General features: G+C 44.8%; 1 protein-coding gene across 6 annotated transcripts; it reads right to left on the reverse strand.

The window, feature by feature from the left end:
- Window positions 1-5,629: 5,629 nt before the first annotated feature.
- Window positions 5,630-89,800, reverse strand: DTX2 (deltex E3 ubiquitin ligase 2). 6 transcript variants are annotated; one of them, XM_044286066.1, is made up of 11 exons: window positions 89,703-89,800; window positions 86,644-87,052; window positions 54,953-55,495; window positions 54,715-54,916; window positions 53,632-53,690; window positions 42,393-42,527; window positions 17,611-17,678; window positions 17,105-17,263; window positions 13,110-13,271; window positions 6,991-7,080; window positions 5,630-6,625 (listed from the first exon to the last, which is right to left on the reverse strand). In XM_044286066.1, the coding sequence occupies exons 2-11, from the start codon at window positions 86,948-86,950 to the stop codon at window positions 6,401-6,403; spliced, it is 1,950 nt and encodes a 649-aa protein (XP_044142001.1). In that variant the 5' UTR covers window positions 86,951-87,052; window positions 89,703-89,800; the 3' UTR covers window positions 5,630-6,400. The 6 variants fall into 6 exon arrangements, with proteins under 6 accessions (XP_044142001.1, XP_044141998.1, XP_044142000.1 ...); XM_044286063.1 differs by having other exon boundaries at window positions 54,715-55,495; XM_044286065.1 differs by lacking the exon at window positions 89,703-89,800 and adding an exon at window positions 89,553-89,689 and having other exon boundaries at window positions 54,715-55,495.
- Window positions 89,801-144,179: the final 54,379 nt, after the last annotated feature.

The raw sequence follows: 144,179 nt of genomic DNA on the forward strand, positions 1-144,179 counted from the left end.
CGTGGCTTTAGTTATCTGGGACCCTTTATTTTTTTATGCGTATGGTGGCTAACTTCTTCAAGGTTATTAAATTCAGTAGAGATCAGTGTATAAAACATTTCTAAATAAAGTAGTTACTTTATGGTGAGTTAGAATGACAAGTACCATAATCTCATTTTGAAGTTCACTCCCATACCAATATATTATGCACCAATATTTGGTTTGGATGGCGGTTCTGCCCCCCTTGTGCCATGATGTGAAAGTGTATTTTCAGAGTTAGTTTGCCGTTACGATTGAGGTCAACAAAGGGCTCAAATTAATTAGCTCTGTCTATAGGGCAAACCGAAAGGAATTTTCTAGGACCTTTTTGTCAATGGAGTCCAATATATGATTAGATAAGTATCTTTTCCTATCTGGTTTTATTTGGAGATGACGTTTGAGGTGTTCTGTTGGCCTGACAGGAGATTTCTATTTTGTCCTCCTCTGTGCACCCTGTTTCTAGATGATAATTTTTTTTTTTGTGGAAGCGAAGAAAGGAAAAAGTTTCTTTGGATTATCCAACATTTGATGTCAGGGTCAGATTTACAACTTGAAGAAGCCCTAAAAATATACTAATATACTGTGCCTAAGAGCATATGAAATGCAGAACAACATCGGCTGAAAAGTAACTGGTTGGTTCCTACCCATCTATTGTATACACTGCCGCTAGTGATGTGCTGTTCTTGCACATGTGACCGCTGAGGCTGTTGATTTGGCTGAAGCAGGCTCTTGACCATTAGTGTAGGGACCACTGGGAGATGCAGCACTGAAATGGAGTGCGTTTAGAATGGCGATTTTTTTTTTTTAAACACACTGCTGTTTACAATTCATTTTTTTCTATTAGGCGGGAAACCCCCTTTAAATTGAAAAATTAAAAACAAGCAGAAAGGGTATACAGAATAGCACAACTCACCTTTTTAAAGTCCTGCCATTCCTGTTATGATAGACATCTCCTTGAAAGTTCACAATTCTGATTTTATCATTTGTGATGCTGACTAGAGATGAGCGAATTTCATATCTTGAAATTCATTCATGCTTTGTTTGGTGGTAAAAGCAGAATTGCATTATGGATTCCGTTACCACGGACCACAACGCAATTCTATGACAGAATGCATAACGGAATGCCTTTAGAGGCATTCAGTTATTCATTCCGTCATAACAGAAGTCTATGGCCTGCAAAACTGATCCGTCCCGTTTTCGTTATGCAGGGGATGGATGCGTTATGCAGGCTATAGACTTCTATTATGACGGAATGAATAATGGAATGCCTCTAAAGGCATTCAGTTATAGAATTGCATTATGGTCCGTGGTATCTGAATCCATAATGCAATTCTGCTTTACCACCAAACAAAGCGTGAACGAACTACATAACATAACATTCGCTCATCTCTACTGCTGACCTTCAGGTACAGTCCTCTAGAGAAGTATTGTTTACCACCAGATTATTTCTGCTATATCTAAAGTACAACTTGTTCATATCTTATAGGAAATGTCTTAACAGTGCTTTTCCAGCAATAGTTATGTTCAACATCTACCTGTATACGTGAAAAGAATACAATAACACGGTAAGTAGAATAAGAAGAAATACGGCATTCATAAGCAGATACTGTTAAAAGAAGAAATTATAGGCACCATGTCTTCACACTTCTTTACATCAGTGGCGAAGTTGGTAAACCGTGGAGATCTCCTGTCAATGAGTGCGTTACTGAAGAACATGGTATCTATAGAAAGCAATTTGATTTCTCTAACATTGGGGTTTTAATCAAGGGTTTATATTCGTACAGGTTTATAGAATTAGTCCAAGTGTAGGGTGGGGGGGGGGAAGGATATCCTTTCCAGAAACTGCTCAAACCTGTCGAATTTCAATACCAGACAAAAAGCCAATGGACAAGAGCAGCACTGTTCCTACAAAAAGCAGATCCTTGTTTCTAATTCTGGATCACCCCTTTCATGCATATTTTTTATAAAAAAATGCTAAATGAAAATATGAATTTTAATTCATTATGACACAGGCAATATAAAAACTGCAGTGATATAGGATTTACCAGCTCATTTTAAAAGGTCAAGGATTCATTATTTCTGTTACTTTTCTGGCAGGTCCATCCAGATTAGTGATGAACAAAGCAAGCTTCGGATGCTACACCCAAAATCGCTTTGCCTAAAACTTTGGATTAATGCTGTATGGAGATCCGTCTCTGTACATCACTAAAATGTACAGGCTCTGATGAGCCAAAGTTGTTTACGAAATCGTGCAAGACTTTGTTGATAGTTGATTTTTTAAAGTGGAAAACCACTTTAACACTTTGAGCTGAACTCTGCTTTGGTTCCAACTGGCACCTCAGAACCGAAGCAGAGTTCGGCTCCAAACATCATATAGTACATGACAACACCTTTCTAACGAAGCTAGAACCATCCCTGGGTCAAGAACTCCACATTTACTATTCCAATTGCTCTGCTACATTATCTTCAGCCTAGCAGCTCATGGGGTGTGTCCTTTCTGCTGCATCCCTGTCCCTGTAACTGCCACAGCTTCTAGCATAACATATGGTTGGAGGCAGTTGAAAACAGTTTTAAACTGAGCACCTTTGACCAGCTCAGTGAGCCAGACAAAAAAATAATAAGTCAAAGAACAAACAGCAGGTGGCACTAAACAGATACATCTTATTGAATTGCACACTGGCTATACTAATTTATTATTACATACAACTAGAAAAGTATTCAGATCCAGGTGCTGGTTTGAAAAAGTAAAATATGTTTCATGACACAACCCCAGATCAGAGCAGTTCTGTGAGCTGTGACCTAAATACCATATCAAGAAGGTGTTCTGGTGTTTTACCAAGTGCTATGCCCTTTTGGCCTTAACTCAGATGTTTCCTTTGAAGGGAATCTGTCACCAGTGACTTCCCTATCAAAGTATTTGCTTAGTAACATGGCTGTGATTCACCTGATTAAAACACTTTTCTTTTGTCGATCTGAGTTTTTTTTTATTCATATGCAAATTAGGCCTTTTGGTGCAATGAGGGCGTCACCATTGCTCTCGATGCACCCAATTCCTAATCCTTTCCGTGGTTATCACCTAAAAGAGCTTTCCGGGTTCAGCAAAGAAAAGCTTATTCATTGTATAAAACTATTTTTGTATGAATCACACAGAAAAAAATTGCAGCATGGTCCAGTGGATTCTATATTACAGCAGTATCCTCCACTAGAAGAATAGCTCCATGATATAGAGACAGGCTTGGTGTATAAGGCCCCACAATCCTATAATATGGCACACAATTTTGCTTGGAACATACATTTCTGATTGCTACATTAAAGGGATTCTGTCACCTCTTTTTACCCTATAGAGATGCGGACATGCAGGGCTAGATCGCTGCTAGCATGTCCGCAATATACCTGTCCCACCTCTGTGTGGTTTTATTGAGTGTAAAAAATGATATAGGATTATATTTTATATATATGTAAATCAGCCTGGTAAGGAGGCCAAGAGGCTGTACCAACCGTTCTGGAGCCCAGCCACGCTACCCTGTGAAGGGGCCCAGCACCGCCTGTAACAAGGAATCTCCTCCTTGCTCACAAAGTCAGATCGCCGTAATCTTGCGATGCGCGAGCTTGCGCAGTGCCGCCATAGTGTTCCTTACCTGTGCTGGCATCAGCCTCAGGGAAGGAACTGCGCACCGCGAGATTACAGCGATCTGACTTTGTTTTATTTATTGATATATATATAATTTTTTACACTCAATAAAACCACTCAGATATGGGACAGGTATATTGCGGACATGCTAGCAGCGATCTAGCCGTGCATGTCCGCATCTCTATAGGGTAAAAAGAGGTGACAGAATCCCTTTAAGTTAGGTTTGTTTTTGTTTTTTGCAAAGACATAAAAGCATGATGTTACTTACTGGAAGGTAAGCAGAGTAATTTATGACCAGAAGTATAAGCACTTTAGAAATGCCTCTCAGTATTCCTGACCTATCCGATTCAGTAAATATTGTACACACCATGAAACCGTTCTGGAGCAACTTTTCTTATAACTTTATGTTGTGTCATTTCTTCGTTATTCCTCCTAGAAATTTAGAAATAAACTGACAACTGGGTGATAATAGTTTGGGGGACGTGTCAGTGAGGGCTCACAGTAAGACTGTTTGGGCATACGACTTTGAGAAGGGTAATGGGAATGCCCAGATGTTAACTTATTTACACAATCCCAAGAAGAATAACATAGGAATGGCACAATACAGAAATCTAAGAAAGCTTATTAGTTGACAACTGCTCCACCAATAAGCAAAAGAGACCCTCTAGCTGCACAAGCGTGTGAGAAGAGGTGTCTTGATTACATCCATTGGAAGCCTCCTACCAGTAACGAAGTGAACACCGGGAGGAGGAAGCAGCATTGTATCACCACCTAAAACCTTGAGATGGAACGGCTCTCTGCCGATCTCTTGCAGAGTGGCTAATGCAGGATCAGATGTGGTAACTGAAGGGAGACATTGCATCAGAAGAGCAGAAAAAGAGCAAGGAAATCAGTCTGCAAAAATATGTATCTTATTGAAAAACATTAAAAATACATAAAAAGTGCATTTCGTAGTTCTGCTGGACCCTTTTTATGAATTTTTTATGTTTTTCAATAAAAGCCACATATCTTTAGAAGACTGACTTTCTGCTCGTTTGATGCGTGCCGCGGCCAGGGGCAATTTCTGTAATACATGGTTTGGTGAGCTTTACTACTATCTTTGTTATTTCTATTGCTTCAGATGCTCTGTGCTGTATAGAGAAGGGACAGTGTGTGTGGATCAGGTATTGATGACCTATCCTAAAGATACGCCAAGATCAGGGTGGAGATATGAACAGAATTAACTACCTTTTACGGCTCTTACAGGTTTAAAAGGAAATGTGTCACCAAAAATGTTTTCTGGCAGTTAAAACCAGATCACACATTCTTTTTTTACTCTAATCTTATTTTCTGATTGCAGATTTATTTATTATGTTTCCTGAGCACGATTATAGGGGTGGCCATCTTGCCTGTGCTTTTCTTAGCATTTACAAAGCATACAAAAATTGCTTTACGGCAGCCCTATGGTCCATAGAACCAATGGTCAGGAGGGCACCTCATTGACTTCTATGGGAGATGTTTCTAGGCATGCTCCGTGTCCTGTGCAGAGGTCATTGTAAAGGGAAAGAAGAGATAAGCCCTGACAATAACCTATTGTGAATGGAGGACCCTGTCTTAGCTTTCATTCTAATCCAGTCTGTAATTATATCATCTCTGTGTATAGATAAGCAGATAACTGCAGTAAAGTGATCTGTACAGACCAAGTGGCAGAACTTATTAATGGGCTTAGAGGCCAGTGGGAAAACTGCAGGATTTTTTTTTTTTTTTTTTTTTTATATAACTATAGATATTGACATGGAAAATTAAAGCCACCACAATATATAAAAAAAAAATATGTTAAACATAAAAACGGGATTTAAACAATAGGTCATTTTGTGATCACTCATTCCCTTTAATCCATGGAACAGTCAGATTTAAGAAGCTGGGTATTATAAAGGGCAGATGAAAAATTGTACCTTTACACAAACTGGAGTCTGATCCAAAAAGAGACTAGTAATGTATTAACAAGACTTAAGAAAATTGTGTTTAACATAAAATTTTTATTACGTAATACATAAGTATATATTTTTTCATTAAAAAATGCTGTTGGTAAAGAAACAAGTTGCTTCTTATGTGCTGCTGTTAGACTGATATACAGTGAAAATCCTTTGAGACGACCACCGAAAACTGCATTAAAACGTGGTCCTCCATGTGGGTGGTCTGTTGTAGGGGTTTCACTGTAATTCACTAACAATATGCATACATTTTTTGCAGTTTGATTCACATAGACTTTTAATATAAAATAACTAAATATCATTTCCATTTCAGTGACTTAAAAAGAGTAGCAAGCCAATGGCATCACAAGCTAATCTTCAGCTCCGGCTGTGAGGGGGGTTTATAATCCAGCTCTCTTACCCGTCCGTCCAAGACTGAATTTTATCAAATCTGCCAAGTACCATGTAGAAACATCAAAAGAAAACCATGCTAATATTGCATTTGAATCTGCTTCTGATTTTCGTATATGTAATGACTACTGAATAATGTTACGCACAGGCAGGGAAAAGACATGGTGGAACATTTATACTGGCTGGTCCCTGTCCAGCAGGGTTGGCACTTTGACTTCACAGGCCAGTCTTGTACAAAGCGAGACATGGTTTCCCCAGCATTTTTGTAAACCTCTTTTAGATACGTATTGCTTTACCAAAAATATAATGCTAACTTAAACCAAATCTTTAAGGCATCATATACATGAACAGAAAAACCTCCCACAACTGAAGGCAGCCAGCGAGTCATTTACATATTTAAGCAGTCTTCTGTGACCCCTTGAGCAGCAAGTTCTGCAATGACATTGTCTAGGTAGTTTGGGTCAGGGTAACCATGTCCTGATATGTTTGAGTTCATTTCTGTCTTGTGATGGATTTCATTCCATACTACAGTGTCCGATTCACCTGTTGTGCTGGAAACCCCAATAGTAAAAATCAGGCGTCTAGCCCAGGCCAATTTTAAAAGCGCCAATACCTGGTGAAAAAAATAAAAACAAACATTGTCAGAAGTTCTTGTATATGCCCAAATGCAAAGCATTGTGGGAAAAAACTGGTGCTGTTTAAAGAAAATTACTTTCATGTTTTGCTAGGTTCCTTTCCAGCAATATTTAGAGATGCCCATTAGATGGCGATGTGAAACAAAAATTTTATTTTTTATAATGCTGTTAATATGTAGCCAATCTCATCATAACAATAAGTGGGAACATATTTATTATTATTGTTGTATGCAATATAGTCATTTGCAAAGCGAATCCTAGTTTTAAAGCAAATTATCTGTAATGTCTTTGGAAAGCAAACAATATACAAATCAGGACAACTCAGAAATTGTATAGAGCTTACCAGTCTCCCTTTGGGACTGTCTGGGAGATAGCAATGACGAGGGAAGCCTCTTGCCGTATACGGCTTTCCTGGGTTAGGATGTTCAGGTCCCTGCACAAAAAAAAAAAAACCATTAGGAAATGTGTACAGACACACTGGTTACCCATAATATTGAAACATCCTGCCCAATATTGTGTAGATGTAGATCCCCTTGCGCTGTCAAAGCCAACAGAGGCACAGCTTTGGAAATGGTTTTGGAATAGTTTTACCACTTGGATCCGGTCTGTTTTTGAGCCTAGCACCATGACAAATATGGATTTTAAGCTGTATAAATAGGAAGCAATTGATGTTATTGCTGCAGATTTATCGATAGGCAGAGCATGCGCAGAAACAAATGGAATTCTCTTAATACTAGTCACCTCTGAATGAGCGACTGCGCAGGCGCATAGTTTCTATAGAGATGCGGTATACACACACACACCTGTGCACTGGATCTGAAGGCACGCCAAAGTAAGCGTGCTCGCTGCGAGAGTGCAGAGGAGATTGGAGCTAGAGGAGAATCATGCCCACCAGATTTCCTCATTAATATAAGCACATACATATGGTGATTGTAAATGTATATAAGATTTTATGAGAGTTTACTATGAGTTAAGATGATTTTTCTAATGTTGGGGGAGGAGCTCAACTGCATCATGTGATTAGAATTGGAGGTTATAAATGTTGCACCTTATTCATTATATACACTGCTTGAAAGAGACCACACTGGTCGAAACGTCGCTGTGATTTGGTGATTAAATGTTGGAATGCTGAAGACATGAGTGCCATAGTACATCATCTTTTTTGCATTTGCTGTGATGGGGTGCTACGGACTGGCACCTGACAACGTGGGCACCACCACTCAAGGATCCAACTGTAGTGCTGCTACATTTCCCTTTCTGGTTTGGTCAAAGCCAATGGAGGCATGGGCTCCACAAAACTTGACACCATGAGACTAACAGCTGATCCTTTAACCAGCTCAGCCCCCCAGCTTAAACCCCCTTAATGAGCAGACCACTTTTTTACAATTCTGCACTACACTACTTTCACCGTTTATTGCTCGGTCATACATCTTACCACCCAAATTAATTTTACCTCCTTTTCTTCTCACTAATAGAGCTTTCATTTGGTGGTATTTCATTGCTGCTGACATTTTTACTTTTTTGATATTAATCGAAAGTGACCGAATTTTTTGCAAACAAAATGAAATTTTTCACCGTTTTTCAAATAAAACTACATTTCTATACAAATTTTTCTCTAAATTTATTGTTCTACATGTCTTTGATAAAAAAAAATGCAATAAGTGTATATTTATTGGTTTGGGTAAAAGTTATAGCGTTTACAAACTATGGTGCAAAAAAATAAATTCACGCACTTTGACTTTCTGAGCACCTGTCATGTTTCCTGAGGTTCTACAATGCCCAGACAATAGAAACACCCCACAAATGACACCATTTCGGAAAGTAGACACCCTAAGGTATTAGCTGATTGGCATAGTGAGTTCATGGAAGTTTTTATTTTTTGTCACAAGTTAGCGGAATTTTATTTTATTTTTTCTTACAAAGTGTCATATTCAAATCACTGAAGAAAGTGCACCAAACGGATATACCACTGACTATACTAGCTGGTCATACAAGCAGATGTTAAAAGCTGAGACTTTTGCCAATATATTCCTGTCAGGAAGATATCGGAGCCCAACATGCACCACGTCACGGTTCTCAGCATGGCAAGGGGTCCTACCACTGCGCTAACTATGGTGTGAACACGGTCTGAAGGTGATGAAATCCAGCTCACAGCCAAGCTTCCACACAACCGCATAGCAGGACAGCTAATGCAATGTGAACAAAGCAAGACTGTAAGCCACACCCAGTGTCATATTCCACTAACTTGTGACAAAAAATAATAATTTTACATGAACTTGCCATGCCCCTCACGAAATATCTTGGGGTGTCTTCTTTCCAAAATGGGGTCACTTGTGGGGTATTTATACTGCCCTGGCATTTTAGGGGACCTAAAGCGCGAGAAGTAGTTTGGAATCCAAATGCATAAAAAAATGCCCTGTGAAATCGTAAAGGCACTCATTGGAATTTGGGCCCCTTTGCGCACCTAGGCTGCAAAAAAGTGTCACTCATGTGGTATCGCCGTACTCAGAAGTAGGGCAATGTGTTTTGGGGTGTATTTTTACATATACCCATAGTGTGTGAGAAATATCTCTGCAAATGACAACTTTTTACATTTTTTTTATACAAAGTTGTTAATTTACAGAGATATTTCTCTCACCCAGCATGGGTATATGTAAAAATACACCCCAAACCACATTGCCCTACTTCTCCCGAGTACGGCGATACCACATATGTGACACTTTTTTGCAGCCTAGGTACGCAAAGGGGCCCAAATTCCAATGAGTACCTTTTAGGAGGGCATTTTTAGGCATTTGGATTCCAAACTACTTCTCACGCTTTAGGGCCCCTAAAATGCCAGGGCAGTATAAATACTCCACAAGTGACCCCATTTTGGAAAGACGACACCCCAAGGTATTCTGTGAGGGGCATGGCAAGTTCATTTTTTATTTTTTTTGCAAAAGTTAGCTGAAAATGTTTTTTTTTCCTTACAAAAGTCTCATATTAACTTGTGACAAAAAAAAAAAAATTTTACATGAACTCGCCATGCCCCTCACAGAATACCTTGGGGTGTCTTCTTTCCAAAATAGGTTCACATGTGGGGTATTTATACTGCCCTGGCATTTTAGGGGCCCTAAAGCGTGAGAAGAAGTCTGGAATCCAAATGTCTAAAAATGCCCTCCTAAAAAGGTACTCCTTGGAATTTGGGCCCCTTTGCACACCTATGGTACAAAAAAGCGCCACACATATGGTATCGGCGTACTCAGAAGAAGTAGGGCAATGTGTTTTGGGGTGTATTTTTACATATACCCATGCTGGGGGAGATAAATATCTCTGTAAAAGACAACTTTTCCCTTTTTTTTTTTATGGGAAAGTTGTCATTTTACAGAGATATATTTCTCTCACCCAGCATGGGTATATGTAAAAATACACCCCAAATCACATTGCCCTACTTCTCCTGAGTACAGCGATACCACGTGTGACACTTTTTTGCAGCCAAGATGCGCAAAGGGGCCCAAATGCCAATGAGTACCCTTAGGATTTCAAAGGGCATTTTTACGCATTTGGATTCCGTGAGGGGTATGGTGAGTTCATGTAAGATTTTATTTTTTGTCACAAGTTAGTGGAATATGAAACTTTGCAAGAAAAAAAAATCTTCTATGAACTCGCCATGCTCCTCAAAAGTGATCTTTATAGCACCGCAGCGATTTTACGGTGTTTTTGCAGTGATCAGAAAAAAAATATAATCTGTCACAGCTGTGGGGCGGACTGAACGCAAGTGTGCGCACAAGATCAGGACTGATACCAATCATGAGGTGCTCCTATCTGGAACGTGTGTCGATTGAGGTGCATGTGACCAGACCCTTCCATCAGTGGCCTCTAATAAAGAATACTGTGCATGGCATTATAAAATAGCACATGTGCAGTGTTATTCAATGGAGGGTAGTGATGGACATGTTTGGTTGCTTACCCCTGAACCAGCACCATGTTCCGAATGGGCACACCATGCAGGCAATTTATGATCCCATTTACAGTATTTTTGATAAATTTTCTTAAGGTGACCAATAGAGATAATAGAATTTCAGATTTTGAAATTCGTTCACACTTAGTTTAGTGGTAAAAGGTGAATTGCGTTATGGATTCCGTTACCACGGACCATAAACGCAATTCTCCATCATAGTAGAAGTCTATGGGCTGCAAAACGGATCTGTTCCGTTTCAGTTATGCAGGGGAGGACTCCCCTGCATAACGGAAACGGGACGGATCAGTTATCTAAAGGCATTCCGTTATGCATTCTGTCATAGAATTGGGATATAGTCCGTGGTAATGGAATCCATAACGCAATTCACCTTTTACCGCCAAACAAAGTATGAATGAATTTCATAGGCAGAAATCCGCTCATCTCTAGTGACCAACCTCTAAGTCATTTAAGGCTGCATGGTGGGGCCTCCATAGATCAGACAACTTTTTACATAGGACTGAGAACAGTGGAATTCGAAGTCAACACCTGGAACTTTGTCATGTTCCTCATAACATTTTTGGACTAAAATGGAATATATTTTTGGCTATCCAAATTTCTGAACAATTATGTCTTACAGTATAGGATGCTCAAGTAGTAAATCATCAACTTCTAGATTAAAGGGCTTCTGTCACCCCCAAAAAGTCATATTTGTTTTTTTAGGCTAATTAAAAACCTTATACTGCGATTTTTCAATATATAGTGCTCTTACCCTTTTCTGTTGGCTAGTTTCTTTAAAAATTCCATTTTTCTAATATGTAAATTACCTCTCTACCAGCATGTAGGGCGTCTACTTGCTGGTAGCCGCCGCATCCTCATTTAAAAAATAGCCGGCTGGCCCGGTCTGCAATTCAAATCCCGCGCCTGTACCTCATTCGGCGCAGGCACTCAGAGAAGGACGCTCGCTTCCTCAGCACTTCCTCAGTGCACCTGCGCCGATGAAGTCACCCGATAGAGAAGACGTCATCGGCGCAGGTGCACTGAGGAAGCGCTGAGGAAGTGAGCGTCCTTCTCTCAGAGCGCCTGCGCCGAATGAGGTGCAGGCGCGGGATTTTAATTTCAGACAGGGCCAGCCGGAGGAGTAGAGCACTCGCTGGCCCTGTCAATCAGCTGGAGGAGGGGCATTTTTTTGAAAGGAGAATGCGGCTGCTACCAGCAAGTAGACGCCCTACTTGCTGGTAGACAGGTAATTTACATATTATAAAAAGTGCAGTTTTTAAAGAAACTAGCCAACAGAAAAGGGTAAGAGCCCTATATATAGAAAAATCGCAGTATAAGGATTTTAATTAGCCTAAAAAAAATATATTAGAGAGATTATATATGCCTCTCCCTCTCTATCACTTTTGGGGGGTGACAGAAGCCCTTTAAGGATAATTCAGATGGTCATAATGTGGGCATATTTTAGCAACCATATTATGACCACAACTGCTTCAATATTTATTGCCAAAACCATGGTGGCATTTTGCACAATGATCAGCAGCACATTGACCAATAAATATTAGTTAATTTTTCAACTGCTAAATCATTAGACAAATTGGAAAGAAAAAACAAAAGGATTGAGTTTTATATGGACGTTTGTTTCAAAACTAAAGGAAACCCAATAAGGTCAAAGTTTCAGGAGGCCTGCTCCACTAATAGAAAGACTTCTCACAAGAAAAATGGATCCTAAAAACTGACAGTTCTGATAGTCTCTCCTATTTTGACATGCTTTTAGATGTATTAGTTGACGAACTTTGGAGTCAGTCTTGACACTTCATGACCAAAACTCAAAAATGAAAAGGAGTGAAAAAGAGGGTCAAAGCTGTGGTTAGCCATTTAGTTAGCACTAGTTAGTGAATGTTCAATAAAGAGATCTCGAACAGCATTCACATCTTTCTCGTAGAGGGGTCCCTGAGCAGCTGTCTTCACGAGACAACCATATTGATTATTACAGTGACAGGCAAGGGGGCAGCTTGTTTATTGAGTAGCGTTACACTATGCATAGACTTTAAATGGACAAAATGTCTGTAGTATCAATAAGCTGAAGAATGTGAGGAGAATTTATAAAGCCCTGGACGCTAGAATTCTGGTTTTACATAGTTGCAAATAGGGGCTCTGCAACTTTTTGGGGGGTGTTGAGCAAAAATCTGGTGACTTTCAGCCCTGCTCCTTTCAGCGCCACTTACAGATGTGGAAAGAAAATTTGTTCAGGATTTGTGTCACAAAAAAAAAAAGTCATTCTAGGCATCCGCCAGGCATACCTTCACCGAAATGGGTGCAACTACATTGCACATGCGTCAGGTTTATTATTACCCTGAGCCATTTTCATAAATTTGGCACAGGGATACATAATGTAGCAACTCTGATCTGAAAAATAACCTCACATACAAGTACAATGATACATTCTCAACTATGTGTACAAAATAAATAATACCTACATGCAAGTGAACACTAAAAGGTGGGTGCCACTACAATGCAACTACTACCTGTATTCCAGGATTGATGGTATACACAAGGTGGATTGTGCCACAATCTTGATGACTAGGCAAAGACTGAGGGATCTGAAAAATGTCCATTTTTCCTTTTGGCTGGGTTCCAGTCTTTTCACCATATATTGTCTTGCAAGCTGGACATTGCAAACTTCCATCCTGTAAAATAAAAAAATAAAATAGTGCACAAAACCTTTACTGACAAAACTGTATAGTATGCAGTGGAAGATTTTTTTTTACATTGAGGTATGTGCTCCAAGTGAAGAAGGGTTACACACAAAGCACATTATTTTTCTATTGCAAATATGCAAGGCTGGAGGAATTTCATGACCGATGTTTACTGGCATCTGGATCCCAGATATTTTTGGCCTCCTCAGTTCTGGGGAATATGTGATACGTAAATTTAGACAAAGACATGACATGTATGAACTCTGAACTTCCTTTTATTTTTAGGTGGTCTTTTGTGTTTTAGGTCTCGAGTCAGACCTTCAGTCACAAAAGATTTTTATGCATGTACAATGTCCAGATATAGACCGCTTTATCCAAAAGAAAAATGAAAAGAACTGAAAAATGCTATAAATGGATATAAAAATATAGGTGTAGGAAGAAAGCAATATGAATTTAAAAACATGGTCTTAAAGTTGCTATGTTTTGTGCATAGTTGAGTTGCTTGATCATTACCATTCCACAATGCCTGCCTGTATTGCAGTAAAGGGAGATGCCACCCAGTACTAATGTGGCCCTGCTGTAGAACCTAAAATAAAGGATGCACCACCTTGGTTGTGTGATCATTGACCAGTATCCTTAGTAGTTTATACTTTGTCAATCTTAGCTCGGTCGGACAGCACAGTGGCCCGGTCCAAAGACATACTGATAGGGAACTTAGATTGTGAGCTCCATTGTGTGCAGACATGGTTTTCCAAGATAACGCCTACCAACACTGCACATACTACAAAACATGCTCTTCATGGTATCCAGCAGCAAATCTGACAACCAGTGCTTTCCCCCCCATCAAGAATGTCTTGGACTGGATGGGGCAACAGATCTCCCATACACAGCAGCCAACAACCACCTTGGCTGAACTACTACGGGTCTCAGTTCACAGGTGAAAAGGACTCCCAGTATTAACGTGACCCTGCGTCAACATATATCCTGCTTCGGAACCCCCAAAAAAAAGGTTCACCACCTTTGTCAATTTCCGCTCAAATTAAGGGGAACACTTATTAAGACCAGTGTTTTAGACATCAGTCTTAAAGAGGACCTTTTTATGCTTTATTTTTTTTAAAATATGCCTCATACGTCCCGCTGTGCCCTGCCGGATTTCTCCCGCTCAGTATGCTAATACTGAGCATTGGAACGGGGAGGAGGAGACAGCCATGGAGGTTTTTTTTTCTCCCTGGCTTTGATGCTCTGAGCTAGGGTTGTTTCGATACCAAAATTTTTATTCGGTTTCGATACCATAAAAAAGTATCGCGATACTCGATACCATGCAAAAAACGCCCCAAAAAAAAAAAAGATGCGTGCATTCTGCATTTTATGGAAAGTCTGGCCCATAATCTAACAGTCCTCTCCTGTTTTTCAGGGGGAATCGCACCGGTTTTTAATTTTATGGCGTTCACCGCATAGGAGATTTTTTTTTTATATTTTAACAATTTGGACATGGCAGATGTGGCAATATGTAATAATAATTATAATAATAAAATCTATTTATATAGCGCCACAATATTCCGCAGCGCTTTAAAGTACACAAGGGTTATATGTTTATTTACAATGATGGTTAACGTTTGATACAAATACAGCCGGCAGCAGAAACACATTGCTGGCACCCGAGGTCTGACAGGGAGCTGCGATCCGCGGCAGTTAAACCCTCAGGCGCGGCACCTGAGGGGTTAATTGCCGCGGATCGCAACGCCCCGTCAGAGGTTGGTTGCCGGCAGTGTGTTTCTGCCGCCGGCTGTATTAGCAATGTGTTAAACGTTCGTTATCATTGGTGGAGCAGTGCGTCCTGCCCTCCTCTTTGTTCCCATTGGTGGCAGCAGCAGCACAGGAGGAGGGGGGGGGAGGAAGAGAGAGACTGCATCCTTCTCCCCGTGCTGCTGAGGGAACATGGCCGCGCTGAGAGCAGCGCGATCAATGTTCTCTGATACTAGGCTGTGCAGTAGCAGGGCCTATTATCGATAAAAGGCAAATCCAAGTATCGTATCGATACCAGGACAAAAGTATTGATTGGGAATTGAAAGGTCGATACCCGAAACAACCCTACTCTGCGATTGGACATCGTTGCGCCACCATCTGTGCCTGAAATATGCCCAATTTAGGCGTATTTCAGATTAGTAAATGACCCCCTAAGTTTTCCAGGTGTGTTTTTCTTTTTGCGTAGTCTTAGTACTCTGTCATTCTTCCAGTCCAGGCATAAAGAAAACAGCTGTTGGTGGACAAATGTAACAAACCGTTTTTGTTGCCATATTTTTCAAACATCACAAACAGATTATTTATTCACGCAGTCCTTGCCACATGGAGAGCAAACCATTTCCGTGTTCTGTGCCTTGGTCATTATCCAAGTACATCAAGATGTCAGTGCTAACAACTGAGCAATCTAGCTTAATTATAAGGAACTCAGATGTGCATAGTGAAGGAAAAATATTTTTGGCATTTGTGTCTTGCAGCATTGCTACTTAAAATTCTACAAACACAGAGCTTAAGGCCCCATTCAAACTTCCGCAATTTCGTTCTGCGTTTTGCGTAACAGAATTGCGGACCTATTCATTTCTATGGGGCCAAAAAATAAAGATTGCAACAAGAATAGGCATATTCTATTAGTGCCGGCGATGTGCGCTACAGAGAATTAAGAAAATGAAAATACTTAAATATTAATTTAATTTATGATCTCTATCTAAATTCATTAGTTATATGGCTCTTTTTGTCTAGGGAGCAATCATTAGGAGATATAAAATGGCTGCTGTCCTATTAGTACACACAAAATCTGTCCTAATTACACACCAGGACAAGTTACTTCACAACACTGAGCTAAAGAGCTGCGTCATCCTCCTCTCTGCTCGGTTTGTCAGTATACAGCTGATAAGATCTTCAGCTTAATCTCTATAAGGCCCCATGCACACGGCCGTTGTTCACGGCCGTGTGCGGGCCGTGGAACCGCGGCCTGGATCCCTTCCTGTGAGCTGGAGCGCACGGCGTCACTGGTTGCTATGACGCCGTGCGCCCCCTGCTGCCGGCACAGTACAGTAATACACTGGTATAGATCATACCAGTGTAGTACTGTACTGTGCCGGCAGCAGGGAGCGCACGGCGTCATAGCAACCAGTGACTCCGTGCGCTCCAGCTCACAGGAAGGGATCCAGGCCGCGGTTCCACGGCCCGCACACGGCCGTGAACAACGGCCGTGTGCATGGGGCCTAAGAATGGGGTTCCTCAGGAGACATGATGTAGAGGGGAGGGTGTGGATAATGAGCAGCAGCACTTGTATGCAGTCTCCATTACCACAGCCCAACCTGTCCTGTCTGTACTTCATGTCTCCTCATGAACTCCATTCCTAAAGAGATTCAGCTGAAGATCTTATCTGTATTCAGGATCATAACCTCTGACAGGTAGAGCAGAGATGAGCCAGCTCTTTAGCTCAGTGATGTGAAGCAACTTTTTCTGCTGTGTGATTAGGACAGATTTTGTGTGTACTAACAGGACAGTGGCCATTTTGTTTCCCCTGATCGCTCCCTACAACACCATTATAAATAATGAAAGGTATTTGGGAATATATTATAAAGTAATATTTAGGAATTTCATTTTCTTAATTCTCGGAGAACCCCTTTAAACGTGTTAGAATGGGTGGTGACAAGTGCACAAGACCCTAATATATGTACTCCATTAACCGTTTTTTTTCCCCAGGAAGCCTAGTTAATACTAGTTCATCAGTAATGCAAAGAACAGAAAACAAGGGCTAGGTGGCACCTAAAAAGGACCATGAAAGGATTTATTACCTTGTTCCCGCTGTTATACATTTCTAACATACAAAGCTGATGGAAAACGTGGCCACACTTCTTCAGTTTCCCTACAGCAGTATCCTTGATGTTTTTGCATTGTGAAGACTCACTGTACCCAGACGCAGAAGTCAGTGTTTCCATGCATATAATACAGTCCTTAAAATAAATGGAACAAATAAACACTTTAGATAAGCAGATTTTTACATTAAAAATACATTCCCTATGCAGAGTATAGGTTATAAAAGTCCCAAAGGTTGAATACCAATGAGATGTCATACTGGCGGGCCTCGGTTTGTCCAACTGATGATCACTAGAACAAAGTGCCAGCAGCAGTTCAAAAGTCTCCAGGAGATGAAGTGGCACAGGGCTTATATAGCACTGCTACTGCTTTGCTTTAGCATGCAGTGAGGAGTCACAGTAGACATCCTCCAATCAGACATTGGTGGAATCTCTTAGCAAAATGGCTTTTTACAACAAAAAGCCTTCACTATAGCTACTTTTACCTCTTCTGGTGGTTTCTGGATGTTTTCCATGTATTTCTTCACAACTTGTTCTGGGCCACAAGGAATTCCTGCCATGAACATAATTAGATTACAACTGTATGTAAGGCAACAAACAATTTTTTTTCTAGAATAGGCAAAACTAGTGCCAAAATTTTGTACTGAAATCTTTTCTATTTCAGTGGAGCTTACCATGTTACATGTGACATTTGTAATGTTTCTTATATTCATGCTCAATCTTTCAAAGAGTTAATGGCCAAATTATAGTGTCAGTAGTTGCCAGCTGATGACCTCCTGCTGTTGTATGGCCTTATATGCCTTCTCCGAGACTGGGCAAACTCCTGGATGATTATGGGATGGTCTTTGAAGAGATGGAAAATGAGCCTCAAATAATCTAAGCTGCAGTCACCAAATTGATTGGCTGGAGGGCAGGCCACATCTGACAATCTGTTAACCATCTGATTGGGCAAAATAAATATAGGGTTGGCCCAGGGGCCATGGAAGTGTGGAGCCATGCTATGACATTAGAACATAGCTCCCTGGATAAAGGACTATAAGAACCAAATGCCAAGCTCTACTGGTAGAAATACCCGAACCATACAAATTTTATGTAATCCTATTTATTTTACTTAATTTTGTATTGTTATTTCTGTAACTTTAACTTGCATGCAATGATGCTAAAATCAATCATATTAAATAAATACCTGCTGTGTTGTCCGGTTGAAGGAACCCAGTTATATTTAGAGTTGCAGTCTACTGTGGGTACAGCAGTGTATTGGCTCAGCTGCAGAATATATCTTAGTGTGGTACCTTCTGCAGTTGCTGCACAGTGGGTGGGAATAATCCCAGCACAGGTAGGCGTCCCAGCAGATAAAGGTGGAATAGACTAGAGTACTGTATCCAGCTGTGTACAGCCTGGGATTTTCCAGGGATAGCCCACAGTATCAACCTATAGGGAAGCGAGCATAGCCCTAGCCAAGGAGTGAACGAAAGGGTGGTGTCTGGTGTAACATGTGCAGTGGCCAGGTTTGGGGTGGCCCCAACGCCATGCTAGGTCCCCCGGACACAGTCGAGGTGTCACCACGTGTTGCTGCTCTCTGGAAGGGATGGTAAGGCATGGTGCACCCCAATGGGAAATAAGCCCAGAGAGTCAAGGTCTGCAGTAAACCAGGGTGCTTCTTTATTGGAGAAATTCAGGTACAAAACAATACAGGTGAGGTATTGGGCTGGATTCTCCAGTCTTATCCCTGGCAGAAGAAGGGTTTGATGCTGAGGAAAGGCCTGAGCTAGCTCAGCTGTCCCTCTTTCTCTTCAGAAGGCTGGTACCCTGGTCCAAGGCTGGAGATCCAGGGTCTGTGGCAGCATATCCCCGTCTCAACATCTTCTTCTGATTACTCAGTAGTCTGGCAGAGTCTCCTCCCTGGCAGAAGAAGGGTGTGATGCTGAGGAAAGGCCTGAGCTAGCTGTCCCTCTAGCCCTAGGGACTCCGAGTGCTCTCCTTATATACAGTTTTTGCTAGACTAGAACCTTCTAGTGGGAGGAACGGAGTGGAGAAACTCAGCACAAAGATAACTTGTTTCAGCTCCCGTCTGTTCTAGACTTACAAGCTTCAATGATACTCAATGGCAATGACACAGCAGGTTTTCCAGACAAAAACAAGTTTCCAGACATAAGGCTAAAACCAGACATTCAAAAAGGTCAGTCTATCTGCTTTTTGGTGGTAAACAAACCTGGTATTTTCTCTCCAAAACATGATCTTCCTAAACCCCTTCAGGACCCTGCCATTTTTCATCTTAAAGGGAACCCGTCACCAGGATTTTGTGTATAGAGCTAAGGACATGGGCTGCTAGATCGCCGCTAGCCCATCCGCAATACCCAGTCACCATAGCTCTGTGTGCTTTTATTGTGTAAAAAAACTGATTTGATACATATGCAAATTAACCTGAGACGAGTCAGAGCTTAAAAATATGACTCTTCTCTGGTCACACAAGTAAGATATGACTCTTATGTTAATTTGCATATGTATCAAATCGTTTTTTTACACAATAAAAGCACACAGAGCTATGGAGACTGGATATTGCGGATGTGCTAGCAGCCATCTAGCAACCCATGTCCTCAGCTCTATACCCAAAATGCCGGTGACAGGTTCCCTTTAATGCCCTCAATGGAGCGTGATCGTAAGATGCGCGAGTATAAGCGCTTGCTGGTAGACGCGCTGCTGGTGGCATTCCCACCTGACAGCGAAGCACAGTGGAAGCACAAGGCGAAGGCAGAGGTAGCTAACGCAGCTGGGGCATCGCCAGCACCTCAGAAGGCAGGGTTAGCATGGCTGAAATGTGGAAAGGCTTTGCCAGAATGCCACAACCAGCACCACCAGCTGATATGGAAGTCTTAGCAGGAGGCAGCATTTCACCAACATGGTGGAGCAGTATGTGTGCACACACCTACATGTACTGAATGACCGGTCTGCCCCCTTCAACTTCTGGGTCTCCAAATTGGGCACACCTTGGAGGTGTGTCCTGCAACCAGTGTATTATCTGAACGTGTGTTTAGCACGGCAGGGAGAGTCATCACAGACAAGCGCAGCCGCCTGTCCACAGACAATGTGGACAACCTGACGTTCATTAAAACAGGCATGGATCCCACAGGACTTGTCCGTCCTTTTGCAGAGTAGACATGTATACCGACCTTAACCAGCCATTATACTACAGCGCAATTGCTCATTCTTGTATTTTAGATATATCGCACCTTTTTTGGAGTGTACCCTAATAAAAAATATATATATACAGGTCCTTCTCAAAAATTTGCATATTTTCTGTAATGTACTGATAAACATTAGACTTTCATATATTTTAGATTCATTACACACAACTGAAATAGTTCAAGCCTTTTATTGTTTTAATATTGATGATTTTGGCATACAGCTCATGAAAACCCAAAATTCCCATCTAAAAAAATTAGCATATCATGAAAAGGTTCTCTAAACGAGCTATTAACCTAATCATCTGAATCAACTAATTAACTCTAAATACCTGCAAAAGATTCCTGAGGCTTTTAAAAACTCCCAGCCTGGTTCATTACTCAAAACCGCAATCATGGGTAAGGCTGCCAACCTGACTGCTGTCCAGAAGGCCATCATTGACACCCTCAAGCAAGAGGGTAAGACACAAAGAAATTTCGGAACGAATAGGCTGTTCCCAGAGTGCTGTATCAAGGCACCTCAGTGGGAAGTCTGTGGGAAGGAAAAAGTGTGGCAGAAAACGCTGCACAACGAGAAGAGGTGACCGGACCCTGAGGAAGATTGTGGAGAAGGACCGATTCCAGACCTTGGGGGACCTGCGGAAGCAGTGGACTGAGTCTGGAGTAGAAACATCCAGAGCCACCGTGTACAGGCGTGTGCAGGAAATGGGCTACAGGTGCCGCATTCCCCAGGTCAAGCCACTTTTGAACCAGAAACAGCGGCAGAAGCGGCTGACCTGGGCTACAGAGAAGCAGTACTGGACTGTTGCTCAGTGGTCCAAAGTACTTTTTTCGGATAAAAGCAAATTTTGCATGTCATTCGGAAATCAAGGTGCAAGAGTCTGGAGGAAGACTGGGGAGAGGGAAATGCCAAAATGTCTGAAGTCCAGTGTCAAGTACCCAGAGTCAGTGATGGTCTGGGGTGCCATGTCAGCTGCTGGTGTTGGTCCACTGTGTTTTATCAAGGGCAGGGTCAATGCAGCTAGCTATCAGGAGATTTTGGAGCACTTCATGCTTCCATCTGCTGAAAAGCTTTATGGAGATGAAGATTTCATTTTTCAGCACGACCTGGCACCTGCTCACAGTGCCAAAACCACTGGCAAATGGTTTACTGACCATGGTATTACTGTGCTCAATTGGCCTGCCAACTCTCCTGACCTGAACCCCATAGAGAATCTGTGGGATATTGGGAAGAGAAAGTTGAGAGACGCAAGACCCAACACTCTGGATGAGCTTAAGGCCGCTATCGAAGCACCCTGGGCCTCCATAACACCTCAGCAGTGCCACAGGCTGATTGCCTCCATGCCACGCCGCATTGAAGCAGTCATTTCTGCAAAAGGATTCCCGACCAAGTATTGAGTGCATAACTGAACATAATTATTTGAAGGTTGACTTTTTTTGTATTAAAAACACTTTTCTTTTATTGGTCGGATGAAATATGCAAAAAAATTTTTAGATAGGATTTGGGGGTTTTCATGAGCTGTATGCCAACTACTTCAGTTGGTGTTTAATGAATCTAAAATATATAAAAGTCTAATGTTTATCAGTACATTACAGAAAATAATGAACTTTATCACAATATGCTAATTTTTTTTAGAAGGACCTGTAAATCATTTAAAAAAATTACAACCAAAAACCAGTGTTTGCTACCTTGTCCTCCTCCACCTACACCGCTACGCCCACCGCCTCCTCAAACTCCTACTCCATATGGACCTCCACCTTAGAAATCCATTTTATTTTATTTGTAAGTATTTTATTTTCTGCCATTTCACTAAATTTGTCTGTTACATTTTTGGGTGACATTCAACAATTTGTGGCTGTGATAGACCCCTGCTCTACCTAGTAGACCGGTTAATAAATTTCACAAATTTTTCTGTTACATTCTTGGGTTGACATTTTACAATTTTTGCCATGAATAAACCTCTGCTCTACATAGGTGACAGGGACCGAAATTTTTGAAAATAATCTGTTCCATTGGTGGGTGACATTAACCCATCTCTGGAAATGAAAAACCCCTGCTCTGAGCAGGTGACAGGGACATAAATTTCTTTCTCATAAAATGAGTCTTTAATTGGCCCTTTCATTCGATCCTTCTGCTTTAATAACTTGTCCCACATTTCTGCTTCATCCCATTGCAGCCAGTGACCTCCCTAGGATGAGGTCTCCCTTTCTTACATATAGAAACATAGAATGTGTCGGCAGATAAGAACCATTTGGCCCATCTAGTCTGCCCAATATATCTGAATCCTATGAATAGTCCCTGGCCCTATCTTATATGAAGGATAGCCTTATGCCTATCCCATGCATGCTTAAACTCCTTCACTGTATTTGCAGCTACCACTTCTGCAGGAAGGCTATTCCATGCATCCACTACTCTCTCAGTAAAGTAATACTTCCTTATATTACTTTTAAACCTTTGCCCCTCTAATTTAAAACTGTGTCCTCTTGTGGTAGTTTTTCTTCTTTCAAATATGCTCTCCTCCTTTACCGAGTTGATTCCCTTTATGCATTTAAAAGTTTCTATCATATCCCCTCTGTCTCTTTCTTCCAAGCTATACATATTAAGGTCCTTTAATCTTTCCTGGTAAGTTTTATCCTGCAATCCATGTACTAGTTTAGTAGCTCTTCTCTGAACTCTCTCTAGAGTATCTATATCCTTCTGGAGATATGGCCTCCAGTACTGCGCACAATACTCCAAGTGAGGTCTCACCAGTGTTCTGTACAGCGGCATAAGCACTTCACTCTTTCTACTGCTTATACCTCTCCCTATACATCCAAGCATTCTGCTGGCATTTCGTGCTGCTCTATTACATTGTCTTCCCACCTTTAAGTCTTCTGAAATAATTACTCCTAAGTCCCTTTCCTCAGATACTGAGGTCAGGACTGTGTCAAATATTCTATATTCTGCCCTTGGGTTTTTACGCCCCAGGTGCATTATCTTGCACTTATCCACATTAAATTTCAGTTGCCAGAGTTCTGACCATTCTTCTAGTTTTCCTAGATACTTTTCCATTTGGCGTTTCCCTCCAGGAACATCAACCCTGTTACATATCTTTGTGTCATCAGCAAAAAGACAAACCTTACCATCGAGGCCTTTTGCAATATAACTTATGAAGATATTAAACAAAATTGGTCCCAGTACAGATCCCTGTGGAACCCCACTGGTAACATGACCTTGTTTTGAATGTTCTCCATTGACTACAACCCTCTGTTGTCTGTCACTCAGCCACTGCCTAATCCACTCAACAATATGGGAGTCCATGCTCAATGACTGCAGTTTATTGATAAGTCTTCTGTGTGGGACAGTGTCAAAAGCCTTACTAAAATCTAGATATGCGATGTCTACTGCACCTCCACCGTCTATTATTTTAGTCACCCAGTCAAAAAAATCTATAAGATTTGTTTGACATGATCTCCCTGAAGTAAACCCATGTTGTTTTTCATCTTGCAATCCATGGGATTTTAGATGTTCCACAATCCTATCCTTTAATAGGGTTTCCATTAATTTGCCTACTATTGATGTCAGACTCACTGGTCTATAGTTCCTCGATTCCTCCTTACTACCTTTCTTGTGAATGGGCACGACATTTGCCAATTTCCAATCTTCCGGGACGACTCCTGTTACTAATGATTGGTTAAATAAATCTGTTAACGGTTTTGCCAGCTCACCGCTAAGCTCTTTTAATAATTTTGGGTGTATCTCATCAGGCCCCTGTGACTTATTTGTCTTCACTTTAGACAGCAAACTTAGAACATCTTCCTCTGTAAAGACACATGCATCAAACAATTTATTAGTCATCCTTTCTAGTGGAGGTCCTTCTCCTTTTTCTTTTGTAAAAACTGAACAGAAGTATTCATTAAGGCAGTCGGCTAGCCCTTTATTCTCTTCTACATACCTCCTGTCCTTTGTTTTTAATTTAGTTATTCCTTGTTTTAATTTCCTTTTTTCATTTATATATCTGAAGAATGTCTTATCCCCTTTTTTCATAGACTGAGCTAGTTTTTCTTCTGCCTGCGCTTTAGAAGTTCTTATAACTTGCTTGGCCTCTTTCTGCCTAATCTTGTAGATTTCCTTATCTTCATTGCTCTGTTTTTTTTTATAATTACAAAATGCTAGCTTTTTATTTTTAATGATTTGGGCCACTTCTACCGAGTACCACAGTGGTCTCTTCCTTTTTTTGCTTTTATTGACAAGTCTAATGCAATTTTCTGTTGCCTTCAATAATGCACCTTTTACGCTCCCTCTCTGGCATGGAACCCTGATTCGCCGATAACCGATCAACATGGCAGGCTCAGAAAAGAACATCGCAAGTTGATAGAGAAGATATCCAAATGGATCGTGGACGTCACAGGGACGTGCGATCAGGCAGAAGTTATCTAGAGTCAACAAAGCAGGCAGCAGGGCCTCTCCTGGCTAACATTTCCAAATATAAAATACTGCAGTGATATTCCCTGTAATTTTTAATCATTCAAGTAACCGGGCCTCTTAAGAGTCCTGTATTGTTATTTATCGTCACTACCTCTGAGTCGAGAGTGGGTAATTGCCGCGTGCCCCCTCCTTTCCTTAAATTTTTCAGTTTTAATAGCTTCTCCCGCATTTCCGCTTGATCACAATTAAATTTCATCCATTGATCTACCTTGGATGTGGTCTCTCTTTCTCAAGCTCCCTCTCCAGGGTGGAACCCCGATTCGCCGCTAACCGTGATCAACATGGAAGGCGCAAAAAACATACAAAAAAAAAACAAAAAAAAAAAAAACACACATTGAAAGTTGATAGAGCAGATATCCAAATGGATCGTGTACATTACGGGGACATGCGACATGGTGGGGAAGCATGTTTGCATACGCCTACAAAAACTGACTGATTGTTCTGCCCCCTGCAACTTCTGGGTCTCCAAATTGGGCACATGGCCTGAGCTTGCCCTTTTACGCCTTGGAGGTGCTAGCCTGCCCTGCAGCCAGTGTATTGTCTGAACGTGTGTTTAGCACAACTGGAGGGGGTTATCACAGGTTATATTTCCCAATATATTTCCCAATGTTTTGGGATGTACCCTAACTTAAAAAAATATAAATAAAATTTAAAACCAAAAAGCAGCGTAGGCTACCTCCTCCTCCGCTTCCACCTACGACGTGAGAACAATGCAAATTTGTTACAGTATAAAACAAGTCAAAAATTTGAATGACAATTCGGATTAGTACAAAAACGGTAAGATCACAGCCCACGGGACCTGTTATCTGGTACTTATAAGCTAGTAAGAGAGAACCAGATGAAAAACTGGACGCCCCAAGGCCCATGCATACAAGGGGCGCTAACTTTTGTGGGACGCCAGAATAGATGCGATGATTCCGTCTGATCTAGTGCCAACACAATGATAAAAGTACCATCTATCAGGCTGAAGGAAGAGTTAAGGAGTTAGCACCATGAATTCTGAACTGTTGATTTTCAAGTAAGAAGATAAGTAGAAATAAACAATAAACTTAACATAAAACAGTAGGAGAGGGGGAGAAGGTGGGAGGGTAGGAAGTGAGGGGGGGGGGGGGGAGGCTGGTCTTAATAAATGTCCGGATTCGTGCTTTTCCTAGATGTTATAAATATTTTCACTAAAAGCATCAAGATGTAATTTTTGTTGAAGCTTTAAGATACAAGTACCCTGGCTATACCATGTTATCCATTGTCCTGAAGTAATCGATTAATTGCAATCACCTATCTCCAGAATAAGCACATAAAAAAGGTCAGGGTTATTTGTGTCAGAAAATTTTCCAGAAGGAACAAGTAGATGCATTAGAAAACGTATTCTGCAACATGGAAGTGAAGCTAATCTGAGCTCAGAATGAGCCCATTGTCCATAACCACTCCTCCCAAATCGAGAACGTCTCATGACGCAGGATGGTAGATCTGGTCTTACGATCCCTGACAAGTAACCCATTCAGGCGACCTACACAAGAGTAATGTGACCGCACAAACAGTCTTCAGGGCAAGTGTCTAAGACATAGATAAACTATTATGCAAATCCCATGTACACCAATTGTAGACGAAGATGTTCTATAGCAGTGTCATCTTTAATGAATTCATTTCACACTTGCCTAAATTTTTTCCGGGGTTTACTATGGAGCCACTGCTACTGGTCACCATTACAAACATAAAAAGTTAGGTATTTGATAACCATTGAGGATGTTTCAATACATTGCGAGTGATTGACAATGGAAAATTGCACATATATATGCAGGCACTATGGGTAGTGCTTCAGTTGAAGGGAATAAGAAACCGAAAATTAAAGTGCATTAGTAAAAAATATCCAGTTATTTACAGAAAGCAGCTTTACTCCCACATGAAAGTGTTTATTCTAAGTACCTATGCTTGTCCATGGGATGAAATGCGTACTGGCAGTTATTGAACGAGTCCTGGACCACCTATAGGCTATAAACGTACAGGACGACCACTTTTATCCCTGCACATTATGTAGATGGCTCTCCAAAGAGAAGGCAATTTTTTTTACTGTCCTTGCTTTACTCATCAATGAGCACTGCGTATAGAGATCAGTAAGTGGCCATGTCGCTTCCTGCTTTGCTCCCAGATAAGCTCTGCAGTGCAGTCCGGAGGCTGTGTTCCCCCTGTAACAAGTGCTTATATGTAAGCCATGGTTACAGGAGAAATCAGCAAAAAAAAAAAGTATTGTTAAAATAAAAAAACACTACCACATCTTCTACAGCTGGCACCGTAGATAACACTGATCCTGGCAGTTTAACCCTTTAGATCCAAGTGATTTTAGAGAGCGAGCCTCCACCCTCTATGTACTCATTTGCGTCCCCCATGATGCAACCTCAGGGTGTTGAGATTCCAACAAAGGAACCCAGGGCTGCCATGTACAGATGCCAAGGGCATGGCACGAATAGGCATTATATTGTGTTTTTTTTTATTTTTTTAATTTTTTACAGCAGTAACTGATATGATACACTGCAATACAAAAATACACAAAGGATCAGACTATTGCATGTTTAAGTGCCTTAGTGGGACATAGAAAAAAGAAAAAGTAAAAACAAAACTTTTTTGCTTACAAACACCTTTTGTTAAGTAAAATAATGAAAAAACAACACAAAAAATTGTTATTGTCGTGTCATGCTGCTCTATCAACGGAAAAATAAAAATGCTATGATCTTTGAATGTGGCAACACAAACAAATTTAGTTTTCAATTAAATGTTTTTTTTTTTTTTAGCAAAAGTAGAAAAACAAAAACCTATACTAATTTGGTAGTGGCCTAATCATAGTGACCTGCACAATAAAATTCTGAAGTTACTTAGAGCACACAGTGATCACAATGAAATCCTCCCAAAAATAGAGGAATTGCAGTGCTTTTTCCACACAGTCACCCACATTTTTCTAAGTAACAAAACATTTTAAAATATAATCCATCCTGAAAAAAGCTCTTATGGTTATATGAACGGAAATATAATAAAGTTATGGGTTTTTCAGAAGTCCCACTGACATCACCCTCCCAGTGATATGTTCCCAATGTCCAAGATGGGAATAACCGTTTAATGATATGGCCTATTTTGGACTTCAGGATGGTTTTCATCTCCACATTTCAAAAGGCACTTGCAGGCTCTGTTCGATGTGGGTCCTATACCTAGCTATAGTGGCCCCCAGCTAACAAAGAACATAGGATATGAATATTTTGAGTATTATACTTCAGTACTCAACGCAAGTTGGCAACTAGACAGTTTTTTTACTAAATTTCAGAGTACTGCATATTTTGATCCAAAAAGGCACTTGAAATTGTATAGGCTTCTCTACTAATGTTGTTCAGAAGCTTCTGCAGGTTCAGTGCAGGTACAGCTCATTGCCTTTAAAGGCTCCATACTTTTCCCAGTCCCATAAGTCCACTGCGTTGGGATAACATTTGAGTCGGCCATGTCCCTACACATCCTAGCCCTTAGCACCTTCTGCAGATTCAAAAACATTTCTTGTATCCATTCTTTCTTCAATCCAGAGTCAACAAAACAAGGTTGTCTACAACCCATCCCCTCAACATCTGCTCCTCATAAATTCATCTTAAAAATTTCTCTTTTGCATCCCCGAAATTTGGCACACTATTCCATCAGAATAGCCAAGCTTTTAAAAGCAACCATAAAAACAAATGCTTCTAGATAGCCTATAGTCTACAGTAACCAGCTGCCACTTCAATACCACCAGTCAGTTTGTTCATGTTTATTGCGGTTTTTTATTATAGTATGTATATAAACCTTTATCACTTGTACAGCATTCTGGAATAAATAATAATGTCTATATACCTAAATAAATCTGTAGTGAAACAGGATACATGTTTGGCACAGGCGAGCAGACACAGTCAAAGTATTTCAGAACTAAAGATCATCAATGTATGATTGTGGAACTCCGAGCTAGAGAAAAAAGGGGCAGGGGTGCACACCACAGTGCCATGACCCTTTTATTGAAGTGCAGTATTCCTTCAAGGTACAATGACATCAGACTACAAATATTTTAAACATATAGAAGTCTTTCCTATGCCATTGTAACTTGAAACCAGACTAACCATAAAATGCCTCAGACATGGTTGATCTGGCATTTCACCGGTAAAACACTCATATTGCATATGTACTATACTGCACTCTGAGCCAGGATGAGCTGCTCGTTTGGAAACCGGATAAGGGCCCTTGCAGATGAGAGTGAGCGGATTAGGTCCGGATGTGTTGTTGATGCCCTCAGTGGAAAAAAAATGTAATTCGACTTACCGGTAATTTCGTTTCCTTGAATCCACCATGACAGCTACCATAGAGAGATTGACCCTTGTCCTCTATAGGGGCAGGAACACAGAGTTTAAAAGGCCACCACCCACTCTCACCCTCAGTGTTTACAAATTACCAAAGTGGGTGCAACCTAAGTGTATAAAATAAAGCTTCTCAATAAGTAAGGACCGAATAAATAAATTAAAAAAATAAAATAAAATTTTTATATATAGATATACAGTGGAGGAAATAATTATTTGACCCCTCACTGATTTTGTAAGTTTGTCCAATGACAAAGAAATGAAAAGTCTCAGAACAGTATCATTTCAATGGTAGGTTTATTGTAACAGTGGCAGATAGCACATCAAAAGGAAAATCGAAAAAATAACTTTAAATAAAAGATAGCAACTGATTTGCATTTCATTGAGTGAAATAAGTATTTGAACCCCTACCAACCATTAAGAGTTCTGGCTCCCACAGAGTGGTTAGACACTTCTACTCAATTAGTCACCCTCATTAAGGACACCTGTCTTAACTAGTCACCTGTATAAAAGACACCTGTCCACAGAATCAATCAATCAAGCAGACTCCAAACTCTCCAACATGGGAAAGACCAAAGAGCTGTCCAAGGATGTCAGAGACAAAATTGTAGACCTGCACAAGGCTGGAATGGGCTACAAAACCATTAGCAAGAAGCTGGGAGAGAAGGTGACAACTGTTGGTGCGATTGTTCGAAAATGGAAGGAGCACAAAATGACCATCAATCGACCTCGCTCTGGGGCTCCACGCAAGATCTCACCTCGTGGGGTGTCAATGGTTCTTAGAAAGGTGAAAAAGCATCCTAGAACTACACGGGAGGAGTTAGTTAATGACCTCAAATTAGCAGGGACCACAGTCACCAAGAAAACCATTGGAAACACATTACACCGCAATGGATTAAAATCCTGCAGGGCTCGCAAGGTCCCCCTGCTCAGGAAGGCACATGTGCAGGCCCGTCTGAAGTTTGCCAATGAACACCTGAATGATTCAGAGAGTGACTGGGAGAAGGTGCTGTGGTCTGATGAGACCAAAATAGAGCTCTTTGGCATTAACTCAACTCGCTGTGTTTGGAGGAAGAAAAATGCTGCCTATGACCCCCAAAACACCGTCCCCACCGTCAAGCATGGGGGTGGAAACATTTTGCTTTGGGGGTGTTTTTCTGCTAAGGGCACAGGACAACTTATTCGCATAAACGGGAAAATGGACGGAGCCATGTATCGTGAAATCCTGAGCGACAACCTCCTTCCCTCTGCCAGGAAACTGAAAATGGGTCGTGGATGGGTGTTCCAGCACGACAATGACCCAAAACATACAGCAAAGGCAACAAAGGAGTGGCTCAAGAAGAAGCACATTAAGGTCATGGAGTGGCCTAGTCAGTCTCCGGACCTTAATCCAATCGAAAACCTATGGAGGGAGCTCAAGCTCAGAGTTGCACAGAGACAGCCTCGAAACCTTAGGGATTTAGAGATGATCTGCAAAGAGGAGTGGACCAACATTCCTCCTAAAATGTGCGCAAACTTGGTCATCAATTACAAGAAACGTTTGACCTCTGTGCTTGCAAACAAGGGTTTTTCCACCAAGTATTAAGTCTTTTTTTGTTAGAGGGTTCAAATACTTATTTCACTCAATGAAATGCAAATCAGTTGCTATCTTTTATTTAAAGTTATTTTTTCGATTTTCCTTTTGATGTGCTATCTGCCACTGTTACAATAAACCTACCATTGAAATGATACTGTTCTGAGACTTTTCATTTCTTTGTCATTGGACAAACTTACAAAATCAGTGAGGGGTCAAATAATTATTTCCTCCACTGTGTGTGTGTGTGTATATATATATATATATATATATATATATATATATATATAGATATAGATATAGATAGAGATATATATAGATAGAGAGATATATATATAGATATAGAGAGATATAGAGAGATATAGAGAGATATAGAGAGATATAGAGAGATATAGAGAGATATAGAGAGATATAGAGAGATATAGAAAAAAAGTCAGGCAGCACTCCTGTCGTTATACAGCTATAGCTGTGTGGTGCCAGCGGTGGTCCCTCGATTCAGGACTTGAAACAATGAAGAAAATCCGCAGCACTCCTTGAAGTATAAGAAAAATGTGTAGTTTTATTCACACACGTCAAAATAAGACAACGTTTCGATTCTCTCACAGAACCTTTCTCAAGTCAAGTGAACATCAAGTGCACAGGTGCTAGTATAAATACATCATCACATTGTAATCAATTAGTCATCAACCAATACAAATTCAGTGCACTCCCATATTTGGGGCATGTTACAATTCATTCCTTATCTCTATATGCATGGATAGAGACTATTCACAGTGCTTCTCCACTCATGATTCCTCATCACCATGTTAAATTCATACAAGTGCATAAAATAAAGTGCAAAGTGCAATATAAGTTCTATATCTTAAAATACCTTGCTATGATTACATACGATGGAGCAGAAGGAGATGGCGTCTGAACTTGTGTGGAGGCACGCCACTACTCCGCGTCTCTCCCTCCTCAGTGCGCATGTGTCAATTCCTTCCCCACTGACAACGCAGTACATAACCTCTCTGCGTCATCCGAGGGCGGAGACCTAACGTCATGACGTCAGATTCACTCCGTCAGCTGTACCCCGCACATAAACGTGCCAGTACGCCGCGGCAGTGATCCACGCCAGGTCATAGTTCTTTTCCGCCATTTTTCTTTAGGGCAATCATTTGGGCATTGTCTTGCGCCTTTCACTCCTTCTGCTCCCTCTTTCCTCTTACTAACCAGCGAAGGTAAAGGCTTGAGCCATACTTTCAAGAAGAGCACAATTTATAATATTCTAACGTGGATTAGTCATGTAACATCCATTGGGTCCACCCCATACAGAGTGTTAAACACACACAGGAGCTGGAACAGTGCAAGGGCATTATCCAACCATCCCTCCTGTCACCCTGAATTCGACATTTAACCCTTTGGGTTTCAGGGTATCTAACCGAAAAATCCATCTGAGCTCAGTTTTCTTTAAAATGGTTAAACGATCCCCTCCTCTATCCAGTGGTTTTACATGGTCCAAAACCATAAAACTCAGATCACTCTCTTTATGATTTTTTTTCCACAAAATGTTTCGACACAGGCAAATCACGTCTTTTGTTCCTAATAGATTGTCTGTGGTTATTCAACCTAGTTTTTACATCACACGTGGTTTCGCCCACGTATAGCATTTTGCATGGACACCATAAAACATATATCACCCATGATGAATCACATGTGAGATAATGCCTTATATTGAAGATTTCTCCCGTGCCTGGATGCGCAAACACCGACCCTTTATGCATCAGTTTGCAATTTACGCATCCCAGACACGGGGAAAGATCCCAAGCGTTTTGTTTTCAAAAAAGTCTGTCTTAACTGGTCCTTCTCAGGTAATCTGGAATGCACCACTTTATCCCTAATATTGCCCGCTCTTTTATATGCCATCATAGGCTGTTGTTTAAAGGCCTCTATATTGGGGTGCCCACTACTAAGCAGCCCCCAGTGGCGCCTCACTATCCTTTCAATGTTAGGACTCAACTCATTATAAGTTGACACAAACGGTAATCTGTCATTAGTCTGTCTTTGTTTCAACATAAGCAATTCCCTCCTAGGGATATCCCTTGCTCTATCAGCATGTTTCTTCACTAACCCGCTGGGGTACCCCCTGTTTATGAAGGATTGTTGCATCTTAGTCAATGCAGAAGTCCTATTTTCGTCCTTATCAACTATTCTCCGTACTCTCAACATTTGACTATACGGCAAGGAGTTCACCATTCTCCTGGGATGTCCACTCGTAAAATGTAATAATGTGTTCTTATCAGTGGGTTTAACATTCAAATCCATATGTAATTGTTCATCTTCAATGTACACCTGCGTGTCTAGAAACTGCACCCGGTCAGCCGATGCCGTTAACGTAAATTGGATCTCCCGATCAAGGGAGTTCAAAAATGCGTGAAAGTCCATCAGCAAAATTAGTGGGATGCGTATCCCGCCAGGGGCGATTGTGGCATCTTTTGACATTGTGTCACTATACACCTCGATTAATCACGAAAAAGGGCCTGGCGGCTGTAGCGGAGATGTTGCAATGTTCAGAACATCCCGCTGCAGTTCGGCAGTTTGTATTGACACTATTGGAGTTGTCCCTGAGGAACAACTATTTCGTATTCCAGGGGCAGTTCTATTTGCAGGTAAGGGGCGCGGCAATGGGGTCCAATGCCGCGCCCACTTACGCAAATATATTTGTACGGTCATTTGAGGAGCGTCTCGTCTATGTATCTCCCCACTTCAATCAGGTTTTGACGTGGTGGAGATACATAGATGACATTTTCCTCATCTGGACCGGTACCATGGAGCAGCTGATGGACTTTCACGCATTTTTGAACTCCCTTGATCGGGAGATCCAATTTACGTTAACGGCATCGGCTGACCGGGTGCAGTTTCTAGACACGCAGGTGTACATTGAAGATGAACAATTACATATGGATTTGAATGTTAAACCCACTGATAAGAACACATTATTACATTTTACGAGTGGACATCCCAGGAGAATGGTGAACTCCTTGCCGTATAGTCAAATGTTGAGAGTACGGAGAATAGTTGATAAGGACGAAAATAGGACTTCTGCATTGACTAAGATGCAACAATCCTTCATAAACAGGGGGTACCCCAGCGGGTTAGTGAAGAAACATGCTGATAGAGCAAGGGATATCCCTAGGAGGGAATTGCTTATGTTGAAACAAAGACAGACTAATGACAGATTACCGTTTGTGTCAACTTATAATGAGTTGAGTCCTAACATTGAAAGGATAGTGAGGCGCCACTGGGGGCTGCTTAGTAGTGGGCACCCCAATATAGAGGCCTTTAAACAACAGCCTATGATGGCATATAAAAGAACGGGCAATATTAGGGATAAAGTGGTGCATTCCAGATTACCTGAGAAGGACCAGTTAAGACAGACTTTTTTGAAAACAAAACGCTTGGGATCTTTCCCCGTGTCTGGGATGCGTAAATTGCAAACTGATGCATAAAGGGTCGGTGTTTGCGCATCCAGGCACGGGAGAAATCTTCAATATAAGGCATTATCTCACATGTGATTCATCATGGGTGATATATGTTTTATGGTGTCCATGCAAAATGCTATACGTGGGCGAAACCACGTGTGATGTAAAAACTAGGTTGAATAACCACAGACAATCTATTAGGAACAAAAGACGTGATTTGCCTGTGTCGAAACATTTTGTGGAAAAAAAATCATAAAGAGAGTGATCTGAGTTTTATGGTTTTGGACCATGTAAAACCACTGGATAGAGGAGGGGATCGTTTAACCATTTTAAAGAAAACTGAGCTCAGATGGATTTTTCGGTTAGATACCCTGAAACCCAAAGGGTTAAATGTCGAAATCAGGGTGACAGGAGGGATGGTTGGATAATGCCCTTGCACTGTTCCAGCTCCTGTGTGTGTTTAACACTCTGTATGGGGTGGACCCAATGGATGTTACATGACTAATCCACGTTAGAATATTATAAATTGTGCTCTTCTTGAAAGTATGGCTCAAGCCTTTACCTTCGCTGGTTAGTAAGAGGAAAGAGGGAGCAGAAGGAGTGAAAGGCGCAAGACAATGCCCAAATGATTGCCCTAAAGAAAAATGGCGGAAAAGAACTATGACCTGGCGTGGATCACTGCCGCGGCGTACTGGCACGTTTATGTGCGGGGTACAGCTGACGGAGTGAATCTGACGTCATGACGTTAGGTCTCCGCCCTCGGATGACGCAGAGAGGTTATGTACTGCGTTGTCAGTGGGGAAGGAATTGACACATGCGCACTGAGGAGGGAGACACGCGGAGTAGTGGCGTGCCTCCACACAAGTTCAGACGCCATCTCCTTCTGCTCCATCGTATGTAATCATAGCAAGGTATTTTAAGATATAGAACTTATATTGCACTTTGCACTTTATTTTATGCACTTGTATGAATTTAACATGGTGATGAGGAATCATGAGTGGAGAAGCACTGTGAATAGTCTCTATCCATGCATATAGAGATAAGGAATGAATTGTAACATGCCCCAAATATGGGAGTGCACTGAATTTGTATTGGTTGATGACTAATTGATTACAATGTGATGATGTATTTATACTAGCACCTGTGCACTTGATGTTCACTTGACTTGAGAAAGGTTCTGTGAGAGAACCGAAACGTTGTCTTATTTTGACATGTGTGAATAAAACTACACATTTTTCTTATACTTCAAGAAGTGCTGCGGATTTTCTTCTATATATATTATATATATAAATTTGAGCGAGCAAAAACCTGAGTATTCCGTCATACTCCGCTCTTAAATATATACAGGGTGGGAATATCTGAGCCGTCATGGTGAATTCAAGGAAACAAAATTAACGGCAAGTTTAATTACGGTTTTCCTTATCATTCACCATGACGGCTACCATAGAGAACTACCAGATTACTTTGTGTGTGTGGGGGGGGGGATGGGATAATAGCAGCTTGCAGAATTTTTTGGACCAAAGGACAATTCTGCACCAGCTGAAACATTAACACTATAGTGTTTTATGAACGTGTTTTACTTGACCAGGTATCAGCTTTGCAGACGGTATCTAGGGAAACGCCAGTCTTCTCTGCCCAAGAGGATGCCATTGCCCTGGTGGAATGGGCTCTAATGTTAGTAGGGCTAGACAGACCTACCATGGAGTAACAGCATGAGATAGTAGATTTAATCCAGCGCCCGATAGAGGCCTTGGAAACCTTTTTCCCTTTGTTCTGCTGTGCAAACTGAACTAGGAAGTGGTCATCTTTCCTAAAATATTTGGCGACTGTCAGATATAGGATAATGGCCTCTCTTACGTCTAGAAGATGGAATTGTCTCTCATCTGGGCTAAGAACATCTGTAGGGAAGGATGGCAGAATGATTTCCTGGTCTCTGTGGAAGTTTGACACCACCTTGGGAAGGAAACCCGGATCTAATTTAAGTACTATTCTGTCTGGAAATACCGAAAGGTAGGGTTCTCGGCAGGATAGGGCCTGGTTTCCCCCAAGCGTCTGGCCGATGTAATGGCGATTAAAAATGCCGTCTTTTACGTCAGGTGTTTGATAGAGATGTCTGACAAAGGCGTGAATGGGGGCTTCGTCAGACCTCTCAATACTACATTTAAGTCCCATTGTGGTACCCACGGAGTAAGGGACGGTCTTATTCTGGACACCGCTCGTATGAACCTCCTAATCCATCGGTGGCTGGATAGGTCAGTCATAGAAAGCTCCCAATGTGGAAATTTGTACTTTTAACGTACTCTGTTTAAGTCCCATGTCCAGGCCCCTTTGGAGAAAATCTTAAAATTTTCTGAATGCAAGGGGGAGATTTATTGGGAGAGGCATCCCCTAGCCAGGAGCAGCATTTCTTCCATATTTTAATAAAAATAGCCTTGGTGACTTTTTTACTGCTAGATTTCAGAGTATTGATAACCTTTCGTGAAGGCCCTTGCTTTTTAACATTTCGCCCTCAGGATCCATGCCGATGGTCTGAACAGGCTGGGGTTCTGATGTATGATTGGACCTTGAGATAAAAGGTTCGCTTGGGATGGAATTTCCCATGGATCCTCCATGGCCAGCTCCTTTAGGATGGAGAACCAGCTTCTCTTGGGCCAATATGGGACTACCAGTATTACTGCGACGGGATCCCTCGTTATTTTTTGTAAGACTCTGGGAATTAGAGCACAGGGAGGGAAAGCGTACGCTAGATCCCACGTCCACTTGAAGGAGAAAGAGTCCATTGCCCAAGGATGGTCTCTGTGATTTAGAGAGCAGAAACAATTTACTTTTGCATTTTGTTTTGACGCAAACAGGTCTATTTGGGGGGTTCCCCATTTCTTGCAGATCTTCAGAAAAGTTTCCTGGCACAGAGACCACTCCCCGGGGTGTAGAGAGTCTTCCTGCTGAGGTAGTCTGCTTCCATTTTTTCTGAGCCTTTTAAATGAAAGGCTGTAATGGAAAGAACATTTTCTTCTACCCATCAGATGATTTGTTCTGCAATCTTCTTTAGACCTGGAGATTTCGTGCCCCCCCCCCCCCCCCTGGTGTTTTAGGTAGGCTACCGTTGTTGTATTGTCTGAAAATACTTTCAGACGTTTGAGTAGTAAGTTGCGAGATTCTTTTATGGCTTCCCACACAGCTCTCAACTCTGTAGTTTGACGATCTGGTTTTTACTTAGTCTGACTATTTGCCTTGCCAGTTTGAGGAGTCCACTTTCGCACCCCATCCCTGGCCGCTTGCGTCCGTTATGATTTGGACCTCTGGGACTGTCTCCCAAGTTAAGCAATAGGTTCTCTCTTTCCTTCCACCAATTTAGGTCTAGTTTTACATGGTGAGGAATTGAAAGTTTTCCGTCTAAGGAGGATTGGTCTCTGTCCCAATTTCGCAGTATCCAGGTTTGTGTCCTTCTGGGGTGTGCTTGGGCCCAAGCTACGGTCGTAAAGCATGATGTCATTGACCCCAGTATGCTCATGGCTTCTCTTATCGAGAGATTTTTCTGAGCCTGGAATTTTTGTATCCTTTCCCTGAAAGCCTCTAGCTTTTCTAGTGGGAGGGACGATGACTGGGAACTTGAGTCTAGCAATACTCCCAGAAATTTTATTTTCGTGTCTGGTATTAAACAATACTTTTTCGTGTTTATTAACCAGCCCAGTTTTGACATCTCTTGTATGACAAAGTCAGTCAGTCTGGATGTTATCAGCAAAGACTCTCCTACAATGAGGAAGTCGTCTAAATAAGGAAACATTTTTAGACCCTGTAGTCTGAAATATGCTATTATTTCTATTATAAATTGTCTAAAAACCCTTGGGGCAGAAGAAATGCTGAAGGGCAACACTGTGAATTGAAAAGGATTTATTATGCCTTTCTGATTTTTGATGTATGGGGACATGATAGTATGCGTCCTTGAGGTCGATGCAAGTCATGTATGCCCCTTTTTTGATTAAGGGAATTATGGACGCAATGGACTCCATTTAGAATTTTCAGTAGGTTATGCACTTGTTTAATTCTTTGAGATTTATGATGGTATGAGGGGATCAGTCAGGTTTTTGGACCAGGAATAGTCTTGAGTAAAACCCTCTCTCCCTTTCTGGCTTGGGGACCTCTGTTACGCCTGAAATTTTTAAGTCTGAGACTCCCTGCCAGATCTTTATTAACACGCTTGGACGGTTGGATGTCACCTGTAATCTTTTTGGGGGTTTTGAGGAAAATTCTATGCAGTATCCACTTTGGATTATATTTAGGGCCCAGGGATTTTGGGTCACCTTCTGCAATGGTGATAGAAAATTCCTCAATCTTCCCCTGACACCGATGTCATTGCTTATCGGCATGTTTATTTTGGGGATTGAGGAGGACCCCCTGCCTTTGCCTCCTTTGGGATAACTCCATCGTTCCGTCTTCCCTTTACCTCTATAGGATTTTGACTGGGAAGAGTAGGGACAAAAAGGTTTTTTCTTTTTCTCTTCTGGGAACCCCTTTTTTGTGTCTGCTGCCTTTTCAAAGATTGTCAAGAACAGGCCCGAACACATACTCTCCAGAGAAGGCACAGTTTGGCTTTTGATGCTCTGTCGCCCCCACCCCCAGGACTAAACCCATAGCGCCCTTATCGCAGCGTTTCATAGAGCTGCGTCCTTCGCGATGAATCTGACGGAAACAGAGGCGTCCGCTAAAAAGGCCGTGGCGGATCTAAGAAGGGGGGTTGAAACCTAGGATTTCTTCCCTGGGAGTCTTGTTTTTTTAAGTGATTTTCAAGCTCATTAAGCCAGATCTAAATAGTTCTGGCAACTGATGTCGCAGCTATGTTGGTCTTACCCTGGTTTCACACCTAGGCGTTTCTCAAACGCGCGTTTTTGTCGCGCGTTTGTTTTAATAGTGAACGCGCGTTTGACGCGCGTTTGGGTGATTGACAGCAGTGTTGTCCAAAGAGTCTATGGCCCAAACGCGCGTCAAACGCGCCAAAAAAAGCTCCTGTACTTGTTTGAGCGTCGGGCGTTTTACAGCGCGATCGTACGCGCTGTAAAACGCCCAGGTGAGAACCATTCCCATAGGGAATCATTGGTTTCTCTGTGTTGAGCGTTTTACAGCGCGTAGGAACGCGCTGTAAAACGCTCAGGTCTGAACTTAGGGTTAATACCCAGCATGGAAGTCTCCCAGCATTTCCGAAGCAGAGAATCAGCTTTCCTCTCCATAGGGTCAGATAATTGGGAGGAGTTTTTACCACCTTTGCGACCTGAACATCGATTTTTGGTGTCTCATTAAAGATTTTTGTTTCGGCCGGGTCAAACAACAATCTTTGTTTAAATTCTCAGGATCACTCCATTCGTCTAGTATCATGTCCCTTATGTTTTCATTTACGGGAAAGACTTTAGATTTCTTTGTTCTAAGTCCCCCAAACATTTCGTCCTGAACCGATTTGGGCTTTTGGACATCCTTGATGCCCATAGTAGCCCATACGGCTCCCAATAGATCGTCAATGTCTTAAGAAAAGTAACATTTCCTTACATCCTCCACAATTTCGCCCTCAGACAAGTTGTCGTTGTGATCAAACTGTCTGGAGTCGGAGGCACCCAAGTCCATGTCCTCATCGTCAGAGGAGGATGGAATAGATATTCAGTTTTTTTTGGGCGGAGGTAAGGAAACAGACTTAAGCGAGCCAAGGGGGACTTAATTTTGCTCTGTATCATGTACTTAACCGCCATGTGGATAGACCGCTGTTCCTCTTTTACCAAACCATTAATACAAGGATGACAGTTTTTAAGTATAGCCTTCCTGTAGCCTTTTAGCACAAGTAGCATATCTTGCGTTTCTGGCCTTGCTCTTAGCTTTTGCCCCCTATAAGAGGAGCAACTATGCATTAGACAAGCATAAGGCCACAGAAAGAAACAATGTGTTTCTTATACCCCACAGGGTAACTCACTGTTGGAGTGGCTGAGGGAGGGTCTGCCGATTCCATGTGGCTTGCTGGGGTTTCTGGAGCAGACATGACTCCTGGAGCTCAATAGAACTCACAGTGGAGGCAGGAATCATTTGAATATGCCGCTCTTACATGCGCTGAGCAGCATCTGACGTCATTCATATGTGCGCGCTCTCCACTGCTGCCTAGCTCCGCCCCCACCCGGAAATGCAACAGCGCCGGACCTGCGGCAGGTAAGGATGCCGGCGTGACGTGCTTATAGCGGTCTGCTTCCTCACAAGAGGGAAAGAAGATCCCTAGTCATGGAGGGAAAGGAGATCCCCAATAATCGGGACGAGTTCCCTCAAGTGCTACATCTCTGCCCAGCGTTTGAATAAACCGCAGGAGGGCAGAGGGAGATAGGAACGATACCTCACGATACAGGTACCGAACAATTTCTTCTTAAAGCGATACCTCCCACCGGAGGTGCTCTGTGAAGGTGCTCCATAGGGACAGGAAACACTGAGGGTGAGAGTGGGTGGTGGCCTTTTAAACTCTGTGTCCCTGCTCCTATAGAAGACAAGGGTCAATCCCTCTATGGTAGCAGTCATGGTGGATAAGGAAATGCATAATTTCGCAAGTTTATTCAGTTTTGTCTGCGATCACGTACAGTTTTTATCGCGTGGGTGCAATGTGATTTAATGCGTTTTGCACGCGCGTGATAAAAAAAAAGGAAGGTTTACAAACAACATCTCTTCGCAACCATCAGTGAAAAACGCATCGCATCCACACTTGCTTGCGGATGCAATGCGATTTTCACGCAGCCCCATTCACTTCAGTGGGGCCAGCGTTGTGTGAAAATTGCAGAATATAGAACATGCTGCTATTTTCACGCAACACACAAGAGATTTTTTTTTTTATTAGCTGTCCTCGTAATTCTGCCTGTAATAATAATCATCCGTACAAACCAAGATGTGTTGCCTGTTATTAGGCCTAGTGACCAGTGTGGAAACTGACATGGAAAATTTTAAATAACATTACCAAAAGTTCTTAATAAATATGCTTAAAATAAAAGATTAAAAAAACCAAAGTATTTAAAAAGAAGTAACTACATGTTAAAATAATGCTACTAATAAATGCTAGAAGGAATGAACACTGAGAAAATGCTCTTCATTAGCTTGAACAGAGCTTAAAGGGTTTCTGTTACCCCAATTTTGGCTATTAAATAGGCTGACATAGATGAGAAAATGTCGCCTGAATTTAACTCTGCATTTCTTTTAAGTATGCCCCCGTTTTCGAATTTAAACTTTTTATTATATGCAAATGAACCTCTAGGAGCAGGGAGGGGCGTTGCTCCGTTCGCCCACCTCATTTCCACGCCCTTCTGTCTTGATTGACAGGGCCAGGGCAGCGTCTGTTCTCTGCGCCGAATACTGAATGGGACGGCACCAGCAGGAGAACAAACGCTGGCCTGGCCCTGTCAATCAAGGCAGAAGGGCATGGAAATGAGGTGGGCGAACGGGGCCTCTAGGAGCACGTGCAACGCCCCCCCCCCCCCCCTGCTCCTAGAGGCTCATTTGCATATAATAAAGTTAAAATTCGAAAACGGGTGCATACTTAAGAAATGCAGAGTTAAATTCAGGCAACATTTTCACATCTATAATGTCAGCCTGTTTAATAGCCAAAATTGGGGTGACAAACAGTTTAAAGATCTTTTCTAAGCTTAAAAAAAGGTATGCGAGATGACAATACAGTGAGCTAGAAAAGGATAATTTTTGAGGTAGTGCAGTATTAACATGAAAACAACTAAGGCTACTTTCACACTCGCATTTGGCGCGGATCCATCATAGATCTGCACCGATAATACAAACGCATGCATCCGTTCAGAACGGATCCGTTTGTATTATCTTTAACATTGCCAAAACTGATCAGTCTTGAACACCAATGAAAGTCAATTGGGGACGAATTTGTTTTCTATTGTGCCATATTGCATCAGTGAAAACTGATCCGTCCCCATTGACTTGTGCGTCAGGACGGATCAGTTTGTCTCTGCATTGTTTTGGTGTCCTCCTCCAGAGCGGAATGGTGACTGAACGGAGGCAAACTGATGTATTCTGAACGAATCCTTATCCATTCAGAAAGCATTAGGGCAAAACTGATCCGCTTTGGACCGCTTGTGAGAGCCCTGAACGGATCTCACAAACTGAAAGCGAAACGGCAGTGTGAAAGTAGCCTTAAAAAAAAATAAAAAAATAAAGATAGAAAAGGAAAAAGGGGTGTGAAAGGGTTGATAAACTACCTTTCTTTGGCATTTTCCTCAATCTCCTAACTGAGTTTTTATCACGTTTACTGGCCACGTGTGGGTTGGCGGGTGCGGATGCAGAAGTAAGACGTACGGGGAGCCCAGCCGAAGACATCAGAATAGCCGTCATGCCTAGGTATACATGAAAATTCACATGCAAAAAGGAAACAATGGGGAGGGTAGGAAACAAAAATAATATAATACAAATAAAAAAACTAAAGAAAAATTATGCATGAAACCTCAAACAGAACAAAAATGCAAAAGAAAAAATAAAGAAAAAATGCTTTTAAAAAACAAACAAAAACACATGCTAAAACTAATATGTACCGGTAACTTGCTAATACAGTATTCATGCGACCCTGGGATGAAAATGACATGAAATAATAGCATGAAAACCAATTTAAAAGTTTTAATATGTCCAAGAATTATCATACTTACTATATAAAATGTGGATTACAGTCTACAAGTAGGTTCTATAAACACACAACTTAGTTTTCTTTGTATAGTTTACTTTTTCTGTTAGAAAAGGTCAGCAATTTTGAAGTCCCGCCTACAAAAAAAAAACTGCTGCACTATTTTTTTAAAGGATTTTTCAGATCCTACTGACAGCCTCAGTTGCAGATGTGAGCTTGGAGTTAGCTATATGCAGATAGGTTAGATACAATGAAATGCATAAGCATGGCATTAACATAAAGCAGGCAAGATCTTAGTAGCTTTCTAAAGAATAAGCAAGGGTTAACTGAAACAGCTGCAATAAGACCAAGCTTTTAGTTAAAGAGGACCTTTCGCGGGTCTGAACATTATAAGATAACTATCTGTATATGTAAAGCGGCGCCCAAGGATCTCACTGCACTTACTATTATCCCTGGGCGCCGCTCAGTTCACCCGCTGAGGCCCCGTTACCTTCTCCTGCGCTGTATGGTAATTGCCACTATCGGAACACCAGGGAGGAGTCTGCCCCGTTTCAGCCTGGGCGTTCCTTCTCCCTGGCTGTAGCGCTGTTCGATCGCAGCGCAGAGCTAACACAGTCTGGGAGGTTTTTCAGGGCTCCAGATGGAGACCAAAATGGTCGCCAATGCGACTTAGAATTTACAAATGGCGACAAGACTTTTTAGTCTTGTCATTTGCGACTAGACCCGCCGCCGCAGCTCTGCCGTTGAATACAGCGGCAGGCACAGGAGATGATCGTTCTCTGCCCCGCCGCCGATGTTCTTCTCAGCAGCGCAGTGGAGAAGGAGTCTCTCCCTCCCCCCTGTGCTGCTGCCGCCGCCAATACGAAGAGACAGGAGGAGAGGGAGGGCTGTGGCCACTGCGCAACCAATGAAGATAACTGACCTGTAATACGAATACAGGAGGCGTGTGCCAGAATCAAATAGCCGGCACCCGACCTTTGTGACAGGGAGCTGCGATCAGCTGCAGTTGAGTTAACCCTTCAGGTGCTGTACCTGAGGGGTTAACTGCCGCTGATCGCAGCTCCCTGTCACAAAGGTCGGGTGCCGGCTATTTGATTCTGGCACACGCCTCCTGTATTTGTACAAGAAACATTGGTGGCTCAGTGGGAAGTGCCAATGAGGGTTAAAAAATAAATAGATAATTAACTCACCTCCTCCAGTTGATCGCGCAGCTGCCGGTCTCCTGTTCTTTCTTCAGGACCTGTGGTGACGTCACTGAGCTCATCACATGGTACATTACCATGGTGATGGATCATGTGATAAGCACAGTGATGTCACTACAGGTCCTTTGACAGGTCCTGAAGAAAGAACAGGAGACGATCAATTGGAGGAGGAGAGTTAATTATTTTTTAACCCTCATTGGCACTGCCCACTGCACCACCAATGTTTATTATATTGGGGGGGGGGGGGCGCACTGCACCACCAATGTATTATATTGGGGGGGCGCACTGCGCCACCAATGTATTATATTGGGGGGGCGCACTGCGCCACCAATGTTTATTATATTGGGGGGGGGGGGGCACTGCGCCACCAATGTTTATTATACTGACCTACTATGCATTCTGTATTAAAGAATGCTATTTTCCCTTATAACCATGTTATAAGGGAAAATAATACAGTGAATAGACTTTCATCCTAGCAACCATGCGTGAAAATCTCACCGCATCCGCACTTGCTTGCGATTTTCACGCAGCCCCATTAACTTCTATGGGGCCTGTGTTGTGTGAAAAACGCACAACAGAGCATGCTGCGATTTTCACGCAACGCACAAGTGATGTGTGAAAATCACCGCTCATGTGCACAGCCCCATAAAAGTGAATGGGTCCGGATTTAGTGCGGGTGCATTCCGGTATTTTGAATGCCAGATCTGGCAATAATACATACCTATAGGGAAAAATGCTGGATCTGGCATTCAGGCAAATCTTTTTTTCCGCCGGAGATAAAACCGTAGCATGCTGCGGTTTTATCTTTTGCCTGATCAGTCAAAATGACTGAACTGAAGACATCCTGAACGGATTACTCTCCATTCAGAATGCATGGGGATATGCCTGATCAGTTCTTTTCCAGTATAGAGCCCCCAGGACGGAACTCTATGCCGGAAAAGAAAAACGCTAGTGTGAGAGTACCCTAAAATATTAAGTTTAAATCCCCCCTTTCTCAATTTTACATATAAAATATATAAACAATAAACATATTACATAGCGCTGTCCAAACTATTAAATTATTAAAAAATATCTCCTATGCGGTGAGCATTTGCCATTTTTTTGTCACCCTAAAAAATAGGATAGGACTGTTCTATTATGGGCCGAATGTTTCATAAAATGCACGCTGCTTTTTTTGGTGTTTTTTTTTTATTTTTATGCGGTATTTAGTATCGCTATACTTTTTTTTATGGTGACGAAAGCAAATCAAAATTTTGGTATCAAAACAACCCTACACCGATCTGATCGGCGTAGCGTTGTCACGATACCAAAATTTTGATTCTGTTTCGATTTGGCGACTAAAAATTTGATTTGGCTCCTACATTTTTCAGTTCAGGAGCCAATGGCTACTAGGTATTTTTTTTTAGTCTGGAGCACTGTTTTTCTTCTAATAGTAAGTGCAGTGAGATCCCTGGGCGCCGATCTACATATACAGATAGTTATCTTAAAATGTTCAGACCCATGAAAGGTAGTCTTTAACCGCTATAACTGTATGTGATCTGCCCATAGGTAGCAATGGCAAGAGAAATCCATCCAAAAGGTTGTCTGAAAGTTAAAGGGGTTATCCAGGAGATAAGCCATCCATTATCACATTAGTGGGGATCAGAGTCCAGGCATCCCTGCCAATCAGCTGTTTCAGGGAGCCACGGCACTCCCCAGAGGCACAGAGCATGAGGCACCATCTAGAGGAGTACTACCAATAGGATTTTGACCTTATTACAGTCTGATCTAATCATGTAAAATCACAATGTGATTCATTTTCACATTTGAACATGACTGCACTATTCCTTGTCACAGCCTAGATCAGCAGCATGTGACACGAGGATTAGAGGCGAAGGTGTAGCCAAGCTTCAAATCCCACTCACATGCCTGCGATCTAGGCCGGGAAGAGCTGGAAGAAATATGCGCGGTCTGCCTGCATTCTTGTCTGAAGCAGATAAAAACTATAAATGTCATAGCAACACAGGAAATATTATTCCAGGACCAATGTCTGACTATTATAGTCCTATTCATGGTAAAACAGTGCATTCCCTGTGCAGGTACTGGATGGCATTCAGGAGATACAAAGAGCCTCATGTATCACACCTGACTCAGTGGAACATAAGCCCTGTAAGCTATAGCTACTAGAGCCTACATTTCAGCGCAGTTTAGAAAACAAAAGCTGGGATCTGATGGATTTCAAGACTATTTTAGAGCAGAGCTACATACACGAAATCCCATTTTAACAGTAGCAGAACCTGGCAAGAACCATTCTTTAGAGAAACAAAGTGGTTGTCCGGGTTCAGAGTTGAACCCATGCAGCCCCCCTCTGAGGGAAGCATTTCATGCTCCGAAGCTCCCCCTTGCCCTGCGGTGCATCGCGCAGGGCTGTTGTTGGTTAAAACAGCCCTGGTCACACTGCTAGGCGGAGGCTTCTGCCCAGCAGTGTTCCCATTGATGTCACCAGCACTAATGGGCGGTCTATAGCTTACAGGCTAGGGCAGCACTAGAGACTGCCCATTAGTGCCGGTAACCTCACCGGTCTCACTGCTAATCGGAAGCCTCCACCTAGCATACCCATGAAAAGACTTTCCTGCTTCAGGGGGGTGACCAGAGACAGCCATAAGTAGAAACCTCTAGTTCGGGTGCACACATTGGAACCTAAAAAGGTTCAGGAACTAAAAACAGCACCTGGATCAGAAGCTATTAGTGTCATAGATCAGACATTCCCATGCTGCAGGATCGATGGGTACAGGAGATCGTTCTAACATCAGCACCTAAAACAATCAGATCCCAATAACACCACTCAGATCATAGGCTTTTATTTACTTATACATTATGTAGATATCCCTCTGAAGCAGGGAAGGATAGCACCCAAACCACCACTGAAAAAAAAATGGCTCCCTGTTGTACTTTGCTCCCAGTTAACCAGCTTTCCCCGAGATTATCTTGACTGGTTTCTTCCTGAATTAATCAGGTGCTGATGACGTGATCATCAGGAAGGAACCATTGATGGTAATTATGGATGAGCGACCTGCATAACGGATCTGTCCCGTTTCTGTTATGCAGCGGAGTCCTCTCTTGCATAACAGAAACAGGACGAATTCGTTATGCAGGCCATAGACTTCTATTATGACGGAATGAATAACTGAATGCCTCTTAAGCAGGGCTTGACAAATCCCAGGCGCCAGGTCGCCATGGCGATCAGGAATTTGGTCCTGGAGCATGGGTATTTGTCAGCCGGTTTTCAAAGGTGCACGGGCGACGGGTGTGGAGCACCGGAGGGGGGCCCGGAGGCAGCAGGAGTGGACATCAGCGCCTCCATTGTGGAAGCGCTCATCTCCAAATTCATCTGTATCGCCGTCCTCAGGACAGCGATACAGATGAATGGTGCGGTGGAGCAGGGTAGAGGCGACTGCCTTGCCCGTTCCTCTGATAGGCTACAGGCACTAGGCTGGTGCAGGCGGCAGGATGACGGGCGGGGGCTCACTATGAGGAGGGAAAGCACTATGGGGCCCTATATACTGGCACAATATGGGGGGGGCACTAGGCCGATGCAGGCGGCACGATGACTGGGGGCACTATGAAGAGGGGAAGCACTATAGGGGCCCTATATACTGGCACAATATGGGGGGCACTATGGAGAAGAGGGGGAAGCACTAGGGCCCTATATACTGGCACATTATGGGGGGGCACTATGGAGAAGAGGGGAAGGAGAACTATGGGGGCATCTACTGGGGGCCCCATGTACTGGCATGCATTATTGGGGGGCTCTATGGAGAAGTGTGGGGGGGGGGGGAGCAACTTTTTTAGCTGGCTCCTAGATTCCAAGGAAATTTGTCAAGCCCTGCTCTAAAGGCATTCTGTTACGGAATTGCGTTATGCTCTGTGGTAATGGAATTCATAATGCAATTCAGTTTATACCAGAACACGAACTCGAAGTTCAAAATATGAAATTCACTCATCCCTAATGGAAATCACAGGGAAAGTTTGTTGCAGTAACACTGTAGTGTCAGATCTGAAAGAAAATGCCTAACATGCAGCCGTCACAGTGTATAAAGGTGTTAATTCATACTACCAGGATATATAAAAAAATACAACAATTCCAAAAAAGTTGGGATGCTTTGTAAGATATAAATAAGAACTTAATGCAATGACTTCCAAGTCTCACAGACCCATATTTTCAGTGAGACATTTTCCCATCTCATGAAAAAAAAAATATATATAATAATAATAATTTAGAACTTGATGGCAGCAACGCATCTCAATAACGTTGGGACAAAACAGGGGCAACAAAGGGCTGGAAATGCAAGTGGTGGAGGAGCAACTTGCTACTAAATCATGACTGAGGATAAAAAAAAAAAAAAATGTGTTAGAGAAGTAGAGTCTCTCAGAAGCAAAGACAGGCAGAGGCTCACCAATGCATCTAAAATTGTGGAACAATTACAGAAAAATGTTCCTTAATGTAAAGTTGTGAGTGCTTTGAATATCCCGCCATATACAGTAAATATGAAAAGAATCAGAAATGCATGCGTGAAAGGGACAAGCCAATATTGGATGCTTGTAATCTATGGGCCCTCAGGCAGCACCGAATTAAACACAGACATGAATCTGTACTGGAAATAACCTCACGGGCTCAGGAAGACTTCCAGAAACCACCGTCTGTGAACAGAGTTTGTAATCCACAAATGCAAGTTAAAGCTGTATCATGGAAAGAAGAAGCCATATGTCAAAACGATCCAGAAACGGCGCTGGGCAAAAACTCATTTAAAATAGACTGAGGCCAAATGAAAACCTGGAGGGACCATCCAAGCTTATCAGTCCATGGTTCAAAAGCATGCATCTTTGATGGTATAGGGTTGCATTAGTGCCTATGACCTGGGCAGTTTATACATCCAAAAAAGGACTATGGCCTCATGCACATGGTCATTGGGCCGCCATGGCCGTATTGCAGCACGCAAATGGCGGGTCGGCAATCCACAGCCGCCGGCCGTGTGCACCACGGATGCGGACACAGTCACTTGAATGGGTCAGCAATTCCAGAGATGCGGAACGGAGTTACACTACGGAGTGCTTCTGTGGCGTTTCTGTTGTTCTGCACCACAAATAAATATGACATGTCATTTTTTTCTGCAGTGCGAACAGACCTTAGACCCATTCAGGATGTTGCCCGTGCACTGGGGACCGCAATTGCTGCACAACGACCATGTGCATGAGGCCTATCACTGCTGAACAGTATAAACAGGTTTTAGAACATATGTTTCCATCCAGACGTCTGCTTCAGGTAAGGCCTTGCATATTTCAGCAAGACAATTATAAACCACATACCGCATCTATCACAGTAAAACTTGGAACCAAACTCTGGTACCTCGGAACTGAAGCAGAGTTCGGTTCCAAGTTTTAAAGTGGTTTTGAACTTCAACTACCAAAGTTATTCAACAAAGTCACACGTGACTTCGCGAATAACTAACTTCAGCTCATTGGAGCCCATACATTTTAATACTGTATGGAGATGGATCTCTGCACAGTATTAATCCGAAGTTATGAACGAAGCGACTTTGCATGTAGTATCCAAAGCTCACTTCAATCATCACTAGCTAAAATCCTACTCAGACACGAATGGGACAACATTCCTCTGCCAAATCTCCAGCAATTAGTCTTCTCACTTCCCTGTCCCAACTTTTTGGGAATTAGGGTTGTACATAAACCTCCCGTAAACAATGGCGGAACCTCCTCGCTCCATAAAAAAATATAGTAAAAGTGAAAGAGTAATTTATATGTACCACAAAATTTTTTTTTTTTTTTTTTATAAAAACACACAACAACTCTGCTCTCAAACAAGAATCAATACGTCGACAGAAATATAAAACAGTTATAGATCTCAGTATAGATGGAAAAATGAAAAATACCTTCAATCAATATAGCAGCTACAGAGGGAAGTTGGAATACTTTTGTCCTATTTTGAATTTTGACCAAGTCATGGGGTGAAGCATCTTGCTTGACTATGATGGGGGACTCTCGCTCAGAGGCTAGTCTGGGGTCAGAATTTACCTTGCACGCATGTGGGAGAGGGACTGTAAATCTGGAGTGTGGCTCAGTAGACACTGTAGCACAAAGGGTTAATCTTCACAAACCAGTCTGATATTTTCATCTTGGCAGAGCAGGACTCCACAATGGCAAAGTCCTTCACTAAGTGGAAAGGGGATATGGCAGACGAGGGAAGTAATGTCTATCTGGAGGTCCACCAAAGCAATTACTGTCAGGGACCAGCTTACACAGACTAAGTGGTTACATAGGGTCTACCCCACACTGGTTAGATTATTATGGATGTGTCGACTCGAGCCCTGTGTGCACTAGGTCCTTTATTTCATATGGTGTGGTTATGCCCCGTTATGCAGGGAGACTGGTGGGATATTCATAGCTTTCTGAATTAGAAGTTCAGGTACCCTGACATGTGAAGCTTGTTGGGTTTGGTCTCAGATCTACTTCCTTGTAAAAATGAGAGGAAACTTTACAGTTTCCTACTGTTTTATAGCAGGAAAGACATTTTAACTAACTGAAAGCCCCCCAAAACTTTATGGGTACATTTGATAAATACAGACTTGCCGCTAGCCGACTTATGCAGGTTATCGGGTGATTTCCCATGTAAACAGCGATTTCCTGCCCAGAAGCAATGAAGGCGTATGGTGATGAGATACTTCAGTACCAATCACTCCTATGTAAATGCAGCTTTCACCTCCTCACAGGATCAGGCAATTATTGGGAACATTTGGTTAATATTTGTAAAAGGACCAATAGTCTACCTGCATACGGTGTGGATTTGTATGGAGAAAATCCACATGAAATCGGCACAAAACCACATAAAGACACAATATTTATTGCGGTTTTGGTGCGATATATGTGCTGTTTTTCTTGCAGATTTTTTTTTAAGTTAACAACCCCATTGAAGTCTATAGGAAAACCACTAGATTAGGGCTGCAACGAGTACTTGACTAAATAGAGTAATTCAACACCCAAAAAATTCCTCGATGCAATTTTTTGGATTCGTTTGTGTCACGTGACCACGGAGCGGGAGTGACGCTCTTGCTATTACTCCCGCTCCGTGGTCTCCCGCTGTGCTTGGAATACTCACCTTTACAGCAGGGGGCCTCCGGACACTCCACAGCACGTCTATGGTCCCGCGCTGCACTGACCATTTGACATACGCACGCTGTGACCTTACGTACTGTGTGACGCTAGGCGATGGAGTGTCGGCGGGGGCCCATGCTGGACAAGCAAGTTAGTGCGACTAAGTCGGGGCACCCGGAGTGCACCGGATCATAACAACTAATGACTCTGTGCACTTCGGGTGTCAGGAGGAGCAAGGGGGGGGGGGGGGAGAGCTGATGGTGCAAAGGGGGGGTGGGGGTGATTGATGGCACCAGGGGGTAGTGGAGCTGATGTCACTGGGGGGGGGGGGGGGGGGGGGGAACTGATGCACTTAGGCTGAACGCACAGGGGGGAAAAGGGTGTTGGGGGACTGATGGTAGGTGGTCTGATGAGTTTTTATAAAGGAAAACAGTCTATTAATTCATTTTTTCTCATTAGAGTACTCAATCGTAAAAAATAAACGATAAAATACTCTATTTCTAAAATAACCATTTACTGCAGCCCTACACTAGATATACAAGGTGCAGGAACAACTGACATGCTGTGGATCTTAAAGGGAACCTGTCACCGGGATTTTGGGTATAGAGCCGAGGACATGGGTTGCTAGATCGCCGCTAGCACATCCATAATATCCAGTCCCCATAGCTCTGTGTGCTTTTATTGTGTAAAAAACCCGATTCGATACATATGCAAATTAACCTAAGATGAGTCAGAGCTTGAAAATATGACCCTTCTCTGGTCACACAAGTAAGATATGACTCTTATGTTAATTTGCATTGGTATCAAATCGTTTTTTTTTTTTACACAATAAAAGCACACAGAGCTATGGGGACTGGGTATTCCGGATGTGCTAGCGGCCATATAGCAGCCGATGTCCTCAGCTCTGTACACAAAATCCCTGTGACAGGTTCCCTTTAAGATCCACAGAGGAGGTCAATTTCTGCAAGGAAACAATACGCAAAAGGGTACATGAGATTTGGCAAATATTCATTTTGCAGATATTGTACTACACTGCTTTTTCCTGCATGAAAATCTACACAGAATATGCAACTTGTGCAGATAGCCTCAGTTTTATATATTACAAGTAGAAGGGAAGGTGAAACAGACCAATCTTGATATTGGAGCTCACCTTACCACTTCTAAGAAGATCAAGCTTTCTTGATACAACCTAGCTCGATAAGCTTTGCCAGCAGTGCCACAAGCTAACGCTGCAGGACTGACAGTAGAACTATTTGGGGTTGCTCTGGAACCTACTACTTGATAAAGATGCAGAGATATGGTCACTTTTTTCAGAAATGGTATCAAAGCAGTCATAACCTTAGGTCAAGAATAGTTGTTCTACAGTTCCCCAAAACAACTCAAAAGTAACCCAGAAATGTATCATACTTTAATGAGCCGGGACACAACAATGCAGTTTAGTAAAGGCAGATATTAGGCAAGCAGACATTTAATAAAGGAGAAATACAAACAAACTAAATACTAGTAGACCGCTTAGAAGCAGAAAAGGCTCTGCTCACACTGGTATCGGTGCATTGCTTTCTTCTTTTTTGTTTACAATCTGCCATAATCCTTCTGTCACAGACACCAGTGAATTAGGCTACATGAACACAAACGTATTTCGTTTCCGTGGCTGTTCAGTTTTATTTTTTTGCGGATAGGATGCGGACCCATTCATTTCAATGGGTCCGCAAAAAAGTGACCAGCACACAGTGTGCTAACCACATCCGTATGTCCGATCCGTAGCCCCGCAAAAAAAAAATATAACATGTCCTACTCTTGTCCATTTTTCCATTTTAGGCATGTCATCCGCGTTTTTTTTTATTGTTTTTTTGCGAACCGTAAAACACATACGGTTGTGTGCATGCAGCCTGCATGTTTTTTTTTTTAAAGCTTCTGTGTTTTTAAATATATTTTTTTTAATTGGGCAGAATAATGCAACATGCTACATCATTGTGTGAACAGGACCCTAAAGAGAAATGTCTAATGTAAAGAGCTGAATCAAACAAACTAAACATTTTAATACTCAAACTTTAGGGGCATTTCCATCTCAGACACTGATAGTATGTCACTAACACATGCCATCAATGTCAGATAGGAGTGGGTCCCAAAGGTGGGAACTGCACCCATCTCCACAACGGGTCCCTGAAGTCAAGGCGAATGCACTGCAAACGCGTGGCTGCACTCCATCAGCCGCTATGGGATTTATGAGCAAGCTCGGCCATTTTCGAAGTTCCATAGTGGTGAAAAGAGGTGGCCAGAGCGCTCTCCATTCACCTCTATAGATTACATCTGAAAATAGCTCAGTTTGCAAGAAGAAAGCGTGCCATGTATGCGAGGTGTGCTCTGTTCTGGAGACCCACACCTATCTGAACTTTGATGTCATATTGCAAGGATATGCCATAATGTCTAAGAATGGCCAATCCCTTTAGGTTTCGACCAACAGTATTATGTTACCTGCAAGAGCCTGCTTTAAGGAACTGTTCTTCGCAACCTGTACAGGAAGGGATGGCATGCTAGAAGTCCAAAATTGAAACAAAAAATGAATGTTACTAAAGACAAAAGAATAAAGTCTTGCCTGTACTTCCATTTGTTTAGGATCTTAACTTGTAAGGTGTCCTCCACACAGACTAGAGAGTTCAGAAGAGAACCACAAAAACAGAACAAAAATTGCAGTAGCAGATTTCATTAGTTTTGTTTTTCGTTCTACTGATGCATCAGAATAAAAAAAAAAAAAAAAAAATTATTAAAAAACATCTAGCCTAAAACTACAGTTCACAAAACACAATGGCCATTTACTAATGCCAGTACACCTAGATCTGATCCCCAACGCGCTCTTACTTTCATCCCGCTCAGAACCGACAGGAACAAGCCGTTGTAGAGACAAAGTCGGAGCAGGGAGCGCACCAGTGGTAGACTGGGCATGTGCTGCTCTTATTAGGAAAAGCACTTAGGACGAACTGGTTGCACGCAGAGCCTGGGTTGAGGAGCCGGTGCTCGTTCTAAAAATATAGTGGCCAACCTCTTTTAGGTGAATTCATGTTTTATACCGACACAAAAACCATTTTTGTGGGCAGAAAAACGCGCTGTGTAAACGGAAACAATGATTCTGTATGGAGATGAGAGATTGCACCACATGAATGCAGCTCTCACCTCCTCTGACAATAGGCAGTTATTGGGAAGGAACGGTTCCTTTCCAAACACTGCTTGCTTAGTTGGCGTGGGTAAATGCACTTTGCCCCAGCGTCTCCTGAAGATTGTTCGGGCTTTGAATATCATTCTATGACAAAACGGTTAAGGTTCCTTTGGAAAGAAAAAAAAAAAAAAAAAAAAAAAAAGGATGACAATTTAGAGCTAGTCTTCCTTTAGGAAGGCTAGACAAATCCCAGACGTTAATATGCCTAAAAATTTGCCCCAGAGGCCTTCTTGGTGCACACTACTTTTTGTTAAAATCTACAAAATACGCTAGAAAAGTCAGATTGGCCACTAAAAGTGTCAGGCTCACAGATGTACAGTAGCGTTTTTCAATGGAGTGCTTACCTTATTCCATTAGAAGGTGGAGGCCCATGAAATTGCATTCCGTTGGCAGAAGAGGGACCAGGAAATTGCATTCCGTTGGCAGAAGAAGAGGGACCAGGAAATTGCATTCCATTGGCAGAAGAAGAGGGACCAGGAAATTGCATTCCATTGGCAGAAGAAGAGGGACCAGGAAATTGCATTCCATTGGCAGAAGAAGAGGGACCAGGAAATTGCATTCCATTGGCAGAAGAAGAGGGACCAGGAAATTGCATTGATGTTGATGGGGGTAACCAAGTGTTGTTGAGCTTTGGTGCCGATTTTGCACTAGTTATTGTTGGTTTTGGATAAGGTAGGTAACTAGTATTACTGTTTGATGTCCGACTGGCGTTTGGGTAATTAGAGGAAGCAGCCAAGTTAATCATTGAGTGTCTATACCGAACAGGCATAGGTCCTGCACCGCTACTTGCAAGACACTGGTGGCAAGCACAGGCAGAAGATTTATGTGCGGGTCCCACCTTTGTAGTTACTGGATAAGGTGCATCGAGACGTCTCTGGACTTGCCGTCGAAAACCAGTCACTTGATTTGTCTGAATGAGTGTGAGAAAGTCAACATGATAGCAGAGTCCAAATATTCCAAGATCTACGGTTGGATTGCCATTGCTAAAGTTTTCCTCTAGAAACATAGAAATTTGTGTTTCATAAGCTGTCCAACGGCCATCGTCATTCATCCACTCCCAACAAATTCCCTTGGCTGGTGCAGAGTTTAGTGAATAAAGGCTTTTTCTTACATACCGCATGGTTCCTAAGGGAGGAAAAAAAAAAAGGAAACATTTTAGGGATATTTAATGTCCGATGCTTAGCACCTACATTTATTTCAAATTATTTGTCTATGTGAAGCTTCGCAAGATCATACTGTATACAAGTGCAAGTTTCTGGGTGACATGTGCCTTTCTGTTCCATTCAGCATCTATGGAGCTGACAAGCAACCGAGCATTGTACTCCTCTCGCCATCAGTCTCAGACATTGAATTCAGTGGCACCATACATGCTTGACTCCATTTGAACACCTCAATGCAGTTGTCTAATGAGGAAGGTGGAGGTTCCAATGGATTGATGATGCATGTCATCTGAGGTTTAAACCCTGTCCACAGTGTGATGTGCCATTCAAGCAGATGTGACCGCCAAGAATGGTGTCAAGCTACTTACTGGTCATGCAGGGACCAGAAGTGTCTGGGAATGGGGCAGCGGCACAAGCACAGTGGGACTGCAGACAGATTCTTTTATTTAATTTATTTTTAGGACCACTGGGATTGTGAGCTCCTAGGCTAGACAACCCCTTTAAAAAAGACTCATTTAACTCACTAGGGGCTAGGCATAGGCCGCCATGCACGGTCATATTACCCAAACAGTCAGTTTGTCCGCGATTATAATACTTAAAGATGTACACTGGGACACCAATTTTCTTTGTTCAGTCCCCAGGTTTAAGAGTGGGCTCAAACAGCTTAAAGGGGTTTTCAGAGACTTATACTGATGACCTATCCTTTGGATACTACAGCGTGCAGAAAGCTTGATGCTAAATTTTTTAAAATCATAATTAGTGTTCAATGTATCACTGTAACCTAATACATGGTTTAAAGTAAGCCTAAACGAAGAGAAGGCAGGCGTAAAGTGCTTAACCTCTAACAAGATGCACCAAATCTATCATGAAGTGTGGACCACTGACTGCCCGATGTAGGTTTAGACAATCTAACCATTGGACAGAATTACTAAATGGGGGCCAACATTCTAATTACCCGAGTTTCAAGAGCATTCCCATCCACCTTCCACTGACGGGTAATGTGAGGACAGAGCAGTTTTCCACCAGATTAGCCGCTGTCCTTTTACTCACATTTTAATCAGCTTTGTAATACTATCAGCTCCACAGACTCATTTCTATCTCCTTGAAAATCCCCATTTCTTAAATAGACATTTGCAATCATTTTGTGCCAATGTATGAGTGTAGTTTCCAATGTGCTATATTTTGCAAGCTGATATCTTCCAAGGAAATGACTGAAGGCATTGCGACTAGGCATGATCCTATGAAATAAACTTTGGGGTACTGTAAATGCAAGTTCTCTCATGAGCATATTACACACCAAATGAAAATTGGGAAAAGATTCCACAAACTAATGTAAAATGAAACAAGGCAGCACTTCGGTCTTAGTGAAGGAAAGTGGATCCTTTGTTGCACCCAATGCAACATTTCAGCTCATCTCAGCTCATCTCAGTGGAGCCTGTGTCAAGCTTGGAGGGCTTCACAGTTCTTAGTCTATAACCAAGTACAAAATTTGCCACCATAAGTAGCTGTTTGGGAGGCTGTTTGCTGCTCAGTAATATAAGGTGCTTTTAAGTACGCACACAATTCCCTCCATTCCTTACCGCATACTCCGTTCATGCCTCTCTGACATTTCCCACTACTAAGCCTTATGTGTACACCATGATTAGTACAAAGATATTGGAACAATTGCGTGAAGCCTCCTTGAACCCTGGAAAGCAACCAAAGCCAGCTCCAGTTCAAAGAAGCAGAGCAATGCCTATGGGCTATTAAGAGTCGAGTGAAGTTATGGTAAAAGTAAACATTTTTAAAAACTTGACTGAGATCCCAAATCCAGTAGTGGTCTCTCAGTCACTTATAAGGTTCTAGTTTCTAGGACTGGACGTATGTAACTGTCAGATACCATCAAGCAAATTAGCCGTCGTAGAAGTGCTATTATAGTCACATAGAAACAGTGTATCCTCCTTCTCTTGGGCGGTAATTCTGGAAACCCCATAGAGTTACATAGACTATGTATGTAGGGTGTGAAACACAAACTGGTATCAGTAAGCAAATGCCGATTTCTCCAGGAAAGAACTATCAGATAGGCCAGAATCAGCACCCTACTTTACAGCATAAAAGGTTCCAGCACACAATTGTTACATGGAGTCCAAAGAGGACATTAAACAAAAAAAAAAAAAAGGAGGAAATCAGGAAATCAACTTCTCTTCTTACTTGTGTATCAAAAAAAAAGAGCTGGCTCAAATTGCATTGTGAACACGGAGAAGTGCTGGTGAAGGCTGCACCTAGGCCACTAGCATACGATAGGTAGACTACCACTGCTTTTGATCGAGTAGATTTGTGTAGAATTAAAGGGGTATTCCGGTTAGATCAAGTTATCCACAGGATAGGGGGTAACTTATTAGGGCTGTATCACATTAGCGAGTCCAATGTGGGAGTCACGCTCCATGTGCGAGTGTGATCCTCCGTTCTGGACTTGCAGGAGTGCACGGCATCATCATAAGTTGTAATGCTATGTGGTTCTGCAGCTTTATATCAAAACTACAGCATGCCCCTAGTTTTGTGGACAACTTGTCCAAAGGATGTGACCTGAATTGCCTTATGATGTGCTGTTACATGAAGAACCCGTTTTCTTGATGCCTGAAACTAATTAACAATCCCAAATGTAAAATTTAAACAAAGATGCACACAGCCAGTTTTCTTGGCAACTTTTCCAAGACTCTCATTACTTCAGAAGTGCAGATGTGATGCAGAATTTCCCATCATTGCTGTTAGTGCAATGGTTCATGCCAGTTAATATCCAAGCTTACTCAGCTCCTTCAGTGAAACAGCTGAGGCATGCTGCTTACTATTCCCAAGGCTCATCCTTCAAACAGACACCTATTTACGTAACAGCCTGGCATGGGAAAAAAAGTTTTTCCATAGAAAATGCACTCAAAAGAAAAAATTAATAAATAAACTTTACTACTGCTCAGATGAAAGCGGATAAAAAAATAAAAATAAAATGTAGGCTTTCAATTCTAAACTCTCCAAATATGCATTAATGTCTATAATGGTGGACAGACAGGGGAATTTAAGGGGGCGTTCAACTTTTGAACAAGGGGCAGAATGGATAAAAAATAAAAAAATAAAGTATGGAAGTAGACCCTTGCTTTTTATAGGAATACAGTACATTCAAATTTGCTAAATTGACTGCTCACTCCTAGGATCAGGGGCAAGAAAACTGCATCTTAGGCACCTACAAGGTAATTACTACTTGTTAGTACTGGTGGGTTATTGGGGTTTTCTTGTCTTCAGTGGAGAACTCATACATGCCTCGTGTTCCGTCTGGAAGAAATATTGTCAGGATTTAGTGTTCTATTTCAAATATAAAAAGCGCTGTTGGTCTAGTCCTAGCTGATCTATAATTTTCATAATTCCCATGCTGCTTCCTTACTTGAATGTCATCTGGGAGCAGACCATTGCTGCTCGCTGTGTAGAAGAAATGGAACATGAAACAATAATAAAGCACATAAGGACACTTAAGGGGTTTTGACATCACAGAAGATGATGGCAAAATTGTTAGAGTATTCCAGAAATATCAAATTGGTGATGTCAAGTTGTATCTCTGAGTCTTCCACAATCCACAGAACAAAGAGTGCTAGGTAAGTCTCTTCAGATTTTTCCCTAGATAGCACTTCTCCTCCAGGCTCATGCACACAACTTTTGTCGGCCGGTGCCGATATTGCGAACCAAAACAGCGAGTCCGCAATATACAGGCACCGTCCATTTGTGCACTGCATCACAGATGCGGACCCATGCGGACAGAGGGTTTTATGTCCGTGCCTCTGTACTAGGGTTGTCCCGATGATAACATTTTGATTCTATTTCGATACAATAAAAAAGTATTGCGATACTCTGTACTATGCGAAAAAAATAAAACGCAAAAAAAGCAGCGTGCATTCCACATTTTATGGAGTGTCCGGCCCATAATCAAACAGTTCTAGCCTATTTTTTGGGGGAACCAGGTGACAAAAAAAAAAAAAAAAAAAAAAAAAAAAAGGCAAATCGCACAGTTTTTATTTATTTTTTTACAGCGTTGACCACATGGAGATTTTTTTTATATTTTAATAGTTTGGACTTTTCAGATGTGGCGATGTGATATGTTTATTATTGTTTATATATTTTAAGTAAAATTAGAAAAGGAGTGATTTATACTTCATATTTTTGTGTCGTCTTCCCCCCCCCCCCCCTTTTATTTAATAACTTTCACCCTTAGGGGCTAGAACCTGGGATCTTGTGCTATTCACCTATACATAGAGCTCTATTAGGGTGAAAAGGACCTCGCACTCTCCCTGCTGCTCTGTGCACACAGCAGCAGGGTGTTTACCATGGCAGCCAGGGCTTCAGCAGCGTCCTGGCTGCCATGGTAACCAATCGGAGCACCAGGATTACACTGCTGGGGCTTCGATCATAAGCTGCCACTGCCACCAATGAGGAGGGGACCCTGTGGCCACGGTCACTAATGATTATAATACTAGGGGAAGTTGGAGAGGGGGGATGCGCTACGCCACCAATGAAGATAACTCACCCATTAATAAAGATACAGGAGGTGGGTGCCGGCTGCAGAATCACATAGCCGGCACCCGACCTCTATGACAGGGATCTGCGATCAGTGGCAGTTAACCCCTCAGGTGAATAGGACTTAACACTCTCCCTGCTTCCCTGGGCTTTGTGCACACAGCAGCAGGGAGATTACCATGGCAGCCGCTGATCGCAGCTCCCTGTCATAAAGGTCGGGTGCCGGCTATGCGATTCTGCAGCCAGCACCTGCTTCCTGTATTTGTATTAATGGGCAAGTTATCTTAATAGGTGTCACAGTGCGCCCCCTTCCTCCAACACCCCCAGTATAATAATCATTAGTGGCAGTGGCCACAGGGTCCCCTCCTCCCATCTCTCTTCATTAGTGGCAGCGGAGGGAGGGAGAGACTCCTCTTCTCCACTGTTCTGCTGAGGCAACATGGCGCACGCTAAGAGCAGCGCAGCGCAGCGCAGTCTAGCATCGGTTAAAGGCAAATTCCGGTATCGAATCGATACCCAATCGATACTTTTGCACCAGTATCAATAATTCGATACCCGGTGCAACCCTACTCTGCAAAAAAGTACTGCATGCACTACTTTTTTCTGGTGCGGAACGCAGACCCCATTCAAGTGAATCAGTCCTGTGTTCGCATACAGCAGCCCTACGGTCGGTGCTCATGCACTGCAATTTGCGGTCCACAGAACAGGCCCGGCTGGCACACGTTCGTGTGCATGAGCCCTTAGGCAGCAGCAGAACTGCAACACAGCCTCAATCTACAGTGTATGACTAAGGCCTCATGCACACGTTTATATGCAATTTGCAGTTTGGAAACAGTGGATCCCCAAAATACAGAAACAGGCTTTGTGCATCCCACAATTTCCATGGGCTCCACTGTCAAAATGCCTATTCTTGTCTGCAAAACAGACAAGAAAATGATGATTATTATTATTTATTTATTTTTTTAAGCAGGACTGAAATCCAAACAGCAGTCATTGCACATTCATTGAAATAAATGGGTCCACACCCAACGCATGAAAAAGTTGATCTGTTTTTATGGCATTCACCATGCTGTAAGTGACCTGTGCTCTTTATTCTCCAGGTCAGTAGGATTACCGCAATACCAAATTTATATAGTTTTTCTTGTATTTTAATACAGTAAAAAAATACTTTGGCCAAATTAGTTTTTCTTCTTTTCATCACCATATTCTGACTTTTTTATAGTTATGTTTACGGAGCTGTGTGAGGTCTCATTTTTTGTGGGTCAATCTGCAGTTTTTATTTTAATCAAATTTATCCAATTTTGTTTTCTGGAGGTGAAATGGTTAAAAAAAAAAAAAAAAAGCCAAATTGGCCATATTAATTTTTTTCCCCGCTATGCCATTCACTGCAAGGCAAGGGATTTTTCTTTAGATCCGGCAACTTACCAGGATGCTTACGCCTAGCAGTGTTCCCGGTGAGGTCAATGGGCGGGTTTAGCACTGCCCTAGCCTGTAAAACAGCTAGAGGGAACACTGCTAGGCGGATGGCCCCACCTAGCAGAGTAAAAATATAAACAAAACAGCCCTTGCCCTGCGCAATCCAGCACAGGGCAAGGGGGAGCATGAAATGCTTCACTCAGAGGGGCTGCCTGGGTGAAGGGAATATGTCCAGGTTCAGCTCTGAGCCCGGACAACCCCTTAAACTTTCAAAAAGAGGCTATTTAATCTCGAGTTCAGCATCTGCTCTAGGAAAGTATCTGGTCTCAGAATCAGTAGAAGAAAGAATGAAAGCAGCACAGCGTCTCATCGGGTCACCAGAATGCAACAGCCGCCAAGAGGACCGCGGATCCACAGGGGTCACACCAGAAAGTGGTAAAAGTAGAAAAGTCGCAGCAGCATCTCAGTTTTTTCTTTTTATTGCGAAAACTTCACAGGATATATACAAATAAACTTCTAGCACTTTATTTGTATATATGCTGTGAAGTTTTCGCAATAAAAAGAAAGAAAAAAAAAACGGAGATGCTGCTGCGACGTTTCTACTTCAACTTTCTGGTCTCAGAATCAGTCTTTACTAGTGACAGTGATGAGTCTCTAGGAGCCTTTGGTTACATAGTCTGGCTGTTGGCGACAGCTGCACACAGATAGCCAACATGGCAAGACTCATCTAAACAAACTGCTGAAAGACAATTGAAAGTTCACTTTTCTACAATAAGTTGTAAAATATGGTTTATTTACTTCACGTAACTATTTAAAACACTGTTTACACGTGCATCAAGTAGTTTACGCTCTGTAGCAATGCATGCATATAATAATGCTAAACAGACAGACAACAGACGCTTCCCAGGAAGATGATGAGAATAACAGGATGTAATATTTTTAACAAGCTAAGCAGCTGTACAAAAGGATCCTGACAGCTGGAAAAGGGGGAGGGGGGGGGGGGTGATGAGGTTCATACATTTCCCTAACTACTTATACCAGGGGTGAACAAAATAATGTAGGTCAGGAGACAGATGAATCCAGGAACCAGACTATTTTGGCTGTTCCTACTTAATGTGAAGCTCAAATTTGTCAGAAAATGTATGGAATACGTTTCTACGTACATTTTTCAATTATACTTAACAACAATTGTTCCCACAAATGTACCAGGTAGAAACAGAGCAGAGCAGAGCAGCCCAATTCTCATTTTAATTATAGTTTGTGCTTAGATCCACATTGTCTTTGTACAGTCATTTCTTTGAAAGATGAGCAGGGTGTGCCGCAGGACTCTCCTTCCTAATTTATCACTGGCTGTCATCTTACAGAGACCAGGCATGATGACTACTAGCTCTACAAGCCTACTACCCCAAACCTAACCTATTTATATACTCCTTTTTTATGCTGCTTAAAACAGTGCAGATGCTGCTGTGATCACAGGACTTTGTTAGGCAATAAGGCTAGGGCTACATGTGTCATACCAATGTTGCGCGACATCTACTGCAATGATGGTCTATGGTGTTGCACTGCGACGCAACAGTAGTACAAAAATCCAACTTGCAGTATGTCGCAGCAAGACACCGTACACCATCATACAATAAATGTTGTGCGAGACATGTTGCCGTGTAGCCATAGCCTAAATTCTCTCTTCAGACAACTTTTAACTCACTGTCTGGGTAGGATGTTATTTATTTATTTATTTTCTCTCTCAGCGGGAAGGAAGTAAAGTGATGGTGTGGTATAAGTCTCCTTCTCCTATGCCCCATATTGAAATGAATGTAAAGTCTGCAAGTAAATGAAACAGCACAGAGCAATCATTTTTATATTCTAGATTAGAAACTAGCATTTAAATACTGAGCTTCCTATCCCGAAACATTTGAAAAGCATCAGTGGAAACAAGCTTCAACACACGAACAACACTTGCATTGTGCATTCATGTGTAGTTGAGCCCGACGGTAATGTTCTTTCAATTGGATGACTCAAGACATCCAGATGAAAATTCTTGATCTCTGCAGCACTACTTTATCTCGCATATCTGCAGAAATATTCACATATACATGTGAATGATGTTAGCAGCTGTTATTCAACACTTTATAAGGTTAGTGCGAAAACTGCACAATTATTTTTTTTTTAATACAGATAGAAACAATACGTTCAACATATAAAATTTAAATAGGTAATTTTCTGATTTATGACACATTCCCTTTAAAGTGTCACTGAGTCTTCACAAAACTTTTGATACGCGTCAGAGCAACATATCAGAGGTTTTGATTGTGGGTCCGAGTGCCGAGACCCCTACTGATCACTAGAACGAGGACAGAGAAGCTCTCGCATAGCAAACACACTCTCCTCACTGCAGGAAAGGGAAGCAAAATTGACTCATTATAAAGTTTAGGCGCCTGCCTCACTTCAGTCTCCTCCAGCGAGGCGAGAGATCGTGGTGTGAAAGCGATTCTCTATTCTCGTTCTACTGATGGTGGGGGTCTCAGCAATCAGACCCCCACTGATCAAAACTTTTGATATGTTGCTATGACACTTAAAAAGTTTTGTGAAACCTCAGTGCCTCTTTAAGATTATAGGTTTAGTAGCCATTTAAGTTATCAATAATTTGATCAGTCACAGCCATATAGCATGACATTTACACTATTTGGAGAGACTTAAAAGGGAATGTGTCGGTAAAAGAAAAAAAAAAAAGAAAAAATTAAGTTATAATAAATGTACAAGTCACATTCTTGCGTTGAACATTTTTTTTTTTTTTTTTTTTTATTTTTTAGAATTTTAGATGAGTTCCCCCCTTGGTTCTAGCTATTTAAATGTATCTCATACTGCAACTTTCACACTGGCCACTAGGTCTCATCGGTTATGATTGCCTGCATGGTACAATAAACTTTTCAGTAGTTATCATCGTTATCACCACAGGCAGAATTACAATGACAAGTAATTCCTCTATAGCGATAATGGATCGGCCATTCAAAATAGGTGATATAACAGCTCATCAGCTCCCTCCTGAACTCTGCACATGTCACAGTGCATACCTATAAAACTCTCCCATAGAAGAAGTCTATAGGATTTCCTCCTGCCCATTGTGTCTATGGCCCATGTAGCTGCTCTCAAAAGAAAGGAAAAGGAAATCTTAATATTTTAGGCCTAAAAGGTCAGTGTGAAAGCTGCCGGCTTATTTTTTTTTTTTAAACAGAGCAATACGGAAAAATAAATAAATATAATAATTTAAAAATGTGCTCAACATAAAAACGTGATTTAACCCCTTCACCCCCAGAGTTTTTTTTTGCATTTTCGTTTTGCGCTCCCTGCCTTCCCAGAACCATAACAGTTTTATTTGTCTGTTCACATAGCCACATGAGGGCTTGTTTTTTGCAGGATAAGTTGTACTTTCTAACGCCACCATTTAACACGTTCAGGACCTTGGACGAGAATGCTCGTCCTAACTTGCAGGTACTTAACGCACTAGGACGAGCATTCTCGTCCTAGGGTTAACGCGCTAACCCATCAGTAGCAGGGGTCCGGCTGATACAGCGGGTGCCTGGCTGTCAGTATCTGCCAGCATCGGTGAAAACACTGATGCTGGCAAATTAACCCCCTGTATGCCAGCATACAGGGGGGTTTGTGGCAGCTTGTACATCCCGATCGGGTCCCCGTGCTGCGTCTCCTAGGCAACTGTTAGCGTATTACAGATGTATTGTGCTGTATTGAAACAGGGATCAGACCCTGTCCCAAAATAAAAAAAAAGTTTAAAAAAGTAGGGAAAGAAAAGTAAAGTAGACATATTAGGCATCGCCGCGTCCGCATCTATAAAGATCTCACATGACCTAACCCCTCAGATTAACACTGTAAAAATAAAAATAAATTAACTGTGCCAAATAAACCATTTTTTTTTTTGGTCACCTTACATCACTAAAAGTACAACACCAAGCGATCAAAAAGGCGTATGCCTGCCAAAATAGTACCAAACAGTCACCACATCCTGCAAAAAATGAGCCCCTACCTAAAACAATCTGCCAAAAACTGAAAAAACTATGGCTCTCAAACTATGGAGACACCAAAACATATTTTTTTGTTTCAAAAATGAAATCATTATGTAAAACTTACATAGTCATATTTGGTATTATCGCGTCTGTGACAACCTGCTCTATAAAAATACCACATAATCTAACCTATAAGATGAATGTTGTAAATAACAAAAAACGGTGTCAAAACGGCTATTTCTTGTTACCTTGCTTCACAAAAAGTGTAATATAGAGCAACCAAAAATCACATGCACCCTAAAATAGTACCAACAAAACTGCCACCTTATTCCGTAGTTTCCAAAATGGGGACACTTTTTTTTGGAGTTTCTACTCTAGGGGTGCATCAGGGGGGCTTCAAATGGGACATGGTGTCAAAAAACCAGTCCAGCAAAATCTGTCTTCCAAAAACCATATGGCATTCCTTTCCTTCTGCGCCCTGCCGTGTGCCCGTACAGCGGTTTACGACCACATATGGGGTGTTTCTGTAAACAACAGAATCAGGGCCATAAATATTGAGTTTTGTTTGGCTGTTAACCCTTGCTTTGTAACTGGAAAAAAACAATTAAAAGAAAAATTGAAAAATTTAAAGATTTGCTTTTAACCACCTCCGGACCGCCTAACGCACGGATGCGTCCGGAAGGTGGTTGATTCATTCCTCCTGGACGCATCTGTGCGTCATCTCGCGATAGCCGAGATTTCCTGTGAACGCGCGCACACATTCACAGGAACGGAAGGTAAGCGAGTGGATCTCCAGCCTGCCAGCGGCGATCGTTCGCTGGCAGGCTGGAGATGTGATTTTTTTAACCCCTAACAGGTATATTAGACGCTGTTTTGATAACAGCGTCTAATATACCTGCTACCTGGTCCTCTGGTGGTCCCTTTTGTTTGGATCGACCACCAGAGGACACAGGTAGCTCAGTAAAGTAGCACCAAACACCACTACACTACACCCCCCCCTGTCACTTATTAGCCCCTTATGAACCCCTGATCACCCCCCCTCTGTCATTGATCACCCCCCCCCTGTAAGGCTCCATTCAGACGTCCGTATGATTTTTACGGATCCACGGATACATGGATCGGATCCGCAAAACGCATACGGACGTCTGAATGGAGCCTTACAGGGGGGTGATCACCTCATATACACTCCCTGATCACCTCCCTGTCATTGATCACCCCCCTGTCAGGCTCCATTCAGACGTCCGTATGCGTTTTGCGGATCCGATCCATGTATCCGTAAAAATCATACGGACGTCTGAATGGAGCCTTACAGGTGGGTGATCAATGACAGGGGGGTGATCAGGGAGTCTATATGGGTGATCACCCCCCTTTCATTGATGGTGTTTGTACTATCTGGGCATTGTAGAACCTCAGGAAACATGACAGGTGCTCAGAAAGTCAGAGCTGTTTCAAAAAGCGGAAATTCACATTTTTGTACCATAGTTTGTAAACGCTATAACTTTTACCGAAACCATTTTTTTTTTACCCAAACATTTTTCTTTAAATCAAAGACATGTAGAACAATAAATTTTGCGAAAAATAACTCCAGGCACCCCTGCCAATCAGCTGTTTGAAAGGGCTGCATTGCTTGAAAGTACGCTGTGGCCTCTTTATAGCATACTAAGCACAGCACCATACATTGTACAGTAGATGTGCTTGGTAATACAGGTAAATACTATTCACTTGAATGGGAATGAGCTGCACAAAGGCCATTTGACAGATTGACAAGAGGCTCCAGCACTAACCAGAGCCCTTCAAACAGCTGATCGATGCAGGTGTCACGAGTCAAACTCCCTCAGATCAAATATTGGTGACCCATTTATGTCCCTGACAAACCCCTTTAATGCTTCCTTTACACACAAATTTGCTCTGGTGTTGTTACACAAAATATATATACATATATACATATATACATACACTTGCATGGCTTTTATTTTATTTTTTATAGGGTAACTTTTATTTAAAAAAAAGCAGCATTATGCATAAATCAATCTTTAGCTTCTACACATACCACTTATTTTCCTTTAGTTTTTTCCTTAGTTACGGCTGTTTAAACATTTACAATATGAGGACCTTTTCAAGGTGGCTCCTCTGCCAGTTCTGAGGCCAAAACTGCTTTCCCTCACTTCACATACACACTTGCTGTAGCCAGCAGCTCCCTGGCAGCCAGATTGGATTACTGAGAGACACGCCTCCTCACTCTGAAGCCTAATGCAGGCATGCAGTGTGAAGGACCGCCCCTAAGTCTTCCTGTCTCCTGAGCTGGAGACAGACAAACCATAGTAACGATCTTTTAAAGGAGCAGTGGAAAGGGACATAGGACATTAATAAAAGCTGTTATTATAAGGTAATTACAGATGTTTTGACAACCATTGATTGACAGACTAACTCAGGTATACATGCCTAGCTCTAAAAAACTAGCAAATAAAAAATAAATGACAGTTACCCTTTAGGCCCCTTTCACACGGGCGAGTATTCCACGTGGGTGCGATGCGCGAGTTGAACGCATTGCACCCGCACTGAATCCTGACCCATTCATTTCTATGGGGCTGTTCACATGAGCGGTGATTTTCCTACACAAATCTGATGAAAATTAATGTTTGTTAATGTGTATTTATTTTTTTTGTAAATCTTTTTTTCATTTATACTTAATATTTTGGTGTTTTATTTTTATTTATTTTTTTAACTTTTTTTTGTTTTTCTAACTTTTAGCCCCCTTTAGGGACTAGAACCCTTGTCCTATTCACCCTTATAGATCTCTATCAGGGTGAATAGGAGCTCACACTGTCCCTGCTGCTCTGTGCTTTGTGCACACAGCAGCATGGAGCTTATCATGGCAGCCAGGGTTTCAATAGCGTCCTGGCTGCCATGGTAACCGATCGGAGCCCCAGGCTTACACTGCTGGGGCTCCGATCGTAGGAGCAGGGAAGAGGGGATCCGCTACACCACCAATGATTAATAAAGGGGGGGGGGGGGGGCGCACTGCGCCACCAATGTTTTTAATGTGGCGGTGGGGGGCGCACTGCGCCACCAATGAGTAATATACTGGGGGGCTTGGGGGCGCACTGCGCCACCAATGACGTTAAATCTCTCATTTATTCATATACAGGAGGCGGGAGCTGGCTGCAGAATGACATAGCCGGCTCCCGACCTTTATGAGTGGTAGCTGCGATCCGCGGCACCTGAGGGGTTAACCGAGGATCGCAGCTACAGCTCATAGGAGGTCGGGAGCCGGCTATGTCATGCTGCAGCTCCCGCCTCCTGTTTAATTTGAATGAGAGATTTCTCTTCATTGGTGGCGCAGTGGCCACAGCCCCTCCCCTTCTCTCGTCCCCTGTCCTCCCATTGGCTGCAGCGGCAGCAGCAGCACAGGGGGAGGGAGACACTGCCCCTTCTCCCCTGTGCTGCTGCTGAGGGAACACGGAGAGCGCTGACAGCAGCGCGATCTGTGTTCCCAATACGTTATCGGAATATCGGCAAAATAAATGCCGATACTGATAACAGTCAAAATCCTCAATATCGGCCGATATCATCAGTAAAACCGATAATCGGTCGATCCCTATTGCTAGGCATGGTCCATCTATGTGTTGAAGGACGGAGGACGCAGAAGCAGGCAGCATGCAAGGTCAGATTACTGACAGCCAGTTACTGTAAGTAAATTATTAAAGCCAGGTCCTCCCCAGCAGCTGATAACAGTGCCTGGGCTGTGTGCACTTCTCCCTGTCCCTGCGCTTGGCAGATGCTCCCTCACTCAGCAGAGCAGGACAATGCAGAGTTGAAGCAGCACAGACCAGGGAAGGGAGATCTGCCGTCTGCTCAGTGTATAAATGAAAGCAACCTGTGGTAAGAGGACCCCTTTGTGCTGCAGGAGATTAACCCTTTAGGGGGGAGGGCTCTGGTTACTGGCACTTTTGGGGGGCTATTGTTACTGGCTAGTGAGGGCAGGCGGGATTAGACTCAGCTTACTCTATTTCATGCTTTTAAGGTCACATTCAGACAGCTGTAATATGGCGTCGCAGCATACAGAAGATGATTATTTAGTGCTCAGGATCCTATCAGCACAAAAGCAGAGAACCCCAAGGCTGCTTTGTCCAGAAACAATGCCATTATTACGATAGAGACCGAGACATATCTCCTAACAAACCCTCCGCATACCGCACACTAGATCATAGAAATACAACCTCATATTTTATTGTATCGTGTACAATGGTTTCCTGAGAACCACTTGGAATGTCTATATGAACTGCTTTTCAGGGAGGTCTACTACCTCCATGCACAGGTTCTTTGTAAGCTACATAGAAATATCACACGATAGAAATTACCGACACAAATATGTCTACACCGTAGACCACGACAGAACGGAAATAAATCTACCATATCTTCTTTAGACAGGAAGGAAGCACAGACATGCTTGGTCTGATTTCAGCTCTGTAAAGATGCACAAGCAGCAGTCGGCACCTCGTTCACTGCACGCCAGGATTAGTTCTCCACAATACATTAGATCATTTAATCAGACGCTGTCAGAGATTAGGGGCTGCTGAAGGCTCAACGTCCAGATGTGAAGTCACAAGCAGTCATCACGACCACATTCATTCTTCTCAAAGGGTTTCTGTCAGCAGGAAAATGGGTATTAACCTGGCTGACATTAGTACATCACTAATGTCATCTGAACATAACTATATTAGTGCCATCTCACTGCATGCAGCTATTATTGAGAGAAATAAAAATTACTTATAATATGCAAATGAGGCATCGTTCTCCCACCTCTGGCCACACCCTGCTACACTAGATTGACAGGGGCAGCCAGCGCTGGTCTCCTCTTGCCCGCCCTGTCTACCATGGAAATTTCGCGCCTGCGCCGTCCCATTCAGTATTCAGCGCAGGTGCAGTGAGTGAAGGATGCTCGCCGGCTTACGGCTTCACTTACTGCGCCTGCGCCGAACGCTGCAACGTCTAAAAAGTCAATCGGTGGTAGGCAAAAAGGTTAATTAATATTAACCGCAGTCAATACATAAAATGCTCACGGGATATGTGCATTGGAGGTCTGATTTCAAGAGGATCAGCCACTGACGCCCAGCTTCATTACCAGTCAAATGTAGGGGCACACACCTGCTCAAAGTGAGTTTTTATATTTATGATTTTATTCACATTTTAGAATAATAGTCAAGAGAACTGTGCAGTAAAACAGCAACAGATTGTATGAGGTGATCCAAAGATATCAACTATGCTATGTATGCTCAGATTCTCCCAGGACTACAGGATGGTAATCCTGGCATGAAAGCACTTGGTAGTAACTGAATAGAAAAGGCAAATAATGAACTTTGTTATCCTATTAAGAGAAAAATTCATTGTTCGCCAGTTGTTGGCTGCAGCCCCCTATGCAACGCCCCCCCCCCCCCTTTCCCCACACACTTTTCTAAACCTACTTTCTTCAGTACTATATAATTTCCCATATGGTGCTTCTGAGTGATTGAGCAGAGTCAGCAGTAGTCTATGGACAGACATTATTGCCGCTGGTTTAGGGTTGGACGATATTAAGAAATTTATTGCGACAACGATATATATCGTGATAAATGCCCATTTAGAAGGAAAAAAAAAAAAAAAAAAAAACAACACACATGGGGGCAGCCACAAGGAGACGTTACACTGTGTGGGGGCAGCCACAAGGAGACGTTACACTGTGTGGGGGCAGCCACAAGGAGACGTTACACTGTGTGGGGGCAGCCACAAGGAGACGTTACACTGTGTGGGGGCAGCCACAAGGAGACGTTACACTGTGTGGGGGCAGCCACAAGGAGACGTTACACTGTGTGGGGGCAGCCACAAGGAGACGTTACACTGTGTGGGGGCAGCCACAAGGAGACGTTACACTGTGTGGGGGCAGCCACAAGGAGACGTTACACTGTATGGGGGCAGCCACAAGGAGACGTTACACTGTATGGGGGCAGCCACAAGCCAATTAAATAAATAACACATTTTGTGACCACTGACCAACCAAAAGTACTTAATCCCTGGCTGCCATGGTATGTTAGTGAGCAGCATTATACTCACGTGCGCCGTAATAGCATTTGCAATGTGCCGCACAGACAGAAGGAGCGCCTGGCGGCCACGGCGCACACGAGTATGAAGCTGCTCACTAACATACCATGGCAGCCAGGGCTTCAGTAGCGTCCTGGCTACCATGGTAACCGATCGGGGCTCCAGCATTACACTGCTAGGACTCCGATCGGAACTGCCCACTGCCTCCAATTATTAATACTGGGGGGGGGGGGGGGGGGGCGCACTGCCACCAATGCAGAGACTTAACATCCCCGGCACCCGACCTCTGAGAGGACGCCGTGATCACCTGAGGGGTTAATTGCGCGGATCACAGAGTCCTCTCAGAGGTCGGGTGCCGGGAATGCGATTCGCAGAATTCCTCCCCTCCCCCACGCCGGCCGAACTGCTAAGAGCGCCGCCGCAAGCAGGTATCGGGGACATTTGTACGAGTACAAGTACTCTGCAAATGTCCCGTATTGGTTCATGCTGGGGCGGGCGGCGCGGATGCAGATTTAGAAGCGGTCAGCGCACATGACCGCTTCTATGATGTCACGAATTACCGCAGTATTTAGGAAACAGCGCTATCGCCATATCGCCTTTTTTTTTATACCGCGGTATATCGTGATACTAGTATATCGCCCAACCCTAGTTTCTACCCACCAGCTCAGAGACAACTGAGAATAACAGATACAGCATGCAAAGGAGAAAGTCATGCTCACCCCTTTCCAGCATGGCACTCCAGTCCTCCCTGCAGTTGTTTGTTTTCCTGGCTACAGCAATTACCTCACATTAGGTGTGATGTCATTGCTGAGGCCAGTGATTTGCTGCACAAGGACCTGGGGTGTACAGAACATCAATGCTGCAAGCCTCAAAGACGATGTCAGCACTACAGGACAGAGTTGTCGGAGTTAATCAATCTCTGACAACCCCTTTACAAACTTATTATAACAAAAATAGAGTTAGACTAAAAGTGCTCTGTGTAAGCTTAATCTTTAGGTGACAATTATATGCAAACCATCTTCTTCCCAAGTGAACAAGATTGCAATGCCTGAGTGCATACGTGTGATATTTCCTTTTAAGTGAGGAAGAGCCAAGTAGAATGTCCCTTGGGAATGGAAATGAACAACGCCTTTCTAAGTGATCGCATTCCAAGAAATGATAATCATGTCAAGGAATAACAAAAACAGGTACTACACACCCATCCGTCTCTGAGATGATGACACTTTGACAAACATTCCTATATATTTTTTATATACACTTGACTGGCAGCAGAAAAAGCCAGGAAAAAGTCTGCTCCAGTATCTCCACAGGCACTTACAGAGCATGTTTCAATATTACCCGCACTCTACCATGTCTTCAGCCTGCCAGCATCCAAATCACTTAGGAGATCCAAGTGATTTCACATTGAAAATAGTGTAGGACACCGGACTTCAAAGCAATAAGAAGGGTAGCTCTGTTCTAGTGCATGCAGTGCCTTGCAAAAGTATTCACCACCTCCCCCCCCTTGACTTTTTTCGTATTTTGGTGCCTCGCAACCTGGAATTAACACAGATTTTTTTGAAGATTTGCATCATTTAATTTACAGAACATGCCCACAACTTTGAAGATGTTTATTTGTGAAGCAAACAACAAATAGGACAAAATAACAGAAAAAGGTCTTTAAAGAGGACCTTTCGCTACTGTACAAACTAAAAACTAACTAGAGTAAATTGGTGGTTGGCTCACACTTAGATAATTACGGGCGGGTGCTGCAAACTCACAAATTGGGTGCCCGAACCCAAAAATTGATAAATATAGCAAAAAGAAAAAGGAGTGAGCACTCACACTATCTGGACCATGGGGATAAATATTTAATTAATAATAACACCACTCAAATACATTAAAATCACATAAAATAACATAAGATAAGAGATGGTACCAACATAAAATCACACTGGCGGGTAATAGTTGCGCAAATCTTGTATAATAAATTCACACTTGCCACCACCTAAGATTGAATGGTGGCAATAAAACCGCAGACCGTGAATGCAATGTCCCAATATAGATTCGTGTGGCTCCGGATTAAAGTGTCCACGTGTATGCAATGTCTCTCAAACAGACAATCTCTCCACAGCTGGTACAGTATGTCCGCAAGGGGCTATAGGTAATATAGGTAATAAATGCCCAATTCAAGTTCCTACCTTAGTCCAAAGTTCATAGTTTTACCAGCTGTTCTCCGCTGGGCCGTCCTGCCACGAGCAGCAAGTGTGCCGGCCGCTTCGGCGTCTCACGTCACAAGTCTCGAGTCGCTGACGTCACAGTATCGCGGGAACACAGAATTTGGCTGGTATGGATGGTAGGCAATTAATCAGACCTGTATTCAGCTCCTATGTCTTAGTGGAGTATTGATAGGATTCCTTATCGCATGGCCATGCAATGTATTTTCTCAGAATCCAGTAGATTGGGTGGGCGCTTCTTCCAGTCAGACGCGTTTCGGGGCGTTCTACACCCCTTCCTCAGTGGATTGACCACTGAGGAAGGGGTGTAGAACGCCCCGAAACGCGTCTGGTGACTGGAAGAAGCGCCCACCCAGTCACCAGACGCGTTTCGGGGCGTTCTACACCCCTTCCTCAGTGGTCAATCCACTGAGGAAGGGGTGTAGAACGCCCCGAAACGCGTCTGGTGACTGGAAGAAGCGCCCACCCAATCTACTGGATTCTGAGAAAATACATTGCATGGCCATGCGATAAGGAATCCTATCAATACTCCACTAAGACATAGGAGCTGAATACAGGTCTGATTAATTGCCTACCATCCATACCAGCCAAATTCTGTGTTCCCGCGATACTGTGACGTCAGCGACTCGAGACTTGTGACGTGAGACGCCGAAGCGGCCGGCACACTTGCTGCTCGTGGCAGGACGGCCCAGCGGAGAACAGCTGGTAAAACTATGAACTTTGGACTAAGGTAGGAACTTGAATTGGGCATTTATTACCTATATTACCTATAGCCCCTTGCGGACATACTGTACCAGCTGTGGAGAGATTGTCTGTTTGAGAGACATTGCATACACGTGGACACTTTAATCCGGAGCCACACGAATCTATATTGGGACATTGCATTCACGGTCTGCGGTTTTATTGCCACCATTCAATCTTAGGTGGTGGCAAGTGTGAATTTATTATACAAGATTTGCGCAACTATTACCCGCCAGTGTGATTTTATGTTGGTACCATCTCTTATCTTATGTTATTTTATGTGATTTTAATGTATTTGAGTGGTGTTATTATTAATTAAATATTTATCCCCATGGTCCAGATAGTGTGAGTGCTCACTCCTTTTTCTTTTTGTTAAAAACTAACTAGATCAGTGGGCAGAGCGGCGCCCAGGGGTCCCCCTGCACTTACTAGTATGCCTGGGTGCCGCTCCGTTCGCCCGGTATAGGCTCCGGTGTCTGCGCTCCCTCTGACTGATTTTTTGTAGGAGTGTCCCTTGCTGCACTGCTGTCATTACGTATGTCATCCGTTTTATGCGGAATCCGTTCCTGGAAGTTAAATCCTGCCCACAGAAATCACTTATTCACTTTTTTTTTTTTTTCAAAGAAATCCAAACAACTTTATTTGCTTTGTGAAATTTATACATGTTTCCATTTTTTGCGGATCCGCAAAAAACGGATGACATACGGAAACATTTTCAGGAACAACGGATCCGCAAAAAACTGACCGAAATTCGGGATATAGAAAAATACTGACGTGTGAATGTAGCCTTACTTGTTTGGAGAGTTCCTTGGTCTTCATAGCAGTGTTTGGTTAGTGATGCCTCTTGCTTAAGGCCTCTTTCACACGGGCATCATGTTTTTTGGCCCGGATAAGATGCAGGTGCTCTGCGGGAAAATGCACAATTTTTCTGCGCGAGTGCAAAACATTGTATTGCGTTTTGCACGTGCGTGAGAAAAATCGGCATGTTTGGTACCCAAACCCAAACTTTAGGTGTTGTGTAGATTTTATTATTTTCCCTTATAACATGGTTATAAGGGAAAAATAATAGCATTCTTAATACAGAATGCATAGTACAATAGGGCTTGAGGGGTATAAAAAAAAATAATAAAAAAATAAATAAAACACTCACCTTATGGGTCCATTCACATGTCCGTTGTTTGTTTCCTGATCTGTTCCGTTTTTTGCTGAACAGATCTGGACCCATTCATTTTCAATGGGTCCTGAAAATAAACGGACAGCACAATGTCTGATTTTTTTTCAGGACCCATTGAAAATGAATGGGTCCAGATCTGTTCAGCAAAAAACGGAACAGATCAGGAAAGAAACGACAGACGTGTGAATGGACCCTAATCAACTTGCTGGCGCAGCCCAGCTTCTCTTCTGTCTTCATCTTTGCTCTGCACAGGAATAGGACCTTTGATGACGTCACTGCACTCATCACATGGTCCATCACCATGGTGACGGACCATGTGATGAGTGCAGTGACGTCACCACAGGTCCTTTTCCTGTGCACAGCAACTTTATTTTAACCCCTCCAGCCCTATTGTACTATGCATACTGTATTAAGAATGCAATTTTTTTCCCTTATAACCCTGATAATACGGGGGAAAATATAATAATAATCGGGTCCCCATCCCGATCATCTCCTAGCAACCGTGCGTGAAAAAAATAAAATAAAAATCGCACCGCATCCACGGATGCTTGCGATTTTCACACAGCCCCATCCACTTCTATGGGGCCAGCGTTGGGTGAAAAAAAACGCACAAAATAGAGCATGCTGCAATTTTCACGCAACGCACAAGTGAGGCGTGAAAAATCACCGCTCATGTGCACAGCTCCATAAAAATGAATGGTAGGGATCGACCGATTATCGGTTTTACCGATATTATCGGCCGAGATTGAGGATTTTGACCGCTATAGGCATCTATTTTGCAGATATTCCGATAACGTATTGGGAACACAGATTGCGCTTCTCTCAGCGCTCTCCGTGTTCCCCATAGCGCCACAGGGGAGAAGGAAGCAGTGTCTCCTCCCCCTGTGCTGCTGCCGCCAATGAAAGGACAGGGGACAAGAGGAGGGGAGGGGCTGTGGCCACTGCGCCACCAATGAAGATTAATCTCTCATTTATTCATATACAGGAGGCGGGAGCTGGCTGCAGGATCACATAGCCGGCTCCCGACCTCTATGAGCTGTAGCTGCGATCTGCGGTAGTTAACCCCTCAGGTGCCGCAGATCACAGCTACCGCTCATAGAAGGTCAGGAGCCGGCTATGTGATACTTCAGCCAGCTCCCGCCTCCTGTATATGAATAAATGAGAGATTAATCTTCATTGGTGGCGCAGTACGCCGCGCGCCCCCCCCCCCCCCCCCCAAGCCCAGTATTAGACATCTATCAGGGTGAATAGGACAAGGGTTCTAGTCCCTAAGGAGGCTAAAAGTTAGTTTAAAAAAAAAAAAAAAAATACACATTAACAATAAACATTAATTTTCTGCAGATTTGTGTAGGAATTTAATTATTTTTTTTCTCAAAAATGAAAATTCCCAGAATATCGGTATAAATTGTCGGCTATCGGCCTGAAAGTTCACAAATTATCGGTATCGGCCCTAAAAAAAAAAAAAAAAAAAAAACAATATCGGTTGATCCCTAAGGAATGGATCCGGATTCAGTGCGGGTGCAATTCGTTCACCTCACGCATTGCACCCTCGTGGAAATCTCGCCCATGTGAAAGGGGCCTAAGTGTTGCAGCCTCTGGGGCCTTTCAAGAAAGGCATGTATATGTAATGACAGATCATATGACACTTAGATTGCACACAGGGGGAAATCATTTCACTAATTATGTGACTTCTGAAGGTAATTGGTTGCACCAGAGCTTTTTATGGGCTTCCTAACAAAGGGGGTGAATACATACGCACATGCTAATTTTCTGTTTTCTATTTCTAAACAGTTTTATTTATATATTTTTCTTATTTCACTTCACCAACTTAAACTATTGTGTTCTGATCCATCACATACAATTCAGATTAACAAAACATTGAACTTAAGGCTGCAATGTAACAAAATACAAAAAAAGGTGAATACTTTTGCAAGGCACTGTATATGCAGGCCAGTTTGTGTTAATGGACCATTATGATATATTTCCTTAGCTTACGGAACTGCAGCCTACAGTTCTGTACAAGGACTCCAACTCCTCACACCAGGAGCATAGTTACAGGCATAGATAACATTTATAAAACCTGCATGAGTTTAGGCATAAAACCTTTCCCTGTCAGTACTTACGTGTCTATGCTACCAGCTCCTATTACCATCAGTATGAGGGCAGCCTGACCGTTCCTTGACATCTGGAACATGCTGGATTTCAACATTTCCAATCACTTGTTTCCATGAGATATACGCTGGAGGTGCTGGGCAGCAGCATATTCCCTACTGAAATAAACATGCAATCTGAGCATGCATGTTTATGGGAAAATCAGATAGCTGTCAGCAGAACAAGCGTTTGAACAGTGCAAGGGGTGGAGGTGCTGGCAGCCTGTGTACCACCAGTCTCTTTGGCTCTATACTGTGTGAAACCTGACTTCAGATGGTAGCGGCTCCAAATGCTGCAAATAGATCTAGTGATTTTTCACAAGGGTAGGCAGCTAACCAAACTTATATGGGCTGCACTGCAAAATCAGAAGTAGCAGCTGGAATTACTTCTTTAGGAGCTCAAAGTATTGCCTAATAAGTAACAATGGGATACATTTCATCATTGGGCAGCATGGTGGCTCAGTGGTTAGCAATGGTGCCTTACAGAGCCTTGCAATCAGGGACAACATCTGTTCATGGCTTTGCCCCTCACACTCTAAAGACATACAGATAGGAAACTTAACCCTCTCCACTGGGGACAGCGAGTGACGATCATGTATGTAAAGCACTGTGGCATATGCTGGCTGTATATAAAGATATGGCTAGTTTCCCTTTAACCACTTGACAACGAGCACTATACACATCATATGAGTGCTGGAAATCCGAGAGAGCTGCGCTCCTGCACCTGGAAAAGTTTCCCATTGCAGAGATCAGGGAAGCTGTTCCTTGGTAATGATAGGCCAGAGCCTACTGGAGGCTCCATACAGGTATATTACAATGTAGGCCTGCAGGTGGCAGCACTAAAATTTTAATATACTAAAATGAATACTAAAATAAATAGGGGCATTACGCCTACCCGCCCCCCCAAATTCTAACTGATTTGGATTTTTGTCCCCAGCTTTACACTACATTGTATGTAATAGTAAACGCTGCCATTAAAAAGTACACATTGGCCAGCAAAAAACAAGCCCTCATAGGACTATGTAAACTGAAAAAAAAAAAAAAAAAGTTATGGCTACGGGTAGAGGAGAAAAAAAAAAAACGAAAACGTTAAAGGGTTTGGGCATATTCTTCTATTTCATTCACCACTGGAGCAGGTCAGAGGAAACAGTTTGCCATCCAGTGAGCACCATGTACGAGTCCTATTTTAATTAATAAGACCAGTGCACGATATTCGTTGGGCATCGGTTGGTTGCTGCAGAAGTTATCCCTCCCAACGTGCAGTGGCGTCTATCCACACCCTGTCAGATTAGGTAGGATAGTATGCCTGCACTAAGTTTAATATAAATGTGCCTTGATATGCTGCCAACTATGGTCAACACAAACATATTCACCTAAAAATATTCCGACTACTAGTTTACAACCTTTCATAACGTGTTTGTTACCTTTCTAAAAGAAATGAAAATAGGTTACTGCACATGAAGTCTTCTCTACAGAATGCAATGATCTACACCACACTTGTTCCATATCGCTTCACTGCCTCGCAGGAAACCAGCATAGTGACCAGCTCACAGCTTGTTTAGGGGAATTCACAGACAGTGCTTGAATCATGATGAAAAGCTGAAAGGAAAGGTCTATAAACTACAGCAGCATGTCAGAATATATTCATAGTAACATAATGGTATCTGGCACTAGGGAATAGTTAGCATGCTGAGGCATGCTGGTCTACACCATTTACTGCTGCTTCTACAGCTCCTATGCAGATCTCTGCGTCTCCATGGTAACAGACGACAAACAAGCCCTGTAGTGTGATCGTTCAGTCATATGCCCCTCCATGTGTTCAAACATACAGTACATTCAGTGAGTTAACAAGAAGCAGGATATGGATGCCAAAGTGACTTTAGGTTCAGACTACAGAGATAGTGTGCAGTCTGTTACTATGACATCTGAATCTCCATATGAGCTGGAAATAAAGACAATTTGAAAGTTTGCTTTATTTTACATGTGTTTAAACAAATTCAAATATTTTGGGTTTTCTAGTTTTTTTATTTACCGTATTTTTCGCCCCATAAGTGAATGGGGGCCAGCATCTGGTTCTGTAATGGCAGCTAGGCCCGCTGCAGTCACGTGACACACACACACACACACACACGTGAAACTCGTAAAATTAGAATATCATGCAAAGTTTCATTTATTTCAGTAATGCAACTTAAAAGGTGAAACTAACATATGAGATAGACTCATTACCTGCAAAGCGAGATATTTCCACCCTTTATTTTACAGTTTATGAAACCCCAAAGTCACAATTTTGAGGTACCCTGAGTGTGACACTGAGCCTAGAATATTGAAACTTTTCACAAAATTCGAATTTTAAGCTGCATTAATGCAATTCCTTTTAATTTGCATTACTGAAATAAATGAACTTTTGCACAAAATTAAAATTTTTCAAGTTTCACCTGTAAATATCTCAGTTATTAATAGTGTAATAAATGTATTAACTTTCATGTAAATTTAGAAAAGTTTAGAAACGTTAACTATAAACATATTTTATGTTTTGGACTCTAAAGGCCCTTATTTATCAAAATCAATGATAAGCAGGGGGTTTTAGTGGTGACAACAAATCAGTTCTCACCTTTCCGGTGTTCTGTTCTTTATACTAGGTATCTTTATGTTGCTCCAAGGCCCTTAGTTACAAGGCCTGAACCTGTGTTGCACATGCTCAGTAGCGACGACCAAAGGAGGAAGTTCACTATTAGCCATGCCTGCAGTCATCTCAGAACTGTTAGACAAAACAGGAAGACAACAAGTGGTTGTCTGGATTCAGAGCTGAACCCAGACATACCTCAATTTTCACCCCGGCAGCCCCCCTGACAGGAGCATCGGAGGAGTTCATGCTCCGATGCCCTCCTTTGCCCTGCGCTAAATCGCGTAGAGCAAAGGCATTTTTTTGGAGATCTGGTGACGTACCGGGGCTCTCTATGGGGCTGCCAGGAAGCCCGGTTACGTCTCCGGCACTGACTGGCGGGATTTAGCGCTGCCCTAGCCAGTAAAACCCGGATAACCCCTTTAAGGGTCCATTCACACATCCGCAGTGTTTTGTGGATCCGCAAAACACCTGGCCGGCGGCACCCCAATAGAAATGTCTATTCTTGTCCGCAGCTGCAGACAAGAGTAGGACAGGTTCTATTTTTTGGCGGAGCCGTGAACCGGAAATGCAGACAGCACACTGTGTGCTGTCCGCATCTTTCTCCGTCCCCATTGAAAATGAATGGGTCCGCATCCGTTCCACATAATTGCGGAATGGATCCAGACTCAAAGTGCAGACATGTGAATGGACCCTACAAGGGCTGTCAGAGTAGAAGTAACTTCACAGGTGCTCACAGCTTGCTTCCTCTATGGAAAGAATCCTACTATCCTACGCCCCACCATTCTGGTTCTGCTTCCATTGTCCCCATCTTCCGATCCGCAGCTTATTTAATTCATCCCCGACACAGTCAATCATCTACTCTGCTGCAGCCAATAACTGGCATCAGTGGTGATGTGTCTTTTGTGGCTACGAGTCCAGACATTGGATGCAGCACAGCAGACGATCATGCCCAAGGCGGAGAGGAAAATGGACACACAGGAGCCAGTGTACAGGAATGGAGCTGCAGGTAAGAATGAGTCTTTCCATAGCGGAGGCTCCTTTTTTAGGACACTGAATATAGCAGCTGAACTTTTTACAGGTTTCTATTACTCTAATTAAAACTTGCACATAATTCTCTGCATTTCCAGGACATATATATATATATATATATATATATATATATATATATACATATACATATACATGTATTTATTTTTACTTTTTCTGGAGGACACATTCCTAGATTTCTTTAAATTATAAGGGGTTGTCCCAACATGGACAATATGCCCCCACTGTCTTATAGGTTTAGGTCCCACACCTATTTCGAGAACGGAGCCCCACAAGCTTGTGGCTGGAGGACTCCATTCCGGCCACCACCAAGCCAGGCTCCACATAGAACTGAATTGGAGCATACCACGCATGCGCGGCCCCCGGTCCCATTCATTACAGGAATTTAGATAATTTCAGAAATTGTATTCCATAAATATGGTTTAAGGGGGTTGTCCATGCTTTTTCTATTGATGCCCTATCTGTGCGCATGTACTGTCTCCCTTGTCTCTTCCTGTTCACCCCTGCTGATGGCAAAGCACACTGCGCACGCCGTCTCCCCACACAGCTGCTCAGCGAATAGGCTAATCTGATATTTATGACCTACCCTGAGGATAGGTAATCAATACAAAAAAAGCCGGAGAACCCCTTTAAGTTCCATCTAAGTAGCCTGATCACTTACAAAATGGTCAGAAAAAGCCAGATGTTACCATTTTATTACAATACATTTTTGTTACTAAGTTACTGGTCATTTATGAAGGGTTTGATAAAATGCAGGAGTCGGAGTTAGAACTCCGGCTTACCGACTCCACAGCCCTGGTAGAAGTCCAAGAGTGACCACATTTATGGGTTCCCCTACTGAAGAGTTGCTCGCCCCTCATTCACAGACAGCCCCATTTAGCTCCAATTGGCCTCTTGCTAAGGTACTGCAACATTTCACTACTCAAAATCTTGGAAATCCACTGATCTTAGTCATTCACCACTCTCTATATACTTCTGCTTTAAAGATTTATGTAGTCTTATTTCCTGCAGGGAAGTTTCTTCATGTGAACATTCTCTTTACTTCATGATGTCAGCAAAACGGTTTCACGACTTTGCAAGAACTTCAAGGATAACTGTCATATTTCTTTTATTTGCTAGTTTATTAGAGCTAGGCATGTATACCTGAGTTAGTCTGTCAATGATTGTCAAAAGATCTGTAATTGCCTTATAATAACAGCTTTCATTAAAGAGGACCTTTCATCAGTTTTGACATAGGCTAATTATGGTATTACCTTGTAGGGCGGCCCCCACTGATGCCATGGGTGTGTTATTTATTTTTTTTTTAAAAGCCCCCCGTTCGTACGCTGTGCCCCCCTCCCCGCGATAATTTAGGCGCACTGTATTAAATTGAGCAGTAAACTCGCAACGGGGAGGAGACGCAGTCTTCTGCTGTGGGCGTCTCCTTCTCCGTGGCTGTGATCCGCTCTGATTGGATCGAGCTCACAGCCAGGGAGAAAGAGACGCCCGCAGCAGAAGACTGCATCTCCTCCCCGTTGCGAGTTTACTGCTCATTATGATACAGCGCGCCAACTCATCGGGGGGGGGGGGGGGGGGGGACAACACACAGCATACGAACGGGGGGGGGGGGGGGGTTTGGGGGCCCAATGGCATCCGTGGGGGCCCCAAGGAAATACTATAATTAGCCTATGTCAAAACTGATAAAATGTCCTCTTTAATGTCCTCTGTCCCTTTCCACTGCTCCCTTAAAAGATCGTTGTTATGGCTCATCTGTCTCTGTCTAGGAAGACAGAGGGGCGGTCCTTCACACTGCATGCCTGCATTAGGCTTCAGAGTGAGGAGGCGTGTCTCTCAGTAATCCAATCTGATTGTCTGGCAGGGAGATTCTCTCTGTGATCCAATCTGATTGGCTGGCAGGAAGCTGCTGACTACAGCAAGTGTGTATGTGACCGGAGGGAATGCAGTTTTGGCCTCAGAACTGGCAGAGGAGCCATCTTGAGAAGATCCTCATAATGTAGAATTCAAAACAGCCATAACTAGGAAAACTCAAGAAAACCAGTGGTAAGTGAAGAAAATAAAGATTGCTTTATGCATAATGCAGCATAATATATATATATAATATATGCCAAAATTGACTTTTTGATGAAAATATGACAGTTATCCTTTAAGACTGATAACCGGATATGTTCTTTTAACTCAGGTTAGGGCTATACACTAGGGATCGACCGATTATCGGATTTACCGATATTATCGGCCGATATTCAGGATTTTGAACACTATCGGTATCGGCATCTATTTTGCCGATATTCCGATAACGTATGGGGAACACTGATCGCGCTGCTGACAGCGCTCTCCGTGTTCCCCTTAGCAGCACAGGGGAGAAGGAGCAGTGTCTCCTCCCCCTGTGCTGCTCCTGCCGCTGCCGCCAATGTAAGGACAGGGGACAGGAGGAGGGGAGGAGCTATGGCCACTGCTCCACCAATGAAGATTAATCTATCATTCATTCATATACAGGAGGGAGGCGGGAGCTGCAGAATCACATTGCCGGCTCCCGGCCTCTATGAGCTGTAGCTGCGATCTGCGGTAGTTAACTCCTCAGGTGCCGCGGATCGCAGCTACTGCTCATAGAGGTCGGAAGCCGGCTATGTGATCCTGCAGCCAGCTCCCGCCTCCTGTATATGAATAAATTAGAGATTAAGCTTCATTGGTGGCGCAGTGCGCCCCCCCCCCCCCCCCCCAAGCCCCCCAGTATCAGACATTGGTGGCGCAGTGCGCCCCCCCCCAACCCAGTATTAAGCATTGGTGGCGCAGTGCGCCTCCCCCCCAGTATTAAGCATTAGTGGCGCAGTGCGCCCCCCCTCCCCCCCCAGTATTAAGAAGTGGTGGCGCATAGGGCTCCCCCACCCCAGTCGCAGTGCGCCCCTCCACAGGATCCCCTCTCCCTTGCTCCTCCGATCGGAGCCCCAGCAGTGTAATGCTGGGGCTCCGATCGGTTACCATGGCAGCCAGGACGCTATTGAAGCCCTGGCTGCCATGATAAGCTCCATGCTGCTGTGTGCACAAAGCACAGAGCAGCAGGGAAAGTGTGAGCTTCTATTCACCCTGATAGATCTCTATCAGGGTGAATAGGACAAGGGTTCTAGTCCCTAAGGGGGCTAAAAGTTAGTTAAAAAAAAAAAAGTTACAAAAAAAAATAATAAAAAACACCAAAATATTAAATATAAATGAAAAAGAAAGATTTACAAAAAAAAAAAAAAAAAAAAAAAATACACATTAACAATAAACATTAATTTTCAGCAGATTTGTGGGAATTTTTTATTTTTTTTTCAAAAATGAAAATTCCCAGAATATCGGTATAAATTATCGGCTATCTGCCTGAAAGTTCACAAATTATCGGTATCGGTCCTAAAAAATCAATATCGGTCGATCCCTACTATACACAAACTGCTGTAGCATGCATACTTGGGTGTTACCTACCCTATAGATTATAACCATTGCTATGCTTAGAGAGCACGGGACCCCCACCCTCAGGATTGCTTGTGTTGGTCGCAGCAGTCAATATCCATGAAACATTACATAAGCCACTATAAAGGAACATGTGATGCAACTTACACCTCTCTTCATTCACTAGTCATAAAGAAATAACATCACAAGCGGTATACAAACATTACAACACTGCTCCTTCCTCCTTTTTGTTCGCTCAGTGCAGCATAATAAAGAGCTCTTTTCAGATCATTTAGGCCACGTTCTCACTGGGCAGATTTGCCGTGGATAAACCTACAAGTAATCTGAGGCAAAATGCATTATAAGGCCTTATGTACACAACCGTTCAGTTTTTTGCGGTCTGCAAATTGCGGATGCGCAAAACATGGAAGCCGCCCATGTGCCTTCCGCAATTTGCGGAACGGGACATGCAGCCCATTTGTAGACATGCCTATTCTTGTGCGCAAAACAGACAAGAATAGGACATGTTATATTTTTTTTTTTGCAGGACTATGGAACGGAGCAATGGATGCGGACAGGTGAAGTGAATGGGTCCGCACCAGAGCCGGAAAAACTGCAGCTCGGATGCGGACCAGAACAACGGTCGTGTGCATGAGGCCTAAGGGTGGGGGACACCTAGATTTTTACTGGTCTTCTGCGTTTTTATTGCCCATTCCTTCTGAATCCACTTCTGACTTTGGCTCCAAAAAACATCAAAACAATTTTTTATTTTTTTTTATGCTGCATGTAAAACCATCCAAATGGGTGAAATCGGCTGCAAATCTAGACAAGTCTGCAAGAAGCAGGGCACCTCACATACTTGAAAATCTGTGACATGCCCTTTAAAGAGAACCTGCCACCTGTACTACAGCAGCACAGTGTAGTGATGGACCCGCTGAGTTCAGCTGCCTGCTGTGATGGCAGTTAGTACTTTAATGGTCCATTCACACGTCCGCAAACAGCTCTGATAGACCTGTGAAATTACTATGTGGTATGCCCATAGACTTCCTGTGACATGTACTGTACTTCTGTTGCTGCACTGCAAATCCACAAAAATAAAAATCTGCAACAAATTTGACATGTACATGAAATAGCATATATATTTTTACACTACAACCCTATGGGTGGTATATAACATTGTATGGCACATACATTAAAATGAAGCCATAAGCATAATACAGAATACAGGTACGGCCTAGACCACTTCCACGGCCGCAGTTCAAGGGGTGAAATAAAATTGTTCCTGCTATGAATGAGTCTAGGGCTCTCCAGCTGTTGCAAAACTACAACTCCCAGCATGCCCAGACTGCCTATAGCCATCAGCCTACAAAAGGGCATGGTGGGAGTTGCAGTTTTACAACCGCTGGAGAGCCGCAGGTTGGCCATGCCTGGGTAGGATTTGCCCTGGGAGCTCGGTGCTGGGCACACAGCGAGCCTGGTTTTGAGGCCCAGACTACACCTCTGTATAGTTCAACAGGCTGAAATACTGTATGCTCTCCAGCTAATCTTACTTGCCTCGTTACACGTAATGCATCATGAATCAAACAAAAGATAAAAAGAAAAAACACAAATATTCAAGGATCTCCCGACAATCAATTCAATCAAATTCTCAACCGTTTACCAAAAACCATACAACGCAAAACCTCACCTGTGTCTTGGCGAAACTGTGCAAGGGTTGCAATATCGATAATGTACGGCGCCAGCTTTGGATCAGCTTGTCCTAGTGCGATACTATTGCTGTTCCCAAGAGCGCGGGCATTTTTCTGCTGCTGGTAAGACTGCATACATTGCTCAATATAGTTGCTTACTTTACTGCTGTATGGTCTCCATTTATTAAGTTCATCTTGCCATTCCCATACTGCCACCGCAAGAGATGCCGGATTCCACTGGCTTGTCATTGTAGGGAGCCCCGATGGGCCTACGGCTCCCCCACTTTGCGGTGGGCCTGCTGCCATTCTGTATGAAGGACAATTATTTTTCTCAGGTAAATGATGATCTACCGTTTAATAGATCCTTTCAGGAACAGTAATGGTTTCTTCACGTACCATCTTCTCGACCTATAAAAAATAAAAATAAAAATATGGAAATTAGTATTAACTTCCACATAAGTTACTATTCTAAAAGCGATAGCCATTTAATAACTTGTTATTACACACCGTGCCAAAGGGTTGGAGAACTGTGCTACATGCACATCACAGTCTTCTTGTTGGTCAGCACGGGTTTTCACATACCACATTCAGAGCCATGGAACAGTGGCAGACAAATCTAACCGTCCTCTCACTGTAAGGGAGCATTCACACGACCATGTTTTTCTTCTGCGTCCGTTCCGCAATTTTTGCGGACAATGCACGGACACATTCATTTCTACGGGTCCGCAAAAATTGCGGAATGCCTTTCATAGTCATCCGTGTGCTGTCCGTTGCTTTTATTTTAGAACATGTCCTATACTTGGCCGCAAATTGTGGTCCGTGGCCCCATAAAAAGTCATTGGGTCTGTAAAAAACGGATAGCACATGATTGGAAATGCATCCGCATGTCATCCGTTTTTTGCGGACCCCTGGACTGAAAACATTCTAGGAAACCCCATTTGTTTTTTGCGGACCATGAAAAACGGATGACACACGGAAGCACCACGTCCGTATTATACGGACTTACGGAACGGAAAGATAACTGAAGACATACGGAACACACAGATCCGTGATTTGCGGACCGCAAAACCAACACAGTAGTGTGCACGCTCCCTAATGTCTTCTCAGGGAATTTCTCATGGTGTATAGAATTGTGCAGGTTGGGGAATTTCCCTCTGTGCCCCTCCTTTACAGTCCAGCGGGCACAATGTGTCACCGCATCTCGTCTGCTGGGGAGTGCAGAATCTACCCCGATCATAGGGAAAACAGGGCTAGGTGAGTGTGTAATAAAATATATATTTTTATATTATTATTTTTAATTAACAGTACAGGAGGCACAACTACTGAGCGGGGGATGGGGTCACAATGAGGTTTAAATACTGCATAAAGAGTACTGTGTAGGGGGGCGCTGCCGGGTTATAAGTACTGTGTAGGGGGGCGCTGCCAGGTTATAAGTACTGTGTAGGGGGGCGCTGCCGGGTTATAAGTACTGTGTAGGGGGGCGCTGCCGGGTTATAAGTACTGTGTAGGGGGGCGCTGCCGGGTTATAAGTACTGTGTAGGGGGGCGCTGCCGGGTTATAAGTACTGTGTAGGGGGGCGCTGCCGGGTTATAAGTACTGTGTAGGGGGGCGCTGCCGGGTTATAAGTACTGTGTAGGGGGGCGCTGCCGGGTTATAAGTACTGTGTAGGGGGGCGCTGCCGGGTTATAAGTACTGTGTAGGGGGGGCGCTGCCGGGTTATAAGTACTGTGTAGGGGGGGCGCTGCCGGGTTATAAGTACTGTGTAGGGGGGGCGCTGCCGGGTTATAAGTACTGTGTAGGGGGGGCGCTGCCGGGTTATAAGTACTGTGTAGGGGGGCGCTGCCGGGTTATAAGTACTGTGTAGGGGGGCGCTGCCGGGTTATAAGTACTGTGTAGGGGGGCGCTGCCGGGTTATAAGTACTGTGTAGGGGGGCGCTGCCGGGTTATAAGTACTGTGTAGGGGGGCGCTGCCGGGTTATAAGTACTGTGTAGGGGGGCGCTGCCGGGTTATAAGTACTGTGTAGGGGGGCGCTGCCGGGTTATAAGTACTGTGTAGGGGGGCGCTGCCGGGTTATAAGTACTGTGTAGGGGGCGCTATCGGGTTATAAGTACTGTGTAGGGGGGCGCTATCGGGTTATAAGTACTGTGTAGGGGGGCGATATCGGGTTATAAGTACTGTGTAGGGGGGCGCTATCGGGTTATAAGTACTGTGTAGGGGGGCGCTATCGGGTTATAAGTACTGTGTAGGGGGGCGCTATCGGGTTATAAGTACTGTGTAGGGGGGCGCTATCGGGTTATAAGTACTGTGTAGGGGGGCGCTATCGGGTTATAAGTACTGTGTAGGGGGGCGCTATCGGGTTATAAGTACTGTGTAGGGGGCGCTATCGGGTTATAAGTACAGTGTAGGGTGTAGGGGGCGCTATCGGATTATAAATACTGTAGACCTATGAAATATTACTTTTCGCATTGGTGGGATTGTATCAAAACAACCTGTGGCTCTAAAACTACAACTTCCTGACAGCCACCTGCTGGGAGTTGTACCAGCATTGGAGAGCACAGTGCTGGACACAGACACAGACAGTAAAAATTCAGATTTTTAAAAAAAGATCTCATAAAGACTAAATATAATGGGGGACTCTTAATCCCACCGACGACCTGTATAATACAGGGCTGCATGAGTGCAAGCAATGGACGGTGACATGATGGTGTCCATTCAGGACAGTTCAGGATGGGACAAAATGACAACTTTATCCCCGTGATGCGTCACATGGTAACTTAGGAGATCACCGACATCGCCCTCCTCCTCCCAGCACCCAGGTTACAGGGTACACCCAAGGTGCACTGTCAGCCCCCGTCAAGGAGTGGTAGGGAGAGTCACCCGGTGACTAAGAAGCACACACTTCCTTACCAGCACCAGCAGCGCCCTCACACAAGCGAAGACTTGCTGCACACACCGCGGTTACTGGGTGAAATGTGCACCGGGGACAGGCCGGGCACTGTGGAGGCTGAGGGCACCAGCCAGCTTCTCTCGGGGGCAGTGGCAGGGGAGGGCACTCACGTGAGCAGTGTCCCACGAACTGTCTACTCGCTCCCTCACTCGGTGCTCGGCCGCGTCTAGAATGGAGCTGCACCTGGTAGTGGTGACGTAGGAGTCACGTGTTGTCGAGCGGTCACGTGACGCCCCTCTGCTGTTTCCTTTCTATTGAGTGCGCGGCTTGGCAAGGGGGTGGGGCTGGTAGCAGAACGCCGGTGTGGATTGTGAGGCAAGGGCGACGACATGTGTCGGCGACAATTTTCATAATGATAGTCAATGGTGTCGCACTGCCACATCTCGGATAGAAATTTTGTGACTATAGCGACTATACCATAGACTATAAGGCTAGGTCTACACAACGACATTTGTCGCACTAATGTCGCGCGACAATTTTTATGGCAGTCTATGGTGTCGCACTGCAACATGCTGCGACTATGACGCAACAGTCGCAGAAAATCCATTTGAGATGGATTTTTCTTCGACTGTTGCGTCGCAGCATGTCGCATGTTGCACTGCCATTATAAAAATTGTTAAGCAACAAATGTTGCGCCCCTATCTGTCGCGCAGACTTAGCCTAAGGCTACGTCTACACAACAACATTTTTCGCGCGACAGCTAGGGAACAACTACACGGCAACATTTGTAGCGCAACATTTTGTTGCACTAATGTCGCGCGACAATTTTTATAATGGCAGTCTATGGTGTCGCACATCCATCTCAAATGGATTTTCTGCGACTGTTGCGTCGTAGTCGCAGCATGTTGCAGTGCGACACCATAGACTGCCATTATAAAAATTGTCGCGCGACATTAGTGCAACAAAATGTCTTGCGACAGATGTCGTTGTGTAGACCTAGCCTAATTATAAAAATTGTGTAGCCCTAGCCTACTGCAGTGTACAGCCCTCACAGAGGACGAGAGCGTCTAAGGCTAGGTCTACACAACGATATGTATCGCGTGAAACATAGGGCACAACTACACTGCAACATTTTTTATAATGGTAGTCTATGGTGTGGCACTGCGACGCGACAGTCACAGAAAAATCTATCTTCGATGTTTTTTTGCGACTGTCGTGTTGCAGTCGCAGCATGGCGCAGTGCGACACCATAGACTATCATTATAAAAATTGTTGCGCGACATTGGTGCGACCAATGTCGTGTAGACCTAGCCTGAGATGTTACCTACTGCTGTAAATGAAATTTTTCTGAAAAACTTAAAACTAAACAGTTTTTTTGTGGTTTTCACTGAAAAAAAAAAGATTAGATTGTCATTTCCTTCTGGATGTTTCATAAACACATCTGTAGTGTGGCTTTTAGGCCTCATGCACACGACCGTTGTTTGGGTCCGCATCCGAGTCGCCGTTTTGGCGTCTCGGATGCGGACCCATTCATTTCATTGGGGCCGCAAAAGATGGTTGCTCTATATTACACTTTTTGTGAGGCAAGGTAACAAAAGTAGCTGTTTTGGCAGAGTTTTTATTTGTTGTTATTTACAATGTTCATCTGACAGGTTAGATCATGTGCTATTTTTATAGAGCAGACAATACCAAATATGAAATTTTTTGGTTGTTTTTGAAAAAAATGTTTTTTTTTTAGTCTCCATATTCTGAATGTCATATTATTATTTTTTGGGGTGACTGTCTTATGTAGGGGCTAATTTTTTTGGGTATGAGATGACGGTTTGATTGGCACTATTTAAGGGTACATATGACTTTTTGATCGCTAGCTATTACACTTTTTGTGATGTAAGTAGGGCTGCAGTAAACGATTATTTTAGAAATCGAGTATTCTATCGATTATTTTTTACGATTAATCGAGTATTCTAATAAGAAAAAATGAATTAATAGACTGTTTTCCTTTATAAAAACTCACCAGACCCCCTGCCATCAGTCCCCAACGCCCTTCGTTCTCCCCCAGTGCCATCAGCTCTCTCCCCTTGTGCCATCAGCTCAGCAGGGATAGTGCACACAGTGATGTCACAGTGCAGGGATAGTGCGCTCGGTGAGGTCACAGTGCAGCGATAGTGCGCTCGGTGAGGTCATAGTGCGCTCGGTGAGGTCACAGTGCAGGGATAGTGCGCTCGGTGAGGTCACAGTGCAGGGATAGTGCGCTCGGTGAGGTCACAGTGCAGGGATAGTGCGCTCGGTGAGGTCACAGTGCAGGGATAGTGCGCTCGGTGAGGTCACAGTGCAGGGATAGTGCGCTCGGTGAGGTCACAGTGCAGGGATAGTGCGCTCGGTGAGGTCACAGTGCAGGGATAGTGCGCTCGGTGAGATCACAGTGCAGGGATAGTGCGCTCGGTGAGGTCACAGTGCAGGGATAGTGCGCTCGGTGAGGTCACAGTGCAGGGATAGTGCGCTCGGTGAGGTCACAGTGCAGGGATAGTGCGCCCGGTGAGGTCACAGTGCAGGGATAGTGCGCTCGGTGAGGTCACAGTGCAGGGATAGTGCGCTCGGTGAGGTCACAGTGCAGGGATAGTGCGCTCGGTGAGGTCAGTGCAGGGATAGTGCGCTCGGTGAGGTCACAGTGCAGGGATAGTGCGCTCGGTGAGGTCACAGTGCAGGGATAGTGCGCTCGGTGAGGTCACAGTGCAGGGATAGTGCGCTCGGTGAGGTCAGTGCAGGGATAGTGCGCTCGGTGAGGTCAGTGCAGGGATAGTGCGCTCGGTGAGGTCACAGTGCAGGAATAGTGCGCTCGGTGAGGTCACAGTGCAGGGATAGTGCGCTCGGTGAGGTCACAGTGCAGGGATAGTGCGCTCGGTGAGGTCAGTGCAGGGATAGTGCGCTCGGTGAGGTCACAGTGCAGGGATAGTGCGCTCGGTGAGGTCACAGTGCAGGGATAGTGCGCTCGGTGAGGTCACAGTGCAGGGATAGTGCGCTCGGTGAGGTCAGTGCAGGGATAGTGCGCTCGGTGAGGTCACAGTGCAGGGATAGTGCGCTCGGTGAGGTCAGTGCAGGGATAGTGCGCTCGGTGAGGTCACAGTGCAGGGATAGTGCGCTCGGTGAGGTCACAGTGCAGGGATAGTGCGCTCGGTGAGGTCACAGTGCAGGGATAGTGCGCTCGGTGAGGTCACAGTGCAGGAATAGTGCGCTCGGTGAGGTCACAGTGCAGGGATAGTGCGCTCGGTGAGGTCACAGTGCAGGGATAGTGCGCTCGGTGAGGTCAGTGCAGGGATAGTGCGCTCGGTGAGGTCACAGTGCAGGGATAGTGCGCTCGGTGAGGTCAGTGCAGGGATAGTGCGCTCGGTGAGGTCACAGTGCAGGGATAGTGCGGTCGGTGAGGTCACAGTGCAGGGATAGTGCGCTCGGTGAGGTCACAGTGCAGGGATAGTGCGCTCGGTGAGGTCACAGTGCAGGGATAGTGCGCTCGGTGAGGTCACAGTGCAGGGATAGTGCGCTCGGTGAGGTCACAGTGCAGGGATAGTGCGTTCGGTGATGTCACAGTGCAGGGATAGTGCGCTCGGTGATGTCACAGTGCAGGGATAGTGTGCACAGTGATGTCATGGTGAAGGGATATACCCACATCAGAGACTAAAAGGAAATAAAACCCAAACCACCCTGAACCAGCCACTAACGACAGGGGGTGCTCTAACACCCTCCAATCATCAGCCCCTTGTCACGACCCTTGGTCATGGTCGTGACTCCTTGGGAGCCGCATGCGGTTGCCCGCGGCTTGGTGTTGTCAACCGCAGCTGGGGGCACTTAGTTGTTTGCCTCAGGTGCGGTTGCCGCGGACAATAGGTATGTGTGCAGTTGCCCTTGGCAACGTGTGATATTGTGCACTTCCTTGTTTGTTTGTTGTGCACGAGGTGATGTTTAATATGCACTTGGACTCCTCCCTTCACCTGCGGTTGTCCGCGGCAACGTCTGGTGCTGTTTGCATGCTGTGGAAGTGTCTCGGCCTGTTGGCTGTTCTTGAGGACACGGTTGCCACGCATGCCGTTGCCGTCGGAGACAGGTGAGTGAGGTTGTGTGCTTTCCCCTTTATGTGAGTTTCCCTTCTGTGGTGCTGGAAGGGTTAACTCCCTTCCCAGTGTGTGTGTGATGTCACTGGGTGTGTTCTGACCGTTGGGTGTGGCCTCTTGGCCTATAAAGCCTCAGTCCCTGGCTGGGTTCAGTAGGTTGCTCTCAGCCATGCTGGCTGGAGCAGCCTCCTGTCTCCTCCATCTGCCTGGTGGGGACCATCCTTCTGGTCATAAACCTTTGTCAGTAAAAACTATGTTTCACGGTGTTATGAAGGTGTGTGTGGGGTTTACTTATTATTGCAGCTTATGGTCCTGGGTTCCTGTGTGATGTCTGGTGTGTGCTGTGTCTGTTGGTGTTCAGAACTGCAGCACCTGCACATGGGTTCCAGGGTTTGTTGTCTGTGGCAGGTGAGTGATGTGTTGGTTCCATTTGCCTGTCACTGCCATAGCTGTTTCTGTTTCTCTTTATGCTGCTTGGCCAAGGAGACTCCTGCTCCTCTGTGTCTAGGAGGAGTGGGTTGTCTTACTCTGTTCTCTTAGTTCAGGGCCGACTTGAGGGCTTGTAGGGACTATAAGGTTCCAGCGTATGAGCCCTCCTACCACCAAGGTCGGCTCATACAGACAGGAGACAGGGTCAGTGTTAGGGACGCTATAGGAGGTGACCTGCTCCCTAACTCTGTGGTCCCGGCCAAGTGGTAACCCTACCTCCTCCTGGCACCGCACGGCTGGGGGTTTTCCCCACCGCCAGCCGTGACACCCCTCTAAACAAGGCCAGTGAGCACTACTACCCCTATCATCCTCTGGCCATTCCGGCACAGGTGACACAGCTCTAACTAGAAGTCCATGCTCCACCACTGGCTGGTAAACGTGTTATCATAGGGGTTCTCCGTGCTGGGACACACATGGCGAGCACTAATCACACAGTGCGCCTCCACACATGCAGCCACTTACCAGCCTTCCGTCGATAACCAGCAGTTCTGATCTGTACCGCCACTCACGCCCCGCCTCCTCCGCTGCCAGCCACTCAGCACACAGCGTCGGGTCATAGTGCGCGCTTACGTGCACTATGACCTGACGATGTGTCAGGATCCAGTACAGTGCGTTGCGGGCCGGCGGGTGACCACGGAGCGGTGAGTAATAGCAAGCGCTTCACTCCCGCTCCATGGTCACATGACACAAACGAATCCTCGATGCAAAAAATTTGCATCGAGGATTATTTTGTGTCGTATTACTCGATTAAATCGAGTAATCGTTTCAGCCCTAGATGTAAGATGACAAAAAATGGCTTTTTTCACACACTTTTTTTACGGTGTTCACCTTAGGGGTTAGGTAATGTGATATTTTTATACAGCAGGTTCTTACAGACGTGGCAATACCTAATATGTATACTTTTTAAAATGTAAGTTTTTCACAATAACAGCATTTTTGAAGCAAAACAAAAATGATGTTTTAGTGTCTCCATATTCTGAGAGCCATAGTTTTTTGTTCATTTTTTGGGCGATTGTCTTAGGTAGGGTCTCATTTTTGCGGGATGAGATGACAATTTGATTAGTATGATTTTGGGGTGCGTATGACTTCTTGATCGCTTGGTATTACAGTTTTTGTGATGTAGGGTGACAAAAAATTGCTTTTTTGACACTTTTTTTTTTTTTTTTTACGGTGTTCACCTGAGGGGTTAGGTAATGTGGTATTTTTATAGAGCAGGTTGTTACGGACCCAGCGATACCTAATATGTATACTTCATTTTTTTTATTTTTTTTTGCATTTTTTGAAACAAAAAAATCATGTTTTAGTGTCTCCATATATTTATTTTTTACTTGAAGCTTTACTTTTTTTTTTTTTTTTTTTTTTTTTTTTTTTTACTTCTTTTTTCACTTAATTTTTTGTCCCACTATGGGACTTAAATATTTCAGGGTCTGGTCCCTGTTTCAATACAGCATAATACATTTGTATTGTGCTGTATTGAACTGTCAGCATCTTACACTGTAAGGCCTCATGCACACGACTGTATGGCTTTTTCTGTATTTTGCGGTCCACAAAAAATGGATCCGCAAAAAATACGGATGACGGCCGTTTTTTGCAGAACGGAACAGCTGGCCCCTGATAGAACAGTACTATCCTTGTCCGTTATGCAGACAATAATAGGACATGTTCTATCTTTGAACAGAAATGGAAAAAAAACATTCATGTGCAAGAGGCCTTAGATGCTAACAGTTGCCTAGGAGACCCAGCCCTGGGGCTTTATCTCCTGGGCTTCCCTAGCTGGCAGTCCCGATGCCTGTTCAAGTCATCGGGGCTGCCATAGCAATTATCGGGTCCCCGTCACCGCAGCACGGGGACCCGATGGGGATGTACAAGATGCCGCAAACACCCAGTATGCTGCGATCAGCGAGACCACGGCATGGTTAATCCGCCGGCATCGTTAATCCCCAATCAGCAACATATGCAAACTGATTTGGATGTAAATACCCTCAAATTAAAGCTGACAGTCTGCAGTTAAAGTACATCTTGTTTGTTTCCTTTCAAATCCATTGTGGTGGTGTATAGAGCCAAACATGTTAGAATTGTGTCCATGTCCCAATATTTATGGACCCGACTGTATATGTTACATTAATTTCTAGCTGTACATTATGATAGGCACCACCTGCAGGCTTTTTTTTTCCGGGGATTGCTCTGAATTTGGAAATGCACTCTTTTTTTCCTCTATTGTGTATGTGCAGCAAGCCCCTGAGGAGCCGGTGCATTCACAGATCCCCCCAGGTCTAGGGTATTGCATATGCAGGACTGTTCTTTTCTTCTAGAACCACACCGTATGTATTAAGTTTGGTTTGCAGGCTATATTTATAGAGTGTGATTTACCATTACTCATATTGGTGCACATTTACATTACGTTTTCTGGTATATAAAAATTTAAACTTTTTTTAAACTGCAGATTATGCGAATAAATTGTCGAAATTTACGGTGGCTCATAGCTGGCATGCACCTTTTAATAAATGTGCTGCATCTTACGTGGACTACCGGGCCCCCCTTCCTTCAGTGCTTTATGGCCAGGGGCAGGGAAGCACATTGCCTTTGTGCTGCCTAAGGCAAACATTGAAATGGCACCCCCCTGTACAAATTCTTGACATTACCCCTTTCCCTCCAGCCAGAGGTGTAACTTGAGCAGCATGCACTTTCTATAATGCTGGGGTCTTCTTATGTGGCACAAGGGTCTTTGGGCCCCTTCAGTCTCCTGGGCCTGGTAGTGACTGCTACCTCTGCACCCCCTATAGCTACGCACCTGGAGGTGAAACAGTGGGATGAGCAACGTACATCTCCTTCATTTTGACAGAGCCTATATGCTGATGCATAAGACCAGAAAACCATTGCAAAACTGAGGTAAACATAAAGCTCAAATGTCCTGTCTAGAAAGCCTTTCATCGATCAGAGAGGTCAAGGTCCTATGTAGTGGAGGCCACTGGGTAAACGCAATTGCCCTTTGTTGCCTCCCTATTATCTGACCCTAAGCCTTCCTTAGACACTATTCCTTACCCAGCTAGAGACTGGCTTACTTTATATCGTTATTTTAGCAACAACTGTTCCTTTTCAACTATTTTGTGGATTATTCAATTGGGGTGTGCTGCCATCTAGTGATGGTTTACATATTCACCAGTGATAACATTAAAACCACTCATGTACATAATCTCATGTACAACTTCCTCATACTTTCTCTTTTTTAATTTGGACTTTCCAGACCCCTTTTCACCATATTACCAAATCACTCTGGTTTCATGACATCATGTATGTAGCACTTCCCGTTGCTGTATCCAAACAAATCTGTGATGCATTTCTCGTTTCTCTACCACTGCTCCAGCACTACCCCTAGTTCATAGCCCCTTCCACCCAGCTAGTTATATAGACACCCTTCTATCACACGCTAATGGACATAACATGACAGGAAATAAGAAAGAGCTGCATGGACATGGTCATGTGACCACAGCCCCCAAGGAAAATACGTTCCAAAATGACAGCTACCTTCATAAATGATGTTAAAGTGTGTCAATGCAAACTGGAAAACCTCTAACTCACCAAAGAGGTGTGCCTAATTCACTGGTTTCTCAGCTCAACAAGAGTGTGTGATTGAAGATTAAACAACGTGCGCCAAAATTCTTATATTTGGTGTCATATAAGGCTTAGGTGATATCTATTGTGGCAAAACCAACCTCGCCACGGTGTTTTGGAGGGGGCTGTTTACCAGCCTCCTGCCCTGGGATTATGGTCCCTTAAGTTATTGGGTCTTAAGGCACTTGGGACTGAGCCCTCTGTCCCTGGATTGCATCCTTTGCCTTACTTGCTTGGATGGAGCACATGGTGAGAACAATAGATAGCGGCCATTTTAGCTCACAGACACTGTTCTGACTTTTCAACACGGTGCTATCTTGCCTGTATTTGGTGCACAGAGACATCATTCAGTAGTTTGAAACTACCAAACAGGGGACACATTTATTAGTGACTATTTTTGGTATAACTTGTATATTTTCAGTGTAACTGTATCTTCCAAACTACTGAACGGATGTGGGTGAATTTTGGACATGTGGTTCACCCAGATCCCCCGGTTCCGAGGATATATTGGTTATGGGGTTATTGCATGTTTTGGGGTTCCTGTGATATGTTTTATAAAATTGTATGTTATGTGAGGGCACCCAGATAGCTAATATTATTGTATTCGTGTATTCTGAGTGCCATTCACCTAATGATATGCACTCAGACTTGAGCTATCTGGGGATATGTTGAATGTCTGTGTTTGCTGTGGGGGTGTGCCATTGTGTGTTTAAATGGTGATGTCTGTGCTGTTGTCTCCACATGTGTATTGGTGATCTCCCCTTTGTCCTGAGAGATAATTGGATTGTCTTCGGTCGTCTCCGGGACAGAGGGGAGGAAACCATGATGCATTGTGGGGATATGTTGTATCTGTTCTGTATTTGCAAAACTGTAATAAAAACCAGGCTGGGTGTGCCAGCACGTCAGAGCACTGCTTGACCCTCAACACGGAGCCTTGTCTCGTTATTGGGGGGATTCCCTGTTTGCTGTTGGAGACTGATTGCCAGGAGTGTAAGCTGACTGAATGCTTTTCCTGTTCGCCTGCTGACAGCTACTTGCGAGGTTCCAGTTTGGAGTGCTATTTTGTATCCAGTTCGGGAGGTTGGTGTTCTGCAGTAGCTGTGCCTGTCTCTCGGAAAGGGGCCTATCGCCTAAACGGATTTTAACCCCTTGTCTGCTGAAGCGGTGCCGTTACATTGGTGGCAAGCAGCGGGATCGTTCCTACAGCCAGAAGGACAGCTAAAGGAGACACCATTTCTTTGGATTTTACAACTTAAGGGCAACGCATGTCTCAGTACAGTGACCCTAAAAGCACCAGGATGGAACCAGCAGTGGAGTACAGATACTCTGTGGAGGAATTTGACCGTATGATGTGGTTGCGGCTGACCTTCTTCGGACCCAATCCAGCTGAGAAATACGTGAAGTTCGTGAGGAATCTAGTGTCTACGACCCTACTATACCGGGCAGAAGGTGACGGTCAGCTGCCACGTTGGGTGGACCTCCATCGGAAGTTACGGTTGCGGGACAGTGGGAGCCCAGTCTCCATTCCCCAGCGGCAGTGTGAAGTGCAGGGAGAGGAGAGCAGCGGCCTCCCTCCCCAGCGGCAGGCTGAGTTACAGGGGGCAGATGTAGTTGTTCCTGCCCCCCAGCAGCAGAGTGATATGCCGGGAAGGCAGTGTGAAGTGCAGGGAGGGGAGAGCAGCGGCCCCCCTCCCCAGCGGCAGGCTGAGTTACAGGGGGCAGAGGTAGTTGTTCCTGCCCCCCAGCAGCAGCATGATTTTTTGGGAATTGGGAGCCTAGTCTCCATTCCCCAGCGGCAGTGTGAAGTGCAGGGAGGGGAGAGCAGCGGCCCCCCTCCCCAGTGGCAGGCTGAGTTACAGGGGGCAGAGGTAGTTGTTCCTGCCCCCCAGCAGCAGCATGATTTTTTGGGAATTGGGAGCCGAGTCTCCATTCCCCAGCGGCAGACGGAGTTACAGGGGGCAGAGACAGTCGGTCCTGTCCCCCAGCGGCAGAGTGTCCTACAGGGAATAGAGAGCCCAGTCTCCTTTCCACAGCAGCAGGGCACTGTATTGGGAGTGGAGGCGGTCGGTCGCCCTCCCCCGCGGCTGGAAGTATGTATGGGAGAGGAGCTCGTTACCCCCTCTCCCCAGCGGCAGCTTAACGCACCAGGGGGAGACAGTAAGCCCCACAACTGTGCAGATGGGACCGTGGTCTCTGCACTTACAGCACAGGGGGTAGGGACAGTCGTTCCTGTCCCCCAGCAACAGGGCAGTTTAGCCAAAGGGGAGACAGTCGGTTTCCCCCTCCAACAACCAGACTCCAACCAGGCTTCTTCCGTGGTAACGCTGGCACCAGGGCAGAGTACCGCTGATCCCTGCCCACAAAGCAACCTCCACTCCAATCCAGGGAGCAACTCAGAGACCGGGAGTACCAGCTACAAATATAATCTTGGTGGATTCACTGGACAGAGACAGTCTACTAAATTCAGCAGGTCCAGTATTGGGTTGTGGGTGGGCTGCCAGACTAACTCAGGTACCGACCGGCGTGAGGTCAGGTATCTGGTTAGTCTTCCCTGGGGGGGGAGATGTGTGTTGCGAAACCAACCTCACCACAGTGTTTTGGAGGGGGCTGTTTACCAGCCTCCTGCCCTGGGATTATGGCCCCATAAGTAATTGGGTCTTAAGGCACTTGGGACGGAGCCCTCTGTCCCTGGATTGCATCATTTGCCTTACTTGCTTGGATGAAGCACATGGTGAGAACAATAGATAGCGGCCATTTTACCTCACAGACACTGTTCTGACTTTCCACACGGTGCTATCTTGCCTGTATTTGGTGCACAGAGACATCATTCAGTAGTTTGAAACTACCAAACAGGGGACACATTTATTAGTGACTATTTTTGGTATAACTTGTATATTTTCAGTGTAACTGTATCTTCCAAACTACTGAACGAATGTGGGTGAATTTTGGACATGTGGTTCACCCAGATCCCCCGGTTCCGAGGATATATTGGTTATGGGGTTATTGCATGTTTTGGGGTTCCTGTGATATGTTTTATAAAATTGTATGTTATGTGAGGGCACCCAGATAGCTAATATTATTGTATTCGTGTATTCTGAGTGCCATTCACCTAATGATATGCACTCAGACTTGAGCTATCTGGGGATATGTTGAATGTCTGTGTTTGCTGTGGGGGTGTGCCATTGTGTGTTTAAATGGTGATGTCTGTCCTGTTGTCTCCACATGTGTATTGGCGATCTCCCCTTTGTCCTGAGAGATAATTGGATTGTCTTCGGTCGTCTCCGGGACAGAGGGGAGGAAACCATGATGCATTGTGGGGATATGTTGTATCTGTTCTGTATTTGCAAAACTGTAATAAAAACCAGGCTGGGTGTGCCAGCACGTCAGAGCACTGCTTGACCCTCAACACGGAGCCTTGTCTCGTTATTGGGGGGATTCCCTGTATGCTGTTGGAGACTGATTGCCAGGAGTGTAAGCTGACTGAATGCTTTTCCTGTTCGCCTGCTGACAGCTATTTGCGAGGTTCCAGTTTGGAGTGCTATTTTGTATCCAGTTCGGGAGGTTGGTGTTCTGCAGTAGCTGTGCCTGTCTCTCGGAAAGGGGCCTATCGCCTAAACGGATTTTAACCCCTTGTCTGCTGAAGCGGTGCCGTTACATCTATGTAGGGGCCTTAATCACAAATTCCATTAGAACCAGCAGACAAAAAGGTCCAGCATGGAGGACATTTCCCCCCCCCCCCCCCCCCCCGCTAAAGATCAGACGGCTTAACGTAAACAGTTATAGTCAATGGTGTCTGTTCAGCATTTCCATTATTTTCATGGTTCTGCTTCTATAACGGATCAGCATAACGGAGCAGAACAGCGATTGATAGTACTAGTGTGACTGACACCTGAGACAATAGTGTCTAGTCAGACACCAAGTTTATCATCCTACACGAGCCACTGTAATAAATTTGGTGTGTATATAGCTTGCCTAAGTTTATGCTGCCTACATTTTAAACAGGTCCTGCGCCGAATGAGGACCGGTACGGCGCAGGCGCGGGATTTCAGCTGCAAACAGGGCCATCAGAAGGAGGATTGTGCTCGCTGGCCCTGTCAATCAAGTGAAGGAGGGGGTGTTTTTTCAGACCGAGGATGCGGCGGCTACCAGCAAGTAACCGCCCAACTTCCTGGTAGTGAAGAAATTTGCATATCACAAAAGCACTATTTTTAAAGAATTTAAAGCACAGCCAGAGGTAAGAGGGGTATATATGGACTCTGCGTACATTAGCAATTATAGAGTCCAATACTGAAAATTTCTGTTTGGGGGGTGACAGAAGCCCTTTAAGCCCAGGTACTTGCCTGCATTCTGTTGGGTCAAACTTTCTATGTATCTAAGTCCAACAGACAACTGATCCTTTCTGCTTTAGGCCTCATGCACACGGCCGTTCACTTAAATGGGTCCACAATTCCAGAGATGCTGAACAGAGTCACGAAACGGAACACCGGAAGCACTACGGAGTGCTTCCGTGGTGTTTCTTTCCGTGGTTCTGCACTGCAAATGTGACATGTCATGAGGCCTTAGTGGTATGCAGGGAGAAAAACACCTGGGTGGATTCGATTACAATAGAAACATGCAGTTTCTCTGCTCCGTTATTTTACTTACAGAATCCAAGTCTTGTACAGAGGCTCATCAGGCAGCACATCAGTAGAAACTGCTGGTAGTACCTGACTTATTTCGCCTCCCTACTTTGTCACCAGATAGTCAATGTCATTCATTCGACCTTTCAGCATTTTAATATTATGGACATTTTTTCTATATAAGCATGAAGAACATCTAGTAAATTGCAAGCAAACTATTCAATGCTCAAACTTTTTATATTGCAAAATGTGCTTAAATTATGTATGGCTCTTGTGACTCTACTGCAGCAGTGGTGATATCTTTTATTCTTTTACTACACATGCTGGAGAAATAATCCTGGAATAACCAACCACAGGGACATCCAACAATAGAAATTGTGTTTCGAGTATTGCTCTACTTGTCAAATAAATCTGTGTAAAATCATAATTAAAGATTTATTCCTGTTAACCACTTCCCAACCGCCCATTGACTATAAACATCCTGAGCGGTAGGGTTTATCTCTGAATGGACATTCTGGAACATCTATTCAGAGATCAGTCAGTGACAGTAGGGCATCCCAGAGAAAAGGCAGGAACTGTTCCTGGGTGCCCCTGCCTTCTGGATCGCTGTATACACAGCAGTGAACAAGTGCTACGCATGCAGGTCAGGAAGCAATGTTCCGCGTCGTTTGTCGGCCGGAAGAACACAGGAGCTGTTGTGTATTCCACAGACCACGATCAGCCCTGCAGTGAGGCTGTACAGCACTGTATACTGTGTTGCAGCCTCTCTGGGGGCTGTATTCCCCCTATAACTGGGGCAATAATGTCAGCCCCAGTTACAGGAGAAATCAAAAGTTAAAAAAAGAAATGCCACAATAAATGCACTGTTTGGACCATAAGCCTGGTGTCCTGAAACCGTATCTGTGAGGATGATCCCCTGAAAGAAAGCTACCCGTCACAATTGGTGGAGGATGTGGGCACAAGCAAGGGTCGTGTCTGTGCAAAAAGGCAACTGAAAAGTGTTGCTAGGGGCAACAGAAAAGTGAAAGACTGACCTGTTAAAAACAAATTGTGGACTTACGTGCTGAAAGTCTGTTGCCATGGGTCTCGTGGAGGCAGGGCTGGTGCAAGGATTTTTGCCGCCCTAGGCAAGATAAAAATTGCCCCCTCCCCCCTTATCAGATTATCTGCCCATATCATGTTCCACCCCTTTCTCAGCATTTAAATTAAAATAACTGCTATGTTTCCCTTAGGGTTAATCAAGCTTCTTGTAGCTGTCTCCCTGACAGCCGCTAGAGGTGCTTCCGCGATTCTCACTGTGAAAATTACAGTGGGAAGACGCAGAACATAGTTTTGAATGCGTGCGCATTCGCAGCAGAGAGGAGGATCAGGGAGAAGAGTTCCCAGTGCCAGCGCTGGAGAAAGGTAAGTGGCTGTAGTGGTTCTGGGACTATAGTGTCCTTTTAGGCTCCATTCACACGGACCCATTCATTCCTATGGGGCAGCATGATGTGCGGACAAGAACAGGCATATTCTATTAGTGCTGGCAATGTGCGGTCCGCAAAATGCGGAACGCACATTGCCGCTTTCCGTGTTTTGCGGATCTGCGGCTCCGTGTATCTGCAAAACACGTTGAGGACATGTGAATGGAGCCTTAATGTGAGGTAAATTAGTTTCCAATGTAGTATTAATAACTAAACAATTACATAATAAACATATTGCATTGTCTACTTACCACCAGGACAATAAGATGATCTTTTCTCTGGCTGCCGTCTGACTCTGGGGACTCCCTTGTCACTCTCTTCTCCCCCCCCCCCCCTCCATCCCTTGTCACTCTCTTCTCCCTCCCTCCGTCCCTTGTCACTCTCTTCCCCCCTCCCTTGTCCCTCTCATTCCCCCCCTCCCTTGTCACTCTTTCCCCCGTCCCTTGTCACTCTCATTTACTCCCCCCCTCCCTTGTCACTCTCATTTACTCCCCCCCTCTCTTGTCACTCTCATTTCCCCCCTCCCTTGTCACTCTCATTTCCCCCCTCCCTTGTCACTCTCATTCCCCCCACTCTTTTGTCACTCTCACCCCCCCTCCCTTGTCACTCTCATCATTCCCCCCCTCCCTTGTCACTCTCATTCCATCCCCCCCCCCCCCACACACCTAGTGTAGCATGGCCGAGCTCTGTTCGCTCCGCGGTACAGGAGCATTTGTTTCCCGTACCCGGCCGGACTGAAAGGAAGTGCACACTAAGTGAGCACTTCCTGTCAGTCCGGCCGGGTACAGAAAACAAATGCTCCTGTACAGCGGACCGAACAGAGCTCGGCCATGCTACATTAGAGGCGCTTCCCTTCTGTCAGTCCCTCTCTCTGGGCAGTGCGGCAGCCGCCCGGTGCGGGGGAGGGCCCGCCGCCGCCGGCCACCGTACTTTTTAAAAAAAAAACTTGCAGCAACGCTTTTTTTTTAAACCGCACGAGGCCGGCGCCCCCTGCTAAATTGCACCCTAGGCGGCTGCCTAGGCCGCCTTACAGGTGGCGCTGGCCCTGCGTGGAGGAATATGCCAGATGGTGGCTGCATATAAAACGTGAAGAAACCCCATGGAAATTGCTGTGCTTGAATCTAGAGCTGGAGGCTTTGGAGGGAGAGCTGCAGATGGCACTGGAGAGAGAGTCTTCAACGCTGAGTGGACAGTTTGTTAAAGTCCAATGTGATGGACCTGGAGGTTTGGAGCAAAAGCTGATGTGTGCAGTTGCCAAGCTCAAGGGAAAGTGAGATGGAGAGCAGTGCGGCTCTCAAGAGTACAAGTATTTACGGCCAGTGTGCTCCGAGTCCTGGAGAGGATGTGCGGAGGAGCCGTGATGCGGTTACTAGGTGCAACCAACCATGACAGCATGCAGCTGTCCAGCAGTTATGGAGCGGAGAAAGTGTTTCATATTCTGCGGCTGGAGATTCCAAGATCCCTGTTTGGAAGGAGGCCGGAGTCAAGGCGTTTCTTGTGGTAACCACTGCAGTGAGGAGTCTGCAGGTGATCGTGGGATGGAGGATCCTGGAGCGTCCTTATCTCCCGGGACTGCCGAACCCGTGATAACAATGGGTAAGAGCGTTCCAATAATTCCGTGTGTTGTAGAGGGTCAGGTGATCCTGGTTCAGACCAGCCCGGTGGCTGAGAACTATGTGCGGGACATTCATAGGGATAGCATGAACTGTCCGGTGGCTCTCACTGAGTGCGAGACTCCAGTGAAAACTGGGACTAGTGAACTTGGTGAGGTTAAAGTGCGCATACATGAGGTGAAGTGGGGCCGCGGCGTCCCTTTAGCATGGGGACTGTGGGGAAATAGAAAACCTTCTACAGCTAGTGATGAAACTCCTGCAGAATCAGTACCGTCCCCGTTAAGTGAAGTGACCATTGAAAACAGTGGTACCCTAGGGTGCAAAGTAAAGGTGCCCAGTCGTCTGCATTTCCTAATGAAAGTATGATGTCATGTGAAATATGTGATAATGTTGACACGCCTTTTCCATTTCAGGTTTTGGTAAGGGGAGAAGCGCCCCTGGTTGGTAAAAATGTCATTGATGTAGGAGCACTAATAATTGCTGATAGTCAACAGCTGGATGAACCCACTGGGGAAGATACGGCAGTGCTAGAGGGTGTACCGCCCGTACCAGAGGTTGACTAAGGCAATGAGCAGGACCGTGGTACGGTTACACGGACACCAAATTATGCAGTGGGTCAGGATATGGGTATAATAGTCTACAGTGTGTTCGTGCCCCAATTGCAGCGTGCGCAGGGTACTAACGCAGGGCCCTTTAAGGATGTTATAACTCACGTACCAGGTTAGGAATGCCAGAGTGGTGTAATGGCTCTGTATGGTAGTGGTTTTAGTGTCAACGGTGTCTCCTACCTGGGTACGGCTGGACTCCTGGATCCTGGCTCACTTGCAATAAAATGAGTGTGGTGCTAGAGGAATTTGCAGCAGTAATTGAGATCCAGACCTTGGGTAAAGGTCAAACTTGTCTTTACTGGTTGTAGCTTTCATCCAAGCAAGAGACAGCATTAGTCTTAGGTCCTAGCAGGTATTGGCAATGTGTGTCAGGAATATATGTTCTGCTCTATCATGTACCTGGAGCTTACAGGAAAGGACGTCTGCTTTGTAGCTCTATACTGTGGCAGGAATTTGGCTTATGCACTTTCTATCTTCTGCTGTCTAGGGACTGACTAGTTGAGGAGGAATATGGATTCTCCTGGGTCTCTGGTTTGTACTCACAGTTATCTTCACAGGGTATGCTTTCTTCCTGGAATTCTGGAGTTGTCTGCTTGCTTCTACCAGCTGAGACTGCAGGGCTCAGGCTGGGGATGATGATCAATCTCTCAGCCAAGACAAGATCCTGGTTTGGTTCTCTATTTCTGGGAGCTCCTACATGCACAGCCTTCCCCTAGCAGAGGTGGCTGGCACACTAACTTAACCTCTTTCCCTCCCCATGAGGTAGGATATGGGCGCAAGCAGCGCAACAGCTGACTTGCTAGTGTGTATGCGGTCTGATACCGAGACCCAGTGTGTGGCTGCATGTATGGGTAGGCTGTTGTAGACAGCTGAGTGAGCGTCCACATATATAACAGCAATTTTGTGGACTGCTTTGGCAAACTGCCTAGTACTCACTCAAAACTGTTCTGCAATCCATGCTAGGTAGGACTGCTCAAGTAATGCACCTGTGCCTGGTTCAAATATAAGAACCGTGTCCTGATTCCCTCCCCAGTATTTATTGGCACCAATGTGCTAGCTGGATAGGGTTCTAGTCCAGATTTTAAGCTGTGTGGTGGATCCAATCAAACTCCTACACCATACCACCTGAGTCTGGAAGCCTGATAGTCACGGAAAGTGATATACAGTCTTTCCCGTTTTTTAACCAGAGTTTAATAAACACTTTATTATTTTCTTTTATAATACGTTCTTCAGGCAGTGATATTATATATATTTAGTGGACGTACAAAATAGTACCTTGTTAGTGTGAGATAGGATATGCAGCCCACTTTTCCTCACAGAGAGGGGAGCTAAACTGGAATTAACTATTCCAGCCTAGGAACACTAAACTGGCTCTAACTCCTTGCTAACAAATTGTTGCCATCTGCTGGCTTCTAGTTGCCACCAGGAGGCTAGTGGGATTGAGACAGCCAGGATTTCTGAGGAATAGTGCAGCCTAGTCTGTGAGTGTTGTTTTACCCTCTGAGTATCTTGCAAAGAACAGTGTACCTGCCATTATTGTGTAAACCTGCTTATGAACTGCTGCTGCAAAGTGGAACTGAACTCAAACTGTATAAAGTTGAACTGTTTTCCAGTAAAGAAAGTTTGGTTCACCACAACACCATGTTCCTCACTTCTTATTACTATAAATCAGTGTGCCACCGTTACAGGCACTGGCGTCACAAACCTTAAAGGGACCAGGCACATTAAACACCTGCAACATCCAGGGTACCTCATTCACCATCAGGCCTGGTCCCTAAATACAGAGAGTGCCCCAGAGGACCCCTGTGCCAGCCTCTCTATCACTACTGTACGCCTGCCCAGGGTCTCCTTACAAACTGTGAGTAACCCTCGTTTGCCCATTAACCGTGACATCACATCGCAATACCCTGCAGGTTGGTGTACTGCATGGGCACGTTGCATTTGAGGCGGTGAGCTAGAAAGCCGAAGTTATGCTGCAGCGCTGACAGGCGAGCAGCAGCGGGGTGAAAATGCCGAAAGCGCGCACAGACGGCCCGCACTTTATGCAGCAGCTCTGACATATCGGGGTAATTTTTAAGGAACCTCTGCACCACCAAATTCAGCACATGCGCCAGGAAAGGGATGTGCGTCAAACCGGCTAGTCCCTGAACTGCTACGAGATTTCGCCCATTATCGCACACCACCAGGCCGAGCTTGAGGCTCACTGGCACCAACCACTCATCGGTCTGTTGTTCAAGACACGTCCACAGCTCCTCAGTGGTGTGGGGTTTGTCCCCCAAACAGATACATTTTAAAACTGTCTGCTGTCATTTACCCCTGGCTGTGCTGAAGTTGGTGGTGAAGGTGTTACGCTGACTGGAGGAGGAGGCGGTAGAGGATGAGGAAGCAGAGTAGGAGGAGGAAGCAACAGGAGGCAAACTGAAGGGATGGCGCGCCTGGAAAAGTAGTGGCGGCTGGACACAACGTACTGTGGAACAGCCACTGCCACAAGGCTTTTAAAACTCTCTGTCTCCACCAGATGGAATGACAGCATTTTAAAGGCCAGTCATTTTGAAATGCTGGCATTCAGGTCTAGGGATTGCAGGTGGGTAGGGGGTACTTCCTCTTCCGCTCCAGTGTTTGGGAGATGGAGAGCTGAACGCTTCCGTGGGACATTGTAGAGATGCTTGGTGACCCAGGTGGTGGTGTTGCTGGCAGATCCTCTGTTTGCGGGGTGGCAGGTGGCACTGTCACTCCAGAGGTAGATGAAGAGGCCGAGACTGCAGCAGAAGAGGAAGCAGGAGGAGCCAGAGACCTTTCTTGATTTTTAAGGTGTCTACTCCACTGCAGCTCGTGCTTTACACTTAGATGCCTGGTCATGCAGGTTGTGCTCAGGTTTAGAACGTTTATGCCTCGCTTCAGGCTCTGATTGCACAGCGTGCAAACCACTCGTGTCTTGTCGTCAGCACATTGTCTGAAGAACTGCCTCGCCAGGGAACTCCTTGGAGCTGGCATTGGTGTGCTCGGTGCCTTGCTGCGGTGGGCAGTAGCAGGTGTACTGTCTAGGGGATGGCCGCTCCGTTTTTGCATCCTGCTCCCTCTTCTGCTGTGCTGGTGGCTCTGTGGGACCAACGACTCTTCCTCCGAACTATACAGGTCACTCGCATTACCTTGATTGTGGGGTCAAGGACCTCATCGTCCTCCACATCATCTTCCACCCAGTCTTCACCCCTTCCCTCCTTGTCGGTCTGCACACTTTCGAAAGCCCCAGCAGTTGGCACCTGTGGTTTGTCATCATCCGAGACGTGCTGATGTGGTCCTCCCATGTACTCATCTTGAAACATAAGTGGTTGGGCATCGGTGCACTCAATCTCTTCCACTTCTGGGGCAGGGCTAGCTTGATGGCCCTTGGAAACCATACTAGCAGTCATCAAAAAGCAGAAGAGACTGCTGCATAACTTGGGGCTCAGACTGCTTGGCTGATTTGCCAAGGGGTGAGGTGAAAGACTGATGGACATCGGCTGCAGGTGCCAACTCTGATATTTCAGCAGGAGACTGGGTGGGAGACAATGTACAGGAACTGAAGGCACTGTCAGCAACCCAATCTACTATCGCCTGTACTCGTTATGGCCTCACCATTGGTAGAGCCGCATTATGCCCGACCAAATAAGGCTGAAGGTTCTGTCGCCTACTCACACCTGAGGAAGGTGTTTCACTTATGCATGTAGCTGGCACAGATCGACCACATCCTCTCCCTGCAACAGGAGATCCACCAGCAGCATGTCCCTTATTTAACGCACGTCCCTTATTTGACGCTCTCCTTATATTTCTCAAATTTAGGGTCTTGCCCAAAATAGGTGTTTTTTTTATAACAGAATAGAACAGCAGTATCTAATACGTGTATCTCACACTGACAGATGCAGAAAAGGCTGCAAAATTAGTTTTTTTGCCCAAAATTGGTGTGTTTTTTAATAACAGAATAGAACACCAGTATCTAACACGTGTATCTCACACTGACAGATGCAGCAAAGGCTGCAAATTTAGTTTTTTGCCCAAAATGGGTGTTTTTTTAAACCCAGAAAATTATTGAAGTATTTCAAGCTTGTCTTACACACTGACAAATGCTGCAAAGGCACCAGATGTAGGATATTGCCAAAAATGGGTGTTTTTTTTAAAACCCAGATTATTATTGCAGTATTTCAAGCTTGTATTTCACACAAAAAAATGAAGCATAGGCCCCAGATGTAGGGTATTGCCAAAAATTGGTGTTTTTTTTAAACCTAGAAAATTATTGAAGTATTGCAAGCTTCTATTTCACACTGACAAATGCTGCAAAGGCACAAGATGTAGGATATTGCCAAAAATTGGTGTTTTTTAAACCCAGATTATTATTGTAGTATTTCAAGCTTGGATTTGAATGTCACAAATGCACATATGCTGTGCTGGTGCACTGAGCTTGCATAAAATGGCCGCTGCCGCCCACCTAACAGATGAATAAAAGTTATTTTTCTGTGTCACTGGGCTCAGGGCAGGGTAAAAAGATTGTGCACTGCACCCACAAAACTAAATCTATGTATATCGCTGAGTTAACAAGCACTTCTGATTAAAGATTCTGTCCTATTCTCTCCCTCACAGCAGCAGCATCCTCTCCCTACACTAGCAACAGCAGAGTGACGTGCAGTGCTACGTGACTCCAGCTTTTATAGAGGCTGGGTCACATGCTGCACTGGCCAATCACAGCCAGTTAAACGCTCTGCAGCCTTTCAAAAAGCACCATTAATTAACTTTTACTGAAAAGTTCAGGTTCAGGTCTGGGGTCCAAAAATCCTAAAGTTCGGTGCGAACCCAAACTTTACAGTTCGGGTTCGCTCAACCCTAGTGATGAGTCATGGAGGGACCTCCGTGGAGGCCACTGATAAAGTGGTCGTTGATGTAACTGATGTCAATGCTGAGAGAGAACCTGAGTTGGTGTTTGTGATAAACTGGGCTCTGCTGGTGTGGGTCTGGCAAAACAAGGAGAAAACTGTGGTTGATGGAGATGCCCTCTCACCAGCCTCCCGTGGTTATGCATGTGTTCACTTTCACGGGTTTGAACAAAGAGGGAGGGTATGTGAGACAGTGACAGGTCTCACACATGAGGCAAGGAAGGGGTGGATAGTGCGGTCCACACCCCTATTCCACCACAGGTGAGACCAGCGGGAGGTACTCAGGCTGGCATAAAGCACCTCCTAGGGTGTCAGCAAGGGGGGAGTGTGTTACCCATGGACAGAGGCCTGGAAGCTCTCTAAGGCTGGGAGGAAGCCTGGACTGACTTTGTTACAGCCTGGAAGTGAGCTGGACTACTGGCTGAGAAAGCCGCATGTGATCACAGGGTGTGAATGGTTACTTAGGTGAGTCAGTAATACTGTGTTTAGTTAGACCTGGATGGGCGAGTGTTTATTGTTTTGCTTTTGCTGGTGTGCCACAATAAATGCACTGTTTGGACCTTAAACCTGGTGTCCTGAAGCCATATCTGTGAGGATGATCCTCTGAAAGAAAGCTACCCCTCACAATATACCATATTTTTCGCCCTATAAGACGCACCGGCCCATAAGACGCACCTAGGTTTTTGAGGAGGAAAAAAAGAAAAAATATATTTTTAACCAAAAGCTGTGCTTTTGGTGGGTTTTGAATTAATGGTGGTCTGTGCATGACACTACTATGGGGGATCTGTGGATGACACTGTTATGGGGGGGGATCTGTGGGTGGCACTGTTATGGGGGGATCTGTGGATGGCACTGTTATGGGGGGATTTGTGGATGCCACTGTTATGGGGGGATCTGTGGATGGCACTGTTATGGGGGGATCTGTGGATGGCACTGTTATTGGGGGGGATCTGTGGATGGCACTGTGATGGAGGGGGGAATCTGTGGATGGCACTGTTATAGAGGGGGATCTGTGGATGGCACTGTTATGGAGGGGGATCTGTGAATGGCACTGTTATGGAGGGGGATCTGTGGATGGCACTGTTATGGGGGGTGGATCTGTGGATGGCACTGCTATATATGTGTCACCCACAGATCCCCCACCCCATTACAGTGCCATCCACATATCCCCCACCCCATAATAGTGGCATCCACAGATGCCCTAATATACCGGAGCTAAACCTGTGGGAGGGGGGAGGGAGCAGGGGCCGGTGTCATGCAAATGCGGCGGGGCCGGTGCGGTCACTGTACTCCGGCCCCACCACTCACTCACTGCTTTATTGCCTAAACCTTTTATAATAATAACATTCATTGAGGTTCCGATCCCCAGCCCCATCTGTACTACTTACTAAATGTCCTGTAGCAGGCAGAGCAGGGCAGGCGGCCGTCCGTAACTCCCTGACGTCACGTGCCTGCGCCGCCTACTTTATGAATAAAAAACAGGAATGGATCTAAAACAGAGATGACACGTGCAGGGCCGTCTTTAATATTGATTAGACCATGGGCGAGAATTTACTTGGATTACCCCCTGGATCCCGCCTTCCCACACCCTAGCATGCAATCACGCTCTCCACTACAACACAGTAGTAAACTTTAAGGGTACTTTCAAGTCGGAACTGCCTGCCGGATCCGTCAAAATGTATTAAAACTGATGGCATTTGTCAGACGGATCAGGATCCTGATCCGTATGACAAATGCATTTAAATGTCATCCGGAAAAACGGATCTGGCATTTATTTATTTTTTCACATTTTTTGCGGTCTGAGCATGCGCAGACCGCAATGCCGGATCCGTTTTGCCGGAACACTCTGGGCCGGATCCGGCATTAATGCATTTCAATGGGAAAAAATGCTGGATCCGGCATTCCGGCAAGTGTTCCGGAATTTTGGACGGAGATAAAACCGCAGCATGCTGCGATAATATCTGCGGCCTGAAAAGGCAAAAAGACTGAACTGAAGACATCCTGATGCATCCTGAATGGATTGCTCTCCGTTCAGAATGCATTAGGATAAAACTGATCAGTTTTTTTTTCCAGTATTGAGCCCGTAGGACGAAACACAATGCCGGAAAAGAATAACACTAGTGTGAAAGTACCCTAATAATGATGTGTGGCCACTAGAGGTGTTCCTTGGCAGTAATGTAAATACTGCCTTTTTTCTGAAAATGCAGTGCTTACATTAAAAAGCTTGCAGAGACATGCTATAGACACCAGAACTACTACATTTAGCTGTTGTGGTTTTGGTGACTATAGTGTCCCTTAATATAGTGAAATAAATAAAAAAAATAAGCACAAAAGTATAAAAAAAAGGCTGTATCATTATTCTAAAAATTTAAAAAACACAACTTCTGACACAAATATATAGTATTTTGCAGATTCCTTTTTTTTTTTTTTTTTTTTTTTTTACAATGTGCAGATAGAACTGTAGTACTAACCCCTCCATCCACCCCTACATACAGGGTAATACAGCGCCACATACCTCTTACATCCAGTGATGTCTCTTTGATGTAGATGTTCTATTTCCTCATCTTCTCCTTTTAGACCTTCAGACCAGACCACCATTTTTCAACCATTTCTCGTCTCTGCAGTTTGACAAACAAAATCTTAGTTTACTACTTTTCCATCATTCTCACATCTTCTGGACAAATCATCCTACCACCCTCAATACTGTGCCGCTGTGCTCCCCAATACTATACTGCAGAAACAGATAAACCCCCTGATAATATTAGTACCATGCAGATAGTGCCCTTCAATTATTATTGGCACAAATAGTGCCCCTGACGCTAGTAGTTTAAACATAACGTCCCCCAAAAATAATTGTGGTAAGCTGATACTGTGCCACGGTGCCCCCACAGTAATAGTGCTCCCAAGAAAGCTGCTCATCAGCGAGCGACTTTAGACTTAGGCTGCTGCTGATGGAGCTGGTACTGCTTGTGCCACCCCACCCCTCCCCAGAACTCATGGCAGTGGAACGTGAGTGCAGAGGACCCTTCTGGTCATCCCTGCGATAGGATGGACATAAGCGCAGATAGGCAGCTGCCAACTGAGTACATAGGATGTCTCTATAGTAGTTCAGTTTGTCCTCCCTCTCAGCGGGTGTAGAAAAGGACCCCATTTTGGAATGGTAGCGAGGCTCCAACAAGGTGGAGAGCCAGAAGTTATCCTGCTGCCGAATGGTAACAGTTCGGCTGTCACTACTCAAGCAAGTGAGCATGCAGCAGGCTATTTGCGCAGATGACTCGGAGGATGACTCCCTGCCTCCATCTACACTGTATACTGTCACGGTGTGTCTGGGTCCTCTGCCTCATCTTCCTCATAGCCCTGGTTTTTTTTTTTCTCCTCTTTAAAATGGCAGACTTCGTTCAGTGCAGGAATTGTTGTGCATTTATTTCATGTTCCACTCTTTGGAGATTCGGATGCTGTCAGATCTGTAGACAGTTCTCCTTACTGCAGCAGGAAATTGCATTTTTGAAATCTGAGATATTTAAATTATCTGTTAAACAAACTCCAGCTAGGACTGCTGCAATGCCACTGCCACAGAGGACCCCCAGAAATGGCAGATGGGTTACTGTAGGTTCTGGAAGACTTAGAGTGGTGGATAGAAGACATGTCCCACAGTCGGTGGTTCTCCATAATTCATTTGCAGCACTCTCAGAATGTAAGGACAACATGGATATGGACTCAAGCACAGAGGGTGAGAAACCATCGACTCCTATGTCTAATGTATGCAAGACTGCAGCCAAGGACAAAAAAGATAAAGTGAAGTCTCAAAGGAAGCAGCTGTTGCTGGGTGATTCAATCATAAGAAGTGTGGAGCTTAAAGAAAATGGTTATGTGAGATGTCTCCCTGGGGCTACTGCTAGAAGAGATAGAAGACGTATTATTAATATTGTTAAGCAAGCAAAGCAGGAAGGGGACGTGGATGTTCTTGTCCATCTAGGGACAAATGACCTGGCTTGCAATGAAGTGTCAGAGGTGAAAAAATCTTTTATCACACTTGGTAATGACGTACAGGATTTTGCATCCACCATTTCATTTTCTGAAGTTCTGCCTGTGCATAATGTTCAGAATGATAGGCAGAGGCGCATAAAGGAGTTCAACATATGGCTTGGTAAATGGTGTCAAGAGCAAGGATTTGGCTTTGTTTCTCATGATAGCTCTACTTGGAATAGAAAGGAACTGTACAAAAAAGATGGTTTGCATCTTTCTCTCAAAGGAACAAATGTACTTAGTGAACAACTCCAAGAATTTGCGAAAGAGTATTTAAACTAGGAAGGGGGGGCAAAAGAGTGAAAATAAGAGTCCAATTGCCCCCCGAAACAATGCCAGAACAGGTCAGAAGCACAGAGGTTAAGAAATGATAAGCTCAGAGTCCTGTCTACAAATGCTCGCAGTTTAGGTAAAAAAATCAATGAACTTGGGTCAATAATGGCATCTGAGAATGTAGATTTAGTGGCTGTTACGGAGACATGGTTTAATGAAAGAAATGACTGGGACATAACCATACCAGGGTACTCTTTATACAGAAGAGACAGAGAAGGCAAGAAAGGAGGAGGAGTGGCCCTGTATGTGAAAGATAGCATTAAATCTAACCTAATACAAGTTGGTGAGGCCAACATAGAGTCAGTTTGGGTTACGTTGCAGTTTGCTAATCATGCAGTAACTCGTGTAGGTGTGATATATAGACCACCTGATCAAGTTAAAGAACTAGATGATCTACTAGTTGAAGAAATAGCTAAAATGACAATGAAAGGAGAAGTTATCATTATGGGAGATTTCAATCTTCCAGATATAAACTGGAAAACCAAAATAGCAAGTTCTACCAGGAGTACAGATATTCTAAATTCCCTACTGGGGTTATCCCTACAACAAATGGTTGAGGAGCCAACCCGGAGGGAGGCCATTTTGGATTTGATATTCACAAATGGGGATTCGGTATATGATGTCATTGTAGGCGAAACCTTGGGATCTAGTGATCACCAGTCAGTGTGGTTTAATATAAGAACTGTGAAAGAGTCCCACCACACAAAAACAAAAGTTTTAGATTTTAGAAAAACAGACTTTTCAAAAATGAAATTAGTCATAAATGAGTCCTTATCAGACTGGAACGGATTACATGGAGTCCAGGAGAAATGGGACTACTTAAAAGGTGCATTATTGAAGGCAACAGAAAATTGCATTAGACTTGTCAGTAAAAGCAAAAAAAGGAAGAAACCACTGTGGTACTCAGCAGAAGTGGCCCAAATCATTGAAAATAAAAAGCTAGCATTTTGTAATTATAAAAAAAAACAGAGCAATGAAGATAAGGAAATCTACAAGATTAGGCAGAAAGAGGCCAAGCAAGTTATAAGAACTTCTAAAGCTCAGGCAGAAGAAAAACTAGCTCAGTCTATGAAAAAAGGGGATAAGACATTCTTCAGATATATAAATGAAAAAAGGAAATTAAAACAAGGAATAACTAAATTAAAAACAAAGGACGGAAGGTATGTAGAAGAGAATAAAGGGCTAGCCGACTGCCTTAATGAATACTTCTGTTCAGTTTTTACAAAAGAAAAAGAAGGAGAAGGACCTCCACTAGAAAGGATGACTAATAAATTGTTTGATGCATGTGTCTTTACAGAGGAAGATGTTCTAAGTTTGCTGTCTAAAGTGAAGACAAATAAGTCACGGGGGCCTGATGAGATACACCCAAAATTATTAAAAGAGCTTAGTGGGGAGCTGGCAAAACCATTAACAGATTTATTTAACCAATCATTAGTAACAGGAGTCGTCCTGGAAGATTGGAAATTGGCAAATGTCGTGCCCATTCACAAGAAAGGTAGTAGGAAGGAATCGAGCAACTATAGACCAGTGAGTCTGACATCAATAGTAGGCAAATTAATGGAAACCCTATTAAAGGATAGGATTGTGGAACATCTAAAATCCCATGGATTGCAAGATGAAAAACAACATGGGTTTACTTCAGGGAGATCATGTCAAACAAATCTTATAGATTTTTTTGACTGGGTGACTAAAATAATAGATGGTGGAGGTGCAGTAGACATCGCATATCTAGATTTTAGTAAGGCTTTTGACACTGTCCCACATAGAAGACTTATCAATAAACTGCAGTCATTGAACATGGACTCCCATATTGTTGAGTGGATTAGGCAGTGGCTGAGTGACAGACAACAGAGGGTTGTAGTCAATGGAGAACATTCAAAACAAGGTCATGTTACCAGTGGGATTCCACAGGGATCTGTACTGGGACCAATTTTGTTTAATATCTTCATAAGTTATATTGCAAAAGGCCTCGATGGTAAGGTTTGTCTTTTTGCTGATGACACAAAGATATGTAACAGGGTTGATGTTCCTGGAGGGAAACGCCAAATGGAAAAGGATTTAGGAAAACTAGAAGAATGGTCAGAACTCTGGCAACTAAAATTTAATGTGGATAAGTGCAAGATAATGCACCTGGGGCGTAAAAACCCAAGGGCAGAATATAGAATATTTGACACAGTCCTGACCTCAGTATCTGAGGAAAGGGATTTAGGAGTAATTATTTCAGAAGACTTAAAGGTGGGAAGACAATGTAATAGAGCAGCACGAAATGCCAGCAGAATGCTTGGGTGTATAGGGAGAGGTATAAGCAGTAGAAAGAGTAAAGTGCTTATGCCGCTGTACAGAACACTGGTGAGACCTCACTTGGAGTATTGTGCGCAGTACTGGAGGCCATATCTCCAGAAGGATATAGATACTCTAGAGAGAGTTCAGAGAAGAGCTACTAAACTGGTACATGGATTGCAGGATAAAACTTACCAGGAAAGGTTAAAAGACCTTAATATGTATAGCTTGGAAGAAAGAAGAGACAGAGGGGATATGATAGAAACTTTTAAATACATAAAGGGAATCAACTCGGTAAAGGAGGAGAGCATATTTAAAAGAAGAAAAACTACCACAAGAGGACACAGTTTTAAATTAGAGGGGCAAAGGTTTAAAAGTAATATAAGGAAGTATTACTTTACTGAGAGAGTAGTGGATGCATGGAATAGCCTTCCTGCAGAAGTGGTAGCTGCAAATACAGTGAAGGAGTTTAAGCATGCATGGGATAGGCATAAGGCTATCCTTCATATAAGATAGGGCCAGGGACTATTCATAGGATTCAGATATATTGGGCAGACTAGATGGGCCAAATGGTTCTTATCTGCCGACACATTCTATGTTTCTATGTTTCTGTAGCTCCTCTGGCTGTTCCTGCTCCTCCTGTCCTGTCACCTGTTTTGAAAAACCACCCATTTTGCTACACATTGCTTGTACTCCAATGTCCTCCTCCTCCAGAGTTCTAGGCGCCACGTCTCCAGTCCCCTGACCAGCCAGATTTACCAGCATCTGTTCAAGGACATGATGCAGTGGAATGACACTGCTGGCGACTGACAAGTAACGTGGCCTCCTCAAAGGGCCTGAGCAAACGGCAGGTGTCACGCATGAGCTGTCACTGGCTGACATCGAAGTTATACAGGGAAGTTCTCCTGTCCTCTTGGATCATCAGGAAATTGTTAATGGCCTTACTTGGAGAGCACCCGACAGTTTAGGGAGGGTGATGAGGGACTGATAGTGCCCCCCATCCCTTCCCAGGTTATAAGAGCAGGCCCCTGTTTCCCCCCTACCCCCTGTCTCTTCTCTCCTTTGCTTTGATCCTGCAGACTGGGCCCGTCTAGGCGATGTGGGGTTAAAAGGAGTTGGGAGCGGGGGGTGGAAGGGTTAAATGAATGGCGGTGGGGCTAAGGAGCAGGAAGGGGAGGTGGCAATGATAGGTGATATATACGCCCCCCCTGCTCCTGCCTCTTCCTCTGTTCGGCGAGGGCAAGCTGGTCCCGCCCTCCCTCCCTTTTATGGTTTTTGTTTGTTTTGTACTTGGATGGTCATGTTGTCTTTCCTTTTTTGAGGTTCCCGATTTGGAGCGGAATTTGGAAGTCACAGCTGACGGCAATGTAGAGAACAGGAGCATGGTGGAAACAGATTTGGCGCACGTGCCCTCTGGGGTCCAGGGGTTGGCACACCGCACCGAAGGAGTGGTTGGAGGAGGAGTTTAAATTTGCCGTTATAATGCTTAGCTGTGGCCGATCATTACCCAGTAAAAGCAAGTTAAAAGTGAAACAGTGTCCGTGTCCTTTGTTATAGGATAAGTGAATAACGGGGGCCTAATGGTATGTCTCTTATCCTAACCCTGTTCCTGAGTACCAACAGTCCTTTTCATACAGTCGGTCCAAGACATGGAGGGTGGAAACATTGCATATCAGCCTATGTTGGGGGATCCCATTCTGCCGCTGCAGCTCAAGGAGGGTGTGCTTTGCGGTGTACGAGTGGCTGAAGTTCATGCAAAGTTTCCTAGCCATTTTTAGGATGTCGTTCAGATGGGTGGAAGACTTGACAACCAGATTGAACACGTGTGCCATGCAGGGTGCATGGCTCAGCCCTCCTTGACGCAGCACAGACACAATGTTCTTCCCGTTGTTGGTCACCATGTTTCAGATTTTCAGTTGTGATGGAGAAAGCCAGAACTCGATTTCTTGCTGAAGGACACAGAGCAGTTCTTCCCCTGTGTGACTCCGTTCACCCAGGCAAGCGAGGTGCAGAACAGAGTGACACCTCTGTGCCCTGCACATGTGGTATGCTGGAGGGGCACTGCAAATTGTCCCTGCAGTGGAGGCTAAGGACACGGTGGAGGATGAGGGGGCAGAGGCGGACATTGTCGCAGGACCAACGGCTTGAGAACGTGGAGGTGGAAGCGACGTCACCTGGCCAAGTTACTGGCGTGGCTGTGCAGGAACCACATTCACCCAGTAGGACATGTATTGTCCCTGACCGTAGTTACAGCTCCACGCGTCGGCGCTCCCGTGCCCTTTGGCAGACACCGACAGGCTCAAGGACTGGCCCATCTTCTGTTCTACATGTGTGTGCAGGGCTGGTACTGCCTTTTTGGCAAAGAAATGACAGCTTGGGACTCTCCACCTCGGCTCGGCACAAGCCATCAGATCTCTGAAAGGTGCAGAGTCCACCACTTGGAAAGGAAGGGACTGCAGCACCAGCAACTTGGACAGGAGCACATTCAGCTTCTGCGTTTGAGGAGTGCACGCATACTGTTGTCTCTTGGAAATCGCTTCAGTGATTGATTGCTGACCGAATGACTGACGAGGAGTAGGAGGAGGAGCAGGAGCATCAGGACCAGCAGATGATGGGAAGGACAGACAGTTCCCTTCGGCTGAGGTGGTGGAGCCTTGACTGCCTGAAATCGGGTGCTTACCACTGTGTGATGCAGCAGTTTCTGTGGCAGGCTGGACCACAACATCGGAGCCATGGTTCTCCCAGGCCACTTTATGGTGACACTGCACATGTTGACGCAGGGCCGTAGAGCCAACATTGGCACCCTGGCCACGCTTCACCTTCTCCCCACAGATTCTACATATGACCATGTTCACCTCCGGCGACTTAACAAAAAACTGCCACACCGCTGAGTAGGTGATTTTACCCCCAACACTATGCAATGAATAACTGCTGTCTCTGTGAACCCCTGCACCCCTACTTCCCGGACAGCTAGACTCCCGTGAAACAGGTGGTCAACCCCGGGCACGCTTGGCTAATGACCTCCCACTGCTGCCACCCTGCTGAATCCCGGCCACACTAGCAACTTGCTGGCTCTGCTGCTGATGAAGCCCCTTCGTCACCCGGCTCCCAAGTGCGATCAGCTACATCATCATCATCGAGTACTGTCTGCATGTCACTGATGTCCTCCTCAACCATCTCTGGGTCAGGAGCCTGACCGCTCGCAACACCTGCTCCCACGCCACTCTCCCCATCACTACTTGCCTGCCTATTGGAGGAAGCAGCGGATGTCTCCTCCAGATCTTGGCTGGGCAGTAGCTGCCTACTGTCTTCTAGTAACTCTTCCTCCCTGTATAGTGGAGCTGAGCTCACAGCATACAATACTTCTCTGGCTAAGGGAACAGAAAAGGACAGAGGCAGGTTGAGGACAAGTGAGGGCACAGGGCTTGCTCCTGGGCCATGCCAACTAAGCGCAATTTCAGAGGAACCCTTAATAGTGTGTGCAGAGACTAAATCGCACAAGCAGCCACACCCACAAACACATAAACCCAGTGTTCACAAAACACTAGGAAGGGAGTTAACCCTTCCAACACCAGACAGAGGAAGGAAGCCACTTAAAGGGGAAGTGCACACACAAGCAAACTAAACCACATGTTACCACCGGCAACAGCATGCGTGGCAACCATGTCACGGCAATCACCCAGAAGGCCGAGACACTGCAGCTGCATGCTCTCACAGCAACACATTGCTGCGGGCAACCGCAGGTGTGGCAACAGTATCACAGTGCAAACCAAAGGCCGTGACAACAGCACCGCTGAGCGGCAAATATATTTTTTCTTTTTCAGCTAATACACGTTACAAAAGGCTTTCAATCATATAACTGCACCGCTGAGCGGCAAATATCGGTATATTTTTTCTTTTTACGGTAATACACGCCACAAAAGGCTTTTTTTTTAAACTCGTTTTATTGCACAGCAAAGTGACAAGCATGGCACATACAAATCAAAGAGACCCACGCAGGGGCCTTCCACATGGCAAATATATTGCACAGAGCAGACTTCGGACAAATCTAATGATTGTACGCATCAGGGCACAGCATACAGAGTGATAACATAGCCTGTATTATCAGGGAACAGAACATGCACGCAAACACCAAAAATAGGCCAACTCTATGGGCCCAGGAAGGACGGTCGAGCCAGCTCTCGCAAACCCCTTTGCATACCCAAAAAAGGCTTATCAGGAACCATCGGCCACCATGTACCGGCTCGCATCATGCATGGTGAGTGCAGACGAGCACCAGCCTCCCCACACCTTGTCAAACTTCTGTGGGCAACCCCTATGCTTGTAAACTATGTTTTCCATAGACACTGCAGTATTTACTAGGGAAAGCCATTGACTCCTAGAGGGGGGAGTGTCCCCCATCCAGCGCAGGGCGACCGCCTTCCTGGCCATAAACAGCGTTCTCTCCAGGAAGATCTTATGATAGTGTGACCAAGAGTCCTCATCAATTATACCCAGGATACACATTTTAGGACATAACTGCAGCGCAGGAGGAACAAGGGACCTCAGAATCTCCAGTACAGATACCCAATACTGCCTGACGTGCGAACAGTCCCACATCAGGTGCCAAAAGTCTGCCCCCTCCCCACCACACTTGTGACATCTGGAGCTGTCCATCCTGCCCATCTTGTAAAGCCTGGTAGGGGTCAAATAACTGTAATGCAAGATGAAGAGTTGCGTCATCCTATTATTGATAGAAGGAGACACTCTGGTGGGTGCCAATAAAGCTTCCTCCCACTCCTCGGTAGTCAAGGAGGGTATAAGCCCTTTCCATCTATCCTCTACGGCCAGCGGGGTCACCAGCATACGACAGTCAAGCAAGTGAGTATAGAGGGCCGAAACAATCCCCCTTGGGCCCTGGGACCTCAAGATACCGATAATGGGATACTTGGATATGCTCCTGCCAATGCCCCTGAACTGGGTCTGAAGCGCATGACGTAACTGAAGGTACTTATAAAACATGGTGCTTGGTGCTGCGAACCTGTCCCGGACTTGCTCGAATGCAAGTAGCTTGCTATCCTCATATATGTCTCCCAATGCCCGGATCCCATATCTTCTCCACTCCCCTGCCCCCTCTAATCTCAGCAGATGGGGAAACATACAATTATCCCAGATGGGGATGTCACAGGGGAAGTCCTTATAAACATTCAGCTTGGAAGCCTGCCATGTCTGATGGGCTAACTTATGCAACGGGAGTGTAGCTTTTTGTAGTCGTCCCATCCCTTCCAGCACGGGCCATAAAGTGGTGACTTGTAGATATTCATGCAGGTAATATTCCGCATTGGGCCTAGAGGTCTCAGTAACCCAGCTCCTCAGGAATCTGAGCTGGCTGGCGATAAAGTAGAGAAAGAAATCAGGCAGGGCAGCGCCACCCTGCAATTTCGACCTCTGGAGGGCCGAAAGTGAAAGCTTCCTTCTAGCCTTCCCCCAGACGAAAGCGGTGACCAAGGAATGTATGCGTTTAAAGAAGCTCTGAGGGATCGGCGTACAGGCATGTGACAGTACATATAAACCTTTAGGTAACAGGACCATTTTCACCAGGTTCAGCCTACCCATAACCGATAGCGGGAGGGACTCCCAAGTTTTCATTTTATCCTGAAAAAGCGATTCCAGGGGCTCAACATTTAGATCATAAGAAAGCTGCGGAACTCTAGTGATCATTACCCCAAGATATTTGAACCTATCAACTACCGGGAGATTATGGTGGTAATTCGCCCAGTCGTGATCCCACAAGGGCATGATGGCAGACTTACCCCAGTTTATGTGTAGCCCGGAATAACGTCCAAACAGCGCAATTACCTCGATCGCCCTTGGCAGGGACACCTCCGGACTAGACATAAATAGTATCAGGTCATCCGCGTACAATCCTATTCTCTCCTCCCTACAGCCCATTGATACCCCTGCGTACACTGGATCCTGCCTAATTCTAATTGCAAGATGTTCTATTGCAATGGCAAACAAAAGAGGCGAGAGCGGGCAGCCCTGCCTGGTACCCCTGCGCAGAGATATCTTATCAGAATGAGAGCCATTGAGCTGAATACTTGCAGAGGGGTTATTATAGAGTATAGTGATCCACTTAATAAATTTGGGGCCAAATCCGAAACACCTCAACACAGCTATCAGGAAGGGCCACTCCAGGGAGTCAAAAGCTTTGGCCGTGTCAAAAGAGGCCAGGGCCCATCTCTCCTTCCCTACAGAGCCTATCTGCGCAACCACCTGAGTCCTCCTGATATTATCCGAAGTGGACCTTCCCGGCATGAACCCCGATTGATCAGCGTGGATCACTGAGGTTATCGCCTTGTTGAGTCCATTGGCTAATATCCTAGTCAGTATTTTATAATCCAGGTTCAGTAGCGAGATTGGGCGATAAGATCCACAGTCCAATGGATCCTTGCCAGGCTTCAAGATCAAAACAATAGAAGCGTCATACATAGAATCTGGCAACGATCCACCGGAGTGCGCCGCCTCATATAACCTAACCAACCGTGGCGCCAACATCTCTTTATACCTAGCATACACCTCCACCGGGATGCCATCGGGGCCCGGGGCCTTCCCAGAGGGAAGATCCGAGATGGCTCTCTCTACTTCCTCCAAGGTGATGTCCTCCTCCATAATACCCCTATCCAAATCGCTAAGTCGGGGATAGGTGACCTCAGTGAGGTACGCCTCTAAGTCCTGCGGAGCGTAATGTGCCGCTGACTCATATAGGTCCGCATAAAAAACGTGAAGGCACTGCAAAATGTCACGGACCGTTTCCACTATGCGACCATCAGTCTCCCTAAGACGGAGTACTGGTGGGGCCATGGTGTTCGCCCGCGCTATATGGGCCAGCAACTTCCCTTCCTTATTACCCACCTCAAACGCCTGTTGCTTAAGGAAAAAGACTTTCCTACTACTCTTCTCCTCCAGATGCATGGTGTATTGTCTACCCTTGGTCATCCACTCCCCTCTGTGTTCCTCCGTGGGGGACTCAATAAATCTCCTCTCTGCTTCCTTACAGCTCGCAAGCAGTTCCTCCTCCTTACGCTGCGCTTCCCTCTTTACATATGAAATGGAGGACTTAAGGCAGCCTCTAAGATACGCCTTCAGCGTCTCCCAAAGTAGCAAGTGATCCGTAGAGGCATCCTGGGCTTCAAAAAACACCTTCAGCTGGTCAGGAACCCTGTCTGAAGGGCCAAATAGAGTGAGCCAGAAAGGGTGGATGCGCATCTTACTTCCTAATCCAGGAGAGTCTGAGGGATCCAGCTCCGTCAGTACCGGAGCGTGATCAGAGGGGCCTTGCGGTCCATACCTGATATCCACCAGGTCAGTGTAGGTTGCCGGACTGCCAAACATGTAATCAATTCTAGAGAGGGCACCACGAGAGGGCGTAAAACAGGAGTATTCTCTAAGATGCGGATTCCTGACCCTCCACAAATATATCCATCCCATCTCCTGAGAAATCCTAGCCAGGGGTGTGTCTCCACTTCCCGCACCCACGCCATCAGCCCTGCTTCTAAATCTGTCCATGTCCTCACTCATGACCTGGTTAAAGTCCCCCATACATATCAAGCGAGCATTAGGGTAGTGAGTTACAAAGCCCACGACTGACTGCAATAGAGAGACAGAGGCGGGGGGTGGATTATACAGGTTAACTATCACATATGGGGCACAGTCGACATGAGCAAATAGGAAAATATATTGACCTCCCGGGTCAATCATGGAGTGGTGAATCTCGCATCTCAAACTCCTATGGAACAAGAGTGCTACTCCCCTAGAATGCGTGCTACCATATGCATTAAATAAGTGCTGGGCCCAGGGTTTTTTAAGCCTATGACCCGTTTCCGGGGTGAGATGCGTCTCCTGAAGTCCTAGAATGTGGGGACCAAAAGACCGTATCTGAGAGAACACAGCAATCCTCTTCTTTGGGTCCCCCAGTCCCCTAACATTCCATGACATAATCCTCAAGGGGGCCATAAGGACGCTGCAGCTATATTCAGGACAGGCAACCCCTCAAATACTCCGTGTCTCAACTCAGTGCGGATCTGGAATCTACTGTGCAACATCCTCACTGCCAAAGGGTGATAATCATTAGGCCATGCTTGAAACGAGTGAACAAGAGCGTGCAATAAAAAAACATATAACATAAACATGAAAGACCTGAGTGTGTCAGGTACAGGACCAGTGAACAGTGTGGTCCTAAACTCGGGGACCTGCATGGTGTATATAGTTGGTAATACCACACAGGTGTCGCTCCAACCCTCACTGCAACACAATCATGAAAAACCGCCGCCATTGAAGTAAGGGAGCGGAGCTCAGTAGCGCAGTGACCCATCATACGGACATAAATCCCCCCCACCAGGAGGGCTGCTAGCAGAGAACGTCCAGGGCACCATTGCCCGCATAGCGCGCCACTACTGCAAGAATGTACACAATAACATCTGTAAGTTCCACATCACCCCTCTCAACTGGGGGAGCAGAGAATACTTGCTGTGTCCAAGGGAGACCTCTCAACGCAAGGGCGGGCGGGCAGCCGCTCTCGATACCCAGTCCTCAGCCTCTTTGGGATCATTGAAAAAAACGGTTTTCTCGCCATCTATCACTCTAAGGCGGGCAGGGTAGGCCATAGAATATTGCAGGTTCAGCTCCCGGAGGCGACGCTTGACCGCCACAAATGTGGCCCTTCTCTTCTGGAGATCCGCCGAGAAATCCGGGAATAGGGAGATCCTCACGTTGTCGTGCCTGATGTCCTGCTTGTGTCTGGCTTGGCTGAGGAGTAGATCGCGGTCTCTCCAATTCAGGAGCCGCGCCAGAAGCGGCCTCGGAGGAGCCCCTGGTGGCGGCGGTCTAGCAGGGACACGATGAGCCCTCTCCACAGCATATGCCGACGTGAACGGCGCTTCGGGAAACTGCTCCTTGAACCAGGCCTCGAGGAACGCTGCCGGGTCCCTTCCCTCAGCCTTTTCAGGTAGGCCCAGAATTCTCACGTTATTGCGGCGCGACCTGTTTTCTAGGTCGTCGCATTTCTGCTGCCACTGACCCACCGCTCTCTCCAGGTCCTGCACTCTCCCCTCGATCGGTCTTGTCAGGTCTTCTAGGGCCGAGACTCGGTCCTCAGTGGTCTTAACCCGATTGCGCAGCTGCTGCATGTCATGGCGGAGTAGGCTGACATCCACCCTCACCTCTTCCAGCTTCCCGGTCAGCGAGGACTGGCACGAGGAGATAGCCACTAACAGCTGGTCATATGCCGCCTTGAGGGTGAACTCCGGCTCAGATGGTTCATCCGCCTCAGCTTGTTGTGCAGCCTGTCCTCTCGTGACCGCCGCGCGCGATGGTGATGCGATCGCGGCGCCACACTGGGCCTCAGACCTGGCGAACTCTTTTAGCCTCTCGGCCGCGGTCTGTGCCTTGCTGGGCCCCATCGTCGGTGTGCGGGGTCTCCTCTTACGTCTGCACACCGTCCAGTCAGTTCCTGGGGTCGGCAGTTTGTTAGGATGGATCAGGATTCTAGAGGGTTATCGGAGCTTCTCTCAAACGCGTGCTCTCATGCCGGCAGTTGGCCACGCCCCCCCACAAAAGGCTTTTGATCATATAACTGCTGACTTGCAAATATATTTTTGATTTGCCACTAATACACAGCAAAAATGGCTTTAAAACAAATAACTGCACCACTTGTAGCTGGTCAGCTAGGACCTATCCTAGGTTGCTAGTATAGCTTATATGTGTATACAGATAGACCTGCTAATAGCCTTAATACAGTTCCTATGTTTATGTGTTAAAGACAAAAGCAGAGTTATTTACTGTGACATCATGTTTTGGATGTCATATAACTGTTATATTTTGTGTTCACAGAAGCAGAAAAAGATAATATGCCTTTAAGATTCATTTTGTAGTGTAGGGTAAGCTCAATGACACAGCAGAAACAACAGAAAGCATAGTGTTAATCTGTTGTTACTGGGCAGAAGTCTAGACCAATCACAGCCAGCTTCTCACACAGCAAGAGTTTTCACCAATCACTTAGCTAGCCTTACACAACCTGTCTGGGAATTCCTTTAGCAGGAGTTGGTGGAATCATTATTCACCAGAGACAGGAGCTGAAGAGATATTCACTCCACTTAGAGCTGAGTTTTATGAGAACAAGAGGCCAAAATAGGTAGTTAAAACAGTTATATAATGTTCATATTATTAGTATTGTGTTTAGAACTGTATACTGAACTAGATATATGTGTTTACTTACAGTTCCACCAAACTACAAATTCAATTGCAAATACAAATTGCAAGCATTCAGATTCCATATCGCATACAACAAAATACCAGGTCATACTCAACCAATCTGCAAACAGTCACTGCTAACTGCATACTGCAAGTAGAACTATTAGTTAGACCTCAGATATACCTCTCAGAGAGATCATAAAGTGTGTAGTGTCCCACTAGGTAAAGGTGGGCACTACACAAGGGTTAATATGTCTATTACATTAATGTGACGTTTAATGTGCATTTCCCTGTATTATCTGGGTGTCAGGCCTGTCAGGGTGTAGTTTAGCCTCCCAGACGTTAGAGGGAGCTAGAGAGCCCTAAGTATATATAGGTGGGCCCAGACAGGGGAGGGTCAGTGTATGCCAGGGGGACTAGAAGTGCCACCGAGTCAGCCTGAAGCTCCTGAGGCTAAGCTTAGCTCAGTAGAGACACCCCAGTAGTAGGAGCGGACCTCCTGGGAGAAACCTGCAGTCACCTTCCAACCCAGCAGAGAAGTAAGCTGAGAGGCAGAGGTACTGTAATATATAAAGCAAGTGCCAATACTGGAGGAAGATTTTGTATACCAAGGATTCAAGCCAGCAATTAGGCATCCGGGCCTTTGGATCCAGCCAGCTAGAATAGCTGAGGGGATAGAGCAGCATTGTACTGCAGAGCTTTAACTGTTCACCCTCCAAGTATCTTGCAAGATTTAAACCTGCCGTATTGTAAAGTGAACCTGCTGTCCACTTGTGCTATAAAGGACTGCATCATCATCTACTGTAACTGCCTGTACAAAGTTGGACTGTTTTCCAAAGTAAAGCAACGTTTGGTTTACCATCTGTGTACTCTCTTAATCCTCCTACAAATCGGTGTGCCACCGTTACAGGCACTGGCGTCACGATTCTTAAAGGGACCTTACCTCAGGCACTCAAAATACCTGCAACATCCAGGGCACCTCACACACCATCAGGCCTGGTCCCTATTTACAGAGTGTGCCCCAGAGGAACTAGTATCTACCTCTCCTTCACTGTCGCATGCCTGCCCAGGGTTCCCCTCTAAAAAGTGAGTAACCCTCGATTGGCCATAACCGTGACCTCACTGTCGCTATACCCTGAAGGTCTGGTGTGCTGCAAGTGCTAAAATAACTTAAAGTGACAGTACAGATACTGAAGAGAGAAATATATCCACCATTTTATGTTAAATGACAAGATTGAACTGTTCAACCACCATCTTATGCATACCGCCATTTTGTGATATATTTTTAACACGTGTTATGTACATGGACTATCTGCTGGTGAGGCAGTGTTATATGAAGAAAAGTTGAAGTTAATAAAGAAGTTTTTTGAAGCGTTTGATGTGCTCTTCAAACCTACTGTTTCCATAGAATGGCACTAGAGGAATTATAGAGTAATAGACAGTCTGGTTAGACTAAAAGTCAGAGATATCAAAATTCTTTTAATGCCACAGCGCAAAAGGCACTTCATAGTGCTGCGCCTGCCACACCACTGACCGGCAAATATATATTTTTCTTTTTACGGTAATACACGCCACAAAAGGCTTTAAAACATATACTGTAACTGCACCACTGACCAGCAAATATATTTTTGGTTTGCCACTAATACACGTCAAAAATGGCTTTAAAACAGATAACCGCACCGCTGACCGGCAAATATATTTTACTTTTGCCACTACTACACGACAGGGCTGTAATTTTAGCACTTCACCACTCAACGGCTAATAAGCCCTTTTCTTCCAACTAATAAAAGCCAAAAAATGCTTTAGAACATATAACTGCACTGCACAAGGGCAAATAAGATGTAGAAATATTTCGTTGTAATAAACCCTCTTAACCGCCTCCGGACCGCCTAACGCAGATGTGCGGTCCGGAGGCGGCAGCGCTGCGCACAGTCACGCATATACGCGTCATCTCGCGAGACGCGAGATGACGCGCTATGCCGGCCCACGCATGTGCAGTTCGGGCCGGCATTTCGTCAAGGAGTAAATCGTCATCAGCTTGCCAGCCAATGATCGCGGCTGGCAAGCTGATGATTTAAAAAAAATCCAATCAGAGTGCCAGATAGCAGATCATATTTGTAAATATGATCTGTTATATGGCTGCCTGCTCCTCTGCTGGTTCTTTTCGTCGGTTGGATCCAGCAGAGGAGCAGGCTACACAGTGAGTACACCAAACACCTCATACTAGCCCCAGATCACCCCCCTGAACCCCAATTAACCCTTTGATCACCCCTTTGTCAATCACTAGTGAAAGGAAAAAAGTGATCAGTGTAAACTGTCACTTTTTTTTTTTCACTGGTATTGACCGTTAGGTTTTAGGTATAGTTTAGGCCCCTTGGTTAGGTAGTTTAGGGATCGGTTAGCGCCCAGCCCACCGCACCGCAGTCACTGATTCGCTGATTAGCGTATCGCTAATCAGCATTTGTACTTTTATAGTATTTGGAAGTGATCAAAACTGAACACGGTCAGATCTATAATTGTATTAGTGTCACTTTAGTTCGCCCTCCACCCAAAACGCAGTGTTTGCCCGATCAGGCCTGATCGGTCGCCCACATGTGCGTTCACCCACGCCCGCCCCACCGCAGTGACAAAAAAATTATTATTTTTTGATCACTGCACAATCACTTTACACGCGCTGCGGTGATAAAAAAATCAGTTTTGATATTTTTTATCAACCGTAGCGGCCTCCGGTACTTCGCTAGCCACCCCTTTGTAAGACAGGCTTGCTTTTTTTCCTTGGGTAGTCTCAGGGAATACCCCTAAATTTAGTTGCCCAAAATGTCAAACAGGGGGTATTCCTCTGAAGAGGCCTACAGGCTTCTGACCGAGTCGGATGAGGAGTGGGAACCCTCATCTGATGAATCCAGCGGGTCAGAATACGAACCTGTAGAAAGCAGTGGCTCTCTGACCCAAAGTTCGGACGAGGAGGCTGAGGTCCCTGATAGCACCAGGCGTACCCGGCCCCGTGTCGCTAGACCACAGGTTGCGCAGGATCCGCTTCAAGAGCAGCAGAGTGGGGCTGGCGCTGTCGGATTACGTGGTGAGGCATACACTAGCAGCCCAGCCCTCCGTGGACCTAGTACCAGCACTGCCGTAGAACATGGTGAAGTAGCGAGCACCAGAAGGGCAGTTGAAGCTGGTACGGTGGCACGTGCAGTAGTGACCCCGTCGCAGCCACCGCAAAGACGTGCCCGTAGAGCCCCTAGAATCCCAGAGGTGCTGGCAAACCCTGATTGGCAGTCCCCAACTTCAGCCGCACCTGTAGTTTTCCCTTTCACTGCCCAGTCTGGAGTTCGGGTTGAGACAGCTCAGATCGGTTCGGCCCTGGGATTTTTTGAGCTGTTCTTGACTGCGGAGCTCTTAGACATAGTTGTGGCCGAAACAAACCGGTATGCCACACAATTTATAACCGCTAACCCGGGAAGCTTTTATGCCCAGCCTTTCCGGTGGAAACCAGTCCAAGTTTCCGAAATTAAAACTTTTCTGGGCCTCCTCCTCAACATGGGTCTAACTAAAAAGCATGAATTGCGGTCATATTGGTCCACAAACCCAATTCATCACATGCCCATGTTCTCTGCTGCTATGTCCAGGGCACGTTTTGAGGCCATCCTGCGTTTCCTGCACTTTAGCGACAACACCGCCTCCCGTCCCAGAGGCCACCCTGCTTTTGACCGGCTCCACAAAATTCGGCCCCTCATAGACCATTTCAACCTGAAATTTGCAGATTTGTATACCCCAGAGCAAAACATCTGCATAGACGAGTCCCTGATACATTTTACCGAGCGCCTTGGCTTCAAACAATACATCCCAAGCAAGCGCGCCCGGTATGGGGTCAAATTGTATAAGCTCTGTGAAAGGGCCACAGGCTATACCCAAAAATTTCAGATCTATGAGGGAAAAGATCAGACCCTGGAGCCGGTCGGTTGCCCTGACTACCTGGGGAGCAGTGGGAAGACAGTTTGGGACTTGGTGTCACCCTTATTCGGCAAGGGGTACCATCTTTATGTGGACAATTTTTACACAAGTGTGGCCCTCTTTAGGCATTTGTTTCTAGAACGGATTGGCGCCTGTGGCACCGCGCGAACTAGTCGCGCGGGCTTCCCCCAACGGCTCCTTACCACCCGTCTTGCAAGGGGGCAGAGGGCCGCACTGTGTAACGAAGAACTGCTCGCGGTGAAATGGAGAGACAAGCGTGACGTTTACATGCTCTCCTCCATTCACGCAGACACGACAATACAAATTGAGCGAGCAACCCGTGTCATTGAAAAGCCCCTCTCAGTCCACGACTATAACCTTCACATGGGAGGGGTGAACTTCAATGACCAGATGTTGTCTCCGTATTTAATTTCCCGCAGAACCAGACGCTGGTATAAGAAGGTGTCTGTATATTTAATTCAATTGGCTCTGTATGATAGTTTTGTTCTCTACAGTAAGGCTGGGAGAACTGGATCCTTCCTCAAATTTCAGGATAAGATCATCGCGAACCTCCTGTACCCAGGAGGTTCCGTGGCCCCATCCACCAGTGTAGTTAGCCGTCTACACGAGCGACATTTCCCCAATGTCGTTCCTGGTACCTCAACCCAACCGTCACCCCGAAAAAGATGTCGTGTCTGTAGCAGGAGTGGAATAAGGCGTGACACCCGCTATTTCTGTCCTGACTGTCCTGACCACCCTGCCCTATGCTTTGGAGAGTGTTTCCGGAAGTACCACTCACAGGTACACTATTAGCATAGGGATCATCTCACCAGGACAGGCACACAGGGCTATTAAGGCCCATTCACTCACACAGCTGCTGCAAACCTCTCCTTTCACATCTTTGGGCGATTTGCGCTTTGCACATTGACTAGAGTTGAGCGAACACCTGGATGTTCGGGTTCGAGAAGTTCGGCCGAACATCCCGGAAATGTTCGGGTTCGGGATCCGAACCCGATCCGAACTTCGTCCCGAACCCGAACCCCATTGAAGTCAATGGGGACCCGAACTTTTCGGCACTAAAACGGCTGTAAAACAGCCCAGGAAAGGGCTAGAGGGCTGCAAAAGGCAGCAACATGTAGGTAAATCCCCTGCAAACAAATGTGGATAGGGAAATTAATTAAAATAAAAATTAAATAAATAAAAATTAACCAAAATCAATTGGAGAGAGGTTCCATAGCAGAGAATCTGGCTTCCCGTCACCCACCACTGGAACAGTCCATTCTCAGATATTTAGGCCCCGGCACCCAGGCAGAGGAGAGAGGTCCCGTAACAGACAATCTGGCTTCATGTCAGCAGAGAATCAGTCTTCATGTCATAGCAGAGAATCAGGCTTCACGTCACCCACCACTGTAAGAGTCCATTTTCATAAATTTAGGCCCAGCACCCAGGCAGAGGAGAGAGGTCCCGTAACAGAGGATCAGGCTTCATGTCAGCAGAGAATCAGTCTGCATGTCATAGCAGAGAATCAGGCTTCACGTCAGCCACCACTGCAACAGTCCATTGTCATAAATTTAGGCCCAGCACCCAGGCAGAGGAGAGAGGTCCCGTAACAGAGGATCTGGCTTCATGTCAGCAGAGAATCAGTCTGCATGTCATAGCAGAGAATCAGGCTTCACGTCAGCCACCACTGCAACAGTCCATTGTCATAAATTTAGGCCCAGCACCCAGGCAGAGGAGAGAGGTCCCGTAACAGACAATCTGGCTTCATGTCAGCAGAGAATTAGTCTGCATGTCATAGCAGAGAATCAGGCTTCATGTCAGCCACCACTGCAACAGTCCATTGGCATATATTTAGGCCTAGCACACAGGCAGAGGAGAGGTTCATTCAACTTTGGGTAGCCTCGCAATATAATGGTAAAATGAAAATAAAAATAGGATTGAATGAGGAAGTGCCCTGGAGTCCAATAATATATGGTTATGGGGAGGTAGTTAATGTCTAATCTGGACAAGGGACGGACAGGTCCTGTGGGATCCATGCCTGGTTCATTTTTATGAACGTCAGCTTGTCCACATTGGCTGTAGACAGGCGGCTGCGTTTGTCTGTAATGACGCCCCCTGCCGTGCTGAATACACGTTCAGACAAAACGCTGGCTGCCGGGCAGGCCAGCACCTCCAAGGCATAAAAGGCTAGCTCTGGCCACGTGGACAATTTAGAGACCCAGAAGTTGAATGGGGCCGAACCATCAGTCAGTACGTGGAGGGGTGTGCACACGTACTGTTCCACCATGTTAGTGAAATGTTGCCTCCTGCTAACACGTTGCGTATCAGGTGGTGGTGCAGTTAGCTGTGGCGTGTTGACAAAAGTTTTCCACATCTCTGCCATGCTAACCCTGCCCTCAGAGGAGCTGGCCGTGACACAGCTGCCTTGGCGACCTCTTGCTCCTCCTCTGCCTTGGCCTTGGGCTTCCACTTGTTCCCCTGTGACATTTGGGAATGCTCTCAGTAGCGCGTCTACCAACGTGCGCTTGTACTCGCGCATCTTCCTATCACGCTCCAGTGCAGGAAGTAAGGTGGGCACATTGTCTTTGTAGCGTGGATCCAGCAGGGTGGCAACCCAGTAGTCCGCACAGGTTAAAATGTGGGCAACTCTGCTGTCGTTGCGCAGGCACTGCAGCATGTAGTCGCTCATGTGTGCCAGGCTGCCCAGGGGTAAGGACAAGCTGTCCTCTGTGGGAGGCGTATCGTCATCGTCCTGCCTTTCCCCCCAGCCACGCACCAGTGATGGACCCGAGCTGCGTTGGGTGCCACCCCGCTGTGACCATGCTTCATCCTCATCCTCCTCCACCTCCTCCTCATCCTCGTCCTCCTCGTCCTCCAGTAGTGGGCCCTGGCTGGCCACATTTGTACCTGGCCTCTGCTGTTGCCAAAAACCTCCCTCTGAGTCACTTCGAAGAGACTGGCCTGAAAGTGCTAAAAATGACCCCTCTTCCTCCTCCTCCTCCTCCTCCTGGGCCACCTCCTCTTCCATCATCGCCCTAAGTGTTTTCTCAAGGAGACATAGAAGTGGTATTGTAACGCTGATAACGGTGTCATCGCCACTGGCCATGTTGGTGGAGTACTCGAAACAGCGCAACAGGGCACACAGGTCTCGCATGGAGGCCCAGTCATTGGTGGTGAAGTGGTGCTGTTCTGTAGTGCGACTGACCCGTGCGTGCTGCAGCTGAAACTCCACTATGGCCTGCTGCTGCTCGCACAGTCTGTCCAGCATGTGCAAGGTGGAGTTCCACCTGGTGGGCACGTCGCATATGAGGCGGTGAGCGGGAAGGCCGAAGTTACGCTGTAGCGCAGACAGGCGAGCAGCAGCAGGATGTGAACGCCGGAAGCGCGAACAGACGGCCCGCACTTTATGCAGCAGCTCTGACATGTCGGGGTAGTTGTGAATGAACTTCTGCACCACCAAATTCAGCACATGCGCCAAGCAAGGGATGTGCGTCAAATTGGCTAGTCCCAGAGCTGCAACGAGATTTCGCCCATTATCACACACCACCAGGCCGGGCTTGAGGCTCACCGGCAGCAACCACTCGTCGGTCTGTTGTTCAATACCCCGCCACAACTCCTGTGCGGTGTGGGGCCTGTCCCCCAAACATATGAGTTTCAGAATGGCCTGCTGACGTTTACCCCGGGCTGTGCTGAAGTTGGTGGTGAAGGTGTGTGGCTGACTGGATGAGCAGGTGGAAGAAGAGGAGGAGGAAGCCGAGAAGGAGGAGGTGGCAACAGGAGGCAAAGAATGTTGCCCTGCGATCCTTGGCGGCGGAAGGACGTGCGCCAAACAGCTCTCCGCCTGGGGCCCAGCTGCCACTACATTTACCCAGTGTGCAGTTAGGGAGATATAGCGTCCCTGGCCGTGCTTACTGGTCCACGTATCTGTGGTTAGGTGGACCTTGCTACAGATGGCGTTGCGCAGTGCACACTTGATTTTATCGGATACTTGGTTGTGCAGGGAAGGCACGGCTCTCTTGGAGAAGTAGTGCCGGCTGGGAACAACATACTGTGGGACAGCAAGCGACATGAGCTGTTTGAAGCTGTCTGTGTCCACCAGCCTAAATGACAGCATTTCATAGGCCAGTAGTTTAGAAATGCTGGCATTCAGGGCCAGGGATCGAGGGTGGCTAGGTGGGAATTTACGCTTTCTATCAAATGTTTGTGAGATGGAGAGCTGAACGCTGGCGTGTGACATGGTTGAGACGCTTGGTGACGGAGGTGGTGGTGGTGGTGTTGGTGGTACATCCCCTGTTTGCTGGGCGGCAGGTGCCAACGTTCCTCCAGAGGCGGAGGAAGAGGCCGAGGCGGCAGCAGCAGAATAGGCCGAGGCGGCAGCAGCAGAAGAGGTAGCAGGGGGAGCCTGAGTGACTTCTTTGGTTTTAAGGTGTTTACTCCACTGCAGTTCATGCTTTGCATGCAGGTGCCTGGTCATGCAGGTTGTGCTCAGGTTCAGAACGTTAATGCCTCGCTTCAGGCTCTGATGGCACAGCGTGCAAACCACTCGGGTCTTGTCGTCAGCACATTGTTTGAAGAAGTGCCATGCCAGGGAACTCCTTGAAGCTGCCTTTGGGGTGCTCGGTCCCAGATGGCGGCGGTCAGTAGCAGGCGGAGTCTCTTGGCGGCGGGTGTTCTGCTTTTGCCCACTGCTCCCTCTTTTGCTACGCTGTTGGCTCGGTCTCACCACTGCCTCTTCCTCCGAACTGTGAAAGTCAGTGGCACGACCTTCATTCCATGTGGGGTCTAGGACCTCATCGTCCCCTGCATCGTCTTCCACCCAGTCTTGATCCCTGACCTCCTGTTCAGTCTGCACACTGCAGAAAGACGCAGCAGTTGGCACCTGTGTTTCGTCATCATCAGAGACATGCTGAGGTGGTATTCCCATGTCCTCATCATCAGGAAACATAAGTGGTTGTGCGTCAGTGCATTCTATGTCTTTCACCGCTGGGGAAGGGCTAGGTGGATGCCCTTGGGAAACCCTGCCAGCGGAGTCTTCAAACAGCATAAGAGACTGCTGCATAACTTGAGGCTGAGACAGTTTCCCTGGTATGCATGGGGGTGATGTGACAGACTGATGGGGTTGGTTTTCAGGCGCCATCTGTGCGCTTTCTGCAGAAGACTGGGTGGGAGATAATGTGAACGTGCTGGATCCACTGTCGGCCACCCAATTGACTAATGCCTGTACCTGCTCAGGCCTTACCATCCTTAGAACGGCATTGGGCCCCACCATATATCGCTGTAAATTCTGGCGGCTACTGGGACCTGAGGTAGTTGGTACACTAGGACGTGTGGATGTGGCAGAACGGCCACGTCCTCTCCCAGCACCAGAGGGTCCACTAACACCACCACGACCATGTCCACGTCCGCGTCCCTTACTAGATGTTTTTCTCATTGTTATGGTTCACCACAACAACAAATATATTATTTGGCCCAATGTATTGTATTCAAATTCAGCGGGATATAAATTTGAGGCCTAGTATTTAGGCGCTGGGTGACCGGTATGGATTTAGTGACAGAATTAGACTTGGAAATGCACAGAAGCGTGTGTGTGTGAAGTTATTCTGAATGACCCAATGTGCACCTTGAATATTATATACCCTTTTAGGGATAGATTTCAAATAGCTCTGATATAGCAGAAACCACTAAATTATGAAATTGTTAAATTGGGAATTGTATTTAAACCCAGAACAAAAAATGTGCTTTGACGGACACTAAATAACTTTCCCAGCCACAACAGGACAGCGTTAACGAGAGATTTAGCAGGATATAAATTTGAGGCCTAGTATTTAGGCGCTGGGTGACAGGTATGGGTTTAGTGACAGAATTAGACTTGGAAATACACAGTAGCGGGTGTGTGTGAAGTTATTCTGAATGACCCAATGTGCACCTTGAATATTATATACCCTTTTAGGGATAGATTTCAAATAGCTCTGATATAGCAGAAACCACTAAATTATGAAATTGCTAAATTGGGAATTGTATTTCAACCCAGAACAAAAAATGTGCTTTGACGGACACTAAATAACTTTCCCAGCCACAACAGGACAGCGGTAACGAGAGATTTAGCAGGATATAAATTTGAGGCCTAGTATTTAGGCGCTGGGTGACAGGTATGGGTTTAGTGACAGAATTAGACTTGGAAATACACAGTAGCGGGTGTGTGTGAAGTTATTCTGAATGACCCAATGTGCACCTTGAATATTATATACCCTTTTAGGGATAGATTTCAAATAGCTCTGATATAGCAGAAACCACTAAATTATGAAATTGTTAAATTGGGAATTGTATTTAAACCCAGAACAAAAAATGTGCTTTGACGGACACTAAATAACTTTCCCAGCCACAACAGGACAGCGTTAACGAGAGATTTAGCAGGATATAAATTTGAGGCCTAGTATTTAGGCGCTGGGTGACAGGTATGGGTTTAGTGACAGAATTAGACTTAGAAATACACAGTAGCGGGTGTGTGTGAAGTTATTCTGAATGACCCAATGTGCACCTTGAATATTATATACCCTTTTAGGGATAGATTTCAAATAGCTCTGATATAGCAGAAACCACTAAATTATGAAATTGCTAAATTGGGAATTGTATTTCAACCCAGAACAAAAAATGTGCTTTGACGGACACTAAATAACTTTCCCAGCCACAACAGGACAGCGTTAACGAGAGATTTAGCAGGATATAAATTTGAGGCCTAGTATTTAGGCGCTGGGTGACAGGTATGGGTTTAGTGACAGAATTAGACTTGGAAATACACAGTAGCGGGTGTGTGTGAAGTTATTCTGAATGACCCAATGTGCACCTTGAATATTATATACCCTTTTAGGGATAGATTTCAAATAGCTCTGATATAGCAGAAACCACTAAATTATGAAATTGTTAAATTGGGAATTGTATTTAAACCCAGAACAAAAAATGTGCTTTGACGGACACTAAATAACTTTCCCAGCCACAACAGGACAGCGTTAACGAGAGATTTAGCAGGATATAAATTTGAGGCCTAGTATTTAGGCGCTGGGTGACAGGTATGGGTTTAGTGACAGAATTAGACTTAGAAATACACAGTAGCGGGTGTGTGTGAAGTTATTCTGAATGACCCAATGTGCACCTTGAATATTATATACCCTTTTAGGGATAGATTTCAAATAGCTCTGATATAGCAGAAACCACTAAATTATGAAATTGCTAAATTGGGAATTGTATTTCAACCCAGAACAAAAAATGTGCTTTGACGGACACTAAATAACTTTCCCAGCCACAACAGGACAGCGGTAACGAGAGATTTAGCAGAATATAAATTTGAGGCCTAGTATTTAGGCGCTGGGTGACAGGTATGGGTTTAGTGACAGAATTAGACTTGGAAATACACAGTAGCGGGTGTGTGTGAAGTTATTCTGAATGACCCAATGTGCACCTTGAATATTATATACCCTTTTAGGGATAGATTTCAAATAGCTCTGATATAGCAGGAACCACTAAATTATGAAATTGCTAAATTGGGAATTGTACTTCAACCCAGAACAAAAAATGTGCTTTGACGGACACTAAATAACTTTCCCAGCCACAACAGGACAGCGGTAACGAGAGATTTAGCGGGATATAAATTTGAGGCCTAGTATTTAGGCGCTGGGTGACCGGTATGGATTTAGTGACAGAATTAGACTGGGATATGGCCAAAAAATAACCACACTATTGCTGGTTAAATGCACTTGGTGACGGGCGCAGCTTGCCCCTGATTTAGTATATGGCCAAAAAATGAACAGACTATTGCTGGTTAAATGCACTTGGTGTCACAGCTTGACGCACCACACTACTGAGGGTTAAATGCACTTGGTGACGGGCGCAGCTTGCCCCTGATGTAGTATATGGCCAAAAAATGAACAGACTATTGCTGGTTAAATGCACTTGGTGTGACAGCTTCACCCTGATGTAGGCTTTAGCCAAAAAACAACCACACCATTGAGGGTTAAATGCACTTGGTGACAGGCGCAGCTTGCCCCTGATTTAGTATATGGCCAAAGAAATGAACAGACTATTGCTGGTTAAATGCACTTGGTGTGACAGCTTCACCCTGATGTAGGCTTTAGCCAAAAAACAACCACACCATTGAGGGTTAAATGCACTTGGTCGCAGCTTGGATGCACTTGGTCGCAGCACCGCACAAGACACAAAATGGCCGCCGATCACCCCAGAAAAAAGTGACTGACAAACGGTCTGGGCAGCCTAAAAACAGTGAGTGAGCATTTGAATTTCAGCAGCTCAATGATGCACAGCTGCAGATCGATCGATTAATCAAGTGAAGTCCTTTGGAGGAGTTAATCTGCCTAATCTCGCCCTACTGTCGCATCCGCAACCTCTCCCTACGCTAATCAGAGCAGAGTGACGGGCGGCGCTATGTGACTCCAGCTTAAATAGAGGCTGGGTCACATGGTGCTCTGGCCAATCACAGCTATGCCAATAGTAGGCATGGCTGTGACGGCCTCTTGGGGCAAGTAGTATGACGCTTGTTGATTGGCTGCTTTGCAGCCTTTCAAAAAGCGCCAAGAAAGCGTCACAAAAGCGCCAAGAAAGCGACGAACACCGAACCCGAACCCGGACTTTTACGAAAATGTCCGGGTTCGGGTCCGTGTCACGGACACCCCAAAATTCGGTACGAACCCGAACTATACAGTTCGAGTTCGCTCATCCCTAACATTGACCCATGGGGAAGGAGAGGTTTGTTCTATAAAGGTAAAAAAAAAAAAAAAACACCAGTAAGCAAAAAGGTTAATGTTCAGTTAAAAAAGTTAAAGTTTATATATTCTGTTCCAAAGTTAATAAAATTATTGCGTTGCGGCCTGGTTTTTTCTTTTTTTTTTACCTTCCAGGTGGACCAACCGATCGACTAGCTGCAGCACTGATGTGCATTCTGACAGAAGCATTGCGCTGCTGTCAGATTACACGCAAGTCGGTGTATGCGGCGCTGCAAGACGGGATTTCTCCTCTGTAGTAACAGATACGTTTGCCAAGGCATACGAGCTGAGGAGGAGGCGGCGTTCCTATGCTTTGGCAAACACTTTGTATATATAAAAAAAATAAAAAATCCCGGCAATGATTTATTCATCCACATCGATTGATGTGAATGGAGAAATCTGGTTTGCCAGGGCATACGAGCTAAGTGGGTATGGATGTTTGGCGGAGCTCCTATGTCCTGGCAGACGCCTTTCCCCTCCTTTTTTTTTTTGGCAGAGATTTTTTCATCCACATTGATCGATGCGAATGAAGAAATCTGTGCTGTTCATTTTTTTCTTTCAGCCCAGAGGCTGAACGGAAAAAAAAATCTCATTACCTGTATGCTCAATATAAGGAGAATAGCAGAAACTCCTAATGCTGGCCATACATGTAATGATTGCGGAGACCCTCAAATGCCAGGGCAGTACAAACACCCCACAACTGACCCCATTTTGGAAAGAAGACACCCCAAGGTATTCGCTGAGGGCCATATTGAGTCCATGAAAGATTTAAATTTTTGTCCTAAGTTAGCGGAAAGTGAGACTTTGTGAGAAAAAAACAAAAAAAAATCAATTTCCGCAAACTTATGCGAAAATTCTTTTTTTCAATGAACTTGCCAGGCCCTCATTGGATACCTTGGGGTGTCTTCTTTCCAAAATGGGGTCACATGTGGGGTATTTATACTGCCCTGGCTTTTTAGGGGCCCTAAAGCGTGAGAAGAAGTCTGGGATCCAAATGTCTAAAAATGCCCTCCTAAAAGGAATTTGGGCACCTTTGCGCATCTAGGCTGCAAAAAAGTGTCACACATCTGGTATCGCCGTACTCAGGAGAAGTTGGGGAATGTGTTTTGGGGTGTCATTTTACATATACCCATGCTGGGTGAGAAAAATATCTTGGTCAAATGCCAACTTTGTATAAAAAAATGGGAAAAGTTGTCTTTTGCCAGGATATTTCTCTCACCCAGCATGGGTATATGTAAACCCATGGCACCCTAAAACACATTCCCCAACTTCTCCTGAGTACGGCGATACAAGATGTGTGACACTTTTTTGCTGCCTAGGTGGGCAAAGGGGCACATATTCCAAAGTGCACCTTTCAGATTTTTTTTTTTGTCACAAGTTAGCGGAAAATGATGATTTTCTTTTTTTCTCTTTTTTCCTTACAAAGTCTCATATTCCACTAACTTGCGACAAAAAATAAAAAATTCTAGGAACTTGCCATGCCCCTCACGGAATACCTTGGGGTGTCTTCTTTCCAAAATGAGGTCACTTGTGGCGTAGTTATACTGCCCTGGCAATTTAGGGGCCCATATGTGTGAGAAGTACTTTGCAATCAAAATGTGTAAAAAATGGCCTGCGAAATCCGAAAGGTGCACTTTGGAATATGTGCCCCTTTGCCCACCTTGGCAGCAAAAAAGTGTGACACATCTGGTATCGCCGTACTCAGGAGAAGTTGGGGAATGTGTTTTGGGGTGTCATTTTACATATACCCATGCTGGGTGAGAAAAATATCTTGGTCAAATGCCAACTTTGTATAAGAAAATGGGAAAAGTTGTCTTTTGCCAAGATATTTCTCTCACCCAGCATGGGTATATGTAAAATGACACCCCAAAACACATTCCCAAACTTCTCCTGAGTACGGCGATACCAGATGTGTGACACTTTTTTGCAGCCAAGGTGGGCAAAGGGACCCACTTTCCAAAGTGCACCTTTCGGGTTTCACCGGTCATTTTTTACAGATTTTGATTGCAAAGTACTTCTCACACATATGGGCCCCTAAATTGCCAGGGCAGTATAACTACGCCACAAGTGACCCCATTTTGGAAAGAAGACACCCCAAGGTATTCCGTGAGGGGCATGGCGAGTTCCTAGAATTTTTTATTTTTTGTCGCAAGTTAGTGGAATATGAGACTTTGTAAGGAAAAAAGAGAAAAAAAAATAAATCCTCATTTTCCGCTAACTTGTGACAAAAAAAAAAAAATTCTAGGAACTCGCCGTGCCCCTAACGAAATACCTTGGGGTGTCTTCTTTCCAAAATGGGGTCACTTGTGGCGTAGTTATACTGCCCTGGCAATTTAGGGGCCCATATGTGTGAGAAGTACTTTGCAATCAAAATGTGTAAAAAATGGCCTGCGGAATCCGAAAGGTGCACTTTGAAATATGTGCCCCTTTGCCCACCTTGGCAGCAAAAAAGTGTGACACATCTGGTATCGCCGTACTCAGGAGAAGTTGGGGAATGTGCTTTGGGGTGTCATTTTACATATACCCATGCTGGTGAGAAAAATATCTTGGTCAAATGCCAACTTTGTATAAAAAAATGGGAAAAGTTGACTTTTGCCAGGATATTTCTCTCACCCAGCATGGGTATATGTAAACCCATGGCACCCTAAAACACATTCCCCAACTTCTCCTGAGTACGGCGATACAAGATGTGTGACACTTTTTTGTTGCCTAGGTGGGCAAAGGGGCACATATTCCAAAGTGCACCTTTCTGATTTTTTTTTTTTGTCACAAGTTAGCGGAAAATGATGATTTTCTTTTTTTCTCTTTTTTCCTTACAAAGTCTCATATTCCACTAACTTGCGACAAAAAATAAAAAATTCTAGGAACTTGCCATGCCCCTCACAGAATACCTTGGGGTGTCTTCTTTCCAAAATGGGGTCACTTGTGGCGTAGTTATACTGCCCTGGCAATTTAGGGGCCCATATGTGTGAGAAGTACTTTGCAATCAAAATCTGTAAAAAATGACCGGTGAAATCCGAAAGGTGCACTTTGGAATGTGGGTCCCTTTGCCCACCTTGGCTGCAAAAAAGTGTCACACATCTGGTATCGCCGTACTCAGGAGAAGTTGGGCAATGTGTTTTGGGGTGTCATTTTACATATACCCATGCTGGGTGAGAGAACTGGGTGAGTTCCTAGAATTTGTTATTTTTTGTCGCAAGTTAGTGGAATATGAGACTTTGTAAGAAAAAATAATAATAATCATCATTTTCCGCTAACTTGTGACAAAAAATAAAAAGTTCTATGAACTCACTATGCCCATCAGCGAATACCTTAGGGTGTCTACTTTCCGAAATGGGGTCATTTGTGGGGTTTTTCTACTGTTTGGGCATTGTAGAACCTCAGGAATCATGACAGGTGCTCAGAAAGTTAGAGCTGTTTCAAAAAGCGGAAATTCACCATTTTTCTTTTGCCCAAACATTTTTTTTTTATCAAAGACATGTAGAACAATAAATTTGGCGAAAAATTTATATATGGATGTCGTTTTTTTTGCAAAATTTTACAGCTGAAAGTGAAAAATTTCATTTTTTTGCAAAAAAATCGTTAAATTTTGATTAATAACAAAAAAAGTAAAAATGTCAGCAGCAATAAAATACC

This window comes from Bufo gargarizans, chromosome 3 (assembly GCF_014858855.1).
Source record: "Bufo gargarizans isolate SCDJY-AF-19 chromosome 3, ASM1485885v1, whole genome shotgun sequence".
Lineage (NCBI taxonomy): Eukaryota > Metazoa > Chordata > Amphibia > Anura > Bufonidae > Bufo > Bufo gargarizans.

Bases quoted from the DNA above. Each gene is read 5' to 3' on its own strand.
- DTX2 (XM_044286063.1), bottom strand. From the start codon at position 86,950: ATGGCAGCAGGCCCACCGCAAAGTGGGGGAGCCGTAGGCCCATCGGGG. The intron at 53,691-54,714 runs GTAAGCACTCCA...TTGGACTTCTAG, and splicing joins CCACCTTCTAATGGAATAAG to CATGCCATCCCTTCCTGTAC. The intron at 7,081-13,109 runs GTAGTAGTTGCA...TTTTTTGTGCAG, and splicing joins CCATCAATCCTGGAATACAG to GGACCTGAACATCCTAACCC.